At 37.3% G+C, this 123,735-nt stretch overlaps 2 protein-coding genes across 6 annotated transcripts; one reads left to right on the top strand and one right to left on the bottom strand.

Annotated features, from left to right (window-relative positions):
* The first annotated feature begins 35,919 nt into the window (after positions 1–35,919).
* Positions 35,920–43,883, top strand: faxdc2 (fatty acid hydroxylase domain containing 2). Its single transcript, XM_084729954.1, has 7 exons — positions 35,920–36,076; positions 36,770–36,873; positions 38,048–38,169; positions 41,617–41,822; positions 41,949–42,054; positions 42,393–42,559; positions 43,207–43,883. Exons 1-7 carry the CDS (start codon positions 36,006–36,008, stop codon positions 43,361–43,363), a joined length of 933 nt encoding a protein of 310 aa, XP_084586080.1. The 5' UTR covers positions 35,920–36,005; the 3' UTR covers positions 43,364–43,883.
* Positions 43,884–46,540: 2,657 nt separating this feature from the next.
* larp1 (La ribonucleoprotein 1, translational regulator) lies at positions 46,541–111,784 on the bottom strand. 5 transcript variants are annotated; one of them, XM_084729951.1, is made up of 21 exons: positions 110,975–111,784; positions 83,709–83,773; positions 80,740–80,805; positions 73,887–73,958; positions 70,265–70,418; positions 66,914–67,048; positions 65,265–65,417; positions 61,066–61,228; positions 59,218–59,362; positions 58,280–58,454; positions 57,969–58,150; positions 57,373–57,450; positions 55,973–56,299; positions 53,248–53,371; positions 51,661–51,866; positions 51,421–51,527; positions 50,038–50,195; positions 49,764–49,908; positions 49,558–49,667; positions 49,313–49,440; positions 46,541–49,006 (listed from the first exon to the last, which is right to left on the bottom strand). In XM_084729951.1, the coding sequence occupies exons 1-21, from the start codon at positions 111,387–111,389 to the stop codon at positions 48,785–48,787; spliced, it is 3,330 nt and encodes a 1,109-aa protein (XP_084586077.1). In that variant the 5' UTR covers positions 111,390–111,784; the 3' UTR covers positions 46,541–48,784. The 5 variants fall into 5 exon arrangements, with proteins under 5 accessions (XP_084586077.1, XP_084586078.1, XP_084586076.1 ...); XM_084729952.1 differs by having other exon boundaries at positions 57,984–58,150; XM_084729950.1 differs by having other exon boundaries at positions 57,373–57,465; positions 57,984–58,150; positions 110,975–111,783.
* Positions 111,785–123,735: the final 11,951 nt, after the last annotated feature.

Below are 123,735 nucleotides of genomic sequence, written 5' to 3'. Positions count from 1 at the left end.
TGCATGGTCATATGTTTGGCCATATGTATGAATGTATGCTCATATGTATGTATGCTCATATGTATGTATGTATGTATGGTCATATGTATGGCCATATGTATGTATGTATACTCATATGTATGTATGTATGCATGGTCATATGTATGGCCATATGTATTTATGTATACTCATATGTATGTATGGTCATATGTATGTATGTATGTATGTATGGTCATAAGTATGTATGTATGCATGTTCATATGTATGTATGTATGCATGGTCATATGTATGTATGGTCATATGTATGTATGGTCATATGTATGTATGTATGTATGTATGGTCATATGTATGTATATATGGTCATAAGTATATATGTATGTATGTATGGTCATATGTATGTATGTATGCATGGTCATATGTATGTATGTATGTATGTATGTTCATATGTATGTATGGTCATGCATGTATGTATGTATGTATGTATGTATGTATGTATGTATGTATGTATATATGTATGGTCAAATGTACGTATGTATGCATGGTCATATGTATGTATGTATGGTCATATGTATGTATGTTTGTATGCATGGTCATATGTTTGGCCATATGTATGAATGTATGCTCATATGTATGTATGTTCATATGTATGTATGTATGTATGTATGGTCATATGTATGGCCATATGTATGTATGTATACTCATATGTATGTATGTATGCATGGTCATATGTATGGCCATATGTATGAATGTATACTCATATGTATGTATGGTCATATGTATGTATGTATATATGTATGGTCATAAGTATGTATGTATGCATGTTTATATGTATGTATGTATGCATGGTCATATGTATGTATGGTCATATGTATTTATGGTCATATGTATGTATGTATGTATGTATGGTCATATGTATGTATATATGGTCATAAGTATATATGTATGTATTTATACTCATATGTATGTATGTATGTATGTATGCATGGTCATATGTATGTATGTATGTATGTATTTTCATATGTATGTATGGTCATGTATTTATGTATGTATGTATGTTCATATGTATGTATGCATGGTCATATGTATGGCTGTATGTATGTATGTATGTATGTATGTATGTATGTATGTATGGTTGCATGGTCATATGTATGTATGTATGTATGCTCATATATATGTATGTATGTATGGTCATATGTATGTATGCTCATATGTATGTATGTATGTATGTATGTATGTATGTATGGTCATATGTATGTATGTATGGTCATATGTATGTATGCATGGTCGTATGTATGTATGTATGCTCATATGTATGTATGTATGCATGGTCATACGTATGGCCATATGTATGTATGTATGTATTCTCATATGTATGTATGTATGTATGTATGTATGTATGTATGTATGTATGCATGGTCATATGTATGACCATATGTATGTATGTATGTATGTATGTATGTATGTATGTATGTATGTATGTATGCATGGTCATATGTATGACCATATGTATGTAGGTATGTATGTGTGTATGTATGTATGGTTATATGAATGTATGCATGGTCATATGTATGTATGTATGCTCATATGTATGTATGTATGCATGGTCATACATATGGCCATATGTATGTATGTATGTATCCTCATATGTATGTATGTATGTATGTATGTATGTATGTATGTATGTATGTATGCATGGTCATATGTATGACCATATGTATGTATGTATGTATGTATCTATGTATGTATGTATGTATGTATGTATGTATGTATGTATGTATGCATGGTCATATGTATGACCATATGTATGTATGTATGGTTATATGAATGTATGCATGGTCATATGTAGGTATGGTCGTATGTATGTATGTATGTATGTATGTATGTATGTATGTATGTATGGTCATAAGTATGTATGTATGTATGTATGTATGTATGTATGGTCATACGTATGTATGTATGCATGGTCATATGTATGTATGGTCATATGTATGTATGTATGTATGTATGTATGGTCATATGTATGTATGTTTGTATGTATGGTCATATGTTTGGCCATATGTATGAATGTATGCTCATATGTATGTATGCTCATATGTATGTATGTATGTATGTATGGTCACATGTATGGCCATATGTATGTATGTATACTCATATGTATGTATGGTCATATGTATGCATGTATGTATGTATGGTCATAAGTATGTATGTATGCATGTTCATATGTATGCATGGTCATATGTATGTATGGTCATATGTATGTATATATGGTCATAAGTATATATGTATCTATTTATACTCATATGTATGTATGTATGTATGCATGGTCATATGTATGTATGTATGTATGTATGTATGTATGTATGTATGTATGTTCATATGTATGTATGGTCATGTATGTATGTATGTATGTATGTATGTATGCATGGTCATATGTATGTATGTATGTATGTATGTTCATATGTATGTATGGTCATGTATGTATGTATGTATGTATGTATGTATGTATGTATGTATGTATGTATGTATGGTCATAAGTATGTATGTATGTATGTTCATATGTATGTATGCATGGTCATATGTATGGCTGTATGGCTGTATGTATGTATGTGTGTATGGTTGCATGGTCATATGTATGTATGTATATATGCTCATATGTATGTATGGTCATGTATGTATGTATGTATGTATGCATGGTCATATGTATGTATGTATGTATGTATGTATGTATGTATGTATGTTCATATGTATGTATGGTCATGTATGTATGTATGTATGTTCATATGTATGTATGCATGGTCATATGTATGGCTGTATAGCTGTATGTATGTATGTGTGTATGGTTGCATGGTCATATGTATGTATGTATGTATGCTCATATGTATGTATGCTCATATATATGTATGTATGTATGCTCATATGTATGTATGTATGTATGTATGTATGGTCATATGTATGTATGTATGTATGTATGTATGTATGGTCATATCCCTCTATGGTACACATTATGATGCCAGTGAGGGAAATGTGTTTTTATGTCTCAAAATAGAGTAAATAAACATAATCTGAAGAAATTTTTATTTTTATTTTTATTTTTGGAAGTTTTTGGGGTTCGTTGCCTGTAGGCAACATTGTACCATAATGGTGAATAAGTGAAAAAGAATGTTTCTTTTCCAATTTGAACATTGTTTATTTCATAAACATATGCAAAAATATTCAATAACATCAAGAAGTCACAGTTTATTTTAAATTTCAAATTAAAAAGAATTATGAAAAGAATTTATAGATATATGTATGTATGTATGTATGGTCACATGTATGGCCATATGTATGTATGTATACTCATATGTATGTATGGTCATATGTATGCATGTATGTATGTATGGTCATAAGTATGTATGTATGCATGTTCATATGTATGCATGGTCATATGTATGTATGGTCATATGTATGTATGGTCATATGTATGTATATATGGTCATAAGTATATATGTATCTATTTATACTCATATGTATGTATGTATGCATGGTCATATGTATGTATGTATGTATGTATGTATGTATGTATGTATGTATGTTCATATGTATGTATGGTCATGTATGTATGTATGTATGTATGTATGCATGGTCATATGTATGTATGTATGTATGTATGTATGTTCATATGTATGTATGGTCATGTATGTATGTATGTATGTATGTATGTATGTATGTATGTATGTTCATATGTATGTATGCATGGTCATATGTATGGCTGTATGGCTGTATGTATGTATGTGTGTATGGTTGCATGGTCATATGTATGTATGTATATATGCTCATATGTATGTATGGTCATGTATGTATGTATGTATGTATGCATGGTCATATGTATGTATGTATGTATGTATGTATGTATGTATGTATGTATGTATGTTCATATGTATGTATGGTCATGTATGTATGTATGTATGTATGTATGGTCATAAGTATGTATGTATGTATGTTCATATGTATGTATGCATGGTCATATGTATGGCTGTATAGCTGTATGTATGTATGTGTGTATGGTTGCATGGTCATATGTATGTATGTATGTATGCTCATATGTATGTATGCTCATATATATGTATGTATGTATGCTCATATGTATGTATGTATGTATGTATGTATGTATGTATGTATGGTCATATGTATGTATGTATGTATGTATGTATGTATGTATGTATGTATGGTCATATCCCTCTATGGTACACATTATGATGCCAGTGAGGGAAATGTGTTTTTATGTCTCAAAATAGACTAAATAAACATAATCTGAAGAAATTTTATTTTTATTTTTATTTTTGGAAGTTTTTGGGGTTCGTTGCCTGTAGGCAACATTGTACCATAATGGTGCATAAGTGAAAAAGAATGTTTCTTTTCCAATTTGAACATTGTTTATTTCATAAACATATGCAAAAATATTCAATAACATCAAGAAGTCACAGTTTATTTTAAATTTCAAATTAAAAAGAATTATAAAAAGAATTTATAGATATATGTATGTATGTATGTATGTATGTATGGTCATATATATATGTATGTATGTATGTATGTATGTATGGTCATATGTATGTATGTATGCTCATATGTATGTATGCATGGTCATATGTATGTATGTATGCTCATATGTAGGTATGCATGGTCATATGTATGTATGTATTCTCATATGTATGTATGTATGTATGGTCATATGTATGTATGTATATATGCTCATATGTATGTATGCTCATATGTATGTATGTATGTATGTATGGTCACATGTATGTATGTATGCATGGTCATATGTATGTATGTATTTATGCATGTATGCTCATATGTATGTAAGTATGCATGGTCATATGTATGACCATATGTATGTATGTATGTATGTATGTATGTATGTATGCATGGTCATATGTATGACCATATGTATGTATGTATGTATGTGTGTATGTATGTATGGTTATATGAATGTATGCATGGTCATATGTAGGTATGGTCGTATGTATGTATGTATGTATGCATGTATGCTCATATGTATGTAAGTATGCATGGTCATATGTATGACCATATGTATGTATGTATGTATGTATGTATGTATGTATGCATGGTCATATGTATGACCATATGTATGTATGTATGTATGTGTGTATGTATGTATGGTTATATGAATGTATGCATGGTCATATGTAGGTATGGTCGTATGTATGTATGTATGTATGTATGTATGGTCATATGTATACATGTATGTATGTATGTATGTATGTATGGTCATATGTATGTATGTATGGTCATATGTATGTATGCATGGTCATATGTATGTATGTATGTATGTATGTATGCTCATATGTATGTATGCATGGTCATATGTATGTATGTATTCTCATATGTATGTATCTATGTATGTATGTATGTATGTATGTATGGTCATATGTATGTATGTATATATGCTCATATGTATGTATGCTCATATGTATGTATGTATGTATGTATGGTCACATGTATGTATGTATGTATGTATGTATTAATGGTCATATGTATGTATGTATGCATGTATGCTCATATGTATGTATGTATGTATGTATGTATGTATGTATATATGCATGGTCATATGTATGACCATATGTATGTATGGTCATATGAATGTATGCATGGTCATATGTATGTATGGTCATATGTATGCATGTATGATCATAAGTATGTATGTATGTATGTATGGTCATATGTATGTATGTATGCATGGTCATATGTATATATGGTCATATGTATGTATGTATGTATGTATGGTCATATGTATGTATGTTTGTATGCATGGTCATATGTTTGGCCATATGTATGAATGTATGCTCATATGTATGTATGCTCATTTCAATCAGGAGAGACTAAGAGTAAAAGAGAAATGGTTTATTGGCACATACATGATATATGAAACATGAACAGTCTTTGGCGGTTAGACCCCAATGAGGTGAAACAATATGTATATATAAATGGGGGTGATGAAGCTGTAGTGAAGAGAACCCCCCCGGGGTCTAGACACTGGTGGTGGTGGTGATGATGAGGTGCAAAGCAGAGACTGGTGAGGTGAAGTGGCTCTGGACTCCTGCTGCCTGGACCTGAAGGCTGGAGGAGAGGGCGTCAGGGAGGATCGAGGTGAACATCTTCTGCTACCTGGGTCCAGTGACTGGAGGAGAGAGGGGTGGAGGAGGGTCGCGCGATTGACTGAATGACAACTGATGGAGCAAAGACAGAGGCGATTTAAAGATTTGGCAGCAGCAAATTGACTGGCTATCGCGACAGTGGCAAAATCTGAATGGATGGTAAAGACAAAGGTGAACGCCCACAAACAGCTGATTAGAGGGAATAGGAAGAGAGAGGCGGAGTAAAGGAAAGTTGTGAATGAAGGCAGCATAATAGAAGGTCTTCCTGATTGAACTTACGCTGAGCTACATATGTATGTATGTATGTATGTATGCTCATATGTATGTATGCTCATATGTATGTATGTATGTATGCTCATATGTATGTATGTATGTATGCTCATATGTATGTATGTATGTATGTATGGTCATATGCATGTATATATATATGCTCATATGTATGTATGCTCATATGTATGTATGTATGTATGTATGTGTATGTATGTATGTACGGTCATATGTATGTATGTATGTATGTATGGTCATATCCCTCTATGGTACACATTATGATGCCAGTGAGGGAAATGTGTTTTTATGTCTCAAAATAGACTAAATAAACATAATCTGAAGAAATTTTATTTTTATTTTTATTTTTGGAAGTTTTTGGGGTTCGTTGCCTGTAGGCAACATTGTACCATAATGGTGCATAAGTGTAAAAGAACGTTCCTTTTCCAATTTGAACATTGTTTATTTCATAAACATATGCAAAAATATTCAATAACATCAAGAAGTCACAATTCATTTTAAATTTCAAATTAAAAAGAATTATGAAAAGAATTTAAATATATATGTATGTATGTATGTATGTATGTATGTATGGTCATATATATGTATGGTCATATGTATGTATGTATGCTCATATGTATGTATGTATGTATGCTCATATGTATGTATGCATGGTCATATGTATGTATGTATTCTCATATGTATGTATGTATGTATGTATGTATGGCCATATGCATGTATATATATATGCTCATATGTATGTATGCTCATATGTATGTATGTATGTATGTATGGTCACATGTATGTATGTATCCATGGTCATATGTATGTATGTATTTATGCATGTATGCTCATATGTATGTATGTATGCATGGTCATATGTATGACCATATGTATGTATGTATGTGTGTATGTATGTATGGTCATATGAATGTATGCATGGTCATGTGTATGTATTCTCATATGTATGTAAGTATGTATGTATGGTCATATGCATGTATATATATATGCTCATATGTATGTATGTGTGTATGTATGGTCATAAATATGTATGTATGCATGTTCATATGTATGTATGTATGCATGGTCATATGTATGTATGATCATATGTATGTATGGTCATATGTATGTATGTGTGTATGTATGGTCATATGTATGTATACATGGTCATAAGTATATATGTATGTATTTATACTCATATGTATGTATGTATGCATGGTCATATGTATGTATGTATGTATGTATGTTCATATGTATGTATGGTCATGTATGTATGTATGTATGTATGTATGTATGTATGTATGTATGGTCATAAGTATGTATGTATGTATGTTCATATGTATGTATGCATGGTCATATGTATGGCTGTATGTATGTATGTATGTATGTATGTATGTATGTATGTATGGTTGCATGGTCATATGTATGTATGTATGTATGTATGCTCATATGTATGTATGCTCATATATATGTATGTATGTATGGTCATATGTATGTATGCTCATATGTATGTATGTATGTATGTATGTATGTATGTATGGTCATATGTATGTATGCATGGTCGTATGTATGTATGTATGCTCATATGTATGTATGTATGCATGGTCATACGTATGGCCATATGTATGTATGTATGTATTCTCATATGTATGTATGTATGTATGTAGGTATGTATGTATGTATGTATGCATGGTGATATGTATGACCATATGTATGTATGTATGTATGTATGTATCCATGGTCATATGTATGACCATATGTATGTAGGTATGTATGTGTGTATGTATGTATGGTTATATGAATGTATGCATGGTCATATGTATGTATGTATGCTCATATGTATGTATGTATGCATGGTCATACGTATGGCCATATGTATGTATTTATGTATTCTCATATGTATGTATGTATGTATGTATGCATGTATGCATGGTCATATGTATGACCATATGTATGTATGTATGTATGTATGTATGTATGTATGTATGTATGCATGGTCATATGTATGACCATATGTATGTATGTATGTATGTGTGTATGTATGTATGGTTATATGAATGTATGCATGGTCATATGTATGTATGTATGCTCATATGTATGTATGTATGTATGCATGGTCATACGTATGGCCATATGTATGTATTTATGTATTCTCATATGTATGTATGTATGTATGTATGCATGTATGCATGGTCATATGTATGACCATATGTATGTATGTATGTATGTGTGTATGTATGTATGTATGTATGCATGGTCATATGTATGACCATATGTATGTATGTATGTATGTGTGTATGTATGTATGGTTATATGAATGTATGCATGGTCATATGTAGGTATGGTCGTATGTATGTATGTATGTATGTATGTATGTATGGTCATAAGTATGTATGTATGTATGTATGTATGTATGTATATATGTATGGTCATACGTATGTATGTATGCATGGTCATATGTATGTATGGTCATATGTATGTATGTATGTATGTATGGTCATATGTATGTATGTTTGTATGTATGGTCATATGTTTGGCCATATGTATGAATGTATGCTCATATGTATGTATGCTCATATGTATGTATGTATGTATGGTCATATGTATGGCCATATGTATGTATGTATACTCATATGTATGTATGGTCATATGTATGCATGTATGTATGTATGGTCATAAGTATGTATGTATGCATGTTCATATGTATGCATGGTCATATGTATGTGTCGTCATATGTATGTATGGTCATATGTATGTATGTATGTATCTATGGTCATATGTATGTATATATGGTCATAAGTATATATGTATGTATGTATGTATGTATGTATGTTCATATGTATGTATGGTCATGTATGTATGTATGTATGTATGTATGCATGGTCATATGTATGTATGTATGTATGTATGTATGTATGTATGTATGTTCATATGTATGTATGGTCATGTATGTATGTATGTATATATGTATGTATGTATGTATGTATGGTCATAAGTATGTATGTATGTATGTTCATATGTATGTATGCATGGTCATATGTATGGCTGTATGGCTGTATGTATGTATGTGTGTATGGTTGAATGGTCATATGTATGTATGTATATATGCTCATATGTATGTATGGTCATGTATGTATGTATGTATGTATGCATGGTCATATGTATGTATGTATGTATGTATGTATGTATGTATGTTCATATGTATGTATGGTCATGTATGTATGTATGTATGTATGTATGTATGGTCATAAGTATGTATGTATGTATGTGTGTATGGTTGCATGGTCATATGTATGTATGTATGTATGCTCATATGTATGTATGCTCATATATATGTATGTATGTATGCTCATATGTATGTATGTATGTATGTATGTATGTATGGTCATATGTATTTATGTATGTATGTATGTATGTATGTATGTATGTATGTATGTATGGTCATATCCCTCTATGGTACACATTATGATGCCAGTGAGGGAAATGTGTTTTTATGTCTCAAAATAGACTAAATAAACATAATCTGAAGAAATTTTTTTTTTTTTTTATTTTTGGAAGTTTTTGGGGTTCGTTGCCTGTAGGCAACATTGTACCATAATGGTGAATAAGTGAAAAAGAATGTTTCTTTTCCAATTTGAACATTGTTTATTTCATAAACATATGGAAAAATATTCAATAACATCAAGAAGTCACAGTTTATTTTAAATTTCAAATTAAAAAGAATTATAAAAAGAATTTATAGATATATGTATGTATGTATGTATGTATGTATGGTCATATATATGTATGTATGTATGTATGTATGGTCATATGTATGTATGTATGTATGGTCATATGTATGTATGTATGGTCATATGTATGTATGCATGGTCATATGTATGTATGTATGCTCATATGTATGTATGCATGGTCATATGTATGTATGTATTCTCATATGTATGTATGTATGTATGGTCATATGCATGTATGTATATATGCTCATATGTATGTATGCTCATATGTATGTATGTATGTATGGTCACATGTATGTATGTATGCATGGTCATATGTATGTATGTATTTATGCATGTATGCTCATATGTATGTAAGTATGCATGGTCATATGTATGACCATATGTATGTATGTATGTGTGTATGTATGTATGGTCATATGAATGTATGCATGTTCATATGTATGTATGGTCATATGTATGTATGTATGTATGTATGCATGGTCATATGTATGTATGTATGTATGTATGTATGTATGTATGTATGTATGGTCATATGTATACATGTATGTATGTATGTATGTATGTATGTATGTATGGTCATATGTATGTATGTATGGACATATGTATGTATGCATGGTCATATGTATGTATGTATGTATGTATGCTCATATGTATGTATGCATGGTCATATGTATGTATGTATTCTCATATGTATGTATCTATGTATGTATGTATGTATGTATGGTCATATGTATGTATGTATATATGCTCATATGTATGTATGCTCATATGTATGTATGTATGTATGTATGTATGTATGTATGTATGGTCACATGTATGTATGTATGTATGTATTAATGGTCATATGTATGTATGTATGCATGTATGCTCATATGTATGTATGTATGTATGTATGTATATATGCATGGTCATATGTATGACCATATGTATGTATGGTCATATGAATGTATGCATGGTCATATGTATGTATAGTCATATGTATGCATGTATGATCATAAGTATGTATGTATGTATGTATGGTCATATGTATGTATGTATGTATGCATGGTCATATGTATATATGGTCATATGTATGTATGTATGTATGTATGGTCATATGTATGTATGTTTGTATGCATGGTCATATGTTTTTCCATATGTATGAATGTATGCTCATATGTATGTATGCTCATTTCAATCCGGAGAGACTAAGAGTAAAAGAGAAATGGTTTATTGGCACATACATAATATATGAAACATGAACAGTCTTTGGCGGTTAGACCCCAGTGAGGTGAAACAATATGTATATATAAATGGGGGTGATGAAGCTGTAGTGAAGAGAACCCCCCCGGGGTCTAGACACTGGTGGTGGTGGTGATGATGAGGTGCAAAGCAGAGACTGGTGAGGTGAAGTGGCTCTGGACTCCTGCTGCCTGGACCTGAAGGCTGGAGGAGAGGGCGTCAGGGAGGATCGAGGTGAACATCTTCTGCTACCTGGGTCCAGTGACTGGAGGAGAGAGGGGTGGAGGAGGGTCGCGCGATTGACTGAATGACAACTGATGGAGCAAAGACAGAGGCGATTTAAAGATTTGGCAGCAGCAAATTGACTGGCTATCGCGACGGTGGCAAAATCTGAATGGATGGTAAAGACGAAGGTGAACGCCCACAAACAGCTGATTAGAGGGAAGAGGAGGAGAGAGGCGGAGTAAAGGAAAGTTGTGAATGAAGGCAGCGTAATAGAAGGTCTTCCTGATTGAACTTACGCTGAGCTACATATGTATGTATGTATGTATGTATGTATGCTCATATGTATGTATGCTCATATGTATGTATGTATGTATGTTCATATGTATGTATGTATGTATGTATGCTCATATGTATGTATGTATGTATGTATGTATGGTCATATGTATGTATGTATGTATGCTCATATGTATGTATGTATGTGTATGTACGTATGTATGTATCTATGTATGTATGTATGTGTATGTATGTATGTACGGTCATATGTATGTATGTATGTATGTATGGTCATATCCCTCTATGGTACACATTATGATGCCAGTGAGGGAAATGTGTTTTTATGTCTCAAAATAGACTAAATAAACATAATCTGAAGAAATTTTATTTTTATTTTTATTTTTGGAAGTTTTTGGGGTTCGTTGCCTGTAGGCAACATTGTACCATAATGGTGCATAAGTGAAAAAGAACGTTCCTTTTCCAATTTTAACATTGTTTATTTCATAAACATATGCAAAAATATTCAATAACATCAAGAAGTCACAATTCATTTTAAATTTCAAATTAAAAAGAATTATGAAAAGAATTTAAATATATATGTATGTATGTATGTATGTATGTATGCATGTATGCTCATATGTATGTATGTATGCATGGATATATGTATGACCATATGTATGTATGTATGTGTGTATGTATGTATGGTCATATGAATGTATGCATGGTCATATGTATGTATGGTCATATGTATGTATGTATGTATGTATGGTCATATGAATGTATGCATGGTCATATGTATGTATGATCATATGTATGTATGTATGTATGTATGTATGGTCATATGTATGTATGCATGGTCATATGTATGTATGTATGTATGCTCATATGTATGTATGTATTCTCATATGTATGGTCATATGTATGTATGTATATATGCTCATATGTATGTATGCTCATATGTATGTATGTATGTATGTATGGTCACATGTATGTATGCATGGTCATATGTATGTATGTATGCATGTATGCTCATATGTATGTATGTATGTATGTATGTATGTATATCTGCATGGTCATATGTATGTATGGTCATATCCCTCTATGGTACACATTATGATGCCAGTGAGGGAAATGTGTTTTTATGTCTCAAAATAGACTAAATAAACATAATCTGAAGAAATTTTATTTCATGTATGTATGTATGTATGTATGTATGTATGTATGTATGTATGTATGGTCATATGTATGCATGTATGGTCATAAGTATGTATGGATGTATGTATGGATGTATGTATGGTCATATGTATGTATGTATGCATGGTCATATGTATGTATGTATATATGTATGCTCATATGTATGTATGTATGGTCATATGTATGTATGCATGGTCATATGTATGTATGTATGTATGCTCACATGTATGTATGTATTCTCATATGTATGGTCATATGTATGTATGTATATATGCTCATATCTATGTATGCTCATATGTATGTATGTATGTATGTATGTATGTATGTATGGTCACATGTATGTATGTATGCATGGTCATATGTATGTATGTATGTATGTATGTATGTATGTATGTATGTATGTATGCATGGTCATATGTATGTATGTATGTATGTATGTATGGTCATATGTATGTATGTTTGTATGCATGGTCATATGTTTGGCCATATGTATGTATGTATGTATGGTCATATGTATGGCCATATGTATGTATGTATACTCATATGTATGTATGTATGTATGCATGGTCATATGTATGGCCATATGTATGTATGTATACTCATATGTATGTATGGTCATATGTATGTATGTATGTATGTATGTATGTATGTATGTATGTATGGTCATAAGTATGTATGTATGCATGTTCATATGTATGTATGTATGCATGGTCATATGTATGTATGGTCATATGTATGTATGGTCATATGTATGTATGTATGTATGGTCATATGTATGTATATATGTTCATAAGTATATATGTATGTATTTATACTCATATGTATGTATGTATGCATGCTCATTTGTATGTATTTATGTATGTATGTTCATATGTATGTATGGTCATGTATGTATGTATGTATGTATGTATGGTCATAAGTACATATGTATGTATGTTCATATGTATGTATGCATGGTCATATGTATGGCTGTATGTATGTATGTATGTATGTATGTATGGTTCCATGGTCATATGTATGTATGTATGTATGCTCATATGTATGTATGCTCATATATATGTATGTTTGTATGCTCATATGTATGTATGTATGCTCATATGTATGTATGTATGTATGTATGTATGTATGTATGCTCATATGTATGTATGTATGTATGTATGGTCATATGTATGTATGCATGGTCGTATGTATGTATGTATGCTCATATGTATGTATGTATGCATGGTCATATGTATGGCCATATGTATGTATGTATGTATACATGGCCATATGTATGTATGTATGCTCATATGTATGTATGTATGTATGCATGGTCATATGTATGTATGTATGTATGTATGTATGGTCACATGTATGTATGTATGTATGCATGGTCATATGTATGTATGTATGCTCATATGTATGTATGTATGTATGTATGTATGTATGTATGTATGCATGGCCATATGTATGTATGTATATATGTATGTATGTGTGTATGTGTGTATGTATGTATGGTCATATGAATGTATGCATGGTCATATGTATGTATGCTCATATGTATGTATGTATGTATGTATGTATGTATGCATGCTCATATGTATGTATGTATGTATGTATGCCCATATGTATGTACGTATGTATGTATGTATGTATGTATGTATATATGTATGTATGTATGTATGCTCATATGTATGTATGTATGCATGGTCACAAGTATGTATGTATGTATGAATGTATGGTCATATGTACGTATGTATGTATGTATGTATGTATGTATGTATGGTCATATCCCTCTATGGTACACATTATGATGCCAGTGAGGGAAATGTGTTTTTATGTCTCAAAATAGACTAAATAAACATAATCTGAAGAAATTTTATTTTTATTTTTATTTTTGGAAGTTTTTGGGGTTCGTTGCCTGTAGGCAACATTGTACCATAATGGTGCATAAGTGAAAAAGAACGTTCCTTTTCCAATTTGAACATTGTTTATTTCATAAACATATGCAAAAATATTCAATAACATCAAGAAGTCACAATTCATTTTAAATTTCAAATTAAAAAGAATTATGAAAAGAATTTAAATATATATGTATGTATGTATGTATGTATGTATGCATGTATGCTCATATGTATGTATGTATGCATGGATATATGTATGACCATATGTATGTATGTATGTGTGTATGTATGTATGGTCATATGAATGTATGCATGGTCATATGTATGTATGGTCATATGTATGTATGTATGTATGTATGGTCATATGAATGTATGCATGGTCATATGTATGTATGATCATATGTATGTATGTATGTATGTATGTATGGTCATATGTATGTATGCATGGTCATATGTATGTATGTATGTATGCTCATATGTATGTATGTATTCTCATATGTATGGTCATATGTATGTATGTATATATGCTCATATGTATGTATGCTCATATGTATGTATGTATGTATGTATGGTCACATGTATGTATGCATGGTCATATGTATGTATGTATGCATGTATGCTCATATGTATGTATGTATGTATGTATGTATGTATATCTGCATGGTCATATGTATGTATGGTCATATCCCTCTATGGTACACATTATGATGCCAGTGAGGGAAATGTGTTTTTATGTCTCAAAATAGACTAAATAAACATAATCTGAAGAAATTTTATTTCATGTATGTATGTATGTATGTATGTATGTATGTATGTATGTATGTATGGTCATATGTATGCATGTATGGTCATAAGTATGTATGGATGTATGTATGGATGTATGTATGGTCATATGTATGTATGTATGCATGGTCATATGTATGTATGTATATATGTATGCTCATATGTATGTATGTATGGTCATATGTATGTATGCATGGTCATATGTATGTATGTATGTATGCTCATATGTATGTATGTATTCTCATATGTATGGTCATATGTATGTATGTATATATGCTTATATGTATGTATGCTCATATGTATGTATGTATGTATGTATGTATGTATGTATGGTCACATGTATGTATGTATGCATGGTCATATGTATGTATGTATGTATGTATGTATGTATGTATGTATGTATGTATGTATGTATGTATGTATGTATGCATGGTCATATGTATGTATGTATGTATGTATGTATGGTCATATGTATGTATGTTTGTATGCATGGTCATATGTTTGGCCATATGTATGTATGTATGTATGGTCATATGTATGGCCATATGTATGTATGTATACTCATATGTATGTATGTATGTATGCATGGTCATATGTATGGCCATATGTATGTATGTATACTCATATGTATGTATGGTCATATGTATGTATGTATGTATGTATGTATGTATGTATGTATGGTCATAAGTATGTATGTATGCATGTTCATATGTATGTATGTATGCATGGTCATATGTATGTATGGTCATATGTATGTATGGTCATATGTATGTATGTATGTATGGTCATATGTATGTATATATGTTCATAAGTATATATGTATGTATTTATACTCATATGTATGTATGTATGCATGCTCATTTGTATGTATTTATGTATGTATGTTCATATGTATGTATGGTCATGTATGTATGTATGTATGTATGTATGGTCATAAGTACATATGTATGTATGTTCATATGTATGTATGCATGGTCATATGTATGGCTGTATGTATGTATGTATGTATGTATGTATGGTTCCATGGTCATATGTATGTATGTATGTATGCTCATATGTATGTATGCTCATATATATGTATGTTTGTATGCTCATATGTATGTATGTATGCTCATATGTATGTATGTATGTATGTATGTATGTATGTATGCTCATATGTATGTATGTATGTATGTATGGTCATATGTATGTATGCATGGTCGTATGTATGTATGTATGCTCATATGTATGTATGTATGCATGGTCATATGTATGGCCATATGTATGTATGTATGTATACATGGCCATATGTATGTATGTATGCTCATATGTATGTATGTATGTATGCATGGTCATATGTATGTATGTATGTATGTATGTATGGTCACATGTATGTATGTATGTATGCATGGTCATATGTATGTATGTATGCTTATATGTATGTATGTATGTATGTATGTATGTATGTATGCATGGCCATATGTATGTATGTATATATGTATGTATGTGTGTATGTGTGTATGTATGTATGGTCATATGAATGTATGCATGGTCATATGTATGTATGCTCATATGTATGTATGTATGTATGTATGTATGTATGCATGCTCATATGTATGTATGTATGTATGTATGCCCATATGTATGTACGTATGTATGTATGTATGTATGTATGTATGTATGTATGTATATATGTATGTATGTATGTATGCTCATATGTATGTATGTATGCATGGTCACAAGTATGTATGTATGTATGCATGTATGGTCATATGTACGTATGTATGTATGTATGTATGTATGTATGTATGGTCATATCCCTCTATGGTACACATTATGATGCCAGTGAGGGAAATGTGTTTTTATGTCTCAAAATAGACTAAATAAACATAATCTGAAGAAATTTTATTTTTATTTTTATTTTTATTTTTGGAAGTTTTTGGGGTTCGTTGCCTGTAGGCAACATTGTACCATAATGGTGCATAAGTGAAAAAGAACGTTTCTTTTCCAATTTGAACATTGTTTATTTCATAAACATATGCAAAAATATTCAATAACATCTAGAAGTCACAATTCATTTTAAATTTCAAATTAAAAAGAATTATAAAAATAATTTATATATATATGTATGTATGTATGTATGTATGGTCATATATATGTATGTATGTATGTATGTATGGTCATATATATGTATGTATGTATGTATGGTCATATGTATGTATGTATGCTCATCCGTATGTATGTATGCTCATATGTATGTATGCATGGTCATATGTATGTATGTATGCTCATATGTATGTATGCATGGTCATATGTATGTATGTATATATTCTCATATGTATGTATGTATGGTCATATGCATGTATGTATATATGCTCATATGTATGTATGCTCATATGTATGTATGTATGTATGGTCACATGTATGTATATATGCATGGTCATATGTATGTATGCATTTATGCATCTATGGTCATATGTATGTATGTATGCATGGTCATATGTATGACCATATGTTTGTATGTATGTGTGTATGTATGTATGGTCATATGAATGTATGCATGGTCATATGTATGTATGGTCATATGTATGTATGTATGTATGTATGTATGTATGCATGGTCATATGTATGTATGTATGTATGTATGTATGTATGGTCATATGTATACATGTATGTATGTATCTATGTATGTATGTATGTATGTATGTATGTATGTATGCTCATATGTATGTATGCATGGTCATATGTATGTATGTATGCTCATATGTATGTATGCATGGTCATATGTATGTATGTATTCTCATATGTATGTATGTATGTATGTATGTATGTATGTATGTATGTATATATGCTCATATGTATGTATGTATGTATGTATGTATGTATGGTCACATGTATGTATGCATGGTCATATGTATGTATGTATGCATGTATGCTCATATGTATGTATGTATGTATGTATGTATGTATATCTGCATGGTCATATGTATGTATGGTCATATGAATGTATGCATGGTCATATGTATGAATGGTCATATGTATGCATGTATGATCATAAGTATGTATGTATGTATATATGCTCATATGTATGTATGCTCATATGTATGTATGTATGTATGGTCACATGTATGTATATATGCATGGTCATATGTATGTATGCATTTATACATGTATGGTCATATGTATGTATGTATGCATGGTCATATGTATGACCACATGTTTGTATGTATGTGTGTATGTATGTATGGTCATATGAATGTATGCATGGTCATATGTATGTATGGTCATATGTATGTATGTATGTATGTATGTATGTATGTATGTATGTATGTATATATGTATGTATGTATGTATGCTCATATGTATGTATGTATGCATGGTCACAAGTATGTATGTATGTATGCATGTATGGTCATATGTACGTATGTATGTATGTATGTATGTATGTATGTATGGTCATATCCCTCTATGGTACACATTATGATGCCAGTGAGGGAAATGTGTTTTTATGTCTCAAAATAGACTAAATAAACATAATCTGAAGAAATTTTATTTTTATTTTTATTTTTATTTTTGGAAGTTTTTGGGGTTCGTTGCCTGTAGGCAACATTGTACCATAATGGTGCATAAGTGAAAAAGAACGTTTCTTTTCCAATTTGAACATTGTTTATTTCATAAACATATGCAAAAATATTCAATAACATCTAGAAGTCACAATTCATTTTAAATTTCAAATTAAAAAGAATTATAAAAATAATTTATATATATATGTATGTATGTATGTATGTATGGTCATATATATGTATGTATGTATGTATGTATGGTCATATATATGTATGTATGTATGTATGGTCATATGTATGTATGTATGCTCATCCGTATGTATGTATGCTCATATGTATGTATGCATGGTCATATGTATGTATGTATGCTCATATGTATGTATGCATGGTCATATGTATGTATGTATATATTCTCATATGTATGTATGTATGGTCATATGCATGTATGTATATATGCTCATATGTATGTATGCTCATATGTATGTATGTATGTATGGTCACATGTATGTATATATGCATGGTCATATGTATGTATGCATTTATGCATCTATGGTCATATGTATGTATGTATGCATGGTCATATGTATGACCATATGTTTGTATGTATGTGTGTATGTATGTATGGTCATATGAATGTATGCATGGTCATATGTATGTATGGTCATATGTATGTATGTATGTATGTATGTATGTATGCATGGTCATATGTATGTATGTATGTATGTATGTATGTATGGTCATATGTATACATGTATGTATGTATCTATGTATGTATGTATGTATGTATGTATGTATGTATGCTCATATGTATGTATGCATGGTCATATGTATGTATGTATGCTCATATGTATGTATGCATGGTCATATGTATGTATGTATTCTCATATGTATGTATGTATGTATGTATGTATGTATGTATGTATGTATATATGCTCATATGTATGTATGTATGTATGTATGTATGTATGGTCACATGTATGTATGCATGGTCATATGTATGTATGTATGCATGTATGCTCATATGTATGTATGTATGTATGTATGTATGTATATCTGCATGGTCATATGTATGTATGGTCATATGAATGTATGCATGGTCATATGTATGAATGGTCATATGTATGCATGTATGATCATAAGTATGTATGTATGTATATATGCTCATATGTATGTATGCTCATATGTATGTATGTATGTATGGTCACATGTATGTATATATGCATGGTCATATGTATGTATGCATTTATACATGTATGGTCATATGTATGTATGTATGCATGGTCATATGTATGACCACATGTTTGTATGTATGTGTGTATGTATGTATGGTCATATGAATGTATGCATGGTCATATGTATGTATGGTCATATGTATGTATGTATGTATGTATGTATGTATGTATGCATGGTCATATGTACGTATGTATGTATGTATGTATGTATGGTCATATGTATACATGTATGTATGTATCTATGTATGTATGTATGTATGTATGTATGTATGTATGCTCATATGTATGTATGCATGGTCATATGTATGTATGTATGCTCATATGTATGTATGCATGGTCATATGTATGTATGTATTCTCATATGTATGTATGTATGTATGTATATATGCTCATATGTATGTATGTATGTATGTATGTATGTATGTATGGTCACATGTATGTATGCATGGTCATATGTATGTATGTATGCATGTATGCTCATATGTATGTATGTATGTATGTATATCTGCATGGTCATATGTATGTATGGTCATATGAATGTATGCATGGTCATATGTATAAATGGTCATATGAATGCATGTATGATCATAAGTATGTATGTATGTATGCTCATATGTATGTATGTATGCATGGTCATATGTATATATGGTCATATGTATGTATGTATGGTCATATGTATGTATGTTTGTATGCATGGTCATATGTTTGGACATATGTATGAATGTATGCTCATATGTATGTATGCTCATTTCAATCAGGAGAGACTAAGAGTAAAAGAGAAATGGTTTATTGGCACATGCATGATATATGAAACATGAACAGTCTTTGGCGGTTAGACCCCAATGAGGTGAAACAATATGTATATATAAATGGGGGTGATGAAGCTGTAGTGAAGAGAACCCCCCCGGGGTCTAGACACTGGTGGTGGTGGTGATGATGAGGTGCAAAGCAGAGACTGGTGAGGTGAAGTGGCTCTGGACTCCTGCTGCCTGGACCTGAAGGCTGGAGGAGAGGGCGTCAGGGAGGATCGAGGTGAACATCTTCTGCTACCTGGGTCCAGTGACTGGAGGAGAGAGGGGTGGAGGAGGGTCGCGCGATTGACTGAATGACAACTGATGGAGCAAAGACAGAGGCGATTTAAAGATTTGGCAGCAGCAAATTGACTGGCTATCGCGACGGTGGCAAAATCTGAATGGATGGTAAAGACGAAGGTGAACGCCCACAAACAGCTGATTAGAGGGAATAGGAGGAGAGAGGCGGAGAAAAGGAAAGTTGTGAATGAAGGCAGCGTAATAGAAGGTCTTCCTGATTGAACTTACGCTGAGCTACATATGTATGTATGTATGTATGTATGTATGCTCATATGTATGTATGCTCATATGTATGTATGTATGTATGCTCATATGTATGTATGTATGTATGTATGCTCATATGTATGTATGTATGTATGCTCATACGTATGTATGTATGTGTATGTATGTATGTATGTATGTATGTATGTGTATGTATGTATGTACGGTCATATGTATGTATGTATGTATGTATGTATGGTCATATCCCTCTATGGTACACATTATGATGCCAGTGAGGGAAATGTGTTTTTATGTCTCAAAATAGACTAAATAAACATAATCTGAAGAAATTTTATTTTTATTTTTATTTTTGGAAGTTTTTGGGGTTCGTTGCCTGTAGGCAACATTGTACCATAATGGTGCATAAGTGAAAAAGAACGTTCCTTTTCCAATTTGAACATTGTTTATTTCATAAACATATGCAAAAATATTCAATAACATCAAGAAGTCACAATTCATTTTAAATTTCAAATTAAAAAGAATTATGAAAAGAATTTAAATATATATGTATGTATGTATGTATGTATGGTCATATATATGTATGTATGTATGGTCATATATATGTATGTATGTATGGTCATATGTATGTATGTATGTATGGTCATATGTATGTATGTATGCTCATATGTATGTATGCATGGTCATATGTATGTATGTATGCTCATATGTATGTATGCATGGTCATATGTATGTATGTATTCTCATATGTATGTATGTATGTATGTATGGTCATATTCATGTATGTATATATGCTCATATATATGTATGCTCATATGTATGTATGTATGTATGTATGGTCACATGTATGTATGTATGCATGGTCATATGTATGTATGTATGTATGTATGCATGTATGCTCATATGTATGTATGTATGCATGGATATATGTATGACCATATGTATGTATGTATGTGTGTATGTATGTATGGTCATATGAATGTATGCATGGTCATATGTATGTATGGTCATATGTATGTATGTATGTATGTATGGTCATATGAATGTATGCATGGTCATATGTATGTATGGTCATATGTATGTATGTATGTATGTATGTATGGTCATATGTATGTATGCATGGTCATATGTATGTATGTATGTATGCTCATATGTATGTATGTATTCTCATATGTATGGTCATATGTATGTATGTATATATGCTCATATGTATGTATGCTCATATGTATGTATGTATGTATGTATGTATGGTCACATGTATGTATGCATGGTCATATGTATGTATGTATGCATGTATGCTCATATGTATGTATGTATGTATGTATGTATATCTGCATGGTCATATGTATGTATGGTCATATCCCTCTATGGTACACATTATGATGCCAGTGAGGGAAATGTGTTTTTATGTCTCAAAATAGACTAAATAAACATAATCTGAAGAAATTTTATTTTATGTATGTATGTATGTATGTATGTATGTATGTATGTATGTATGGTCATATGTATGCATGTATGGTCATAAGTATGTATGGATGTATGTATGGATGTATGTATAGTCATATGTATGTATGTATGCATGGTCATATGTATGTATGTATATATGTATGCTCATATGTATGTATGTATGGTCATATGTATGTATGCATGGTCATATGTATGTATGTATGTATGCTCATATGTATGTATGTATTCTCATATGTATGGTCATATGTATGTATGTATATATGCTCATATGTATGTATGCTCATATGTATGTATGTATGTATGTATGTATGTATGTATGGTCACATGTATGTATGTATGCATGGTCATATGTATGTATGTATGTATGTATGTATGTATGTATGTATGTATGCATGGTCATATGTATGTATGTATGTATGTATGTATGTATGTATGGTCATATGTATGTATGTTTGTATACATGGTCATATGTTTGGCCATATGTATGTATGTATGTATGGTCATATGTATGGCCATATGTATGTATGTATACTCATATGTATGTATGTATGTATGCATGGTCATATGTATGGCCATATGTATGTATGTATACTCATATGTATTTATGGTCATATGTATGTATGTATGTATGTTTGTATGTATGTATGTATGTATGGTCATAAGTATGTATGTATGCATGTATGGTCATATTCATGTATGTATGCATGGTCATATGTATGTATGCTCATATGTATGTATGTATGTATGGTCACATGTATGTATGTATGCATGGTCATATGTATGTATGTATGTATGTATGCATGTATGCTCATATGTATGTATGTATGCATGGACATATGTATGACCATATGTATGTATGTATGTATGTGTGTATGTATGTATGGTCATATGAATGTATGCATGGTCATATGTATATATGGTCATATGTATGTATGTATGTATGTATGTATGGTCATATGTATACATGTATGTATGTATGTATGTATGTATGTATGTATGTATAGTCATATGTATGTATGTATGCTCATATGTATGTATGCATGGTCATATGTATGTATGTATGTATGCTCATATGTATGTATGTATTCTCATATGTATGGTCATATGTATGTATGTATATATGCTCATATGTATGTATGCTCATATGTATGTATGTATGTATGTATGTATGTATGTATGTATGTATGTATGTATGTATGTATGGTCACATGTATGTATGTATGCATGGTCATATGTATGTATGTATGTATGTATGTATGCATGTATGCTCATATGTATGTATGTATGTATGCATGTATGTATGTATGTATGTATGCATGGTCATATGTATGACCATATGTATGTATGTATGTGTATATGTATGTATGGTCATATGAATGTATGCATGGTCATATGTATGTATGGCCATATGTATGCATGTATGATCATAAGTATGTATGTATGTATGTATGTATGTATGTATGTATGTATGTATGGTCATATGTATGTATGTATGCATGGTCATATGTATATATGGTCATATGTATGTATGTATGTATGTATGTATGTATGTATGTATGGTCATATGTATGTATGTTTGTATGCATGGTCATATGTTTGGCCATATGTATGAATGTATGCTCATATGTATGTATGCTCATTTCCATCAGGAGAGACTAAGAGTAAAAGAGAAATGGTTTATTGGCACATGCATGATATATGAAACATGAACAGTCTTTGGCGGTTAGACCCCAATGAGGTGAAACAATATGTATATATAAATGGGGGTGATGAAGCTGTAGTGAAGAGAACCCCCCCGGGGTCTAGACACTGGTGGTGGTGGTGATGATGAGGTGCAAAGCAGAGACTGGTGAGGTGAAGTGGCTCTGGACTCCTGCTGCCTGGACCTGAAGGCTGGAGGAGAGGGCGTCAGGGAGGATCGAGGTGAACATCTTCTGCTACCTGGGTCCAGTGACTGGAGGAGAGAGGGGTGGAGGAGGGTCGCGCGATTGACTGAATGACAACTGATGGAGCAAAGACAGAGGCGATTTAAAGATTTGGCAGCAGCAAATTGACTGGCTATCGCGACGATGGCAAAATCTGAATGGATGGTAAAGACGAAGGTGAACGCCCACAAACAGCTGATTAGAGGGAATAAGGCAAGGCAAGGCAAGGCAAGGCAATTTTATTTATATAGCACCATTCATACACAAGGCAATTCAAGGTGCTTTACAGAACTTGAAAATGCATTAAATTAGAAACAATAAAAGAGCATTTAAACTATAAAAGAATAGGAGGAGAGAGGCGGAGTAAAGGAAAGTTGTGAATGAAGGCAGCGTAATAGAAGGTCTTCCTGATTGAACTTACGCTGAGCTACATATGTATGTATGTATGTATGCTCATATGTATGTATGCTCATATGTATGTATGTATGTATGCTCATATGTATGTATGTATGTATGCTCATATGTATGTATGTATGTATGGTCATATGTATGTATGTATGTATGCTCATATGTATGTATGTATGTGTATGTATGTATGTATGTATGTATGTATGTATGTATGTATGTATGTATGTATGTGTATGTATGTATGTACGGTCATATGTATGTATGTATGTATGTATGGTCATATCCCTCTATGGTACACATTATGATGCCAGTGAGGGAAATGTGTTTTTATGTCTCAAAATAGACTAAATAAACATAATCTGAAGAAATTTTATTTTTATTTTTATTTTTGGAAGTTTTTGGGGTTCGTTGCCTGTAGGCAACCTTGTACCATAATGGTACATAAGTGAAAAAGAACGTTCCTTTTCCAATTTGAACATTGTTTATTTCATAAACATATGCAAAAATATTCAATAACATCAAGAAGTCACAATTCATTTTAAATTTCAAATTAAAAAGGATTATGAAAAGAATTTAAATATATATGTATGTATGTATGTATGTATGTATGTATGGTCATATATATGTATGTATGTATGGTCATATGTATGTATGTATGCTCATAGGTATGTATGCATGGTCATATGTATGTATGTATGCTCATATGTATGTATGCATGGTCATATGTATGTATGTATTCTCATATGTATGTATGTATGTATGTATGGTCATATGCATGTATGTATATATGCTCATATGTATGTATGCTCATATGTATGTATGTATGTATGTATGTATGGTCACATGTATGTATGTATGCATGGTCATATGTATGTATGTATTTATGCATGTATGCTCATATGTATGTATGTATGCATGGTCATATGTATGACCATATGTATGTATGTATGTGTGTATGTATGTATGGTCATATGAATGTATGCATGGTCATATGTATGTATGGTCATATGTATGTATGTATGTATGTATGTATGGTCATATGTATGCATGTATGGTCATAAGTATGTATGTATGTATGCATGGTCATATGTATATATGGTCATATGTATGTATGTATGTATGTATGGTGATATGTATGTATGTTTGTATGCATGGTCATATGTTTGGCCATATGTATGAATGTATGCTCATATGTATGTACGTATGTATGTATGTATACTCATATGTATGTATGCTCATATGTATGTATGCTCATATGTATGTATGTATGTATGTATGTATGCTCATATGTATGTATGTATGTATGTATGTATGTATGTATGTATGTATGTATGGTCACATGTATCTATGTATGCATGGTCATATGTATGTATGTATGTATGCATGTATGCTCATATGTATGTATGTATGTATGTATGCATGGTTATATGTATGACCATATGTATGTATGTATGTGTGTCTGTATGTATGGTCATATGAATGTATGCATGGTCATATGTATGTATGGTCATATGTATGTATGTATGTATGTATGTATGTATGTATGTATGTATGTATGTATGTATGTATGGTCATATGTATGCATGTATGGTCATAAGTATGTATGTATGTATGTATGTATGTATGTATGTATGTATGGTCATATGTATGTATGTATGCATGGTCATATGTATGTATGTATATATGTATGCTCATATGTATGTATGTACGTATGTATGCATGTATGGTCATATATATGTATGTATGTATGCTCATATGTATGTATGTGTATGTATGTATGTACGGTCATATGTATGTATGTATGTATGTATGTATGTATGGTCATATCCCTCTATGGTACACATTATGATGCCAGTGAGGGAAATGTGTTTTTATATCTCAAAATAGACTAAGTAAACATAATCTGAAGAAATTTTATTTTTATTTTTATTTTTGGAAGTTTTTGGGGATCGTTGCCTGTAGGCAACATTGTACCATAATGGTGCATAAGTGAAAAAGAACGTTCCTTTTCCAATTTGAACATTGTTTATTTCATAAACATATGCAAAAATATTCAATAACATCAAGAAGTCACAATTCATTTTAAATTTTAAATTAAAAAGAATTATAAAAAGAATTTATATATATATGTATGTATGTATGTATGTATGTATGGTCATATGTATGTATGTATGTATGTATGTATGGTCATATGTATGTATGTATGTATGTATGTACGGTCATATGTATGTATGTATGGTCATATGTATGTATGTATGGTCATATGTATGTATGTATGGTCATATGTATGTATGCATGGTCATATGTATGTATGTATTCTCATATGTATGTATGTATGTATGTATGTATGTATGGTCATATGTATGTATGTATATATGCTCATATGTATGTATGCTCATATGTATGTATGTATGTATGTATGTATGTATGCATGTATGTATGTATGTATGGTCATATGTATGTATGTATGTATGTATGGTCATATGTATGTATGTTTGTATGCGTGGTCATATGTTTGGCCATATGTATGAATGTATGCTCATATGTATGTATGCTCATATCTATGTATGTATGTATGTATGCTCATATGTATAAATGTATGTATGTATGTATGTATGTATGTATGTATGTATGGTCATATCCCTCTATGGTACACATTATGATGCCAGTGAGGGAAATGTGTTTTTATGTCTCAAAATAGACTAAATAAACATAATCTGAAGAAATTTTATTTTTATTTTTATTTTTGGAAGTTTTTGGGGTTCGTACCATAATGGTGCATAAGTGAAAAAGAACGTTCCTTTTCCAATTTGAACATTGTTTATTCCATAAACATATGCAAAAATATTCAATAACATCAAGAAGTCACAATTCATTTTAAATTTTAAATTAAAAAGAATTATAAAAAGAATTTATATATATATATGTATGTATGTATGTATGTATGTATGTATATATGGTCATATGTATGTATGTATGTATGTATGTATGTGTGTATGGTCATATGTATGTATGTATGTATGTATGTATGTATGTATGGTCATATGTATGTATGTATATATGCTCATATGTATGTATGCTCATATGTATGTATGTATGTATGTATGTATGCATGTATGTATGTATGTACGGTCATATGTATGTATGTATGTATGGTCATATCCCTCTATGGTACACATTATGATGCCAGTGAGGGAAATGTGTTTTTATGTCTCAAAATAGACTAAATAAACATAATCTGAAGAAATTTTATTTTTATTTTTGGAAGTTTTTGGGGTTCGTTGCCTGTAGGCAACATTGTACAATTTAGGAACAACCCATTGAAATAAATGTGTAAAGTATAAAACTTTAAACTACTTAAATCAACAAAGATAACCATTACCATAACCATTTGAAAAACAAAAACAACAAATTCCAGTGTTTGATCATCACTGCTTCATTTCAGTGCATGTTTTCTGTCAGTCCCCTGTGTCTTTCCTGACATGTGTTGCCATCACTTGTGGTGTTGCTGCTCAGTGCTTATGGAACTCCATGAAGCAGTTTTTTTCAGGAGCGAAGCACAGGCAGGTGACACATTTTGTGCACTGTGATTTCACTATACCCTTACATCCAGGGTATCTGCATCTGCCCTTTTTCTCCACCCAAATAGGCCAGTGGTCAGTGTTGTGTTTGCTATAGTGATTCCATAATGGTTCACTGTTGCAGGCAACATTGCAACTTTCCATGATGGCACGTTGTTGCCTCAGGGCAACAGCTGCATTTTAACAAGTATCCACTATTAAATTAGTAAATAAGTTGCATGAAACTATCAAAACTTAAAGTTTACTCACGTATTAGTGTGAAGACATTTTTTTCCAGGTGGAAAAGGGACAAAAAATAACTTTTTGAGAGTCTTTTTTTTGCAGCAAGATAGCAGAGCTGTCTCCTTAGAAAAAGCCCGCCAAGAAGGGTTTCAAAATCGCTTCCTGGAGGTCATGTGACAACTTAAAGCATTGTTAATGGTTCCCTATGGTTTTACCTCTTTTTTAAAGTATCGCATCATTTAAAGGGATGCATTGTGGAGATGTGACAGGGCAAAAATGGGTTTGTTGCCTGAGGGCAACATGGTACCATAGAGGGTTAAGAATAAAATATCATCTTAAGATAAAATTAGAAAGGAAAATTAGATATTTATATATTTTTTTACATAAGCAATCTCTCATTAATATCCCTTGCAAACTTGCAAACAGTGATGAGCAAGTGAGCACTTGCTAAGAATTGTCTTTTTAACTGATTTTCACTGAAACAATTCCTCAAAATTGTATGTTTTATTCATTTTAGTTTACACTGACCAAGCTGTTTTTGCTGAGGCAAAATAAAGATGCGAAATAAAGAGGTTCCTGTTTGGAAAAAAAAAGTATCAAACCAATTGAAAGTGCAGTTTTTTCTTAAAGCTATACTTATTGTTTCTAAAATAAAAATGATGGTGATCAATGGTGCCTTACATATCAAATATGATATAAAAAATGTTATAAATATAAATGCTATAGTTTTTTTTTCTTTATTCTGTCAAAAGGTTAACATCCCAGTTTGCAGTGTTAAGAAGGCCTACTTTATGTGTTGCTTTTCTGACGAATACTTGAAATTATATTATTAACCGAATGATAACTGATACGATGTTCTGCTGTGTTTTGTTCTCGTTTATTGCTGAAATGCACTTTCCCCCTCAACATGCTGTGTGATAGCAGCACAGTAACGACCCTCCATGCTGAGTTTCAACCTTCACCTGGATACATGTTGGCGGAGGGAAAAAACACGGGGAAAAAAAACACTTGACCACTAAAAAAAAAAAACCACCCCAAAGGAAGACCGCTACTTCCGGGTACGGCTTGGGTCAGATGACCAAGAATCAGCCAATCAGAAGTCGCTCGCTGTTGTAAATACACGGTTGGTTTGAGTGCGTGTTCAGAGGCAACTAGCGAGAAAGAAGACGAGACATGACGGTGGAGACGAGAGTCAACGGTAAGTCAGAGATTCATTTGACCGTTAAGATGTCGAGAGAGTCGGTTTGTGCTCGAATAACCCCAAAAACAAGACAGTGTAGCCTGAATCTGGACAGCTGATGTTTTCAGAGAATCGCAGTTTACAGTCTGCATATAAACAACTCGCCGCTTTTTTTTCTTTAAACCAAGTTGTCAGTCATTTCTTTATGATTGTCCTTAAATGTGTAGCACAGATTTGGCTGCTCACAGTTATGATGTAGATTATTTTGGCTATATTATTTGTCTTTGTCGATAACCATCGAAATCACCTCAGTTTATTAAATATCAAATATAAAAGATTTTTGTCAAGTTATCAAATTCCAAACTGATTTTTGTCTCATCAGCAGCCGATAATAAATATATATATATTCATACTTGTCTTTTTTTTCACAATTTTATTTTTGGATCTGTAGCCTGGTGATTGTCTAAAATGATTCTAACCAAAATCAATATAATTTTAATAATTAGTTAATTAAGTTACCAATAATGTTTAAGAAAGATTTTTTACTGAAAGATCACCTCCAGACATGTTTGTAGATGTAGGGGAGAGCAGGGTAACATGAGCCACTATTTACATGTGATGGTTTTATTTAGGGATGTGCAATATGTTTTTTTTTTTTGTTTTTGTTTGTTTTAAAGTGATATTGTGAATATCTTAACTGAAATTGTGATTGTGATAGGCAATACAGTTGGTGGGAATGATAATTTTTGCCAAAACAACCAAACAATAACCTAATAAAAATGTTTTTGTACATCTGAAGAATGAGATTGTAAAGCTGTCTCTGCAGTCTTACACATTTTTCCGTTTTTAAAAATTTACAACTTGGTTCTGGTTCTGCGATTAAGAAATTACTGACACCTCTTCCGACACATGCCTTGCTGCTTCTTTAGCTGAGCCTCTGCCCTGCCATCTTGATCTTATCGAGGTATCAAAGTAATTTATCATCATACAACACAGGGTTGCACAACGATATGAGAGTTATAGATCCATCATGCGACACACACGCAATAAAGATAACTAATTACATTCAGAATAGAATAGGATAAAAATATAAAATAAAATAAAGATCTGTATATAGTTATTTACATATATAAATACATGTAAACACCCAGGAAATAATTCTGTTGTGCAGTTTTAAAATTAGCTTAAGGTTGAATGTAAACTGCAGCAACAAGATGGTGATGATAATATGGTCACCATCTTCACGTTAAAAGTTTGATATCTGGGAAACCTCGTCCATCGCAGAGTCCGCCTCCCATCATCCTTCCATCCTGGAGTCATTGCATGTTGCAACCTGTCAGCTCAGAACTGGTCTGTCTGTCAACTGCAACACCTTGATTCAAGATGTTGTGGTAAAGCAGGTCTCTCGAGGCACAACAGTCTCTGTGTTTCCAATCCATTTTCCTGACCGGACGTTATCCGGGAGCAGCCTTAAATCCAAGCAGGGTCAGCATGGCTCTTGTCTCTGCTCTCTTCCACTCCTCCTTGGGTGGTCCACAGAGTTGCATCCAGTTGGACTGGCTGGACGTGTGCGTTGGTGATCTTCTCCGCTGCTCTTTAATCTAAACTCAATATGTGACACATGTTTCAGCAATAAAGGCAAAAAAATAACAGCTGGAAGGAGAAAAGTACTGAACTCTGAAGGAGCAACTGGCTGTTGTTACTACATATGTAGCTGTAGCATATATAGAGCAGCAAATTATAATTAATAATAATATTGTTAAATATTATTTTAATAACACCACTGACACATTTTACCCCACAACCTCCATTATGAAACTGTTTCACTCAGTGGCTCAGATCCACATTTATGCTAAATTCATGATTCATTTTTTCTATCTTGAACTTACTTAAATTGACATGTAATAATATTATCTATTTTGATTCAGATACCAGAGTAGTGCTTTTCTAAGGTGCGTACTGGACCACAGTGGACTTCAAAACTGGTTGATGTTATAAAATCAATCAGTCAAATAAAACAGCCCTCTAGTGTTAAACTCTGCACTTCATTGTGCTCAAAGAAGCTCAAACATCAAAGTGAAGGAACAATAACAAAATACATTTTTGACTGAGGTGGGTTTTAATGTAATTTAGGTGATTTTTGTTCCTTAAACTTTGTAATTTTTTTGCTGAACTGCAAAGAGAGACGTGGCGTAAATGTGGGGCAGGTTGTTATCCCCAAGAATTTAACTGAAAAAGTGCTCACTGTAAGGAGGATGGATTATAATAGGATTACATTCTAGTATAATCCTGCAGCTGTAAAATTTGCACCAGGCTACAAAGCACTCAGATGATTATTGTACCATGGAAAGATAAAAAGCAGTCTGAGATGTTCAGACTGTTAAATTAATTCACATTTTTGTGGTAAAGGGTTCAGTAAATGAGTCCATGTGTGAGACAACAAAGGGAGCTTTATTATTGTATAATATCAACTGTACTAGATATTAATTTATTATTAATGAAAAAAAAAAAGTTACTTCTTAAGTGTGTGTATGATTAACCAAACTCACACACACTGAGTGTTCTCATACTGTAAGTATCAAATGAAAGCTATTTTCTTTAACTCTAGAAAAACAAAAACTTAATCTTGATCACAAAATCGAAATCTCATCAAGGCTCATTTTTTTTAAACACAGTATTATTTTGAAAGACAGCTGGCATTAGAAAACCCCTTCCCTTCAAAATAAACAGCAGAACATTTAATCTTTAATCTTCCACATTTTGGGACAGGACATCCCGTTAGCTTCCAAAAACACACATCTTAGTGTAATTTTAGAGTTTTTTTAAATGTATTTTTTCAATAGTCACATAGATGATGTGGTTAAATTTATACTATAGATTTGAAACTGTTTGAACTCTGAAAAAAAAAATTACAGTGTATTTACTGTTCTGTTTACAGACATGAGGGGAGCCGCCCCAGCATGCAGCAGCAGACAGGTAAGAACACAACACCTTTACAGATGAGCACTCTGCTATTGACATAATTAAATGGCACAGATCGACGCGATCTATGATGTGTTTTGTTGTTTTCTTCCGGTGGCTGTCTGGTTCGATCTGCTGGATCACCGGCTTTCTGTCTCTTTGGGTGGAGGGTTGCTTTTGACTTGTAAAACGAAAAAAGGATAATATTTGTTCTAGTCTGTTAACCTTTATGGCATCTTATGTAAGACCAGGTACTGTACAGTTAGTACACCTGTGGCTCTCAGTAGCTCCTCCTACGATGCTGACTGGCTGCGCCACTTTCCGTGCGAACACAAGCGAATAACTTTAAGCCTGGCGAGATGGATTCTCACGTGATCTTGCGAATTCAGCTGCTTTGCACTTTGAAATAAATGAAGAAAAGTGGAAAACATTTGGGAGGCTGAGAACAGCATTTTCTGCAATTTTGCATGAAAGATTAAATAATTATTGAATTATAAAAATAGTTTAATTGTTTAACTCTCTTTTACAACTTGTCCAGTCAGTGAGTTGCCAGGTTTACTCGCTCGGCGTGACATTTTACTACTATTGAGCCCTGTTGCACCTTTTGTCACTACTGATATATTACATTATTGCAAGTTTTTATCTTAGTATTAGTCTAAGCCAGGGGTCAGGAACCTGTGGCCTTTTGTCCCTCTTCAGTGGCTCCACGTGGCTTTGACAAAAAATGTCTTAGCATTTCGTAGCCTGAGCCGTGGTCCAAATGACTCAGAAAAGAGGACGTCCTTTATCCTTGCTAGTTAAGAAGATAACTTTGAAGTAATTTTTGTTTACAAATCCTTAAAAAAATCTCAAAATCTCCTATCTGTCCTGCAGTCTGAAAACTTTTTCATTCTTTTAATAAGGTCTAATTTCTCTGTATATTTACACGTAAAGCACTTTGTAACACCTGTGGTTTGCATGTTAATCAGCTGTTACGTAAAGCCTGATGGCTCCACGAGGCTTGTCCTGTTTGCCGTGTTGTTCTTCGGGACAGGCTCGACCTGACAAGCTGCATTTTTTCCCTCTGTGCAATATTATGGAGTCCTGCAGAAACAAAGGGAGGATTTCAAATAAAGGATGACAGTTTTCACATGATCATGAGAAATGTTAAGGAGTGTTTTGATGAGGAGGGATGGAGTGGCCGTTAATGTTATGACATAATTTCATAGAGATTAGATTGTAGACAATAAGTGTAGTAAATAAGATGACGCTGTTGATGATAAAAAGGATGCATCAGTGTATTTGTATCTGTAAGATGTGATTGTTTAATTGCATGATTGTGTTTGTGGCTCTAAAAAGATGAACAGACAGCTGAGTACGGAGACCAGCACCAACATTTGTGGAACATTGTTCCCACTGTTGCCATGGCAGGGCCAAGGGGCAGGCTGGGTAAAAGCTGGCATTTTAGAAGGTCTGCTGTATGTGACATCAATCCCTGGACTTAATTCCCGCTGAGTGAACTGATCCAGTTTTCTCTCAGTGTTGCCGGCTCAGACTTTGCTTTTAGTGAATGCACTGCATTACACATTTAACATTCAAGATAAAAGAGGTACTTGCATCTGGATCATCTGCAGCCAAATATTACAATTATTGACTTAACTGCAAGTGACACAAATCTGTTCAGGTCAAACTAAATACATTAATTTTCTTTATGACACGCTGCATATTAGAAAACCTTAATCTGAGATTCATTTACTGTTCTTGTCCTCACTAAAATTTTAATATTGAGCACTTCTGTCATAATAAGAACCTGAAATCTGAGACAATTTACTTTTTTTTCCCCTAAAAAACGCCTCAAATTCATTAATTGATTATCAAAATAGTTTGATTAAGTGTTGCATTTCTAGATACTAGTACCATTTACATCTTAATACAATGCAACAGGTGTTTGTTTTGGCCTGTAGCACAGCATTGAGTTTCAGTTTGGACACCCTGATTTATGGAAGTAAAACTTAAAAACAATAAAGCCTGATGTGTTATCTTCATTATCGTCCTCCAGCAGTGACACGCTTCAGATCGAGCTGAAGGATTCAGAGGCACATGACTGTTTCTCTGCAGCTGCCTGATTTATTTTTCACTTCAGTCTCACTTTCTCCATCATGGAGTATTATCTTAATGCAGCCCCATGGTGCTAACTGTCCCACCTTTATGAAAACATGAGCCATTCAAAGTGTTTATTTGTGTAGATCAGCGTTTCACCTACAGCTGACTCGACCTCAGGAGCCACAGTGCTGCTGTCATCCTTCTCGGAAAGACGCTCAGTGGTTTCAGTAACAGTCTTTTTAGAGACATTTCCACACCACAGGACGTTTCTGTGGGTCAGCATCATGAGATTGCACAGTTATCATCAGAGTAACAGAGAGGTTCATACACTATTGTTGTTTTTCCTCTGTGCAGGATGGGCCTGGAGGACTGTGGGACTCCATGAAGAAAGCTGCGTTTGTCATCGGATCTGGAATCTTATTCTTGGCTGCGTTCGGCAACTCGTTAACATGGTAGGATTTCATTACACGTGTCACAATACAGCGGACCACTGGACTTGAGGTGAACCTGAGAAGTGGACAGACAGCCTGAGTGTGTCCAAGTTATACTCGGGTGTGGTGTTGATTTAAAGCCACAGGTCTCTGCTTTGTCAGGCAATACTGAGTGTGTAATAACCTGAGTGGATCCCGATGGATCTGAGCGACTTTGAACAGGTGGTACACGAAAGTTATCGTCTCCTTAGGAGAAAACATTTTAGTAAATTAGTAGCCTGTGTAGAAGATTACTGATTTTAAATTCTGCCATTCAAATGTCGATCTCTTTTTCGTAGACGTCCTTGCTTATTTCAGCAAGAGACATTCTGCAGGTGTTACAACGTTGTGGCCTCGTAGTAAGAGTTCAGGTACTAGACTGACCCGCCTGCAGTCTGGACTTGTCTCCTATTGAAAATGTGTGGTGCATTATGAAGCGCAAAATACGACAACAGAGACCCCGGACTGTTGAGCACCTGAGGTCCTGTATCAGGCAAGAACGAGAAAGAAAGAGTGTTGTGTAAAATAAAACGTGATGCATCTTTCTGGTAAACAAGCCCCTGTCTCAACTTTTCTGGAACATCTTGCTTTTGTTGGCGTAAAGAATAATAATAATCTGTTTGAACAATGTAAGAACGGTCCTGTAAATTTGACATTTGACGATTCCTCTTCCAGGCATCTTCAGAAATTCTGGGGAGCTTCAGGAGATTTTTGGCAGGACTTGTGGACCAAACTGTACATGAAGTTTGAGGGTCATGATGCTGCTTTGTTCTACTTTGGTAAGGAATAACAGTGGGTTAGCTTTGTTTCTTGTTACAAAACTGGTAAAGTGAAGTGTTATCTGTTTATAACAAATGTACTTGATTGTTGTTATGCAATATGATGCTTTGTTTACGTGGTAAAACCTGAACTCAAATTGCTTTTTCTGAGCTTTTAAAAGTAATTTTTGTCTGTGATTCTATAGTAGTGCATTATAATTAATTTAGTTTGGAGAGATAGGTAGGTTTTATTTATTCTTTCTGTCAATAAACACTTAGTTTTCTTGTCAAACGCTTGAATATATGACTTTATGCATTTATATAGAATGAAATAGACAAGAATACGACTTTATTGTCCAGCCAAGCCTGGAAAATCACTTTTGGTGTCACCAGATACAATAAAAACGCCACAGATTGCTCTCTAACCCTTCATTTCTTTCAGCCAGAGGAACTTTTCACAGCAGTACTATAAAATATTTATAAATGCAGCTTGAAATTAGATTACACACGCGATTTCTTCCCCCTGAGTCACAAATACAGCTTTGTTTTCAGCACAATGGTGCTGCATGAAGGAATACTTTATCTGATACCAGTCACAGAGGAAATAACACGTTTGTGTAGCCTTGAGAACAGTTGTTCAGTTCTGCGTATCAAGTCCTGACCTCTGGTGTCGACTTTCTCACTTTTATGATGCAGCCATCATGCTGTTGTGTCATGAACTGGTCAGCTGCTCGCATGTTGGAAGGTATTCTTCAATCAGATATTATCTATGTAGGACGTTACGTGCTGAAGGCAGGGCGTTTTCCATTGTAATTATGTGTTATAGATTAAGGAAAATCAATAAAGTACAGAGGAAGTAATACACGGTGCACGAAAAATCACTTCACAAGGTGCAATCCTGTTTGACTTAATGACTTAATCAAAAATAGTTTCAAATAGTTTCTCACTATTTTGAGATAGTAAGTCATTATTTTGAGAAGTTTTCATGTCTTTTTTTCTTCACACTGGCAGAAATGAGCTTTTCTTAAAAATATCAGCAAGTTGTTGCAGCATTTATCACAAGAAACCTGAGTTTAGCTCAAGTTTTGGTTCATTTCCAGCTGTTGAAAAAGCAGATTTTTCCGACATATTCTGGCTCAGGTCAGGGTCTGTCCTGTTGTCCCCTCTCAGACCGCGGCCTTGTTCTTCTCAACAGGGACGATGGTTTTCCCCACACTGACCTTCTGGCTGTGCAACGGCCTGCTGCTGTTGGTGGACACGACCGGAAAACCCTCCTTCATCACTCGCTACCGCATCCAGTTGGACAAGAATAACCCGGTACGTCCAGCGCCTTGTTAAACCTCAACCCTCTACGCTCCTCCGAAGATACATTTCATATATAAAGATGCGTTTGTGCGCTCAGAGCTTTAATTTCTGAGAACGCTTCAAAGAGATGCAGGTTACGTGAGGCAGCCATGATTTGCATGTGAACATGTAGTTAAAAGCAGGTTTATCTCCGGTCTTAAACTAATCATCAGCGAATAAATGAATAAATCAATAGAACACACTTGACAACAAAACATTGAGATTAGCTTTATCAATAGGTAGAGCATTGGCTAATATATTTTGTTGATAAATCTTAAATATAATATACTACTAATAATAAATACACTATTTCATGATAATTTTAAAAAATAGTCACATCACTTGTATCAGACTAATTAACATGGCAGTAAATAATGCAGTAAATAAATTAGCATGATACATTTAAAATAAAGTAATAAATCTAATGTTTGCCAAGGCCAAATACATATTAGTATTCAATATTATACATGAATAAATAATAATATATGTACTTTTTTATTGATTGATTTCTTTACACATTAATTTCTTTATTTCCACACTTATTGATTAATTTATATTTAAATCTTACTCTAATTTCCATGTTGATTTATTAATTTATGTATGTATTTTTTTCCATTTATTTGTGTATTAATTCACTTATTTCCTTTGTCACTTTTGGGCACCAAAAAATAATCATAGAATCAAATCTGAATTTTTGAGAAATCCTGCATGAATGCAAATTAGAGGCATAACGACGAAGCAACTGCTAAAAGAAATCTCACTTCACAAAATGAAAATTCAGTTTGCAGTTTTGCAGCGTGAACACGAGCGAACACATCTGTACACATGAACACACCTGCATCAGTGTTGCTGATCTGACGCGTCCACCTGTCCGTCTGGCCAAAGTCCCCTCGCTGTGTTTGATTAACAGATGTTGACGGACACCAGAGAGATAAACACTGACATTACTGATAACCAGGGCTGGAAGGTTACTCTCAAAATGTAATCACATTATTGATTACCTTCCAGAGATTATAACTAGGAGCAGAGTGCACAGGGAGCTCATGTTAAGTGAGGGAATAAAAATGTCGCTTTTTTATCTGTAATCCCTATTTTTTCTCTGAATGTACAGTCAGTGATGTAGCTTGTAACGACAGCTTTGCATGTACATTACATGTACCTCTGTCATCTTTATGAAGTGACATAAATTGTCATAATGATGTTGGTCATAAAACTTTATATTACATATGATGAGCTAATCTGTTGAGTCACCATGTGTCCTGGTGGTTTCTTTGAGCTGAGATACTTTGAACTCATGCAACACTGGTTGTGTAGTTTATCAAGCAATCTATCTGTGTATCTTAATTTCAGTGATTTGAATTGCATGTCGGAGTCGCTGTCAGGTCTTCAGATGATTTTTGAGATAAAAGATTCAGCTGACAAAACACAGAAGCCTTAAATTTAACAAAGATCGGGGATATTGTTTGAGAAAATTGTCCTACTACTTCTTAAAGTTTCCTTCCACTCAAAAAACAGTTTTTTTTTGTGCATACAGTCAGATGTCTGCACATACATCATTCTGCACAGTGAAGCTCAGTTTGACACTAAAAATCATCTGCTGAATGTGGAAAGTTTCTGTGCTAAATGAAAATGCCATTTTTGTGGATGGGCTTGTGGATGGGCTTGTGAGTTGTGGCCTCACGAATAGTTTGGAAAACAATCCAGGTCCGCTAATAAAAGTTTGATGAAAGTGTGAAACTTGAAGCCTCCTGTGCACAAACACTGAGACTGGACTTTACAGTGTGAAAACCCTGTTCTCCAGCTGTTCAACTGATATTTATATTATTCTGGATTTTAATGAAGGAGGAGCAGACGTCATTTAAAAGACTCAAACAAGATAATGAAACTTTTGTTGTTAAAAGAACTTATCAGATACAAATTATTATTCAAAGTATTTTACATGTTAAAACATGTGGAGGTGATTTTTAAGCTAGATGAACTATTTAAAAACCCTCTTGGATTAGCTGTAAAATGCATGCTCACGAAGCTGAAAAACATGATCCTATAGACCATGATGCATCGCTGTAGATTAAACTATGCAACAGTATATAAAGTAGTCAAAATGAGCTCCACGTTAAACATCTGCAGCAGTAGAAAGCAACATACACGCAGCAGAAATATTAATCCAAAAACATCATTTATAATAGGAAAACACTGAGAGGGAGCATTTTACTGCACAATGAGTGCTTTTACTTTCGATAGATTTTGCTGAAAATACTTCTATACTTTCTTATAGAGAGGTTTTGAGTGAAGGACTTTTATTTGCTGTGGAGTATTTTCAGTGTCGTATCAGTACTTTTACTTAATTAAAGGATCTGAATACTTCAGGTGTAAATAATCAAATGAATGAGGCTGAATTCCATTTTGCTGCTTCAGTTCCAGGGTCCTGGTATTGTTCACGCTGGCTGTGGACTTTGAGGCCGTTGTTAACAGATTTTAATTTTTTACAAGTCAAAATATCTTCTGTGAAAAAAACATCTGGGTTGTTTTGTCTGCACTTTGGTAAACACGTGTAATTACAAAACTGGACTGTAACTGTGCAAAAGTTCATCTGTGTACACTTGACACTTACATATTCTCTCTCTCACACACACACACACACACACACACACACACACAGCTCTGTCCATGTGTTTATAACCAGGGTCCAAAGTTTAATGGTAAAAAGTCAAGTTTTTACACAGAAACTGAAGATAGTTTTTATCTGTTGTCTGCATTTTAGTGACGGTGATATGTGAGTTTTATGCCCCGATGGCTGTTATTTACAAATCAAGAATCAAAAGTCTGACAATGACATCGCTGTTAGTGCTAAAACTATGTTTAAATCAAAAAAATTGTCACCTTAAAAGTGAAAGTCAAATCACATTGTGGATTTGGAGAATCTTGACAGCCCCGTCTTTTCCAGCTTATAGTAGATGTGTGTGTATTAATGGCAACTATAAATGCATTATTTTGTTTAAATTACTTTTTAATTTTAATAATCTTTATAGCAAAATTTTCATTAGACAGACAACAGCACAAAGTGTGCATTTAATGGATCAGTGTCTCAAAGAAGAAGAAGAATAAATGTAGAGTGAAGATTATGGAATTAGAAAAAAAGATGAGATGAGCATTAAAACTTTTCAAAGAGGATGGTGAACAAATAAACTCCAAAAATAGACATTTTAATGCTTCAGACTACATCTCAGCACTCCATGTTAGCGTAGCATAGTGTCTCTCATGTCTTTTAAAACCTTAAAGTAGTCAATCACTCTAAACATACTTGGAGCAGTTTGTTTCAGAGTATAATTTTTGATGACCTCAAATTAAAAATGACTGTAAATGATTGTAATGAAAAGCTACATAAATTAAACGCACGTGTCCGTCTGCCCCGTCCTGCAGGTGGATCCAGTGAAGCTTCGTCATGCAGTGAAGACCGTCATGTTCAACCAGTTTCTCATCTCGGGGCCCATGGTGGTGGCGGCGTACTACGTGATGAGCTGGAGAGGGAACCCCTGTGGCCCCGAGCTGCCCACCTTCCACTGGGCCCTGATGGAGCTGGCCGTCTTCTCCATCGTGGAGGAAGTCATGTTTTACTACTCACACAGGTTTGGATCGTCCCTTTCTTCTTCTTCGGTTCAGTGAACGGTGCATATTACTGCCACCTAGTGGGAAGAGTGAAAAAGGGTGAAGACAAGTCTGACATGTTCGACTCTGATCGTCTTTTCTCTCAGGCTGTTCCACCACCCCAGCCTCTACAAGCATTACCACAAACAGCACCACGAGTGGACCGCTCCCATCGGCGTCGTCTCCATCTACGCTCATCCTCTGGAGCACGCGGTAACCGACCGCCCCTTCCTCTTCCCCATTTCTCTTTCTGTCCGTCTCGGTCACCTTCCTGACCTCTGTAGATTTGAGCACACACACTCGGTGATTTAAAGGAAAATGATACAGCCGAGGATTATGTCTGCTGGGGTCTGCGTGAGTCACAGACCAGCTGCAGCTGTCACAAATAAATCAAACACACTCCATGTTTACATCTGGAATCTGAACAAACCTGATCCTGAAAACTAATCTGAACTCACTGAACTCGTCTACAACTTGAATCAGCTGCTGAAACTGTTGAGGTTCACAGTTTCACCCCTGAATGATTAATCGTTCTTCCTCTTTGCCGTTAGCTCTCTAACATGCTGCCGGTGGTTCTCGGGCCGGTGATCCTGGGCTCCCACCTGACCACCACCACCCTGTGGTACTGCCTGGCTCTGTTCAGCACCACCATCTCACACTGCGGGTACCACCTGCCCTTCCTGCCCTCCCCCGAGTTCCACGACTTCCACCACCTCAAGTGAGTCCAACCCGCACAAGGACTTCCTGTCACTTGATGCTCTGAGATGTGCTCGCCTTGTTTAGCTTGTTTACAGAAAACTGTGGTGATCAACATCTTGTTGGAACATGATACTTAGAGGCACAACAAATCCAAAGAAAAAAACAAAATAAAATAATGCTGGCAATATTCTGTATATATTTGTTATTGTCAACAAGTCCAGCAAAAGACCAAAGCAAACAATTTATTAATCTGCCACTCAATACATATATATATATATATATATATATATATATATATTTTTACTTTCTTACCCTGTCTGTGGCTCTGAGCCTCTACTAAAGATGTAAATCTTTAAAAATGGGTCACAAATATATACTTACAGGAAGAAATTGTGTATTTGTTTGGGACTATTTTCAGCTGCGGATGAATACACGTTTGGTGCACTAAAGAGTATTTACACTTTAAGGGTAAACTGTAAATATATTGAGGGTATTATTTCTGTGAAATCTATAAAAATGATGACAACAAGGACTAGTTAATCACATCACAGTAGGGCAGGACTAGGCAGAACAGTCTTGGAGAAAAAAAAAACATCTGTGCTCCGTGTATTTCAGCTGTTAGCTTCTTGTTTGTAAATAATTGTCGCACGTTCTCCCTGTTTCCAGGTTCAACCAGTGTTTCGGGGTCTTCGGCGTGCTGGATCGGCTCCACGGCACCGACTCCAAATTCAGGCAGACCAAACAGTACGAGCGCCACACGCTGCTCACCAGCCTCACCCCTCTGAACGAGAGCATCCCCGACCCGCCCAAGAAGGGCCAGTGATGACCCGTGTGACCCCTGACCTTTAACCTCAGGCCTCGCCAAGTTTGGGATCAGTTCTCGATCGATCTTAAGTGACTATTATGTTTTGATTATTTTAATCCAGAAAACCACTCTCCGGTCACCACCTTAACCATTTACTTTTCCGAGTAGAAATGTTGTTGCACTTTATCAGACATGCAGATTTCATGCTGTTTTTTTAACTTTGGCCTCCATGTTCACTGTCGACGTGGAGCCGCCTGCCTCTGTGATTATTTTTAACCTGTTTCCTCTCATGTTATCATCTTCCTGTGATCTGGGAAAGCTGTTATTGTGGCTCATAATTTGGCTCATACGTGGCATTTTAGTCGAGCAGTCAGTAGTTCAGGGTTATTTTCCTTTAAAGTTTTTGGAATCCAAATCTGCAAGGAAAAGAAAAGATGAAAAAATATAAATAGTCAAGATAAGAAAAAATCGTGAGATGCTGAGTCAAATTAATGAGATGGTAAGACAGCAATTGGTCTTGTCATGAGTTATTTTTACATATATATATTTTTTTAATCAGGCTTTCATAGACATTTGCATTAGAGATTCAGCCATCCATGTTTGAGCCTCAGTCAGATCAGCGATGACCCAGTTTGCCTTTGAATCTCAGATTTTAGGGAAGTTCTTTGCACCGATACAAGTCAGTATAGTTGAGGTCAGAGATCTTAGAGGACATAAAAGCACGTTTTTGAGTGGAGGGGGGCTATAAATTAGAGAAACAAATCATTTCACTTTAGCTGAAGGAGGCATATTCAGCCTCCATTTAATTTTGTTTCTATCAGCTTTCCAAACACGAGCATCCAGCTGTCTCCTTACCCATAAAGCCCTGTGTTTTAGGACTGTTTGCTGGCGCTGATACTGTGTGAAGCACCTGAGGTTGTCAAAGCGGATGTGCATGACAATATTCATACTGTTTACAGCTTCCAACAACCCTGAATAATGAGAAAGCTAATTACTTTCAATATTTAAATCGTTTAATGTAAACTAAACTTTATGGTGGTGATGTTGATCATCCCCCCTCCGTTTCTATAAACTTCTTAAAAATGATTCAGACGATGGTCACTAAATGACTTTTCTTCAACATCTAACTTTAGTGGAGTATTTAATTTCCAATTATTGTGGTAGTTCTTATTAACACATTTTGTATTTTAAGTAATATTTAGTTAAACTCACCAGTCCAGACTCTTCTGCTGCGTTCACTTGCTGCTCGGACAGAAGATACATTTGCACTTTTCATTTCGGTGGCACTTAAACGCATCCTTGTTGACCGTGTCTGTATGTATTATAGAGGGCCTCAGTGATGGTTGTACAATAAGAAAAAAATGAATGTTGACAGAGAGATTTCCTACTGTGATTGATACGATGTTCATGTTTCAACTGGACTGTTTAATATTAAAACTTGTTAAGAAGAGACGTGCAGAATGTTTTTTTTCCTCTCTCTCTATTTCTCTATGGTGTCGGGACCCAAAGAAAATCTCCTTAGAGCTGCAACAGTTAGTTTGTAAAAAGACAATTAATTGCTAATTAATTTAGTTATCAGTTAATTGTTTTAGTCATTTTTCAAACAAAAGTTTCAAACATTCACTGGTTCCAGGTTCTTCAATGTAAAGATTTGCTATTTTTCTTTGTCATTTCTGTCAGAAAATGAAGAATCTTTAGGTTTTGGACTGTTGGTTTGACAAAAAAAAGGTAATTTAAAGACATCACTGTGGGCTCTGGGAAACTGATGAGCATTTTTCACAACTTTGACATGTATTGATTAAATGATAAATTGATATTGAAAGTAACTGTTAGCTGCAGCCCTAAATTCCCTCAAAACAAAAACTCTGTTGAAAGGGCCGCATGCATGTTGTTCCGTCTCGACATGCAGGTAAATAAACTGAGATCTGACTTTCGTACGACCCAGTGTTTCCCAACCCCGGACCTCAAGGCACACCGTCCTGCATGTTTTAGATGTTTCCCTGCTCCAACAGAGCAGTTAAAGCAGCATTAAAGATCACTGCATTCTGTTTTTAAATACATTTTACATTCCAACATTTTTGGATCGTAGTTTCAAACTTCTTTGCAAAGTTCATTCATTCATTCATTCCCTCTCACACAATCAAAATAATCACTCGGAAGTCGTCGTTTGAGGTTTTTTTGTCCGTTTTGTGTTTTTTTTCTTTATTAAGGAAAAGCATAATTACTACAAATTACAAATAACACTAATAGCGAATCACGTCAGCCTACAAAGCAGATATTATGAATATTAAATGTTATAATACAAGATCTCATTCAAGTATTTTACATTTTTCCGTTTTATATATTTTTTTTGTTCCTTTTTTCCTTGTTTTCATCTTTTTTTCCTCATGACAAGCCTAGGATATTGTAATGTAATGAACTATTTTAATGGTTCATATACAGTTATATCTTATTCATATGGCTTTATGGAATTTTGTCCTTTTTATTTTTTCAGTCTCCAGACATCATAACCAGCCATAATCCTCTGACAACATCACAAACCCCAGCTGGGCTCTCTCTCTCTCTCTCTCTTTCTGCTCCTCCCTCCATTTCCACGTCCATCACTCATCTCTCCAGTGTCCGGACAGCTGGCCGAGTCCATGTAAAACTGACGAGCAGAGGCTGCGGCGCCCCCTGTAGTCTGTTTGGACAGCTAGCAGCAGTTCGATGCTGATAGAGAAGGCTGAAAACTCCCAGAACACCTGAAACACCGCCCCCCCCCCCCCACAAAAGTCCGGTGACAGGTGATGATCACATTAGAGGGGAAGGATCATGTGACTGTCCCAGGAAGAAAGGCCCCCTAGTGGCCGTCTGTCCGCAGCCACACACACCAGCTCGCCCACTCAAAGGCTTTACTGGTTTTGGGGGGGAAATGCATGAGTTTTTTTTTCTTGTCTGAATATTTTGTAGCTCTTATTTTTCTGTCTTTAAACCTCCAGTAAACACTTCGATGCATCAACTGTAAGCCTCTGAAACTGATCCAAATCTCCCTGAAGTTAAACAAAAAAAAAAAAAAAAAAAAGTACAGCTTTGCTTTGCATTTTTACGTTTCCAACAATTGTGGATTTTAGAGGAACAAAACGAAGAACGGAAACACTGACAGGACAACATGAAATCCAAAGACAAGTGTCCAAAACAGTCTCAAAACTGTCAGGCTTCTTCCAAACTCATTCCTTAACTTTTTTACTCTTTGACTCGTCGCTCAGGAGCAAAAACTTTGCAGCATGTCAACGGAAAAGTGGGTCTTTTCACTAAGCATCTGCATATCAACATATTTATTAAGACTAAAGATATTTTTCCAGAAATTCTTACTCAATTTGAACCCCAAAATCAAATAATTTCTCTGCTTTTTTTTAGACTTAGTGTTTATAGAAAACCTGGAGGCTGAAGATTTAACAATTAGTTGCTCTGTCATCTTGGCAAAAACATCTTTACAAAAAGGAAAAAAAGGAGCAAATGAACTGTAATTTCAACATGAAATACTAGAACAGATTTAGTTTTTGCACTGAATACCCTGATGTCAACTTTCCCTTTTGTGTTATTTGTGTAATCATGTTCCCGTTTCTGAAATCCACAGATGTTTTTTTTAACGGCCTGACACAAACCTCCATCCACCTCCATCATTAAACAACAACAATAACGATGCTAGAAACACTGCAAATTGAAATTAAAAAGCATCAAAAGATAATTATGAGACCATTAAAAAAAAAAAAAAAAGAAAAAGTTAAAGAGTACATACACGTGTAAGGCAAATATATAATCTGTTCTATAAACAAAACGAGTAGCAGGGAGCTGTAATCATTTCTCTTCATCTGTCAGATTCACATTTACATTAGTGGAGGAGAAAAAGAATCACTCTTCGGTTTGATATCATCAGAACTCAAGTCGATCAAAGACCGGAGGAGGCGTGACGAGAGCGATCCAGTCTTGAATTTTTCTCCACAGCGAGGCAAGACATCGAGCCGTGTGTGTGTGTGTGTGTGTGTGTGTATATATATGTGTGTGTGTTCAGCTTGCTCACGCTGCTACATCTGTACCTGCGTCCACGTTCATGCCTGTAACTGATGTGTGTGTGAAACAGGAAGAGGTGGCGAGGCCCAGTCAGAGGCCGAAATGTCTCAGGCCTCGTTAGCGTCTCCACCCAAAAGCACCTGCGACAGAGCACGACTCCTCCTCCTCCTCCTCCTCCTCCTCCTCCTCACCATCGCTTCTTCAAGTAATCCAGATTTTGATGATTCCAGTCCTGATCGTCGCTATCGTCAACTGATGGATGGATGTCGAACGGATGGATGGATGCAGCTCGTCTTGACGGGGGAAGAAGTGGGGAAGTGTTTTTTCCTTTGCTTTTTTTCAGGGGAGGGGGAAGGGGGGGGAAAGGCGACAAACTTCCACCAGGTTGACGTGTTTCAGCACAAAAAGCCACGACTTGCAAAACACAGGGAGGAATTACAGGACTTGTAACAGACCGAGTGACACTTGGAAGACAGTTCAGGGAAGGTGACGGAGGGAAGTGGAGGACAGTTTGGCAGACAGAGCACCACCTAGTGGCCTCTGCTGGAAATGGTGACTGGATATATGGGTGATTTCAATGCTGTACAATCGACAATAAGGTGGCGGGCACAAGTTAGAAGCAGTAAAACCATTAAAATAAGGCAACTTTCAATGATCGTGTCCACACTGAGGGATTTGCAAGTCTTTTTTCTTCTCTATTTTTATCATTTGGTTCTGTAATGTTTTCCCCCTCAGTGTCCAGCCATAAAGTAAATCAAACATTTTTGAATTTTCAGCCCCTTTCAGCGCCGGGGGCTCTGCGGATGGAAATGTCAGTCGCTCGGTTCAAACCGCTTTGGTCCGGTTGGATGTCAGGAGCTGCGCGGCCTCCTCCAGCGATGCTTTCAGATGCTCAGCGTAGTTCAAACTATTTCCAAGTCTCCAATCTCACCACATGCCGAAGAAATAATAATCATAAATCTGAGATCTGGGCGAGGAGTCAAAGATCTGTCAGCCAGCAGGACAGTGACGATCGAAGAGGGGTCCCAGTGACACAGAGGGGGGTCGCTGTGATAAAGTTTGATAAAGCAAAATAAAAGTAAAATATAAAGTTTTCCAAGGATCATAAATTATCACTGAACCTCCACCGTGTGGACTGGCAGTGATTTTTTAAAAGAAAAAAAAAAGAAAAGTGTTTGACACCTCATCCATTCTTTGCCTCATTAAGACAAAAAAAACTTAAAACTAAATTCTTTCCTTGTTTCTCAAAAGTTGTCTTAGGGGGAAAAAAAAAATTCTCATGCTTGAATGACGAGCTGGACACCCCCTCCCCCCTCCTGTGGCGCAGAGAGAACCAGCGACTTGCAGACGTGGTTGAGTTGATCCATGGTGGCCAGCGTGTGTGTGGAGTTACTTCAGTGTCTTGGCATCTGGCGCGGGGTCAGCGGCGGGGGCTCTCTGGCTGGTGGGTTTGGCATCATCCTTGGCTGCTGCGGGGCCCTGGGCGGTGGGGGCGGGGCTGGGGCCCGAGCCGGCCTGGCTGTGGGGCCGGCTGGAGGGCAGAGAGGGGTGCCGGCGGCGACCGTCCCCGCTGGACGAGTGTCTCCTGCGGCCTCCTTCCTCCATTGGTGGCTGGAACCAAATATAACCAGAGCAGAGGTTAGATGGTGGCTCCTTTTCAAAACTTTAAAAAAACAAAATCAGTGCGTTTACATGCATCATAACGCTGGTTAGTTTGTTTGTGTTGCGGTGCGACTTTAGTTAATCCAAATCAAAAACACAAAATTCAACAAACAAACAGATCAAGGATGTAAAATTGTTAATTTTACCAATGGAGGCTTTGAAGAGAAAAGCTGAAGAAAAAACAGTATGAAAGCAAAGTAAAACAAATATTCCCACTAATCAACCTTGATAAACCTCAAACAATATTCCACTTACATCAATTCTGAAATCTTCCAGGCGTTTGAACTTGCTCAGGTACTCCTGCAGCTTGGGGTCGATCTCCAGGGTCTTGGCTTTAGAGTATTTAAGGAAGGCCCAGAACTTCTCCAGTCCATAAAGCTGGCCTGAGGACACGAGACACAAACATGCAAGTTAGTCCCAGTGGATTAGGTGATGTCTGGATGTGGTGCAGTTACAGTTCGTCCTCAGATCTGTGCAGTGTTTGTTTCAGGATGTCTCACCAGCCTCGTAGTCTTTAATGGTCTCCTCCTGGAAGTCCTTGAAGATGTCCGGCCTGAACTTCCTCTCTAGACCGTAGCTGTAGTACCTGAACAGGCACTCTAAACCGTACCTGCAACACACACATTGCGGGAGACGTTAGACAGAACGAAAACGCTGGAAATCAAAGTGTTTGGACACGGCTTAGTACCCATCCATCACTTCTTACCTGTATCCTTCTTTCCCATCCTCGACCACCAGCTGTCTGAACTCCTCGTACATCTTCCTGTTGAAGTGATCTCGCAGGAAAAACGACCAGAAGCGGAAGAGTGTGTTCATCTCCTGTGATTGGCCGATTCCCAGCCGCTTCCGCTCTGTGATTGGTCGAGAGGAAAGCGATAAAGTGAATACGTTTACTTAAAAACACAAGACGATTCTGCAGTATTAACTGATGTTTTAAGTAAACGATTAAGCAGAGGAGAAAGTAGAAAGCGCGCGCGTACCGTTTAGGCAGCGCCGGCGGTACTTGTGGTAAACGTGTTGCGTGAAGCCGTTCTCCTTGAGCAGCTCGTGTGACGGGTGCTGGAACTTGGGGAGGGACTGAGGCGTGCAGCCGATGTTACCCAGGACAGGGGTGCCCTCTGACGGGCTGGCGTTGGAGCTGAGAGGGTCAAAGGTGGAGGTGGAGGAGAAGATGGAGAACAAATACATCAAAATACAGTTCGTCCTGAGTCTGATCATCTGTGCCTTTTAGTTTGATTTAAGAGACCCAGCGTTTATTCCAAAGGTTGTATGAACACGTTAAGAGACAATTAAGGTATTTTAACACTTATTTAAAAATGTTTGAGGGATGTCTGACTTTGAAACGACCAAATGAACTAATTAGGTGCCCTCGAAACAGAAAATGAATAACCCAACAGTCACTATGTCAAAAATTCATAGATATACACAGGGCAGAGACGTTTGATGAGAATTCATTCATTTTGTTTTAAAGAATTGTACCCTGCACGACATCTGATGGCTGAAAATAAACGTGTCACTGCTTTCTGGTGGACAAACTAAGTAATGAGGAGACAGTTTTTAAATGACCTCAAACATATTTGACATTTCTGTATTGCAACTTTATATCAGTTTGCAGCAAAGATACTGATATATATGTGATAACATATTTATTGGCTTATTTATCATCTTTATTTTTCTCATACTATGTTCATTGTAAATTCCTTGTGTGTGAAAACCTATGCGACAATAAACCCAGATTATTTATTTGCAGTATTATATATACATATATTCTAGACCAGTCGTTCTCAGAAACTGGGTCGTGACCCACAGATGTCGCACAATAAAGAAAACACTAATGAAGAAATTCTGCAAAGTAACTACTTTTATCTGGAGTACAGCTTGCACAAAGTATTTAAAATGTGTAGATTGTTCTCATGATGAGAGGAAATAAAAACAATAAGATGGCATAAATGCATTTATTTCTCATTTATTAAGTATTTACTGTGTGTGTATGATTTCAACACACATAAACTAAACATAATATATTCCCAAGATTTATTAATAAGGCTTATTGTGAATTGAGTTGCAATGGTTCAGCATTTTTATAAAGTTGGCCCCAGGAAAAAAGTTTGGGAAAACTTGTCTAGATGTATAACTAATTTTTTTTTATATATTCTGTACAGCTACTACAGTCCTGCAAGAGTTGGTTTTTATTAAGCAAGTTTAATAAACATGGATTAATTTCTTTTTCAGATCCATTTAATGTCAGAATGAATAAAAACACTTTCATCACAAAATAAAATTCAGAGAAACTAAATATCATATTTATCTTGTACTATTTTAGAGGTGAAATCAGTTTTGGCAGCGTCCAGAGGAAGTCTCACCTGACAGACGCAGTGCGGGAGCGATGCTCTCTGGAGTCCATCACCCAGCCGACGTGACACTCCATGGGAGGGTTGGAGCTGTGTCGGGTCTTCCTCTTCCTGGGCGTCTGAGGGGTTAGAGAGAAAATTTAAAGGTTTAGTCTGTCAATTAACACCTACAAATGTTTAGTCAAAGCGTTTTTTTTTTTTTTTTAAAGCAGGTATTGGTACATTTCCACCCTCACACGGCAGCCATCTTACCTTGGCATCTACAGGCCGACTTTCCTTCACCACGGGGTAGAAGCGCGGCGTCATGGTCTGGTCCTTCCTGTGAGGCGTGCGAGGCGTGCGGGGCGTCCGGGCACTGCGGTAGTTGGGCGAGTCAGGCACGGTAGTGGGGAGCGAGCGAGCTATTGAGGAGGGCTCAGGGGCACCGAAGAGCTTGTTCGCCAAAGCGTCTGTGGGGACTGAGGACACGAGAGGAGAGAAATCAGACGAGATGTGAAGGAGATGTTCAGCGGCTCCTCAAACCACAACATTTTCTAATCAAGTCGGTCGGTATCCTTCACTTGTATCTCAGCAGATCCTCTTGAAAGTCATTAAAAGAGACAATCTAATTAAACAGCATCAGTTGTCTGATAGCTTCATTTGTTTTTCAGTGTGTAAAGAGTAAAGTCATCACTGACTGTCATCATCATTTTAACTGGATGACAGAGAGATGAGGACTCTGCAAGACTTTAAAATGAAAAATAACAGTGATTAAAATGAATGAGAGCAGTTTTTAAAATTTAGGAGGAGCTGTCAAAAGGAAATTGATAAGTTGTGAAACTAATTACTGTATTGAAGATATCATTTATGTTTGGAAAGTGAGGCTCATTTATATACAATCATACATATAAAGACTACATGATTAAGTACTCATAAGTAAGATTAAGACCAGCTCCCACAAACAGTGTTGCATTATGGGTTGTTTGCAGCCTTAATGCTGCTAGGCTAGAGAGTTTATGATGCTTTTGTTGCCACAGAGCAATCAAAACTTTATTTATGTTGTTATTTCTTTTGATTTGGACGCACAAAGTCCTGCGCCGAGCGTGAGCCATGAAAGCTGCAGCAACAAGAACTATGTGAATAGAATAAAAGAAACAGATTAAAATCGACAGGGGCCGAGTCGTCTGTCGGCTCAGAATTACCACCATCACTGAATGTCATGATGTCCAAAAGCCTGACAGGACTGTGTGAGTATTTCTGATGACGAGCTTGACAAAAGTGGGATTTACAATGTGATTTAATGGAATCATTTCACGTTTTAATTTTAGGAGGTAACCAAGGTTCAGTGACGAGGACTCTCTCCTCTGACTAACAGTTACGGGAAAGTTTCCCAACGGTCTCAACGTGTTAAATATCGTTAAACTTCTCTTTTAAATAACAGGTGTTTGAATGAAAATAGGCGTCTTTTAACAAGTCTTGATAAAAGGTGAGTCATCTTATACTCAGAGTTGTCTTCAGGCAACTCTAAAGCCGATCCCTGAAAGATATTTTCAGCCTGTTTGTGCAGTGACGTGGTTCTAGAAGGACCTGAGATGTGTGAAAGGTTGATGTGGACCAGAAAATGTGCAACAGTAAAGAGAAATATTAGGAGAGCCTTCTTCATACCGAGTTAAAACCCCAATTTGAATGATCTTTTTTACACAATAAACTAGCAAAGAAGAAGAAAGGTGAGAAAAATATACTATTTTGTGTGGCAAAAGTGTGTTTTGTCTTCTTCCTCACCGTTTTAACTTTGATTCAGTCAGAATATCATACGAGAATGTTAATTTCATGTGTTTTCGCGTGTCTTCGTGTCCTTACTCTGGTGGGGTCGTGGGGGGCCTGGAGGGACTTCCTGGTTGGGGTCAACTGGGGGCTCAGGGGTCAGGCAGTCGAACTGTTCGCGGCTGATCAGGTGGACCTTCTTGAAGTTCTCCACCTCTTGCTGTAAAAAGGAGAAAAACAGGCGTAAACGATTATTTCCTCGATGAATCAATTAGTTGTTTGGTCTACAAAACGGTGAAAAATGTTGGCCAGCGTGCGAAAAAAACCTAAGATGACGTCCTCAAATGTCTTGTTTTGTCCACAACCCAAAAATATTCAGTTTACTGTCACAGAGGAGAAAAGAAACCAGAACGTATTCACATTTAAGAAGCTGGAATCAGAGAACTTGACTTTTTTATTCTTACAAAAATGACTCAATTCATTTAATAATCACTTCATAATCAATTAATCATTGCAGCTCCAGTTACTATGAAGACAACTCTGCTAAGAAAAGATCTGTAGATTGTAAGAGTATGTCTTTGTCAGATGGTATTGATCGTGAGAGCAAAGTAATTATCAGTCATCTGTATCGACTGGAAAAAAAATCCATAGAATGCATCCCCAGCAGACAGTTTATTTCAGCTAAATGATAAAATTATACTTTGCATGGATAAAGACGGTTTGCTGGTATTTAAAGGTATCGATAACACACACGGTGAAATGTGCCTGAAAGGAAGCCCAGTACATGTGACAAAGATTCATTTTACAGAATTTCACTGACAAAACAAATCACATGAAAAAGAAATATATACAGGGTTCCTAAATCTTTTCCAAAATCATATTCAAGCACTTTTCAAGCATTTTCAAGCTTTTTCAGCACTTTACAACTAAATAACACATTTATATATGCTAATATATATTTTATCAAACGGATTAGGCCCATTTAATTTCTTCCACACATTAATATCAGATGTTATTGGGCTATAAACACTCAATTATTTTGTGATAGAATTCTACAGAAGAGTGAGAAATTGAAGGAAAACACACTTTAATGTCTGTAAGGCGACTTGTCATCTTATACAACCTGACTGAGCCAATATAAAACAATCATTACACAATCAACTTTCTTTTAAAATTTTGAGGCAGCCACTTCATTTTGTGTGAAAGGCACTTCTATTACTTCTTTACCTAAAAGAAACTATTCAGTCAGACAGAGATTTATTATTAAAATAATGTAATGTCGATTTCACACACTTAATCCAAAATCCAAGCGCACTTCAAACCTTGAAAAAATTTAAATTTAAGTGTTTTCAAGGATTTCCAGCACCCATAAGAATCCTGTACACACATGAACAAAATATATATACACATTGATAGCAAAAAAAAAAACAAACAGTAACAATAACTTTGAACATAAAGGAAACTTAACAAGTGACTCATCGACAGACCTTATCTGCAGTAATCTGGAGATTGAGATGTAGCAGCAAAACATGGCTGCCAAAAACACTCTTTTCACCCTCATGCTGACGTCGCTAACTGATCCGACAACAACCAGCTGCGTTACATCAACACACACACACACACACACACCCTGAATTTTCCAGGTGTGAAAACCTCCTAATGACAAAACAGTCAGTTCTGTAACAGCAGCAGCAGCTCATTTAAAATCTACAGTAAACACACGAAAACTTTCATGTACGAGTCTCCGAACGTTCGATTAATTCACTAAGATCATCACGTGCGACTCACACTCGGCCCTTCTCTCCACCAAGTCTCCTCGCCGGGTCTCCGAGCGTCCATCTTTGACTCCCCCCTGCAGCCCGTCAGCTCGAGCCTTCAGGCCGAGGCCTTGTGTGCGGGGGTTTATTTATAAACAAGCGTCCTCTGTTCCACACGCAGCTGGACGAGTGCTGGCGAGCACGTGAAGGCCCCACAATGAGCTCAACAATGCTACAATGGCAACAAAAACTAAACAAAACAAACTTTCTGTTCTGTGTCGGGTTTCCATGTCCAGAAACAGCTCCAACTGGAGGGGAATTAATCTACTCGTCGTCTGGTCTTGGGCAGAAACACCTCCAATATGACGCAACATGGAAGCTGGCAGAAGAGGTGGCCTCGAGTAACCCGTCACTACAGGTTGTTTTATTAGATCCCCAAACTCTACAGTGACACTCGGAGACTTTCTGGTCTACATGGCCTCATTTTTATTGAAAGTAGGGGCTCCTGATTTATGTTTTTTTTTCTGAAAAAAATCTAGAATTTATCTGTTTATTTTAATTACTGAAAAACAGGGAAAAAAACATCAGATTTTATAAATAACTTCAGCACAAACTAACTTATTTAAAAGTGATCGCGGAGCCAAATAAGCAGCCAATGTGTGCTTTCATCCTATTTTAACGCCATCTACAATTATCAGGAGAATTTTCTGAGCTGCCAACATCTACAGACAATTTGATTCTACTGTAAATGTGGTTTTCGGTGTCTACTTGGCGCAAACCTAGAAAATTCAGTTGAAAACTGGTCTAAACAGACCTACTACAAAAAAAAAATATCTGTTTTATATATATTACTTCAAAAATATTTTATTATGATGCATTTTTCAGCTTTGTCGCCCAGGCTGACTGGAAACTTAACATATTATTTACATTTAATTGCCCAACCCTAATTTACAGGCTTAGTGACGAGTAAACCTCAGGTATCTCAGCTCCGACAGTCGTCACACCGTAAACTTGATTTAAAAGAGTCATTCGAAGGTCAACCATAAAAAAAAAAATGGCCTCACCTTGATGGTGGCGTACTCCGGCTCGTACGTGTCGTCCCACAGGTCCTGCTCGTAGTAGAACAGCCCGTCGTTGATCACTTTGACCAGCTCGCTGGTCAGCTTGGCGCGCGACGTGTGGTGTCCTGTGCGGTCGCCGCCCGGGTGCTTCCTCAGGTAGGGCGGCGTCTGCGTCACGATCAAGATCTTGTTGACGTCGTGGTCGTCGATCTCGCCGTCCGTTTCCTCGTCCGACCAGTCGGTGAAGGTGTTGCGCCTCCCGTCCATCTGCTCCATCTCCTCGTCGAACATGAAGTCGAGCTCTTCTGGTTCGTCCTGCTCCGCTCCGTCCTGGAAAATCAATAAGTTCATCACGATGTTTGATCACTTGCAACTGCTGGATCCAGTTTGGGAAATCATTAAAAATAGTTTGATAATCAAACAACACAGCTGCATTCTGAAAAATGCAAGAAACAGCGACAATTAGTTGATTACTTGATTTGATCTTCAGAAAATTCTAAATAAAAACACTTAAGAGAATCAATTCATCATTTAAACTCAAGAAAAAATGCCAAATATACGTTGGCTTCAGCTTCAACGGGACACTTTTTTTTTTTTACATATCTATGTGTACATATTTTAATATACTTCTATTTTCTTAATTTTTCTATTCTTATATATTTTCTATTCTTGAATGGGAGCATCTGTAACATGAGCAGTTTTCCCCCAGGGAACAGATAAATAAAGTATTTCTGATTCTGAAATCCTTGCGAATTCTAAAATGAGCTTTCAGTGCAATTTTCTGACAGTTTATTGGATTAAATGACTAATGGACATAACAAAAGAGATGAAAATCTTTAGCTGCAGCTTTCGAAATGATAATACACACAATACATAAATGAATTACACAATAAATTACAATACATACAATAATAAGAGAACATGCAGAGTTATGACAGCAGTAACAGGCACGGTTCTAGTCTGAATAGTGTTCACAAAGTTGTTGAATTTGGTATGAAAGACTTGTCATAAATGTGTTATAAAGGTTGCTGCAACGGCTCTGTAGGCTGTGTTATGAATTCTTTAGAAAAGGAGATGAACAGGATCAGACACAAACTGTCTGGCTTTTTGTTTCACCTGTGTTTTATATATGCAGCCCAGTTTCTTCTGCTCTTTCCCAGTAATGTTGTTTGCTTCCTTGACAGTCTGTTTTTGTTCTTAGCCCTCAGGTGTCCACACCATGTACGTGTTAAATGTTAAATCACTTTCACCAGAGCTCTTGCTCATATCAAATGAACCCAATTCCATCATTAGATACAAATGCTGCATTGCTTTTTTAAAAATGTTTTTTGTGTGGGCTGTAAAAGTCCATAGTGCAATCAACAAAGGTTCCTCCACCAGAATACAACAGTTTTCTTCCTTACCTTATTTCCTGAGGTAGCAGGGGAGGGCGAGGGGCCAGGCTGGGGCACCGGGGAGCGAGTGGACTCGTCCTTTTCCTTCTGCAACGAGGGGGCCTTCATCAGTCAACCAGCAACACCGACCACACAGGAGGAGGAGGAGGAGGAGGAGGAGGAGGAGGAGGAGGAGGAGGAGGAGGAGGAGGAGGAGGGGAAGGAGGAGGAGGGAAGGGGGCATGAAAAAAAAGTGAATGGATGGATAAATGGACATGAAAAGTTAAGAATAAGATGAGGTGATAGGAAACTAATTTAACAGTAGTTTTGTGTAAAAGAATGCATGAAATGCCTTTAGTATCAGGGCACCTCTGCAGCACCACAGTATGCTACTTTGCAATTTGAATATTGCGTTTGGCAATATTGCAATTTCAACAACACTGCAATCAATTGTGCAGCTCCAGTTTTAGCATTTTAAAAACCATTGATGAAGTAATTACAATTTTTTTTAAACTCTTCTCCTTTGCTGGTAGGTGGCCATGTATGCATGCATCATGGTACATATAAATCCACTGAACAGAAACCTGAATACAATGATCAGATGAGTGAGTGGTCCTGAGTTTCACCTTCTCTGTGCTGACCTTTGGTCTGGCCGGGGAGGGTCTGGGCCTCTTCTTGACCTCGATCCAGGACTCAGAGTCCAGGTCTGGGAGGCTGGCGGACAGGCCCTTGGGCATCGTCTTGAGGTTGGAGGTGTCAGAGTCAGTCTTGGTCTTTTGCTTTACAGGTGTGGAGGCTCTGAGAGACCCTGCAGCAGACACATCTTATATGATCAGTTGCAGGTTTCTTGTGAGAGATTTAAAACTACTGTGACTTGATTACTGTGACAAACAGTAAAGTAAGGCAGATAACTGCAGCAGAATCAAGAAAAGTTCACCTCTGGGCTCCTCGGTCAGCTGTCTCGGGACAAACTCGGGGCAGTTGATGAGCTGAGAGAAGTCGGTGTGGGTTTGGTTAGGCACGGTGAGGCCCGGCAGAGGCCACTTCTCTGGTTCCACCTTCCGACGGATCTTCATGTCGATCACTTCCACTTCCTTACTGTCCTTCAAAGCCTGACAGGAGAGAGGGTGGGTCAGTTAGTCTGAGCAGTCACACAAATACAGTCCTTTCTCTGCACAAAGGGTCTCACTGATGTCAGTAACAGATCAACCAAAACGAAAGTGCCTCTTGTAAAAAAACTAATTTGGAAGAAACTGATCAGAACCAGCATGACAGAAATGAATTTTCAATCTAATGGACAGAGGTGGTGCAAACATTTGATAATACGTTGCATGAAAACTGATCGTTTCTCTTTAGCTGGAATAAATATATTCCTTTCTGCACGTCTGCCTCAAGTGGAGGTAAGTGACGTGTCATAAACAAGTTTCCATGAGGGACAGAAACATGGCAGCAGCAAAACAGAATCACGAACAAACAGGACCAAGGAACTGGGCCCACCTAAGACCCTCCTTTTCAGGTCTGACTTGTGTTACTGGATTGTTGATTGGTGTAGTCTGTTGACTCTTCTATAAGCTAAAGATGCTGATCAACTTTTCTTTTACTTTGTTATAGACGTACATCCATCAGACCTTCTTCAAATCATCTTTTTTCTACAAGATTTTGTGTATTTTTTGTGTTTTTTTGAGTGGAAGTGTAGCTGATGTAGCTCACCTCGTTCTTTAAATTATTGTATGTATTTTTGCATACCATGTTGACATGATTGAAGGATGTCTCATCATTTCACTAAAACAATTTTCCAAAAGAGTCGTTCTGACAGTTTTGACTCTGCAAATCCTCGTTCTCCAACACCTTAATTCAAAGATATGATGTACTCACTTCCAGAATGAGGTTGACGTCGGTGGTGAGGGCCTGCACTCTGTGGAAACTGGCGATGAGTCCGACGGGCAGGAAGCCCTCCTGATCCATCTTCCTCCGCAGGAAGAAGTCCCGCTCCAGGTTGTCCAGGCTGAAGTAGTATTCACTGCAGGGGGCAGAAAAAAAAAACAAGGACATACAGGGTCAACACAATCCAGAATATACTGATAAATCTGCTGCTGTCTGTTGTCGTTTTCTCACTTCTTCCTTATGTCTAACGTGGGAGGGACTAAGACAACTGAGAAGCAGCCAGTCAGATCACGAGGAGAAAGAATTAAAACAGGAAGAGACCACACTGTGCTGCATTAACGACATAGAAAATATTTAGTCAAAACACTGGAAACAGACTTTGGTTTGAAGTCACGTGTAGCCAAAAACCTTCCAAGGAACCGCTAATCAAAACCAGATCATTTGACAGGATTTCAAAGTCTCTGAGTAACTTGATACAGATTTAAACTGAAGGGGCACCGAGTGCACACGAGGAAACTGTTAAACTCTGTCAGTGAGGTGCCAAAAAAAAAAAAACTACTGTCTGAACACACGGGGTCTTCATCTGCCACACTGTGTTGACAATGTCTTCAAAAAAGCAACTTAAGATATTTATTTTGACTTGGTTTTGCTTAATCAGTTCTGTTGGATATTAAATGTTGCTTGGTCTCTTTTTTTCTTGTTTTGTTGTCTGAAGCACTTCGAGACAGCTGATATTGACGGGTGCTATGTGAATAAATAATTATTATTTTTAAAAAATGCTCTACTGTCACAACTTACACTGTTGTGTTAACAAGCCTGAGATCTCCAACTCTGTCCGACCGGTCTGATAAATTTTGCTCAACTGATATTTAATTATTTACTGTGCATCAATCAAACTGTAGCCTCTCTGTCATGTAGCAAAGGCAGAGAATATATTTGCATTTATTTACATTTTAATCAATAAGATTCACAAAACATCTCAGCATTTATGACAATTGACGGTTTATAATGACAAATATCTGCTGAATTGAAAGTTGTTTTTTTTTGCTTTGCATTACAATTTGTTGCTCAGATAATGTGACAAAAACCAGGATTTTACAAGAACCAGAAATGATGAGCAGAATCAGAATTGATCAAATATGAACTATGAGCAACCTTACCGATAATCTCACAGGGTTTCAGTATATTTAATACTCTACTGTTTTTATACTATGTTACTGTAATTTTGAAGTAATCTCTTCAGGATTAATAAAGTTGTGTCTTATTTTTCAAGGAGTATATTCAAATTCAAGCATATTCCTAAGCTTTTCGTCATGTCTATACTGAAAATAAAGAACTCTCGTTAGACATGGCTCGGTGCGACAATAACCCCCAATATAAAAAAAAGTTTTATACCTAATATTATTACCTACATCAGACAAGGGAAAAAATATTCAAGAGCTTCATAATCCAAGAGTTTTTGAGGGTAACAGATGGAAAGCCTGCAGTCTGAACTGTACTCACGTGAGAAGTTCAGTCACATATTCTGACAAAAATGAACAACTGGACAGACGGGATCAGATTTTTTCATCAGTTTCCAACTCATACTGGAGGTAATGACTGAACAAAGCTTCAAATGTTCTGTCTGTACTGTAACAGTGTAAAACAGTCTGTAAGAGCTACCAAATGTGTGTCCTGTTTCAATGCTGAGATCAGAGTTGTGAAAATCCTCTCCAGTGATGTTTAGTCAGAGAAGAGACATGAGGAGCTCATCACTTCTACAGCACGTCTGCAGGTTACATCTGACCCTAATCGTGTTTTGTTTTTGTCTCGTTGCTGTGAGACGGGAACTGAACTTACATCTGCCTCTTGATGTAGTCCTTCAGCAGGTCCTGATCGACGGAGTACAGGTCGTTGCTGCTCATGTTGTCGTAGTAGTAGGTCACCGTGTTGCTGAACTTCTGGCCGTAGGGTCCGTCTTTCATATCGTAGGACTTGTAGCTGTAGTTGTAGTCGTAGTGGCCTAGACAGGACAGAGAGTTAAGAGTTAGATGGACAGACAGAGACAAAGAACACGTATTCTAAAATAACTTTCATGCTTCACTGTATGTTGTCTATTCAAGCATAGATACCAGACTATATTAACAGCAGCTTATCTGGTTTCATAATGTTTCTTTTGTCACTAGTGTCTCTTTTCCTTCTACCAAAGTGTTCTATTGGTTATTATTTAATTATTGGATTTCATGTTGTGTTCCTAAACTATAATATAATAATTCTAATACAATAATTAACATTTCGGTTAAATTTAGCCAGACACAGTTCCATTTTGAATGAAGCTGCAAGTAGATAAATTACCTCGATTTATTTAACCATGCACAAGCTGCATGAATAATACCTTTTCCCATGCTCGCTCTATGATAAAAGTGATCATGTTCCAATCATGAAATTGATACATATCTGGAGTGAAAAAATGTACTAAACATCTCTCTCATGGTGTGACAATAAATCAACACAAATATGACAAATATCACCAACATAAGCCACCATAAACCTCTGTGTTCTGGACAAAAACATTAGAAACACTAAGAAAAAGTAACATTTGCATTTGGAAGATAAAGTGGCAAACTCAGACTCATTGCATTGCATCATGGGAAATGATGAAAATGAGGGCCATGTCAGCCTATCAGCTGGACATGTAAATGTCATATGCCACGATCTACAAGTTACATAAAACAAACTACACAAGCTTTCCAGATGGGGAATACTCTGACTGGATGCATCGACATTAACAGACACAGAACTTTTTAGTTCAGTTTTAGCCTCATCTAATCTTACTAATACCAATAATAATATCAATAACAATAACAGTAATAAGAACCATAACATTAACAATAAAATAGTGCTGGTATGAGAATCGTCAGAAATCCAAATTCAGATATTAGAATAAAAAAAAAACATCTCTACATGAGACAGAATAAAAGCAGAAATAAATCTGCAATCAAATTACTCTTATTGCTCTTTTAGTAGAATATAAAAAGGAATAATAATATATGAAGTAATATGTCTCCTGTGGCTCTTGTGCTTTCATTCGCTTCTCCATGTTAAAATATCTAAAAATGTCATAAAAATTAGCTTAAAGGAGAAAAATAGCATCCAGAAATGAATACAGGAGTCCAAATAGTGAATTAGAGCCATGAACAGTATATTAAATGGGTTGAATCCCTCTTTAATATAAGATCTACGGTTGAAGAGAGTCGTTTCCCTCCGTCCCATCCTCTGCAGACTCGAAGCTCAGGAAGGCTGCAGGAGCGCAAGATGAGCACAACAGTGTAATTTAATTTTGTGATTAAAAAGCCACTAAGAGTCCTGCACTGTAAGTTAATCAGCTGTTCATAACTGTCAGTTTTCCGTCCATGGAAAGTTAAGCCAGTTATCCTGAAAACTAAAACCCACTGCTCTGAAAATACGCACTCTGGAGTTCAGTGAGTGCCTGCCTCACTGCCTGCCAGACTCCATTAAGTAATTGCTCAAGTTAACCGTTTTAAACATCTATTCCTTCTACAAGAATATTCATGATTTATTATGACTCATAAACCAACACTTACACATTCAGCGAACATTTGGCATCAACTTTAATACACCCTCCGACCCGGAAGGAAAATTTTACTGCAGCTGTAGCAATGTTAGAGAGGCCGGTATTTCAACTTAGCATTTTATGATTTATCATGGTAGTTTTACGATTTAATACCATAAATATATATTTCTTCTTTAAAGAGTGAATATAGTCGTTGACAAATACAGAAATGTGTTTGTGTGAATGTGTGGGAGCACAGACACAAAAGAGCCAAGTAAATGCACAAGAGACAGAGTTCATCTGCTCGACATTAACTCTGACTGTTTCTTCAGTGCTGCTGAAAATCAACAACGTGTCCTCAAGGAGACATAAAACTGGACGATTCGCTCTTATTTCTTCCTCCTTCCTCCTGGCTGTTTGCAATCTTTTGTTTTCTGTTACTCTTTTCCTCCCTCTTGTACATTTCAATAAGTGCTTTCTCTACCTCAATCTGGGGAGGTCAGTGAGGCAGCAAACAGAGAGTGAAAGTGAGTGAGAGGAGGGGAGACGGTGAGTGAAGACAATGTGCAGGAAAAGAGTGAAGAACAGGGAGGAGAGGAGAGGAGAGGAGAGGAGAGACGCTCCTGCCAAAACCAACAGGCCTTCGGGGAAACCTGCTTCTCCTCGTGGATCCAAGGCCTTTCCTCATTCCAACACGCTCTGGTTGTTATTGCACTTTTCTGTTTTTACTGTAGCCTCCGTGGGGCCACTTTAGGGGGTCACCAACCACCCAGTTAGAAAGCAGAATCATCCCAAACACAACCAAAACTATACATAACTAAAAACTCTACACTCCTTTCCACCATGGAGCAGGGAGCAAATAGAGGGTATGTCAAAGGAGCAAGTTTGACATTGAGACATAACGCTTACTTCTTTTTTTGCAGTGTTACACAGTTCTTACACCAAAATTATGAGCATATATGCAGGTTTTTTAAACACAGGTATACCTGTTAAAATAATCGCCTGCAAACGAGTTTGACTCGACGAGTTTGACGTTTTTTGTTTTGTTTATGTCCATCTCCCAGGATTTTTGTAGCTTCTGACTGAATCACTGTATTTTTAATTTAGCTTCTCTCCTGTGCTGCTGTTTGTACTTTCAGGTATCCGCTTTATTTTACTCTTTCGTGTGTTGTTTTGCTGAAATGAGGTGAAAAATACCGTGTCTATCAGTGTGTCAGGTTTCCATCACTACTGAGACTGTTAGTCATAATTTCGTAAATGTTGTGAAACGACAACATATGCTCCTGTAGCAATGGTTTATGGGATGACTAGTTCCTTCACTCTAAAAATAATCATGAACGCAGTCTTGTACCTTTGCCTTTTTTCCATTTTTCAGTCTTTTTTTTTTTTTTTTTGCTTTTGAATCAAATGTTTCACGGTCGTGATTCGTCTTGTATCTTCAGTTCGAGGCTTAAAACTCTCAGGGATTTTCTGAAACATCATTGTAGTTAATGAACGGGAAATTCACTCCCAGAAGCAAAGCTGTTGAAAAAGTGGGCAGTCACTGTTAAGCTCTATTACACAGCTTTGTTCAATACTCCATTCTGATTGGTCAATTACGGTTTTCTAAGGTTATTTTTGAATAGCAGACCATTGCTAAATATAAACAAGCCATTGCTATTTAATATTTAGTGTGAAATTGTTGATTTTTCAATAAGTAGCTGTGTAATAAGTGGTATTATGTACAGTGAGCAGATCATTATGGTGAAAAAAACTGACAGGGTGATTGAAGTCCCCTCTGCTTCGGTTCAGGCTCCTGCACCACCCTGTCAGGGTTTATTTCATCATAGTGACCCGCTCACAGTACGTTATCCCTTACACATCATCCAGCATTAAGGGTTGAGTGACTTTTGGCTTCAAAGCTGAGAGCAGAGTTGTGTAAGTTCTCTTCATTGATGTGCAAAGCTTCAAATGTTCTGTCTGTACTGTAACAGTGTAAAACAATCTGCAAGAGCTACCAAATATTTTTATTGTGTCCTGTTTCAATGCTGAGATCAGAGTTGTGAAAATCCTCTCCAGTGATGTTTAGTCAGAGAAGAGACATGAGGAGCTCATCACTTCTACAGCACGTCTGCAGGTTACATCGGACGGTCACTCAGCACTACAGTCAAAAACGCTGTACTTAAATGACCTTACTGCCTTTCCATCAGTTTGTGTATACTGTACAGTATCTCTCTGAATTGATAATGTGACACATTCTTGCATTTTTGTTATATTGGAAGCAATAGCAAAAAACTGAGCTGGTGCTAAAAAGTTTCCGGTGGTAACAGACACACAAGCGACACAGTGGTGAAATTCTCACCAGAACTGTTTCAGAACACAAAAAGAGGCTTATAACCACATGAGAAAGACCACAAGAAGACAGTTCTATTTTTTAGCATTTCTTGGCAGAAAACTGGTGGAAAAGTTGTATTTTTAGCGCTTCTATGTGCGTCTGTCCACATACCTCTTGCGCCACCTCTGCCTCGCCCCCTTCCTCTTCCTCTCCCACGTCCACGACCTCTGAACCCTCCGCGGAACGGTGCCCCCTCGCTCTTCACGCTGGACACCTCGTCGTGGTCGTCACGCCACTCCCGCTCGTACTTTTGACTGTGCCAGTCTGCAGAGAGAGCGGCAACCTTCCCGTCAGCACAAACACATCAGCACACGAATGGAACAAAACGATTACCAAATAGAGTTTGAAGCAAAGTTGTGAAAGCCAAAGAAAATTTCAGTGACTGCGATTACTGTTTTTAATCAGAAGGAGATTACATTAAATTCTGCACACCAACCAATCGTATGTCCTCTTAGCTGCAGAACACTTTTCATTTCCTCAGTGAATATAAGAAGCCAAGTTATTTATACTGTGTACATTTAAAGAGCCAAGCTGTCAAAGCAGAAGTAGCAGATTAGCAGGAGCTCACACAGATCTCTCCACATCCTGCTGCTGAGTCATGCATGCTGTCTCAACCATGCAGCAATACAGACAGTATAACAAATTAAAATCTGCTCTTACACGTTATCACAGGTGAAACAGTACAAACTAATACCTCCTGGCATTTAAGGCTTTGTGTAAACCCACCCAGGCGAGATTTCAAACTCATTTCCAGATACTTTCCTCATATCTCTGCGGTTCACCTCATGTCCTTTGTGTTCCAGTACCCATATTACTAGGCTTGTGCGGTATCAAGGTATCACGATATACCAAGGAATTTAGAAATCCTCAGGGTATGATTTTCAATACCATCAATGTGAATAAAGTCATCTGAAACACTGAAGTTGCAACTGTTTTATTTGGCAACGGAAAATGAAAACATAAAATGAAAGCAATTTATTACTAATAAATTACTAATGCTGAATTTATTAACAGAAGAATCATTTGGAGGTAGAAAAGAAATAATTGGCCCGTCATTTCTGGTCTGTAGCCTCTGTGTCTTTGCTAATTAATTTAATTTGATTAGATATGGAATCATTAAAATATTGCCACATATCAGTTTATTTTGACATAACGTCTACCAACAATAAAAGCATTTCATTAGCCGCATGATACACCTGTAAATCATCTCCATTCAGACATATGATTTGTTGGTATCCATGGCAACATGAGTGATTGGGTCCTCTAGCAAGAATCTAAAGAATAAGGGTGCTCATTTCGTACTTATGCAGCATTACTCCATTTGGCAGAAGTATCTGCAACCAGCAAGACACAAAGCATTGTAAATGCAGTACGCAAAAAATACCAGGATGTCTTCTGCATCCAGTTGAATTTTGCTGCATACGAGCCATCATGCTTTGCTGGCTTCTCTGGATTATTTTCACCCACGATCGTAAATGCAGCAGAAATTACGTCACAACTATTGAGCCACACAGACAGCACAGACAGATGACAGTCTGTTCCCAATCGCACACTTTTCCTTTTTACTACGGACTGCCACAGATGTATGTGCAAGAGGAATGGCGAAATGTAATGACAAGGTAGTATGTACCAGTTGTAACCATACTGCATGAAATTATGAGCAGCTGGAGAACATACTAAAAGTAAAAAGAGTATGCCATCGTCTAGAGTAGACATGCTGCGTCATTTGTGCCAACAAGGTGATGACATCATAGACTGACCTCTGAGGTCGTTCCTGGCGTTGGGAGGCAGGCGGGGGTTTTCGTTCTGTCTGCTGTTGTTCCTGGAGGCCGAGCGCTCCCTGGGACCCTCGGACTTCACCTCGATCATCAGGGGAACCCACTTCTGCTTGTTTCCTGTTTGTAACAACACAGAGGAAACAGTTAGAAAAGATAAAAAATTCATTGATTTTAGTCATTTAAAACTTAATTCCAGGGTGCAGAATTTACTTACTTACATCGGCCAAATGGCTAATGAATGTTGAAATTTTACCAGCCACTCAGCAGATTACCATTTTTTTTGGGGGGGTTGGTGAGTGAAGCAAAACAACCATCCATTTGCATATTTTACCAGCAATTTTGTTAGTGCTAATTCTGAAGCCTGCTTAATTTGTTTTTAAATTCAAAAGCTGCCGGCAGGATTCGCTTTAAAGGGACAATTCACCTCCAAATCAAAATTTCATATATTTCCTCTGGCTTGTGTTGCTATTCAGTCTAGATATTTTTGGTGTGAGCTGCACAATTTTAGAGATATCGACCGTCAAGATTTCTGCCTTCTCTTCAGTGTAATGGAACCAGATGGAGCTTGACTTGTGGCGCTCAAACAGCCCAAAAACTACACCTGAAAAACTCAACAACAGTGTCTCTTTCCTGGAGTCATGACCCATTTATTCAAAACAATTCAGACATTGTTGTGAGCAGTTTCATGTAGGAACTACTTAGCTGAACTACTTTCATTCCAGTAGAAAGTTGTTCCCACATGAAACTTCTCCGAAGGTCTGTGAATGTCTGAATAACAGGGTCATGATTTCTGCGAAGAGGCACTGCTGTTGAGTTTTTTTAAATGTATATTTTGTCTCATCGATTATCTACACTTCACGGAAAAGATTACTTTCACATTTTTGATAACAGAAAGGAAAGGCTTAAGAAATACTGGATGAAACTGTCTTGTTAATCTGAGGAGACGCACACTAATTTCTGCCTTTTATTTAAAAATGTTTCTTTCTCCCTTTGGACCTAAATTTTAAAACTTAATTCAATTTAAACCTTTTTGGGGTTGTTTATTGTTCAATGATAAACTCTTTAGGACTTGTCAATGATCCCCAAACACCCTAAGTATAAATAAAAGGTATAAAAATACATCAATTATTTGTTCTTTTTCTCCATGCAGCTTTAAAATCAGAGCTCACAGGAAGCCATTGTAATTACTTCAGGTGAACAAATATCTTGTCATTTACTCATCCGTCTCATTTTTAAAGTAAAAATTAAACTTTTACTGTAAACTTTTTGGCTAGAAAGGGATACACAATGAAAATAAATATATGTAGCACCACTACATACTGGGTGGTTAGCTGATTTTCACTGAATTAAGTTGCTGGCTGTGTTAAATATGCAACTGTCGTTATGAAAAGTTGAGATCATCCCTGCCGAGTCTTCTCCTGCAGTACCTCTGCCGGCCAGCAGGGTGCATCAATGATCTGCTGTTTCACACAACATCTGGTTGTAGGGGGTGTTGTGTGGCTGTGTGGGCGAGTGTGTGACAGATACCACATGCAATGGGAGAGAGGAAGCGACACACACACGGCCACGTCACTTAAAACTGCCTGAGTAGGTAAAGGAAGGAGAAGGGGAGGATAAAGGGAGTTTCTACAGTAATGTACAGATATTTTTACCGAAGCATTCTGGGAAATAACTTTGTGGAACTGCTCACAAGAACAAGATGGCTGACTAAAATTTCGTACCTGCCCAAAATCAATCCAATAATGGTGCGACAGCAACACTGTTAATTGTTTGGGGGCAGTTTAATCTGCTCAGCACAGCACAAGAGTTACTGTATTGTTTTGCTTTTTGTTTGTCTGATTGTTTGTAGAGCTGAACCAATATTATTGGCCCAATATTGGCCTACTGCAGCTATATTGGTCTGCATCAGTATCAGCATATATGTTGTCCAATATGTGCCTCTATAAAAACACAAAATAACGCAGATTGTTTTTATTTGTTAGCTTTACAGGCAACATTTTGCGTATATTTGATCCTTTTCAATATACTGTACTTTGTTTTTCAAAAATGCTGGAATATTACTGTTTCAGTTCCCCGATATCATTCTGGACCATAAAGTTTATTGTTAAACTTAAAAATAATATACTCCCCAGTATCCACATTAGCGCCAGAAATCCAAATGTCGCTCTGACCCTAGTTGTTTATTTGTTTGGTTGGTTGGTTGGTTGTGTTTTTTTTTTGGCTTCAATGCTGAGATCAGAGTTGTGAAAGTTCTCCTCATTGATGTTTAGTCAGAGAAGAGACATGAAGAGCTCATCACTTCAACAGCACGTCTGCATGTTAGATAAGAAAAAGGTCCGGTTTTATCGTGTTTAACAAAACACTTAGACTAGAGATAAAAAATGATGTAGTACATACTGTATATGCCTGTGATCTTCAGTCCAATGTATGTTTATGACTTTGTTGCCCTTTAATATGTTGATTGTACTGTAATAATTAGACTATAACAATAGGGAAACATTTATTTTAACATTCAGGAGGAAATATATCTCAAATAAAAAAAGAAATGACGGGAATAGAGCTCAACGATTAGTCGAATTCTAATCGACTGCTTGATAGAAAGAAAACTTTCATCCATTTGCAATTTTTCCAGTCATTTTTCAAGCGAAAATGTCAAACATTTGCAGATTCAAGTTTCTTAAATGTGAGGATTTGCTTATTTATGACAGTAAATCAAGAGTTTTTGGGTTTTGAACTGTTGGACAGACAAAACAATCTGGAGGCATCACTTTGTGAAATTGTGACAAGCTTTTTTGACATTTTTAGGGTTTTTAGACTAAATGATTAATCATGAAAATAATAAGCAGTTTAATAAATAATGAAAATAATTGCTAGTTGCAGTCCTAGATGGGAATCAAGTATGTTTAATCACAGTGCTAAAACTAAATTTATTTGTATCCATACAAACATGCCGTGGCATTTCCAGCTTATATTAACTGACACCATGTGGACATGTTCACCTTCAATTATGTTTTAGTGGCTAAAATAAGTCGTATCATTATCAACAAACTTGGGACTTTTTTGTGACCAATTAAGTAACTTAAGAAAACTCAGACAGACAGATGAGGAGGGGAAACAACACTATGGAAACCACCCAGAGTCATGACTGGAGTAGTTTAATGTGAAAAGTGAAAGTATTTCAGGAACCAACAAAAAGTAAAATGCTTAACCGTCTATAGTCTGTTTAGCAAACACTATAAGATTACCTGAAGAGGCAAAAAGTGAAATCAAATACACAAATACAAGTGTGGTCCATAAACACTGCATGAACAAAAGTCTACGGCCCGTATTCACCTTTTTTCTTCGGCCCGTTCTTCTGGGAGTCGTCGTCGCCGTTCTTCTCCTCTCCGGAGTCGTCTGACTTGGCCTTCAGGTTCTCCTTGCTCTCCTCGATGATCTCCCTCTTCTCCTTTGACTCCTTCTTGGTCATTGTTGTCTTCTTAGGACCCTGAACAAAACCAAACAGGTCGAGACAGACATTTAGAAAAAAAGCACTGAAACAGATCAATCAAAGGAGACTTAAGACCTATTCAAACCAGAGAAGACTTAAAACTATGAAACAGTGACTGAAATTAGTGCCACAGACACAACGCTACATTCACAGATATTCACACATTACTTTCTGATTTAGCAAAGTGAAATCTCACTTCAGAACCAATTTTGTGAGGGTTAAAGCATGCACAAGATGACAGTCAGGAAAGAAACTGTTCATCCTACCCGTCCCCTGATCAGTGATTGTCCAATCCTTGCTTAGCATTGCTACTTATGTCAAAGTTTGGATTTCTCATCTTTGGACAGATTTTTCTTCCTGACATGGCAAGCAGACAGTCCTCATTGTTAAGCCCTGTGTTCTACAAAGATATCCAGTGCTCCCCATATTTTTTTTTGTCTCCGAGAACTCTGATTTAGACATACAGGCGGCGCTTGGGCTGAACCATGAACACACTGTACCGTAATATGAGACCGTCTGCAGCTGAGTAAGCTTGTGACAGTTTGCTAACTCAACATGTCCTTAGTTTGAAGTTCTTTTAGTCTTGAAACTAAGACTAACAGCTAATGATTAAGAGTATTGGCAGATATTCTAATTCAGGTACCGCAACTTCAGATTGGAAGTGAAAAAAGTGTATCGGTGCTTCTTTGAAAAATAAAACTAGAATACGTTCAACACTCATAAAAGTGACAGTAGCATCTATAATCAGTACAAAAACTGTGAAATTGATAAATACATCAATTGGGTAGCCTCTAGAAAAGAATATTTAAAAGGTGGAGTCAGTAGGATTTGTTCAAACTGTTCGTAAACGCAAAATAACAGAAGAAAAATGATTTACAGTGGGTTCAGTTGTAGTACTGACTGACAGTGGTTATTGTAATGTCTCTATACATTGTTTTTTTTTTTAGAGAAATTGTTGCAGATTATACCTTCAAGTGCACCATTCCAGCAATCTAGTTTGTTAAATAAAGTGGTATCAGTATATAAAATGTATTTTTACATTCACGACGGGATATTTAATGTTCACGTCAAACTGTCCATTTAGGCCGAAAGTGCAAATACTACCTCTTGGGGCAAAGATAAACATGACCGGGAGAAAGCACACTTTGTATGTGGTTTACAATTTTCATTATCGTGCCTTTTGTTCAACCTCATTATAATGTCTGAGTGCAGCAGAGCAACTCGAGTACAACCACCGTCCTTCCAGCCAAGCCTAACGAACACGGGGGCAGAACATGAATTGCCTTTGCCGGTTATCTTTGCTCGCAGAGCTGATATCTCACTTCATTCAAATCAAACAGAGCTCAGCTGCTCATCCATGTTACAGCAGCTCAGCTATCAGCAACACACACATATCTGCAAAGTCTGACGCTCCTGAGGGGTTTGCATACGAGTCATGCAAAGCGTTTAAGCAATGTCGAGTAAGTAAGAAGAGGTACGACACACTCCAAGCCCCAAACAAACCATTCTGTCCACACACGCACACGAACCTTGATGAGATCAACCTTCAAGGTGTCGTATCCCAAACTAATCTAATCACACTGACTGAACTCAAATGCAAACATGCACTGTAGTTCTTAACAACATTAACAGTGAGTCTCAGCAAACAAACAGCAAAAAGGAGGCGCAAGCAAATCTGTTACACTTCCAAACCTTTGCAAATGTGTGAATTATAACCTTTATGAAATATAACGGTTTTAAAATGGTGTGACAAGACTGGTGGAGAAATGATTTTGGAAAGCAGAAGGAATACATTACAAATCTACCTCAAGTGAGCATTTGTACTTATCCCAGGCTGCAGAGCTTCTGATCCTGGACTGCCTTATATTTATTTGTTTGTGTCAGCATGTTAAAGCTTTTAGTTTGACACTCTTATATACTTTCTACTCAAGACATTTAGAAGGATACACCAAGGCTACATAGAAATCTTCCTATGGAACTTTTGCTGCATTCTCATGGATTCAGGCCAACAGCAGACAGCAAACCAGATATCTTTTTAGTGGACAAGAGCAGGATGATAAATTTAGGTGAGGCCTGAAGAGAATACCGGCACCTGTAACGATAGCAGGGTTATACTTGCCTATCTAACTCAAAGATAGGCCGCCTGTATAATTTCTGCAGCCACCTTTGTTGAAAATCCTCACAAACGTCCTTTTTAATGCCGAATAAATGTTCTTTTTATCAGCAAGTGCCTCTATGTGCTTATACAAAGCGTATGTGTGGAGGTAACGGAGGAACAACGCATTCACAGTTTCTGAGAGATCAAGGTAATCAGGAGGCAAACATATGTGTGTTCATAGTAAAAGCCATGTTAGTTAAAGATACAAAAGTTAAACAAGACTGGAAATCGAACCTCAGTACCTTCGTACTGACTATTTTGATTGCTAATGTGCAATTTATTTACTAGGATTTTATTTCAATCTTAGGGTCTGTGCCCCTTTTTACTCTAGTTTAATTTTCTGCCCTCAAGTTGCTACGCAAACACTGAAATCATGATTTTTTTTTTCATTAAGTGCAGGGTTCTCTGAAGGTGTGTGCCCAAACTGTGTATGCCGTGCATGCTCTTCAGCCTTTGCCACCTTGTCTCAAAAAAATCATCCAAAATTAACTTTTTGCCTTCCTCCACTACAGAATTTACAACTGGATGTTACTTAGCTGCCTCGTGCATGGAGAGAAAACACGAGCCATCTGAAAGCCTCAAGCTTATAATTAATTACATAAAACAAACAATTTTTTATATACATTTTACTCAATTCTTTGTAAGCAACACAGCATTATTATAGCAACATACCATCATTGCCATCCTGCTATCTGCCCGTTTGCTTCAATTTTGTTTAAAAATGAATTGGTTTTTCATTTTACTGTAAATTTTCTAAATTCTAAAAACCTTTAAGGTGTTTTCTGTTTTCTACATTTAAAAGGAGGTTTAAAAAAATGATTAAAGATTAAACAGGTAGAGATGCAGTCAGGCTTTCAACAGCAGGCTTCAGTGTCAAGCTGGTAAGAATATGTCACATATGTTGCATCAGGGGAAGAACTGAGCCCAAATCTAGACTGACTGGTTTATAAAACGTCAGCCAAGAGGGGAATATGGAAATGCTGAGACACATCACCAACATATCACAACCTGCCCAAGGCAGTCACTTTAAGTCAGTACTGAGTTTGCAAAAGCTAACTAAACAGAGCTAAAGCAGGCTAAGCTAACTAGCTCACACTTTCTGAGTGGAATATAAACAGGCCCTCCTACATGCTGACTGCTGTGAAGGGAAGAGAATTTCTTTTTCTGTTTGACTTAAATAGGTTTTAACTGATTCTGACATTGTTTCTTTGTGTGGTGTTGATTTTTTTTAATATTATTTAACTTGTTAGAGGTTTCATAAGTAGGCAGGCAGGCTGCACGTTTCAGAGGCTGCAGGTTGAACTTACAGTGAATCTCCATGAGTCTTTGACCTGCCTGACAGTCGGCGGGCAGGACACGGTCCGTGTCACTGCCTCGATCTGAACAGAGGGAGGGAAGAGCAGTTTAGAGAAGACAATGAGGTGGACCATGATGTACACACACATACACACACACACACACACACATTCATACTGTGTAGGATGTAGACAAAAACGTGTACAAACATTAGGACTTTAACAAACAGCTAAAAATGGATGTGATTAAGGAGATGACATGTTTGGGGAATTTTTGAGGCCCTAAAGTAAGTTTAAAAGTCATCTGAGTCCTTCCATGCAGTTATGATCTGGTTTATTTTTTTGTTTTGGGGGAGTGAAGAAAACTTAATTATTGCCTCTTTAAAAGCTCTTCTGACGGCATTGCGTTTCTTCCTATAACCGTCAAACACACTGAAAATGCAGAGTGGATGCTGCACAGGCTGTGGAAAATAAGAAGCATCTGCTGCCTCCTCTGAGCTCCCTCTGGGTTTTATAAAGTACATCCCATAATCATCTCAGTGGCTAAATGGCTAATGTTGCGTCATTACATCGAGATGGGCATACATTTTTTTTTTTTTTTTTGCTTCGGATGCTGCACAGATGGGAATAAGAGGCGATTATTTTTAGTGAGGACGGTGAAGTGTGAAATGACAGACATGAACCACAGACGAGCGTGTTTGAAGCTCAGGTGTGAGAGGTGGAGTGTGCTTCCTGAATCGATGAAGACATGTGGTGGAGCGGCTGAGAAAATGTCGACAGCGACGCCGAGATCAGAGGGATGCCGATTCATTCTTCTTCCACCACAGGAAGGTACTGATGAAGCTTCAGTTACAGCCACAACCAGAAATAAAGGATCTAACGTGGCTGTAGTTACTGTATAAAACCGCCAACCAACACAAGAAATCAACACTGCGAGAACAATCTTTCACTCTGGGCACAAAACAGACAACAGAATGAGGTGAAAACTGACGAGACCAATGGCTTTTCTAATGTCTGTGTACAGTACTCTTAGGTGGAAACATGGCTTTGCCTACTTAAACTTGCCACTGAATACTTTTTTTTTATCATTCCAGTTTTTGGAGACAGCAAATGTTTGATTGTAAAGATAGAAAAACGGGCGAAACGTAACTATGAGAAAGTTCAGATTGCCAAATCTGTCTGACTGCCTGTATCAACCACTCCCAAACTTATGGGTCACGGCCCCCACCCACTTTGAAACCTGAAAATCTTCTGGGGCCCTCCCAAATCTAACCACAACTCTGATCAACACACAAGACGATCACGCCAATAACAAGAGACACACAATCTGGGAAGCACTGGCATATTTGTACACTGAAAAAGTGTGGGTCCCTGTAATCACTCCTCCTGTCCATTAGGGTTGAACTATTTATCAAAATATTATCAACATCACAAAATGACAGAGTGCAATATCCAAATTTCAAGAGCTGGTCCCTACAGGAAGTTTCAATGTTCCTAAATCTGACCAATCATCATAGCTTTTCCATTAACTCCACATATCAGCATATTCCACCTATCACAGATCTACATTTCATTATCTTATTTATTAATATTTGTGTATTTTTATTTTGTTACATGCACTGAAAAGAACCAAGGTCTGCTGATAATATATCTGTTGCACCACAATGCTTCATTTATAATAATATATTGTGACAAATTTTACCTTTTTTAAAAAAAAATGCAGCTCTTTAGTTCCTCCAGGATTTCATACGCAGGTATTTTTTCCAGATATTTGCAGTCCAAAAAGCCAGATTTCACAGCAGTTTTTCTAAAAATAAATGTGATGCATGCTGTGATATGTTTAGGTGTTTTTTTTTTTTTTATGAAATTGCAGGAGCAAGTGAAAATTGCCCAAAAAAAGTGAATTTTTTGGTGTATTCTCAATGAAGAAATTTTAAACTTTAAAACATAGACAACTAGATATTTAATTGCAGTTTTACCTTCAACCACAGCGACAAACTCTTAGGCACAACCCTGCAATCAAAGAGCGCTGCCTTTATCAAGTTTCAGTGTCTATTTCGCAGCGTGCATCATGTGTGGAATTCAGCGACTCATTTACAGCTTTAAATGTTACGCGAAGGACCGTGAAGTGAACTCCAGCCATCTAAAAATAGCAGCAGCACCAATCCAGGGGTGTTTTAATGAAGGGGATCCCTAAAAGGACATCCCTTCACCGGTCTTGGCCACCGTCCCCCGACTCCACCCCTCCGCCCTCCCCACCTACGATTTCTGCCACCGGACCCACCCGTTATTCCTGGCTCTGATGATGTGACCCACATTTTCCTGCCCGGGGACATGCGCGCTCCCTCAGGTTCCCTCAGACCTGGCTGCCTAAAATAGGGGAGGTTAGCAGGGTTGCTCTCCCAGTGACACACTATCACCCAGAGATCAGAAATAGAAAACGTCACGGAGGGGTGATTGAGTGCTGCTGCTACTGTAAGGTGACACAAATTAGACGCATCCCCCATTGGACCGACAGCTGTGGGAGATGAGCAATATAGGGGAGCAGGTCAGTGTGTTGGATGTATGGTGAAGGAGGCTACAGACAGCTGAGCTGAGCGGGTCTAGACTGGAGAAGAGCGCTGTGTGCGACAGGTGTTAAAGGCCGAGACCATTTCTTTCATCTGCCTTTTTCCTGTTCAAGTTTTTCCTCGTCTGAAATTAGGTTCTTGAACGCGCCAGCCGACATTTCAAATTAATTGGTTAATCGTCACTAGGGCTGCAACTTATGATAATTTTCCATCATCAGTGGTGCTGCTGATTGGTTTTTCCATTCATCGACTAAATGTTCGGCCTGATGAAAGTCAACAACACCCATCACAATTTCCAAAAGCTCAAAGCAGCATCTTCATTATACGTCTTTTGTTCGACCGACAAAAACCCTAAAGATGTTCAATTAACTGCATTAGAAGAAGAAAGATACAAAAGAAATGAGAAGCTGAGGAATGTCTCTGCCTGAAAAATGGTCCCAACACCGAATGGATTAACAAAACCGTAGCCAATTATTTTTAGAGATCTTCCACTACCATTTCAAGTCTAAAAGAAATTTGGTATATGAGATTCTGGGAAGTAGCAGGGTACGGAAGTAGTCTTTCAGGCGGTGTCGGAGGCATTTTTAGTGTTTATCAGAACAATGCTAATTATTTTTTGCTCAGGGCAAGTAGATTGCCAGATGTGGCAAGTTCATCTAGCAACTCACATGCCCAAACAGGCAAGTGGTGAAAAAGAAATAAACTATTGAACTACTCTCATGATGAAAAAATGTCATAACATGCCATTGTCAATCTATCAAATATGGAGAATTCCTGCTTTTCTTTGCACATCATCACATTACACTGAATACGTTTGAGTTTTTGACTGACAAACTAGACACTGAAAGGCATCACCTTGGACTTTGAAAAATCAGATGGACATTTTTCACTATTTTTGAACATTTTATAGATGTCGCAGCTCTGTTAAACATGGCAATTAACTTTTTTCTTTGTTGGTATTTGACAACGGCTAATACTAAAACTTTTTGTACAGGGGCAAGTAAAAATCTCCAGGCAGTGGATCTCTGAAAACGTTGACATTGAACCCTGCTAATCTTTTCAGCTCTAATCGGCTGGTCTTAAAACACAATTTCAAATAGCATTTCCTGCCTGAACAACAAACCGAAACACAAAGAAAATTAACACCTTTATACAATTAATTACAGAAATGCAGCAAAAATTTTTGGGTAATTTTGTGAATCTGGAAACAGCAAACATTTGGTGTTTTTTGCTTCAGAAAATAATCATAAATAAATAATTAAAATAGTTGATTGTTATTCTGTCCGTACAACCAGCCAATGGTTTTATGGACGAATGCACTGCCTAAGCAGCCAAAACTGGAGTTGAGCTTGGAAAGATGTAGATATTTAGGGCCAAGACTACAACTAATAAGAGGAATAATGAATGAATAGTTTTAGACAGTGTTGCTTTGATTCACTGCTGACATGTTCTAATTATTTAATCTCTGGATAGTTTATATTATATGATGCGACACTGATGTTATAATGCTGCATGATGATGATGAATAATAGCAATTTGGAAATTTTATTTGCCTCCATCTTCTAATCTGTTTTCATAGTTGGATGCTTAAAAAGAAAAATGGCTTGTATACCTAATTATCTGGATGCCTGTGTGTGTGTGTGTGTGTGTGTGTGTGTGTGTGTGTGTGTGTGTGTGTGTGTGTGTGTGTGTGCGTGTGCATGCTCAGGGTGTTTCTTTCAACAACAAGAAATCATTTCTGTGGTCTTCTGATTGGCTAATTTATCCAGGATCTACACAGAACACACCCAATGATGTATCAATATTATACATATTTAGACATTTATTTTTCCAAATGACCGCCTTTTTACAACTTCCACGACAAGATAAGGTCAACTTCAGAGTTTCTGCCTGATCCCTGCTTCGAGGTCAGCCATATTTGTTTTGTCTCCAAACTGTCGGAGAGGTCCCGCCATGGTGGTGAGCCTGGACTAACTCTATCCTTTAAAAAAAGAAACAAGCAGTCCTGAGGACACAGAGTCGGGCCAGCACAGGCAGACTGCTCTGTCTGGACGTGATGTTTAGCTGCTGTGTAATTACAGCCACAACCACTAAAGTACCTATTGTAGAGAACTAAAGACATCCACTACAGCACAGTGAAGCAGCACAAGCTGAGGCTCAATCTGATTGGCTGGTGATCGTTATAATTTGTGACTTGAGGCTACTAAGATGCTGTTTTTATAAACACCAGCTTTTCTTTCTCACTCTGTGTTGTATATTAGTCTGTTAAATATTTCTGTCCGCCTTAACAGGACAATTGCAAACAGAACAACAGTGACCTATCTGCCTCTACTGGCTTGTCAATATTAAGTATTTTTTGCTACCACCACCACTCTTTTCTGAATTAATTTCTGCATATAAGCACCAAGTAATGCATCCAACACTGTCACATTATTATTGCAGAGGCCTCAAGTCAAAAGTATCGTGATATTTGATTTCACATCCTGCAAAGTCCGGCAGACACAAGAGTGACGTTTCTATTTTCCCATCACTTTTAAAACAAAAACTACATTTCCTAAGTTGTAATCCTGTATCTCTTAGACAATTGTTAACGCTTCTATGCCAAATATGCCAAAAATAAGAGTGTTTTCATATCAAAATCCCTCTCTTTTCCCATCCTGTAAGACGGGAAAATATGATTTGGTGACTCATCCTGAACTTGGGTGCGTTTGCAGAAAGTTATCCAATCAAATACGATTTGGGGGCAACAGGCTGACCAAAATAAAAAAGTGCATTTCACTGTTAGCTTGGGGCTCATAGTGGCTAGCAGATCACTATCAGAAAACTTAAATCTATTCTGAGATCTAATTTACTCCATTTCTCCTTCATCCTCAATTTCCTGATCTAACAGCACAGATCCAGTCAAATCTAACGGATCTCATTTATAACCCTCTTGCAACTAAATCTCACCCACATTTTCTCTTTCACTTTGAGTTGTCTCACATTACAGAAGACGACGCTCCAACGTCTGTTTCACTGTGACCTTGAAATAATTTCCTGTCACAAAGTCAAGTTGCTGAGAGCAACATAAAACCTTATCCAGCTTGATTAGAAGTAAAACAGTGAATACCGACCAGGTCCACAAGCATTATTAAAGGTGGCATATGCAGTGAAATATAGCGTTCAAAAATGGGTTCTGCAGTCGAAACTGAGTCTGAGGCGGAGGGAAACAATTTGCTCCAATATTTTCAGCGCTCAGGCTGATTGCCTTGCAGCGACACTGAACCTACATGAACTCAAGACAGGCACAACATTATATTCTGACAATAACGACAAGTCCTACGCTGTAAGTTGATCAGCTTTTTAAAACACAGACCTACTCATTTGGTGAACATTTGGCATTAATTTGAACTCTAAAAACAAATTAATAACGTTATTCTGGACCAGAATCGACATTTCAAAGTACACCACCGCTGCAGCGTTGACGTCAGAGAAACAGAAAATTTTTACCTTTACATGCTTCTTTAATCTCTGATGACATATCAGTGTTTCCACTGCTCTGCATGTTTTAGTTGTGTCCCTGCTCCAACACACCTGATTCAGATGATCAGCTCATCATGAAGCCTCTGCCTGACAGCCTGGAGCCTGATTACGAGCTGATCATGTGAATCAGGTGTGTTGGAGCAGGGAAACATCTAAAACATGCAGGGCAGTGAGCTCTGAGGAGCAGGATAGGGGAAAAACTGCATATCATGGTAATTTTATGTTTTAGTAGAGTAAATATATGAGTTTTCTTCTTTAAGTTCCCAACGTGGTCAAATCTCACAGATATAAGTTTACATGAAAATCCTCCCTAATGTGTTTTCTGAGAGAAAAGGGACGTTCTTTGGCCACTTGATTAATGCAACTATTCTGGTTGAAAGTACCGACTAAAAAAATTATCAAGGTGTCCGTTTAAAATGAAATCACTGTACCATCTTTCTGCAGCCAAAATCTACTGTTGTACATTCAAACAGCTGCAAAGATTTTGTGGCCTGACCAGCTGACCGAGCGACAAAAATTCAAGTCCGATACTAAAGTGCGCATGGAATAAGAAGTTACTTATATGGACGATTTTCTCAAATTTCACATTAGCCTGTTGGACATGTATGCAGATGTGTGGGCATCAGGTTGGCTCCACTGTACAAGCAACTGTTAAATATTTCAATGGTCTAAGAAGTCCCTGTGCGACAGACACGCCCTCATCTCATCAGTGTGTCCTCTGCACATCTATCAACCTGTGACTCCACACTTCTCAAACAAACACTGACACCCACCTGCATGTCTTTTGTTGCGATCTCCCCTGGAGTCGGCCAGCTGTTGGCGTCGCCGAAATCTCCAACCTGAGCAACAAATTTTCAAAACAAACAAACCAAAGCTGGGATTAGTGGGAGTGTCACAGGTATCTGGAATGAGGTGACGCTTTCACGCGCCGTCAGCGTGGATATTACAGGGTCAGAGGTGAGGATTTTACAGCTTTACAGCAGACTGTTAACTATGAGTTTCCTCATTCAGACCTGGGACTGTGTTTTACATTTATGCAGTGCTGCATTTCTTTTAAAAGCTTTATTTTCCTTGATTTTATGTATTCCATGTAGTTATTAACTTTAATTTTATTACTATTCAGTTGTTTATCTTATGTATTCTATCAATTTTATTTTCATCCTTATTGTTAATTTTACTTTTACTTGTGTTAACCAGCAGGTTTTATCATTTTGGAGATGCATTCTATGTATTCTATTCTCATTTTATTTTATTTTTACGAGTGGTTTTATTTTTCATCTTATTTTACTTTAATTGTGGTATTCTATCAGTGTTTTTATGTTCACTCTATGTCTTCTTTATGTGGAGCACTTGGTGCACATAATTTCTTTGTTGTAAAGCACCTTAGGCAACTTTTCTTGTATTAAAAGTGGTGTATAAATAAAGTTTATTATTATTACTGCATAAAAAAGATTTAAAAGAGTGTAAAAAGATTATCCTCTGAGGAAAGGTGGCTGCACTGCTGCATGTTGAAATTCTCATTGATGTTGCACCTTTCATCTCAGTTTTCACCACATGCTTAACAACCAAACCAAACGTTTAATTCATTTTTTTGCAAGAAATGTTAGTGTAAACCCTTTCTTCAATTAATGAAAGAAAAAAACACTACTGATATGTTTCACACCAGGTTAAACCTTTTGTTTCACAGCTAGAAAACGAGTTATTTTTCTTTACATATTTACAAAAACCACTTTGTGTTCCATATAATGTCAACCCTCACCATTAAAATCCTAAAAACGTCACTCATCTTCAGTGTTTTTCTAACTTACCTGCTGCCAACAACCAACTCTTACTTCTTTATTTATCTTTAGCCTTACATGTTGCCTGTGATTCTGTCAATTACTGTCTTTTGTTCCTGCCGTTTACTCACAGGTGTCATAAAACTTTGCGGTCAAGGTGTGGTTTAACAACCCTGGAGTACGGCAGCGGAGTGGCTGCCGTCAAAGGTGGGAAGTTGTGAATGAAACGCTTTGGGGAAGAGCTTGTCAGCTTTATCTAAGAGGCCATTGGCTCACCAGTAACTCATATTTGCATTCCAGGAAGTGTGAAGGGAGGCTGTCACACAGCTCGAGGCACCACAGTTAAATACCAGCACTGTGACCACACATGCCTTCACTGAGATCTGAACTAATTAAGATGTTCTGTCTGATTTGGCCATGATCTTATGGTCTATAATTACACAGAGTTAAGATTGTTTTCTAAATTTATAGTCATAGTAAACTGTTATTTAGCAGCATTAGAGGACCAATTCATCCCAAAATTGAAAACATGTATTTTTACTCAGGCCTGTGGTGCTATTTATCCATCTGGATTTTTTTTTGGTGCGAGTTACAGAGTTTTGGAGATATCAGCTGTAGAGATGTCTGACTTGTCTTCAAAATATAATTGGACTAAATGGCACTCGGCTTGTGGTGCTCAAAGTGCCACAAAAATTTATTCAACAGCAATGTCTCTTTCCAGAAATCATGACCGGGTTTCTCAAGATAATCCACAGACATTGTTGTGAGCAGTTTCATGTAGGAACTTTTTTTTTCTAGTGGAAACGAAAGTAGTTCCTACGTGAAACTGCTCCCAACAAGGTCTGTCTGATTGTGAGCTCCACAAGCAGGGTGCCATTTAGTTCCATTATATTTAAGAGAAGGCAGACATCTCTACAGCTGATATCTCAAAAACTCTGCAACTCTGCAACAGAAACTGCAAGAAACATGTATTTTTAAAGTTAGGGTGACTTGTCCTTTAAAATAATGTTCAGTTGGTTTCTAAAGTTCTCAAAATAGCAGAGATGGTGAAAATACTGCAAATCCAGGACTGTTAACTGTGAGAAACTGAACATTTGAATCAATTTGTTATTGTAAAACCAACGAAAAGAAATCAACATTTTGCACAACTGAAAATAAGCACATACATGACACGGTACTTAATAGCAAACAAATAGTTCAATATAATTTAAAAAAAAGGGGCTCCAACTAACAATTATTTTCATTATCAAATAATCGGTGTCTGAAAAAAGTCACAATCAAATCACAAAGAACCCAAAATGACGTCTTAATCTTGCTCCTTTTGTTCAAAACTCAAAGACTCTTCTTTTACTGTCATAACTGACAAAGAAAATCAGCAATCATTTGACATTTTTGCTTTTAAAAATCATCAAAAATCATTAGCAACTTTTCTTTTATTCAACTAATCGTTGCAGTTCTAGCAATGAAACCCAATGTCAATGAGTATGGTGTTTGTCAATACAGTGTTTCCTCCTGGAATTTAAAACTTGAATTTAACATTCGATTTTTAATTTGTTAGAAAGATATAAATCAAAGCAAAAATTAGCATTCACATTGTTTTGTTTGGCTGTTGTTATAATTAAAAGGACAAAAACAATATTAATATTTTGCCTCTTAGCAAATCCCTAAAGACAAAAAGAGGCAACTTTGATTTTTGATTAGTGATCCTTTGAAAGAAAAAAATACCGACTCTGTAGAGACAGAATTATACGCCATGTTCACTGAGTTAGAAAGCTCTAGTTTTATTATTTCTCTCCTTGTTTATTTTGTCATCTGTGTTCAAATACAGCAGTTACTTTCTACCAAATGTTGGCCTCGTTATGTCTGTCTTATGAATGTTTTTTAACCTTAAACAGAGCATTACTGAACACATATATACAGTACAATGTCTATTTTTTTCCAAACAGACACATAGAATATATTACCTTTCCTCCACGTCTGGCTTTGGGTGGGTTTCCTGCTCTCACCACCTTGGCGGGGCCAGTAGACTCTGTGGAAACACATAAAGATGGTCGACATTACAACCAGCTCTGCATACATGAGTGAAAAAAAAAAAAAACACCACGCAGAAGCAATGAAAGGAGAGAAAAGCAGGAAATCAGATTTCACATTTGAAATTTGTTCAAATTTTCTCCAAAAAGAGATGATTGTGACAAAAATCAGCTGAACAGACAAAAAAAAAAGCTCCAACACAGAAGAGTGTTTTTCTGCCTCAGTTTTGCCCACACATGTTCTGACTCTTGCTTGTCTCGGTTTAATTAGTTTTCCTTGTTTCTCATCAACCTTTCCATCACTTATCTACCTGTCACAAGAGGGCTCTCAAATTATCTGCTTTTCTTTTGCTTCAGATGCAACATCCTTTTCAGATAAACAGCAGCAACAACACGTTAATATCATCATTTTTCTGTCCTGCCATTACTGTAATCAGGTAGATCAACAACTACTCATTTCAACAAAACAAAACTCAGAAAATGCAAAAAAAAAAAAAAAAAATACCAGGACACATAATCAGAGCTGGAGTACACCGATTCAGCATCAGGAAAGAAAATGTTCAGAGATCACAGAAAGACATCAGTGCAGCAAAACAGAGAAAACTGAGTCATTCTGTCTGTCTTCAGTCACTGAAGTCAGTCTGTTGAATGAAAAAAAACATTCAAGGAAGTACTTTCTCATGTAATTTCATTAAAGGAAGATTTAGCGCGATTTATGGTGCATGAGGCACGTCAGCATCCCCTTTCCAAAACACAAATATATTCAATTTACAGTTATATTTAAAAAAAAAAAAAGAAACATTACAGAAGCTAGAAACAGCAAATGTTTCATGCTTCCTTCACATACTGCACAATAAATGAGTAAACAATTATCACATTTGTTGATTAACCTCCTGTGAGCTGACTAATCAATCATTTTCAGAACTAAAATGGGGGGGGGGGGGGGGTATCTCGTCAATCGACAGTTGATGAGCTGACGGTGGTTGGTTGTAAAATCTTAACATATCGTCCAACCCTACATCGGAACATTAACACGTTATCAAAACAATAATGAAAGCAAGCCAATAGATAAAAAAGATAAACTGATTAAACAAAAGCAGCTGATCCTACAACAAATCAATGGCACTCAACTAGAGCTGCAACGATTAATCAATTATTAAATTAATGCCAACTATTTTGATGATCGATTAATCGGTTTGAAAAAAAAAAAAAAGTAAAAATCAGCTCCTAAAATGTGAATATTTTAGTTTAGGTTTAGTTTCTTTACTTCCCTGTGACAGTAAACTAAATATCTTTGGGTTGTGAGTAAAACAAGACATTTGAGGACGTCATCGCAAGCTTTGGAAAACGCCGATTCACATTTTTCACAATTTTCTGACATTTTTGAACAACTAACTGATTAATCAAGGACATAATCAACTATGAAAATAATCAGTTGCAGTCCTACACTCAATCAATAGTAACAAGAAATTGGAAAAAATGACCTCATATGGAACAAAGAAAATCAAGACTGAGTGAAACAAGAACAGAAAACTGACAAGGAATACCTGCAACAATACAGATATGTTTATATATCCAACTATTTGTTCATATAGTCATGCAATATGACTGCTTTAGGTTCATCTGCTTGAGTGACTCAAACCAAGTAAAATGAATTTATAAAGTGCTAGACTGTAGGCTTTAAAATATTAATAACAGAGACTCAACACGTCCCATCAATGCCAACGCTAAGGCGAGAGTGGTGAGGAAAAAAATCCTGCTAACAGCCAGAAATCTCAAGCAGAGCCATGTTCTTTGAAGGTCATTTCCACCGAAGCTTTGTACATAACTTTAAAAACTTTGAAAATATTGGTCCACAGATGACTATCATTTACAAACATGCAGAGTTATCTAACAAAGGTGAAAAAGATTCCTAAAAAGTAGTTTTCCTTCATGAAAGCAAGCGATCAATATCTTTAGTTAACTATCCAGCCCTAGTTGTACCCGGTCATGTTCATTTCACTTCACTCATACAAACAGAGCAGGACCAGCCTGAGATTTTGCCTCTTGCCGTCTCCAGCTGAGCCGTCACCACAGTCTGACTACAGGGGAGTGAAAGCGGCTCACAGGGACTTCGCCGAGCCGTTTACACCAGAGAGAAAATCTCAGTAAGCTCCTTAAGGGATGCTCACGTTGAGGCCAAAAAGAGAAAGAGAGACAGGAACACAATCCTCTGGCAGACAGACGGCATCACTAACAACAAACCAAGAGCAGCAGCAGAGTAACAGGGTTTCATTACAGATGTATTACAGAGGACTGAAGTTTTTACAGCAAACCAGGAACTTCTGGAGCTGGAAAACAAACCAAATATATCCACCGAGAAGGCCATGTGAATCTCTAACGCACTGAATCAACTCATGTTTAAATTTTCATTACAAAGCCTGTAGAACTGAACAGAGAAAAGCCGAAACCAAAGAAACATTCAACCAACTGAAGCTGAAGTGATCAGTCGACTGAAATACAGCTGCAGCACAGCTGTTTTCACATATTACTGATTAATCATTTTGTCAATAAAGGCCTGTAACTATTTTCAAAGTCGATTCATCTGTTATCTTTTATTATATTCATTAATTTCTTGGGGACAGTGCACATTAATAAACATTGTGGTAAACATAAAAATATATATATAAATAGTCTTAGATGACATCTTTAGATCTCTTGTTTTGTCTGACCTTCAGTCCAAAACTCAAAGACATTCACGTAAAACAAGGAAATGTAACAGATGCTGACATTTCAGGATCTGAAACCAGGTAAAGTTTACCAGGTTTGCCTTAAAAAAAATAAATAAATAATCGCCAAGTGTGCTGCTGATCAGCAATAATTGGTCAATCTACTAAGAAGCTGAAATGTATCAATTTCGATCAATCAAAAGAATCATTTATCTAATGAAAATTTGTTTATAGAGCTGATTTAACAACAGTTAACAAAAATGTTGTACAATCAAATAGAGCAAAAACCATAAAAACACCACCATAAAATGACAATAACAATAAAAAGAATACAATAAAAACAACAGAAACATAAAACTGTTGACTGTAAGATTTAGAGATGGTTTTATATCATCGTAAATCGAATCTCTTTGGAGTTTTGGACCCTTGGTCATCAACACACATCAACTCACTGTCAGTATACCATATTATGTTCGAGTCATGTGAACATTATGCCTGCACACCAGTTCTGTGAAACATCAGACTGTTGAGTTCCTCTTTGCAGCAAAAAAAATTGTCTCTATTGTGCGCTTTTAGTGTTTGCACAAGAACACACACAAACAACTTTATTGTACAGTTTATCTGGAGCAGAGCTTGGCTGCAGTGTGTTCACATGTCAAGAGTTTCTTCATCAGCTTATGCTGGGGTGCAACAATTCTTCACATTCCTGAGACCAGAAACTGAGAGAAAGAAAATCATAAATAACAAAAGGTCAGTTTGAGTAAAGACGCTGTGATTGCTGAACAGAAACCGACGGAGAACCTGAATATCTTGACTGGATTTGACAATTTGACTCTCTGAAGTAAGTCCAACCAGGATAATATCATCGCAACGGGTGAAATAAAATCAGACATGAACTGGGGGTTAAATGTTCGAAAATCTTCTACCTTTTTCTTGCCAAAAAAAAAAGAAACCCTGCCTTCGCTATTCAAGTCCAGTGAGGGAGATAAGTGAAAGAGCAGCATCTTTACAGTATGTTTTCTTACTTGGAGACTGACAATCCTCTGGGTAAAAACTGTGACCAACTGGAGGTCACGTTTGCAGAGAGCATGACTGTGCAACCACACTGAGAGGTCGGTTAGGCAGAAAGAAGCACTGTGCTAAAGAAAATAAGGCTCTAAAGGTAGCAGTTCACTAGATGGAAATGTTCTCCATGCACATGGAGTTGGCAATCAAAACTCGAAGGCAGAAAATGCAGGATTTGTCAGTTGCTGTTTGTAAAAGTAGCAGCAAGACACAAATCTGCCTCCCGAGCAGCAGCACCCCATCAGATCTTCACCCACAGAGAGCCGCACTCAACAACACGGTTCATTGATTCTGCAGATAAACCCCGATTCCTCTCCAGTCTCAGCGTGGATTGTTGCCGCATAATTTGAGTACGAAAAGAAACAAAGATTATTCATTATGTATATTATTCAGTCTCGTTTGAATGTTGGCTGCTGTAGTTTGGTTTTTACTCAAGCTGGATGCACTGATGTTAGCTGATTCTCATTTTGAGCACAACTGAGGACATCAGAAACACCACAGAAATTCTCACGAAATGCCAAGGGGAATCAGAAGAGGAAGAACATACTTTATTAATCCCCTTTGGGGGAAATTCGATATCTTTAACTCCATTGTTAATTTTACACATGTGTAGGCCTGTATACACACGTACATTAGTTGCAGCCCTACTCTACCACGTCTCCCACATCAATTAAGCTGTTGATTATTTTCTCAATTTATCGATTATTAGTTGGTTTTTAAAATGCCAGAAATGTAAAAAAAAAAAAATGTTGATCGGGGTTTCCCAAAGTCTAAGATGTCAAAGGTCTTGTTTTACCCACAACTCAAAGATATTCAGTTTACTGTCATAAAAGAATAAAGATTTTCCATCATTTTCAGTGGTAGTTGACTGATTATTGGCCTGGCCAGTTATGGTTCCAATATTAAGCATTTTTACTCTCATCAGAATCAGCGTGCTTTTTTCTTCTCCAACTGCCAATTAGATTAATTAATTTAAAAGTTTCCGTGGTCTCACTCAATGTCCCGCCCACATACTATAACAATGAAAAGCATTTCAACAAAGTTTTGCATTGGACTCTTTGTTATTCAAATATTGGTTAACAGCTTTCTTGATAATTAAAAATCATAAAAACATATCTATCAACCACTAATTTTAAACTTCAGCCCCAATCAACACTGACTCAAATGGCATCACATGAGGAAAATCATAAGACTCACCACGGCTCTATGTGGAGCCACAAAGAGCTTTATACTACTTCATGCAGTAGAACTGCAGGGAGTGCAAACAAGACTGAAAATCAGAGGAGCTTCCCTTTAAAATTAGAGCAGGTTCAAACTCAGAACCAGTTCTTCATAACAAACACTTTAAAGTTGACCCTTGTGCCACCTCTCAAAGTGTCCTTTGGTATCTGAGAAATGTGACTTATGTCATCTACTCATACATCACCTTACATGACCTCTGGACATGGAGTTGAGAACTGGTTCAACACAGATTTAAATGAAGCTTCCTGACTCTGCAGTTTTTGACCTTTGTTTCATTTTGTTTGCTCAACTGTGTCAAAGTCACGTTGTGTCGTTCAGGGATTTTCAACAGAAGCTCCGAGGAAGCAAGAAGTCCTTTGTCCATTGATTTAAAGTGTAATTTTTTTTTTTTTTTTTACCTCAGATGTTACTTGAACAGAGCTGGGTATGATGACACTTTTACATTTTAGTGGTAATAGCAATTGTAGATGTCAATGTCCACTGTAGACATCTGCAACTTAATCACACCCTGCCAACTTTTACTATTGTCTTCTATTAAAACTCATTTCCATTTTCACTGCTTTACTTTGCTGTCAGACAGTCTTTTCTGACAGGAAACTGCTTTTATATAGGTTAAATATCATTATGTCCAAACCAACCAAACTCCAAAGGCAAAACCTGTGATTTTACGTTGCAGAACATGTGAGTTGCAAGACCACTGCTGCCTTGATGGGTTAGTTTACGTTATTATTGAGACTTCAGTGAAGCCAAACTGTTCTTTTAAAGCACCAAAGTCACAAAATAACACAAATAAACTCAACAATGTAGCCAGCGATAAACCAACAACTCCTGTGTTCAATTAATGATATTTCCTATGGAGTCTGGTTGGTTTGGAGAGAGCAAAATCTGACTTGACTTCCGTTTTCCGTCAGAAACGGCTGTCTGACTTCAAAATGAAGTATAACGTAAACTTAAAATGATTTGTTTGGGTTTTTAGGTAGATCTTTTTTACGTTTTTAAGTTTTCTGCTGCTGAGCCTGTCTACAGCAGTTCACTGCTTAGCATACAAACACCCTTCAAATAATCTGAACTATCTCTTTAATATCTACAACTCATTTCTCACTATTAATGATAACTTAGAATCAGTTCTGACTAGTATAAATGTCATTTCTACATGAGAAAATGTACATTGTAACATGTAAAATTGTTTTACAGACATCTTAAATTAACTTTTTGGAATGTTGAAATGTCATTTCTGCTAATGAAATACCAACTAGTCAGCTCTATGGATTAAATGTTATAAAGGCTTGCTGACAAATTCTGAATATGAGAAAGAAAATGAGATAATAGTATGAAAAACAAAATTACAGCAAATGTTCAAAGGTTGACAGCAACAGATAAATGTGTGTAACCTATCCAGCTTTTAAATAAATACATACTTGTTCACTAGTGACAAGTTATTTGCAGATTTTCTCCAGTTACAACAGAGCAGTAGGTACAGATTCAGGCTTCCTGTGAGATTCCATTAATAAATTCCACTAAGTTAAACATAAATTAATAAATATTTTTATAAAGAGTTTATGTGATCTAATTCAACACTTAAATATTTGCTTTGTGAGCCTGGAGGCTGAACTTCTTAACCTGGCTACATTTTGCTGCTAAATAAAAGCTTCTTATAACCCAGTGCTGTTTCCAGTGGTTAAACTCAACATTTCACACTAAGCGGGCATAATGTTGCTTCAACAGTCTGCTGCTTAAACTAATCACGGCTGATGACGTCACATGAACCTACCATTCAGCCAGGCCAAAAGAGAAATCTCAAAAATGATGGATGGGATTTCTCGAACTGAAGTAACAAAGCTGCAGTGTTCACCAAAATTCAAGACTTTCTACCAGCCCTGAAATGGGATCCTAAAGTTTTTCCAATCGAGTCTGCAGCACAAACGTCCTCCGGAGGTTTTAGGAGCAGAAACCCTTGAGCATTAGCTGACCTGAATCTCAAGACACAACCGGGGTTTATCGTAGGATTACATATTTCAGCTTTCTTCTCTTTTCTTCTCTAAAAACTAATCATTTGTGCTCTAGCTCATGCTCCGACCTTCCAACAAATTTATACCAGCAGTCTTGAGTGTTTGTAGGATTTTTTTTTTACCCTAAACATCTTGTCACACTTGAATTTAAAATGACACACTGACAACAATAAATTTCAGTGTCAACTTGAGCAAATCGTTTGCATCAAGTTCAGCTATGGCCGATAACAAGCCTTCCTGACAGCGCTGATCTTTGAGGGAACTAAGAGCCAAAAGGTCAGACACTATCACAGCTTATTAGCTCATTATTTTGGACCATCAACTTTGACTTAGCCTTTTCTGTCAGAGTACGTTTTTTGAATAAACAGTCTATGCATATTAGTGTGTTAGCAAACCAACTGAACTCTTGCTCAAACAATGTACAATCCTAAGAACAAAATGCAAAGACAGACACACTGCAGGGAGAATAAAAAGCTTGTGGGGACTATTGTGACCAATGCTAGCTTGTCCGGTCTGGCTAGCTTGTTAGCAGTTAGCTTGCCGGCTAGGAAAACTCCTGGAACAAAATACTGGGCGAGCACAAACAAGTTGATTTCAGTGTGCCACTCTCAGTTTTCTACAAGGGTTGCAACTAGAAATTATTTTCATTGTCAATTAATCTGTTGATTATTTTCCTGATTAATCGATTAGTTGTTTGGTCTTTAAATTGAAAGAAAACTGTGAAAAAGTCAGTGTTTTCCAAAGCAAAGGAATACTTTTCACATCTAATTGGTGAGACAGGTGTGTAAGAGAGGGACCAGTGAACCAAAACGTAAAAAAAAAAAAAAAAAAGAACTCTGCACACTGCACACATTTTGGGTTTTTATCTAATGAAGGTACCGAAACATCACAAATAAATGTTATAAGTTATACAGTGTATTGGAGTTATTTTGCAACTTTTTAGTGTTTAGTCCAAGATGACGTCCTCAAATGTCTTGCTTTGTCCACAACCCAAAGACATTCAGTTTACGGTCATAGAGAAATAAAGAAAAAAGAAAATATTCACAATTTAAAAGCTAATATTATAGGATTTTTACTTTTTATCAAAATAGATGCCGATTATTGTATCAGACAACCAATCAATTAATCATTGTAGCTCTAGTCTCCACAAACAAGACAGAAAACATTCTCCTTTGTGCAGCTAAATATGCAATAAATCACAAATATTCTTCAGCTCCCACTGACATGTCACCAATCATTACAGGCAAAAGCTGATCAGTCATTTGTTCACAGTCTTACTATTCCCTTTAGAAGGAGTTTACAGCATTACCGAGAACATATGGCCACATCTGGACAATTTAACACACATTTCATAGAGCAACAAACATTAGCCTGAAACTTTGACTGGGGCACCAACTTCGAGCTAAATTAAGCCAAGGAACTGACATGAATTCCTGAAGTATTTATCCGCTCTTATCTACTTAGTTTGAACAAAAAGTGTGCACAACAGTAGAGTGAAAGTTTCAAAAACTGAAAATCACACTGCTGCTTACAGAGCATGACAGAGCATGTTTAGCATAAACACTGCGTTTAAGATTTACAGTGCGACCATCAGGTCATTCTAGCAAAACATTTCCTTAATTATTACTGCACTGATTTCCTCTGAACCACGATTTGAATACTTGTCAAAGGAAGTGGGACAACCGAACACTTACTCAGGAGTCTTTGTGCATCGTCATCGTGACAGAGGACTCAGGCAGCTTCAGAGTAACTGTCAGGAGGAATGTATTATTTCATATAAGAACTTAGAAAGCCTCTCTTTCCTATTTTTACTTCTAGTACTTTGGTGTATTTGTACAAAGTCTTGACATAAAAAAAAGTTGTTTTACAGCTGAATTATTTTGTAGTCCAGTTTATACTTCATTCATTTTCACATCATTATGTTCATGTTTTTGTATCAGCCAAGGTAGCAGAGTGCATTTGCACATTAACGTGACACAAAATATTAATTTTAAAATGATTTTATGGCTTTATTTTGCAATAGTGACCTCCTTACTGTACATTATCCTGCTTGTTACATGTTATGTACCAAAGAAAATCAATAATTTGACCCAAAATATTAACTTTAACAGACCTTAGAGTGTTGCCCTTGACCAATCAGAATAGAGTATTTAACAAAGCCATGTAATAAACATGAATATCAGCTCTTCTTGTTTTGAGGTAAATCTTGTGAAAATTGATCCAAACAAAAAGTTGTTGCCTGTCTGCACCAGACACTCAGTGCAGTTCCTGCTTCCCAGAACTGTATCTGACTCATAATTTAATTTTGCAGTCATTCAACCGCTGCAACGAGTGGACAAACAGTGGTTGTTCAATGATAAACAGCAGGTTTGTCGAGCTCCAGCACATTCTGCTGATCAGCTGAGCCGTGCGCTACGATTCCCCCACTAAGGCCATGAAGGCATCACTCACAGGGCGGCTCAGTGTTCAGGGCCTATCAGATGATATCAGATGATAGTTTAAGGTCAGAGGAGAGTCTCCCAGGGCCATGACGTCTGCCAAACTCTAAGCTGCCGCTCCTCAGGCAGTCACACAGTCAGCAGTGCATTCAGACAAGATCTCTGAGGCTTTAAATGCTTTCCAAGATTTACTTTCCAAGCAACGTAAGCAACAGGTTATTGCAGTTTGCACTTTTGCCCTTCACCTTTCTGTTTTATTTTGTACTTCTGTTAGACATTTCAGACATCTCACAGTTTTTAAAAAGGTAGTTTATTGATACCCTACTGCAAAGTGCTGGCTTAATTAGCTAATACAGCAAAAAAAAACTGAATGTGAAACACTTTGCCAGATCTGGAAAGTGGGTCAGAAATCTACTTGCCTAAGTCAATATTAACTTGCCCCTGCACAAACTGCTTTATTTATTAGCAGTTATCAAATAACATCAAAGACCATCATGTTTAATCTAAGGCTGCAGCATCTACAAAGCCAGAAAATACTTTCAGTATCTTGTTTTTCTTTCTGCCATTTTTGCGTGAAAAAAAAAAGTTAACCACCAATCAATTATCAAAAAACTTTAATAGTTCATTTAATTTTTACCACTTGCCCAGTCAGGCAACTGAGCTGCCAGATTTACTTTCCCAGCACGGCATTTTACTTGCCCCGTGCAAGCGGGCAATCCTAATTGCTGAACCCTGCGCAACAGTTCAAGGAGTTTCTGTTCCCTGTTCAACTTCCACTCGGCAAATATTGAGGTGGTGACTGGTCAAATCAAAACATCAAGACCAATACAACCTCCGTACAGCATTTTTAACAATTAATATAAGAACGTGAAATTGGAATTTTCCAATTATACTTAAATATTAAGTCATGAAGTTGACCTCCCGCTCCTGCTTAAAAATAAAGCAAGATCACGTCTGCAAGAGAGCAAGAAACATTCAATTTAAATGCTACTCTCACCAACAGTACGAAACCCAAAGATTCTTCAATAACCATGATAAATGACACAGAAAAGCAACAAATCTTTACATTTAAGAGGCTGAAATCAGAGGGTGTTTGATATTTTTGCTTGAAAAATTAAACACTTAATTATCAAAAGACTTCATTTTCTTTCAATCAACTAGTCAACTAATCGCTGCAGCTCTAATCTTGTGATTATGCACTGCAATTTTGTAAAATTTGAAAAGCAGTTGATTCATGCCATTTTGGAGAGGTACTATAAAACAGTCACACATCATGAAATTCTAAAGTAAATTATGCCTCAACCCAAACTATCACTTACTAATCTAATTGTGTAAACTTGATTAGATAACGATTCTTCAGAGCTATCAACGCTACAATAAATGTTCGAAAAGAAACTCTTAGTCATCAGTTTTTTGCTGCTGATCTTTCGTTTGCCAGCTTATAGTTTGAAGAAATTATTTGTTCAAGACTGTGCGTGCCAAAAAGCCTAAAAGCATGAGAGCACCTTGAGAACAGTCTGGCTCGACAGGTAGGAGTGAAGGCTGGGTGTTATCTAAGCGTTATGTGCTCAACTGTGTACGAAAGCGCTGATAAGAGTGTTTTATATTCGCTAAAACTCAAGGACAGGTCAGGTGTGTGTGCATGTGTGGTACTGAAACATATGGAAGCGAAAGATGTGAAGTGAAGACATACAGGAGAGGAGGAGGGAACAAGGAGTGCTGATGATATCTGCATTAGCAGGGAGATCAATTTCATCAAACCAAGTGCTCTTAATTCATGCATCAGCAAATGAGAACAAAATGAGTCAGAAGGAAGAGGAAATACATTAATCCTCTCAACAAAGCACTTCCATTATATGGGAAAAAAGTTTTTTCCATATTTTGAAATGTGCATTGTAAGACCATCACAGTACACAGTCGCCTGAAATGTCAAAACTAAACACAATATGGTGAAGCTGTTAAATCTAAACAAAACTACCAGGAAGTCCCTGCTGCATACACATAACATCCATAACAGGAGTTTTAAGTAGTGCATCACTGTGTGACAAATTCTCTGTAATAGAACAGAGGCTTAGTATTTTTTTTATAAACAGTTTCCCCTCAGAGCTGCAAGAATTGCAAGAGAAAGTCATAATAACAATTCGGGAGACGAAACACGATCCTCATTTTCTCAGCACTAAATGAAAACTCTCCATCCTGCTGCAGCAAGCTTTCAAATGAAGACAAAAAATAAACATAACCTCCCCCTACACACACACACAGACTGAAGTCTAACAAAACTAACAACAAATGGGACTGTCTTGTTTGACCTGTAACTGTATCAGTGCAAATTTTGAATAAACAAAACAAAACAAAACGGCAGGATCGAGCTGGATCAGCCGGACCTGAAATGCGACCTGACAAACAGCACAAACACACAAACAATGTAGCACCCACTTAGTCCACATCAGTGCAACTTTACTGTCAGAATTTCTTAACAAAACTGAAATAATTTAAGGCAGTCAAGCACTGAAAAGTGTTTGTGTGCTTAACTTGACCATAATTATATGCATGTTGATCGTATTTATGGTTTACACGATATTCTGAAGTAATTCATGTCACTTTATGTTGTATTTGCTTCACCAAACAGGCAATTATGAGATCAGTTACCCTTAAAACTTCTGCATCACAATCAAGTTAGTAAATACTGTGAACACACTTCTTTGTGTTCTTATCATTCATGGATTGGAGGAGAAGATTTCATCAATTTCATCTGTGTATTCAGTAAAGAGCTTAAGTGCAGGATGTGTTTAGCCTAGCTTAGCAAGAAAACTGGAAAGAAATGCAAACTGCTAGCCTATGGCATTAAACACAGCCAAAAATGTCATGAAACTGCTCCAAAAATTATGATTACGCTTCACATGTTTTGGACCAATCTTATTACTAATCGCACAAGATGAAACAGGTACTGAGTTTATCGTTTAACTTCGGAGAAGGATCTTTCCTAAAAATGTTTTCATGTGATTGCAGGCTCACTGAGATACAGCCAAATGATGGGATGCACCAATCAACCAGCCAGAGACCGGAATCGGGACGGTTTTCAGCTTGACTGCCAATGACCAGTGGCCAGTTGGTCAGTGCCAGAAATCTGATTCTGTGCCAGTAAAAGTTACACACATGCTCTGGACGAGGGTTCGCATCACGCAGACAGCGACACAGACAGTAATGTCACTGCTTCATTCAACGCCGCTGGACACGGACACATACCCACAGTCGTCTGTGTTAAGAGGAGCAGAAGACTCCATGAACAGGATAAAAAAAAAAAGAGGACAGACTACAAGGAGCAGCTCAGCAGATGACAGTGCTTCAGGCTAATGTTAGCTAGAAGCATACCACTGTTCACAGACTGACAGTTAAAATCTCAACTCCTGTTCTAGCTGAAGAATAAACAACCTATGTTGACCACGTCTTTTCAAACATTTTCTTCTCCAGACTCGTTTAACTTGCACTTTTGTTTTTTCCCTCACTGCATACTGCAGATTCTGGTAATAATTCCCTGCCGGTTCATCACTACAAGCAACGCAGAGTCATGTGATCCATTGAATTATCACTGCAGCTTTAAGTATGGACTCTTAAATCCTATTTTCTCAAATGTTGTTTGTAAAGTTCATCCATGCAGTTGGCAGACATACAAATGAAAATAATGCAGAGGGTTCCTGTAAACCGATGATTTATTGTGGCTGTAAGAGGGCTTATTTAAACCTCTTTAGCTCCAGACCACAAGGTGAAAAACAACTTCATTTCAGACTGAAGAGCTCAAAACGTAAAACTGTCATCACATTTACAGAGTGAGAGGAATGTCTGAAAGGGCCTTCAACTGACACAGAAAACCATGCATTCATCCTGTTAACTGCTTTTCCCTAATCATCAGTTTACCCAAAACACATTATTGAAGTATATAGTGACTCCTCTTACTATCGAGTCCATCATCATCATCAAGTTCCTCCCCTCTTCATATAATTCACTCTCATTTCACTGCCTCCTGTATTTATTCCCCTACGTCTTTCCTCACGTCACTTAGAGCACAGTTGTTGCAGCCTGCTGTGCACGCCTGACTGCCAGAGGCTACCATTAACATTAGCCAAAACCAACCCCCACCAGTTCACATCAACCATTACCTCGCCCTCTGTCTCTCCAGTACTGTTAGTTCAAGTCATGCAGCTTTAAACGCTGCACATGTGCTCATTTTGCACCATGAATCCAAACTAAAACAGCAGCTCTCCTCTTTCTTTCCACTTACTTTTATCTCCAGTTTCACCACAGCCCGCCCTCCTCTTTTTCTCAGAAACCTCACAACAGAGTGCACACCTCAGGTGGAGTCCAAAGACAAATTCCCATGGGTGCTGCAGCAGTGACAATACCTGCTCCAGAGCCCACAGGGTATCGCTGGTGAATCCTATAAATAAACCTTGTGCCACGTCGGCTCTGCAGTCTTAGGTAAACACAGTGGTAGTGTTGGGAAACGGGCCCAGTCCGCAGCCAGATGCTGGGATTTTTTCGTTGGCTGTGGCAAGTAGTTTTTTCCTGCTCCCACATGTATTGTATCACCATTCTTAGGTCAAACTGTATTTGAAAGATTTACTTACTCTGGTGAGTGTTGTATTTTGGGATTTCCCAGTTACAGTGGAAAGTTATAGGGGTAAAGAAGCAGTTTGACGTCTTCCTCACAGGATGATATTCAACAAAACACCCACAGAAGCCAACGTCTAACAGAGAAAACCCTTATTATAAACACACGTTTGAATTTTGAGACAGATCTTCTCTCTCTGAATTAATTAAATGAGAAACAAAAGCAGGAATTGTTTAAACATGACGGGCGGCCAAGACGTCTTACTTTGTGAGGGCTCATTACAGGAAAACAAGACCTGGGTGAGGAGGTGTGATAAATACCTTATATTCATTTTTTTAAGTATCATTTAATCAGTCTGAAACCTAATCATGTTTTGTCTACAAGCCGCCTGCAGTCTGATGCATGCAGAGCAGCACGGAGTGACGACAGAGGGAAGCCTGTCTGAGAGAACCAAATATGGAGGAAACGACAGTCAGAGTGTAAGCCGGCAGACCGCCTGCCTGCCACACACACACACGTCAAAGACTCTCCGGCAGCGTCACATGATCACTGTGGTGACATCACCTCTTTAGGAGTCAAAAGCTCAGACAGCAGAGGGCCGTGAGGCGTCTCCCTGTGTACGCTGAGCCACAGTGACATCCTGCACAGAAACACACACGTTTAGTCCAAGTCGAGCAACAAGAGAGCTACCAGGGCTGCAACAAATCTAATCGGACATCAAATCTCACCTGACGCAGGCCTCGATGCTCAACTCAACGCTTTGCATGAAAATTCCTAGATGAATCTTAACATTTATTCAGGGATCCTTTTCTGCAGGTTGTCTCAAACACATTTCAGCTCCAGTGTGTTGTGAGTTCCCAGGAACAGCAAGTATTTTATTCAATACTTTTATATGCCATATAGCAATGATGCTGCTAAAAAAAAACTCAAAGACTGGCTGACATGTGATGTGCATTGTTGCAAAAAAGACTATACAGTCGCTAGAAGTGTATGATTCCACTTTTGCATGTTGAGTAGTGTTAAAAAGTGGCTAAAAATCACAATATCGAATCACAATACTTAAAAATCGGAAGGCATATCGAATCAGTACCCAAGTATCATGATGGTACTTCTCAGGATATAAATTTGTAAATCATGTTATTAGTTCAGATTACAATACATTGTTGATAGAGATGAGGTGCAATCCTTCAAACTGTACGAATGGTTAGCCATAGGATAATCTTGGGATACCACACAATCAGAGAGATCACCATCTACCAATCCTTGTTGGTGAGTAAAACTGCTAACAAACATGCACGCCTTACATTTCTTTCAGTGACGTGCATTACTAGAAACTATGCTCTCCCCTTCATTCTCCATTCCACTGAATAAGAGCTAACCACTAACAAAGTTCTGCTAACTATCTGAAAAAAACATTTCCTTTCACCTCTTCACAATAAAGGCCTTGCCCTACGAAAGTGACAGCTGATACCTGAGTGGGATCGCAGGAGTGAAACTGAACTCCAAACCAGGGAGATTCAGTTACAATCTGCAAAAGTACTGAGAGCTGAACACAGCTTTCACTCTTACTGCAGCAGCTCTGAGCAGGACACAGCCTGGTCACATGTTGGCCTCCGCCCAGCTACTACAGACCACAACCCGTGCAGGTTGATGCAGATGGTTCCCAGTGGAGCAACATGACTTCATGCTTCGAGCAGCACAAAGTTTCAAAATTGACAGTGCAGCTTTTTGCTCTTTACGCTAATTCAAACACATTTCATCATGGCAGGAATCACTCGTCTGGAGTGAACGCATCAGCTCACAAGTACAATGTTTTTTGTTCTGTCATCTGGTCTGGCTTTCCTATGAGTTTTTTTTTTTTTCAGATGTCCTAAAATCTTACATTCACTTAATTATCAGATATCCTTCTTTATGAGAAAAAACTCACCACTAACTTTGCAACAAGTTGCAGCTACTTTATTTATGACTCATCCCCTACTCCCATCAGCGTGCAGGTCATTAAACCAACCAACGCCCAAATAGTTTAGCTTAGAGCAACAGCAGTAGTAACAGACACATATAAAAATGTGTAATACATGTTCCTCCTTTATGGCCCACCATGTTGAGTAAGACAGATTTTCATAAACTTGTTCGGTCAGAAACACTTTAAAACTCCAACTGGACTCATGACTTGAGGCCTATGACTGCAGGAGCTTTGACATTTTTGTTTTTTTCTTACAAACCACAAACTGGACACATCCTCGATGTAAACAGTCCACACCCTGAGCGCTGCGGAGCCTCCACGGGAGGGATGTGCCGCTATCATCGAGCCCAGACATGACCCTGAGACAGATAAAGCTGCTCGAGTCGGCCGACAGCAGACGTGGAGAAAACTACAATGGGCATCAGGCTGTGACCTAGCTTAGCATTTCAGCTCTGAGTTAAACTGCTCTGACCTTTGAGTTTTCAGCTTCGAGTCAAGCATGAATGCTGCTCAACTAACACAGTCTTAAGTGACTGTATGTCTCAGAGCCCAAAAAAAAGAGAAGTGTCACATCAAAAAAGAGAATTTAATGGGTCTGTCTCCAAACAGATTTTTTTTTTCTTTTTTGGCCAAAAATTGCTCTTTAATTAGTAAAGGTTGTAGACCCAAAAACTAACACATGCTTCAGTTTTTGACAAATAAGCGTTATTAAAATGTCCTTCATGATTGATGCATTATAATAGTGATTCTGTCACATCTAGGGTTGCAAATGACTATTTTCTTTAACTACTGACGCGTTTATGTTGATTAAATTTATCATCAATTAATCTGCCAATTATTTTCATGATTAGTTAATATTTGAGCCTACTGTGGAACATACTCATCACAATTTTTCAGAGCCCAATGATGTCTTCAAATTGTATCTTTTGTCAGTCCAAAGCCCAAAGACTCTTCATGTACAATCATGAATGACAAAGAAAAGCAGCAAATCCTCACATTTCAGAAGCTGGAACAAAGAAACGTTTCACATTTTTGCTTGAAAAATGATTGAGACAATTAGGCCTAATCAATTATTGAAAACTAATTTTCTTTTGATCGACTGGTCGTTGTAGCTCTACAATAGTTTTTTAATTTTCCTTTAAGACTGGAAACTAACACATCAAATTACATGGACAGTACCACATCTATTATTCTTTATTATCTTCTTCCAACTCTCAGTTGAAGCTTTGAGATGTTTACACCTGAGTAAATTATTTAAACCTCTTTTACGACCAGACCATCCAATTAAATGGAAATATTCTACATGTCTTGAGTATGATTTTATACACACTTCCTCGAACTTCAGCCTGACATGTTTATTAGCATTGGAAATTTTGCACTCTCCATTACAATTTAAAATGCAATTGACAAACAAAGACAACTTAGATGAGGGCATCAACTTTCATCTAAAACCTGCAAACATGAAGACAACGTCATTTCAACAGGCTGGCCAATCAGCTGAGCTCTTATCAATACTGATAACACCCATTCAGAAGAAACCAAAGCAGCAAAAGTAGCAACAGTAGTTCCACTTCACACACCAGCACTCCTTACAGGTTTGTGACCCTTTGCCGGGTCCCGACACCTCGTAAAATTTGGCTACAAAAAGCCTCCGTGGTGTCTCGTGACAGAAGGTGGGGGACTGCCTCTTCAGGGCCACAACAAAGCCGACAAGATTCACAGAGCGGGGACAAATGTGGGAGACAGACAAGTGAGGTGTCCATGCTAATTTTGAAACAGCAACTCCCCCCCGATTCTGTGAAGCCCGACTGGAGAAGCTGCAGGAATGCCAAGCAGCTTCAAAACATCACACACCTTTCATATTCACAACTTCATTGAGAGCTGGCAAGAGGGAAATATGCTCACAGTGGAGGCTTTCATGAAAAAAAAAAACAAGGAAACCATGGTAACACTTCAATCCCCACTGCATTCACAGATATGGTCATTTTATGTTTATAAATGTACAGCATTTGTCAACAATTAGAACCTCTCCTATTAGGATGTATTTTGTAGTACTACAACTTTAGCATTTCCCTTTAATGTCATACATTTATACACCAGCCTGTACTCTTGGCTGCTCACAATAGGAGTTATAGTTGTTGGCAAATACATAAAAAGTGTTATAAAGTGCTTATGTCTAGTTATAACTACATTAAAGTGTTGCCAAAATCATATCATAGCTGATGTCTGAAAAAAAAAAATCACAACTCCCTGCCTGATGTTGCTAATTTTTATTTTAAATTTTCAGTTTAAAACAACCACACACAGGCCAAAAAGCTGCTGTTTTCACTTGTAAACGAGCTAAAAGCCAGGTTGCATAAAGGTTTCATTCAATAGGTACTTTCTAAAGTTTCAAACAAAGACAGCTTCATTTGCAAGTACTAATCGAGGCTCCTGCACATGCTAAAGGAATGCTAATGCACTGAGCCGAAGCTGCATTTACATTAATTCATTTGGCAGATCTGCCAGTCATTCCTGACTCGCAGACTGCGGGGTTCACACCTCAGCTACAGGACCGTATTACATGTTGACATGGATTCTTCACACCAGCAGAAAGAAAGTGGACTTCAAATAAAGCTGCTTTGACTGGGTATAACTTGTAATATGACAAATTGAAAAACCGAATAGGTTCATTATCTCAGACCACAGCCAGCTTTGCTCTAATGTCTTAAAATGACACTAAAGCCAGAATACTGAATTATTGAATACTTTTACCACCCTATGCCTGAATTTTAAAAAACAGGTTTACATCAGTAGGGCTGGGATGATTTCCTTTACTTTTTTAACACCGGACCATTTCAAAAATTTAATCATACAATTCTAGAGACTGTATACCATGACTCCTATTTTCAAAAATAATGTACATCACGTCAGTCAGTCTTCAGCGTCATCACCACTATACTGCTAATAATAGTAGTAAATAAATTTTAAATAAATAGTAAATAATTTTTTTAAAATAAACTGATACATTTAGTTGTTTGTGCTCAGCTCAGTGCTATAAGAACAAATAAGAATATAAATAGCACCCCTGAAAACTGCACAAAGCACAAATGAGAGTTTTTAACCTTTGATGTTGCTGTAGTTGGTCAGTGTGGGGTGTTGAGGCTGCAGACTGACTGAGTTAGCAAATGTGAAGTCAGCAGCTATCAGTTTGTTTCCACAGCACAGAGGAAATATGAGCCTCTAAGTACGAGCACACATGTTGTTTGATGTTGAGCATGTCAAGCAAAATGGATCCACAATCGTGATGCTAATTCCCATTAGCATGTTAATGGGAATTTCCATTATGTGTTAGCACTAAGCTAAGGGACCATGCGCTAGTAATTATATAAAGAAAAAAAAAAATCTCCAAACCCTACTTTTCACCTGCAAAATGTCCTGTCCAATCAGAGGACCACCTGACAACAGACTGTGCTGACATCAGCCACAAACATCCTTTACTGGTCGGCCTTTCGTTTTTAAATTCAAGACTATGAAGATCTGGTGTGTTCACGTTGCATGTCTTCTGCACTATTTACAGAAGCTACTTTACACACTGATGCAGCTCTGGAGCATCTCGAGTCCGGCTTAAAGGAAACACCACACGCACTCTTTCACCAACCATTAAAGTCATACAAACATCATCAAACAGAAAATCCCTCAAGCCTGTGTGCTGAACATCCACTTTGCAAGAAGCAGCTCTCAACGATACATCTGCAAAATAAATATTTCATTCAGCAACATCCTTACAATTACACTGTGTTGCTAGACTATGTTGATGCCAAACAGAATAAATTCTAGATATTTTCACTCAAACTGCCACATCCATATTATTAGTAAAGTGATACTGCGCTTTGAAGCCTGATTATTGCCCGATAGCATTAAGATGATCTATGATCCATTTATAGAGCAGTCCTATTTAAACTGACATAAAAAAATGTTCAAAATAAGTAACTGTACGTCTCCCAAGGAGAATATAAAATTGCAGCCTAATGATTTAATTCTGTAAGACATCCATGCGTTGATGCAGCAGGCCCCCACTTCTGATGAGTGAAAAGAAGAAAAACATTTCTAGCAAAAAAGTTGATCTTGGCTCTAACGTAGCTGCAGCTCAGTCCAAAATCATTTAGCTCATTATACTGTTTACAGTTTGTCTTGGCGTCTGCGAAACCTTCAAAACCTTGAATTCCCTGGTTCATGTTTCATGTCCTCACCAGTACCTGCAGCAACACACAGCGCTGCCCCTTGCTTTTTTTGGGCGGGATGTGGGGCTATTTTCAGTCTGAACACGACCGTACTGTCAGTCAGCGGCAACAGGTGCCACAGCAGGACAGGAAACTAACTCGCTTAACCAAAGTGGCTGCATTTTGCAGGCAGTTAGTGTTAATGTTCTGCACTGGATCTGTCTGACCAGCTGTACCAAGTTTTCTTCAGTGTTCTTGTTTGCAGCAAATTGGATTTTGCTACCAAAAACGCTGTAAATCAGCTGAAAGCCGATTTATACCATTGCGTTTCTCTAAATCCTGGACAGTTTCAGCATCTATCTGAACAAATAAAATATGTTTAATGGAAAACAGATAAGCAGAAAGGGTCTGCTTTTTGAAGACATTGCTACTGTGGTGATCCATCAGAAGAAGGTGGGAAACACTACTGCAAGTATTTATCACTAATTCACCATCAACTCCCTGAGGGGCTAAAATACACTGAAGAAACAAGACATTTAACTGTTCAGAGGAATTGATCCTTCTTATTTGGGAAATCCATTTACTATCTAACCCATAAATCTTTAAAATTTCTTGAAAAGCTGTGCTGAACCCAATTCTCTTTGAGTTCAATACGTGAACAGACAGTCAGAAGACTAAAGGACCCTGAATGCATCAGCTCAGTGTGATGAATTCGTTCATGTTTGCCCTACTGCCTCACTGACTTTCTGTTTTTATTTCAAAAGATGCCACCAAAGGCAAAGTAGAGCAGCTGAATTAATTCCAATATTCAGGGAAACACACAAAACAACATACTGTAGATGAAGTGACGCCGCACACACGGTGTCACATGACCCATCACAAAGAAAGTAGTGATTCAGCTAAATGCCAGAAATGTGAACGTCTGACCAGCTTTAACACCACAGTCAAGCTGGCCCCAGTAACGGTGCGGTCGGACCGGATTTCACCTGATGAAGTTAGTCATGTGGTGTGACCAGAGGCACATGGATCAGGAAGTTGTGCAAGAATTCTATTGTAGTCCCAAACAAACAAGTACATGTACAGCTGTGGACGCCATGGACACCTGTCGGTACCGTTTATATTATTTTCTGGAATATATTCTCTACACATGCGCAGTAAGCGGCCATCTGTAGCGGCTGCATGGAGAGGAAAATGAAGACATCCCTGTACCCCCCACTTGTTGGAGGGATACATGGATGTCTGCTCAGACCCTACAAGAACATCCTCTGATGACAAGCTGTGAATTATACAGATTCTTATCAAACACGTTGCTGTCACAAACCTGTCACAACCCCTGCACTTTCTGCAGCCAAGCAGCACCCCTCCACCTCTGCTTCTAGCATTGTTTTACCATCAAGTTACATAAACAATCACTTTTTACAGAATAAGAGGCCATGCAGGTAGGTGAACTCTCAATTGGAAGCTAACATGTCTCACCACGTCCCTCACAAATGAATGAGGAGCCAGAACCAGAACCATTAAAACCAGATTCAAATCATCCAACCCACTGAAATTATATGCCTCAGAGGTTATTATTTCCTTTTATCAAAGCCAGCAAGGGCTGTCAACTAATATTATAAATTTGATTATAGAATCTAATTGTAAAAAAAAAACAAAAAAAACAGACATTTGATTGTGAACATTTGATTGAACATGAAGATAGCTGACTGTTAAGTCCTATTCCCACGCTAGCACAAAATGAAGTAACTCACCAGGAAAGGCAGTGAAAAAGACCGATTAAGCAAACATGAATGTAAGGAACACAAAATTAAAATATTTTTAAATTCCACTACCAGTGATGTTTAAAACAATATAAAATGCTCTGCAAGGCATAATAAATTGTGTCTGATGTGGGTTTTTTGCAAATAAGTTCAAATACTTAATAATGGCTTATATATAGCTCAACATGCTGCCTTCATTTCACATGTTTGTAGTGTGTCATGTTTGTCATCCGCATTTCGGTGAAAGACATAACTTTGTTCATATGAAACCCCCAGTGGGCATCTTTAGGTCTGTGGCCAATACTTCTCACAGACCAGCCTGTTGTTGCATACCAGCGTCTCACTGGTGGTTTTCAGTGGCGGTTCGAAGAATGCAGCCACACACCCTGGAGACGAGACTGCCATGTTTACTACTAATATGACCATGAGCCAAACACGAGTGAGTCGATTCTCTGAAGCTAAAACAGTCATTTAACTCAAACTATGTGATGCCACATCATCTAGTCACCTGTCAAAATAGTTTAAGTGGCTGCTTTTTTTTTTTTTTGCCTGTCTCATGTTTTCAATAAGAGAGCAAAAGCAGAGGCTCAAATAATTTCTGATAATAATGTCCTCTCTGACCTCTGTGTGGAGTTTGAGTTTGTCCCCTCTGGACAGAGATTTGATATTAAAAAGGTCAGGTCTGACAGGGCAGAGATTTGTTTCATCTCTCATACCATCAAAGTGTTAAACGCTACTGATGAGTCAGCTGATGCTCTGTCTTCCATATATGGGTTGATGGTGATGCTTGGATGGATGTACTGCAGGCTTTTTGAACACTTGCAGTATGTGATCCGACTGTATATTTTATTATGTTTCAAATCTGTATGTTTGTTCAGGTTTCACTTGGCTGCAAGACAAATATCCCTTCAGGGGAAAAAAAAAATGAAAAGTTCAGTTCCATGAAGCAAGGCCAACTCTGCAGTGACAAAGAAAAGTAAGCTGGTGACATGCTTAGCTGCCACTGTATCCTTTCAGCTAAATTATGCCTCCAACAATCAACAGTAAACCCAGTCAGTAGTGGCATGCCTGAGGCGATTGTGAAAATGTGGTGCTGCCTATTCAGAAACCAAATCCACCCTCCTCTTGCCGCAAATTAACGTCACATACAGTAGCGTACTCCCACTGTGATCCTAAAACAGGCTGCCTGGGCCGTGGAAATACATTTTCAGCATTTCAGCTGGCGTTCTTATCCAGGACAGGAGTCCAGGATCTTGTTCAAGGACATGCTGAGAGTAAACATAACCGATTAGAGAGCCCTCTACCTGTTAAAAAAAAAAAAAAAAGACTTTTTACTTTCTGGTTTGTGAACAATCATTGTGAGCGAAATGAAACATTGCAAACGAAATTCTAGGACAAGAACTTAACAAAGGCTGCCGTCATCTTCAGAAAATCCCTCTGAAACAGTTATACTGAGTATCGTACATCTTATGCCTTGGTCACACTACATGACTTTCTGTTAAAGATGCACCGTTCCGCTTTCTTCTTTTAGTTACGATCCGATTCTGATAACAATACCAGAGCTCTTTTTTCTTTAAATTAATATTAGTAGTAGAAAAGTTATATGACGATGAAAGTGAACTTCAGTGCTAAAAAGTTTTGTGTTAGTTGATGTTCATGGACTGCATTTGGTTTCAATATCTACAAAGACTGTTTAGTGTTCATGTTGCTACTTTTTTGTTAGTGGTTGTACAAAATATGTTTTTTTGTTTTTGGTAATTATCATTTTGGCATCATTCAAAGTTTTAACCAGCTGTATTTGGAAAGCATGTCCCTTAGGATATACATCAATATAGAGTTGCAATGAAAACTTGTTAATCTTTCGTTTCATGCTGTGTAGCATATAAATTTCAATTAATAACAACTGAGGACTTTGAAATTGGGTCGGTATGTGGATCTGTGATGATATTTGATACCCGATAACTGAAATTCTTCACAGATTACGAGATGTAGTCAAACTTTTGTGTATTGCTGCATCTTAAACTGCTTCGAAACGGACGTCCTAACCTGATCCATGCATCAGCAAAACAGGCTAAGCGACATGTCGTTTGTATTAAAAACCGCCCATTTTGGTTCCAGTTTTGAACTTAAGCACGCTTGTCTCACCTCCAAGCTTTTTTCTTTGGTCAAAATAGACGTTTCTGCCCTCAAGTCTGCAGTCAACAGGGACAACAAGAGACTAATGCTGCATTCGAGACAATGTAGGAGGTCAGAACTTCCCAGAAGAAATTTCAAACTTCTGACCTAAAATCATTCCAAGTTTACTTGCTCATGTTAGGAAGTGTTGTTCACACTAAAAGATCAAGTAAATAACATTATGATACAGTCACAAACATTTGCCTTTTTTCCCTTATGAAATACTGCATGGTTTTACCTATTTGTGTCTGATTATTGTACAAATTAAACGATCTGATAAGAAAAATTCACTCTTTGATTCAACTGCTTGCAAGTCATAAACACACAACCTGTGACATCTTCTAAATAAGACACAGCGTTGTTTTAAGGGGACACAAGAGGGAAAAAGTGTTTGAAAGCGCTGCTTTAAACACAGCTTTAGGTCTTTGAATGCAACATAAAGAAGGGGGCACTACCGCCTGGTTATCTCAACCTCTGGCTCCCAGCCACATTAACTTGCTGATGTGACAGCTTTTGGAGCACATCCATCCAGTGCACCCAGACCGCTCCAGATTCAGGGTACAGGCTGTACTCTGAGGTCTACATAAGTTACACATGCTTCAGCAAAGCAAACAAACCAGCTGGCAAACAAAAAGGCAACACAAATTGCTGACAAGCGGTGGGTCAGAAGAACCATGATGACCCACTGTGACTGTGCAACTGCAGAAAGGCCTGCATCCAGGAAAAAGCACACATGGCTGAGAGGCAGGACACCACGTTGTCTTGTAACGGCGCAGAGAAGGGAGCTGTCTCCATGTGCATCTTTTCCAATACATTCACATATTCGATAAATGAGGCTTTGACTTTGGCAGTTAGTCTTTAATTTGAGAAAAAGAGTATGTGTATTTTTATGACAAACCATTATAAGTCGTTTTTTTTTTTTTAACCCGAATCAGTTTAAGACCAAGCAGAAGCCATGATGACTCTCCCTAGCGGTCTTATCCAGACGGGGAACCCCAAACCTGCGAAAGATCTCGCGAGTGCACCCCGTTTAACCCAAAGCATGAGCTTTCCCATACCTTAAACAAGTGCGCTTATCCCAGAGTCTACACACATTTTAACCACAATGATGTCATATTTTAAACATACCCTGTTTGTACAAATTAAGAAACAACGCCTATAAATCTCGCGAGAATTCCGCAAATCAAGGGTTCCTTTCTTGACACGACCCTCGCCCTCCCTTTAGCTTCCATGCTAACGCTAACTAGCTGGGTGGATAGGCAGGGAGGAGCCGGGTTTGCACTGACAACAGATATACAACATGACAACCGGGTTATTAACCACGAAACGAAAGACTGTTTCACACATGACAGCATTAAGTATTATATATAGTCTCTGAGTTTGCACCAAACCGATACAGCTAGCCAGCTGAAGCTAACTCGCTAGCTAGCCAGCAGCGGCCATGCCTTTCTCTCGGGGAACACGTGGAGTGAACACGTGATGTCTCACAACAAACCTGCTCCTTTTTAGTGATTAAACGACCAGATGTTTCACGTTGCCTTGTGTTTAAGTGTGTAGAATCAATCTTCAAAGACAAAAGATGGCATGTTTTACACAGTGTGACTAGAAAGGGGACAGTAGCAGCCTGGAAGCTAAGCTAACATCTGAGTGGGAAGGGCTCGGCGACGCGCTGCTAGGCCAAAGAGGAGTCTGTGTGTGAGTGTGTGTGTGCTATTGTTAGCTGGCTAAGCAGCTACACAGCCGGCTAGGGTTGTGGCTTTTCTTCTAATTGATGTAATGCGAGACATGGGTGGATGTCTCATTAATGTCTGGCGTGGCTGTATGCCGAAACCTGCCCCAAAACAAACGCGTAAACAGTAGTAACCAGCGGTTTAAATATCTGGCAGCCTGCACATAGTGTGTCAGCTAATACAGTGGCAGCAGATGATGAGGGAGGAGGAACATGGTGATGAAGCAACCTAAACATAAGGACATCTGAGCTACTATGACTACAGTCTTTTCAAGGTTTTAAAGTTTTAACATGCACGGTGACACTGCTGAAATTAAGACGCTCTCTTGCATGAAATTACAGAAAAAATGCATATAAAATCACTAAAACCAGGGTGGGTACAGGTCCTTAAAAAGTGACATTTACTAATAAAAAAGCCTTAAAGTATTAAATAATCTTCAATTCTGTTTGGGAAGGTTAGTGAATGCTGTAATGGCGGTCTAATTGGTTAAAACCGAATGCCTCGGTTATTCTGTTAGTCTTTTGAGTTTTTTACCAATAAACAAAATGAACAAAATGTTCTTCAATTCAATGCCATTTTGACTTACTTGACAATACATGCATTCACTCAGAAAGGTATGCCTACATTTTTACATTTGATGTTTAGTTTTATTGCAAAATGAACACCGAATTGAATTAAATGTTGACATACAGCCTTATATTTAACTTGCTGATATGCATGCAAAACTGGATCCAGTAAAATGCATACAGTTTGGTCTGGTGTTTTGCAACATGCAGAGCAACTTTACAAACCTAGCACCACAACACAACGGGCCCACAAACGTGCAAAGGATCATAAATAGCAGGGACGAAAGATTTTAATCTAAAATAAACTCAAAGTAAAGTTAATATTGCCTAGATTGTGGTTAAATGGGATTAAAACTGGCCCTATACTGGGATATGATAAAGTTAAAAAAAGAAAAGTCAATACAGCTCTTTACATTTAAAAAAAAAACAGCCATAAGGACGCATTTTCAGATTTTTAAGGGTGTGATCCCTTGTGCAATCTGCCACCCATGGGTCCACTCTGCCACCCTGTACTCCAAGAATAGCCTTCACCAGGAGGAGGAGGAGGAGGGCTTTAACTCCAAATATAACCAGCTTGCAGACTAGGCTTGTTTATGCACTCACTTCGCTCTTTTTTCTGGTTAAATAAATGATACTCAACCCCGTGACAGCTCACAAGAACACCACACCTGGACGCACAGACACCGACACAACACTGACAGCCAGTTAATCAACATGTAGGGAGGGTACAAACCGTGGTGTGCTTGTCCATTCACGCTGACCACGGTCACCGCATTCATTTTCCTAGTCCACGGGTTCACCTTGGGCGGGGGAGCTTCAGTAAACTCCTTTCTGTTGCAGCTTTTATTAACACCTTCCTCGGTTTGCTTGTGCTCGCTGTCACAGCCTTCTTTGCCCTCCTCTGTCGCCTGTTTGGAGGTCTGCTGCTCCGTACCGGGGGTCCCTCCCTGCCCGGGGCTTCTGCCTCCGCCGCCGCTGCTGCTGCTGCTGCTGCTGCTCCCCTGGTCGGCGACACCCGTCTGCCGCTTGGCCCCGTCGCCCCGGCCGCCCTCCTCGTCCTCCGGCTCACCGCGGATCACTTTACCGTGCTGCTCCTCCGCTTTGGCGAGCGGGTTGCCGGGCAGGAGAGTCTCCACCTGAGTGGCCATTTCCCACCGCCGTCTTTCTTCCCCCCTCAGGATTACCAGTCCTCCTCCTCCCCCCGGCCCGAATTCGCCTTCAATTTCGGGGAAATGTGAAGTTGTTCCGCGGGGTTTGCCGCTCCTCTGTCGCTCCTAGACCAAACGAGCTTCAGTCTAAGACGCAGAGCAGTCAGCGAGGGATTAAAACATATAGAAAAATAAAGAAACGTGTCCGAGGGGCCTCTCAGGATTACAACGTTAACTCCACCACTAGCAGCAATATGGATGATCCCCACCACGCGATACAGGGGTGCGCGCACGTACGCCGTAGAGGGGGAGTAGCCACGTAAAGACGAGAACGCGCCTTTGGGTCAGGTCGAGATGCTGCGTTCAGGTGCTTTGTGCCTCGTCGTAAAACGTTCTAATTGCCAGTTTCGGAAGCCATAAAGCACGTTCCTAACAAAATTACAAAAGTATCATTTAAAAATATAACTTTAATTTATTCGATAAACCTGATACCAAAAGTTCTGAGAAGATACTTGCGTGAAACTGAGAGCATTTGTCATTTACTTTAATAAATGTCTATGTATTAAGTTTTTCTAGTTAAATATAGAACCTTTCTTTAAATTATTGACTGGCTTAACTGTTCAGTTGGGGGAAAAAAAAATACATATTTTTATGACAAAAGTGGAACAGACTGTCCAAAACATATTTATTTTAAATCTTTTTGTTTTGTATGGGATATATTATATTCACAAATAAACTAAAAAGAAACCAATGCTACAACTATTTAAAAGAGATCTTGGGCACTATATTAGAATAGTAAATGATAAAGCTGTGAAAAAAATTAAAATCTGCAAAACCTTAAATATTTTCTTTTGATACCTTTGTTGGCTGTTACATGGCACCCCAGCATGTCCTGTTTTTGTTGTTCTTCTTGTTTTGTGTGTTCTGTTTTGTTTTGTTTGTTTGTTTGTTTGTTTGTTTGTTTTGTTTTGTTTGTTTTTCTTTGTTGTCTTTTTGTCTTGTGTTGATGTTTGGGGATTGTTTGTTTTAAAGTAATCATGAGTATCGGATCTATGTGATTAACATTGGACAAAAATAAATATATAAACTTGTTAATAAAGTTTGGAAACCTTCACTTGTACAGCTCTCTCTCTCTCTCTCTCAGGTACATATTGTGCAGACTTTTAGACTGTTTGTAATATTTTATTGTTTTTAATATTTTATACCTCTTGACTTGCAGTCCTTGCTTTTTATCTTTCTCTATTTTTCTACTGTTATGCACAAAAACACCAAGGTAAACTCCTCCTATGTGTAAACTTATTTGGCAGTAAACTTGATTCTGATTTTTCTTTAAATGTAGTCACATCAAGGTTTCAGAAAACTATACAAGTTTGAGATCACTTTTATCATGCCTTTAATGTGTGACTTGATTAGATTACAGCTTTCTTTGTCCTCCTTTGAGGACACATGATGAGGAAGATTATTCATCAGTCATGATATCAAACCTTAATGCTAAGACATTCATTATATTTGGTGTCTGTTTTATAGCATATGTATGTTACATTTAATTTTACACCAGTCACTAGTGATTGAAGAAATACATCCTTTTTACTTGTGTGTGTTTACAGCAAAATAGAAGTCAAGTAACAAAAGTAAAGTTACTTAGAATTATTTTATAAATAATACAATTAGGTTATCATTATTGATGCATTGACAAGTAAACAGTATTTTAATGTTGTAGCTAGTTGATGTAAACCTAGTTTGATTAAGACTGGTTTATCATCATTATTAGTTGTATTAGTAGCAGTATAACAATGTTTGTGTAATTAAATCTATAACAATGCACAGCATCTAGAGTACTTTATATCATCAGGTAAGTAAATCTGCAAGGTAATTTGTTGAAGCATACATTAAAATTAAATTTGTATCAGTTGTATTCGTTTGTCGTTCTAATTTAATTTAGTCTGTACTACCAACTAAGGATACTAATTTCTTCATATAAGGTATTTGTTAGGGAAATTCGATATTTCCGATAAACTGGAACGCAGCGCGCAACCCTGGATGACGTCGGTCTCGCCCTCTGGACGCGTCTGCAAATCACCGTTACCTCATTAAATATCTGCCCAAAACACACTGTTTTACTGCAACTACCAGTTTATAAAAATGTGTGATGATGATTCGACATATTTTGTCGCTAATTCAAGTATTTCGTGTGATTCTGTTTTCTAAAATCTGTCACACACGGAGGGAAACTGCACCTAAACGTCTCCTCACTGTTCCTACACGACACACACGTGTCCACGCAGGAGCTGCACGTGTGTGTTCACGCTCTGAGTCTTGTTTTCCAGCGAATTTATCATTTTTTCTAAAGATTCTTAGAGTCACTATAACAAACTGGGAGCGTGTGGGATTGTGTGCGTGTGTGTGTGTTAGTGGGTTATGTGTTTGTGTGCGCGCATGTGTGTGTGTTTTTAGTGACAACCAACGTGAGGATCAACATTAAAGGGCCTTTTTTAGTGAGCGTGGCTGATTATATAATAGCCATAAGAGTCAGACTAAACGTGTGCTGTTTACAGTTATACTACTCAGTGTGTGTGTGTGTGTGTGTGTGTGTGTGTGTGTGTGTGTGTGTGTGTGTGTGTGTGCGTGTATGGGAAAGAGTGAACGTTTATTTAAAGTCATGGTTTCTGTTGAATGCAAAAGAAATGAAGCGTAACTGTGCCTGTAGAGCCTGTATTTGGTTTTGTCAGTGGTGCAGAAAGTACTCAAATCTTTTACTCAAGTAAAAGTAGAACTACCACAGTGGAAAAAAATATACTTCTAAAAAGAAACAGTCTGGCAGTCATAACCTTACTTACATGTATAAGTATTGGCACCAGAATATACTTAGAGGTAGCAAAAGTACACAGAATCTTTGCAATGTAAGTTTTCAGACGCAAGGAATCTGCTTTGCTATTTTGGTGCATAAAAATAAACAAGAAAATAAGGATTCAAGGACATTTATTAGCATTATACAACACAGGGTTGTACAACAAATTTAGAGTTGTAGTTTCTTCATAAGACAAACAAAATATGAAACATGATTAAGGGAGTAAGGTGATGTATATGTCTATAATACACATACAGCCACCATAATTCTGTAGTGCTTTTTTTCATTTGCATCAGGCTGATTGAAAACAACAGCAACGTTATGGTGATAGTACGGCGGGCGGAAATATTACACAAGATATTGCATTTAAACAGCAGTTCTACAAGCATCATTTATAAGTTAACTGTTATAATTGACCACAGATTATAATTTCTGTGTTAATTAATTCATTTATTTGTTTCCACCGACTCAAATAGTTCTGCCACTGGACTGGACTGTTGCCAGGCAACACAAACATGTTCCTGCACACTGACATTAGCTTGCTAGCTACACATTCCCCAGTTTAGTTGTGCCGATGGATTGATAAAACTGCCTCAAGACTGTACGTCTATGTTTATTTTTTGTGTCTGAAGTGTAATTTATGGTCACTGCGCTGTGTACTATGTGTATTCATGGTGCGGAGGGTTTGTGTGGCGAGTGTGGAGCTCTGCAGAGGGTTTACGGAGGGTGTGCGCAGAGCTGCATGCTCTGGTCAAAACATTTAAAAACAAAATTAAGGCCTCCGAAAATTACACTGTCACTTCTGATTGGCTAGTGGTTGCTCTGTTAGTTGGTCACTAGGGAAGTATTTTATTAGCGCAAACTAACCACCCAGTGCCATATTTACCATAAAATGTACACATAGCAGCCACTAGCCAATCATAACCGTGAACGATGAACACGCCGCAGCAACCCGAAATTATACATTACGCTTATTAGAACACTTATAAGGCAGAGTGATGCATGTAGTTAAAAGTCCCAGTGATGTTGTACTCTATATCATCGCTCATGGAAATGTCTCTCATCCAATCAAATTACTTTGTCAGGACTAACTGTTGTGTTAACTTCACACATAAAGCTCAGTATCTGGGGAGACAGTGTCCATCAGCTCTGACTGTTTGAACACGGTGTAGAAAAAAGAGTCCTCCTCCCCTCATGCTGCTGGGGTCTTACATGTTGTCCTGTCAGCAAAAACATAAAGTTTTTAAAAAGTAATGGCAAGTAATGTGAAAGTCAAGAAACATAAATATAAAGTAGACACATTTGCAATTAAAATATGAAAAGCTACTATTAAAAATACAATCAAAATGTCTGTTTTTAAAAATAAAAGCTGCAGCTTACAGTTTGTGCAGGGATGTGCAAAAGTTCATGATTTGTAGTATAAGGAACTTGCAATGTACAAAAAAACAATGGAAAAGGTTGGAGTGTGTTAAAATAACACATTGCAGGATGTGGAGACTGTAATGAGCGTGTAGTGATTAGAGTCCTCACTACGCAGAATGGCCCTTTTTAGAATAATCAAGCATTAAATGTAGACAGAACATAGATCATTTACAAAGATGCACAAAAATAAACAATAAATTCAATGTATGATGGCAGTGTAAATGCAATATGTGCAGTATGCACTATAATAAATTATGCTGTAACATTTTTAACAGTCATCACAGGAAACTAAATAACAGGTTTTAACCATCCACAGTCATTCATCATGCATATAAAGTTACAGGGATTGTGCTAATGATCTTCTACATGTATGAACAGAGACCGTCAGCTACAAGCTGACACACAGACTGCTGCTGTCAGATGAAACCAACCCGCTTCTGGATAAAACATTTCCATTCACACTTTGTGTTCATTTATTTATTATGCAACTGTATGTCATCACACTCTTACATTGGTTACTGTGTTGGTGTGTCATTTCAAAACCCTGTAAAGCCTCTAAAATTCCAGTAAAACATTGAGATCATGTTGGCACACGCACAGTAAATTCTTACTCTCTACTTTCTTACTCATCCTTGACAAGTGCTGATTGGGGGATTGGCTGTGAGAGGAGCTGGTATGTCCTCAGGGCGACTGTTCACAACTATCTGGACATATTGAGGGTTCAGTGTGCTTTAAACACACTGGTTTGTGGAAAGTGATATTGCCTTTTCTGAATGGCCACGCTTGAAGGTGGTGTGAAAAGCCTGCTGTGATAGAGAGGCGTAGAGAGACATGATGGAGCCTACACATGGAAATAACAACACACATTTTCAGACAGTGTGTCCTCAAAGTTATCCATTTGTGTTGCACTCAGCTGCACGCATGAAAAGTGACACATACCTCTGTGAAGAAGAAAAGCTGGAGAAAAAAGTCACTACTACTTTCACACCTCCACACTCGAGTGAGTCTTTCTAAGTCCCGCCTTTTTTTGCTCTGTGCTCCAGTGACAGTGGAGAAAGTTTGATACCTGGGTTCATTTTCTCCTTTCCTGTCTCCTGTAGCTGACTTAGATGTGCTGTCATGTCACGTATGTTGAAAAGAAAAACAAATTTTGGAAATGGTTAATAGACGTTGCTGCAGGACCCGTAAAAGCAACATACATTCACATTTTAAGTTAGCTAATCTTAGCAAAATGATAGCTAACTGGCAAGCTAATCTTCATCAAACATTTATTAGCCTGTTAGCTAGTGTTTTGCTAACATTACCTAACAAGTTAGCTAGCATTTTGTTAACGTTAGCTAACTTAAGATATGATTCTGCATGTCTCTTTTACAGGAAAAGGAGAAAGTTGACCGGGGTACCAAGTTTACTCAACTGCTGGTTTAAGAAAGTTGCAAAACATGTCTCCTCAAATCTACCATCAGAGAGGTGTGAGCAGAGTTAGTTTCCAGTGCTGGCAAATGATCCAACAAGCACTTTCTATGAAGCATACTGAGGCCTTTAAATGACCTCCAACATGCATGGACTTCCAGAGACACAGGATGGGATTCATGGTAATAAACATCAACCCCATATTCTCTGCACATTCAGCACTCGGTTATTTTTAGATCTAAAGCTAAAGCATCATAACTTTGATGGTGAAGCCCTGGAATAACCTGTTTTCTGTTAGTATGTACTGAATGCGTTGCCTGACAACGTGATGAACAGGATCGCTGCTGAGACAGACCTTTTTGCTATATTGCTTTCTTCAAAGTCACCAGACTCCACTGACAAAAACAATAATTTTATAATTGAAAAAAGAAACTTCATTCAAACTTGAAAGAAACAAAATAAAACTCCCTAAAACCTTCTTGGTTCATCTTTCCAAAGTTCCAACAATCACCCAGTTTGGTTTGGTCGAAATAAACCATTAATTCACAGAGTTAGATGTGCAAATATTAGGAGAGGAGCAGGAGGGAAGTTGTACATCAAAGAAGCAGCGGGGAGGAACAACCAGAATATTTTCACATCAAACATACCAAGCGTGACTTCAAGTGTCCTGAGAAACAGCTCAGGAGCTTCTCTGCAGTTGGATTCCTCGAGTGCTTATGACTAAAGGCTGAAACATGCCGTCAGTCAGTACTGACCACGGTATGTTTGTAGTTTCTCACTGCGTGTTGCAAATGGATATATTGCCATGAAGGGTGCAGCAGCGGTTGCTATTCCTCTGTGTTTGAATGATGGGTGTGGCAAAGGGTGTTGTGTAGAAAAAAGCGTTGTGAATGAAAGGGGAAACTGTAGCCCAGGAAATACAGAAAGAGTTTAACATTAAACTTGTCCCCAGTTCGCATTCATGACATACTCACACACACCTTTCACAACTCTTCGTCATACCAGAGCTACTCTGATGGGTGGTGCTGACTCATGAGTCTAATAAGTAATAAGATTAGCCCATGTTAGTACTGGCACGCTGCCTGCACAACTGATTTTACTGCATATAAATGTCTGTAAATACGACAGGCTATCATTAAACTGAATGAATTACTTTAAAACCTGAAAAATATCATTTGTTTAGTGTGTAGAAGACGGGACAGGCCTTTGTTTTTCACTTTTAGCTCAATTTTAACCCGATATCTTGGTGTTTTTTACACATGCAAATACCTAAGATGTGAAAAACAGATAACTAATTACTTAAATGTCCAAGTACTCCTTTGAAAATGTGATTATGCAACCTGCAGCAGCACCAAAACTGCCTTAAATCCCCCGCCTGAATGACTGGGGTGTGGTGGACAAGACTGGACCAGCCAGCAGCCCTCTTCTGTTTGTTACTCACTTTTCAGTCACATGACCCAAACACCTGAATAAGATGAAACTGAAACAAAAAAAAAAAAAAATGAAAGTTCAGGTGTGGAAATGAGTGTCAGATAACAAGATTTCAGTCTCTATCTTTAACGTGAGTTTAGTTATTTAATCTGTTTTCTAGTTTATTTCACACAAAAGCCCAACAACAGCAGTTGTTTTTATATTTACATATTGCAGAAAGGTTTTCTGAATGTTGAAACTGTTTCACCCTGCACCACACCCAGCAGCTATTGAGTGTGGTCAGTGGCTTGTGACACCTGTAACCACATCCAACAGTGATGCCACGGTGCCCAAGAGCACACTTCTGCATCATTAACACTATTGAACAACTAAAGGTCCTCCTTGAATATCATCCGTTTTGGCTCTGTGATCCAATAACGGTTAAGAAAGCTGGGTTACCGGTGGAACCTCGGTCAACTTTCTCTTTTTTTTATTTCCTGTACTTAGATATGCCATGTGCTGCACTCATTATGAAAACAAATTTGGGGGACTTAGGAGAGGTCAATTGAACTAAAAGAAAGGGACCAAGCACAGATCCCTGAGGTACCCCAGTGGACGGGAAATGACACATGAACACCTCATCTTGCCCATCATCCTGTGAAGTAGGACTCAAACCAAAAGTAGCACTGTATCTGAGGTGCCCAGCTGTAGAAGAGAAAATAGGAATATTTGAAGAAGTCTTTCTAGATTTCTTTTTGTACGGCGGGGATCGCTGCAATATTTTTGTAATTTATGACCCAAATTGAAACAATGACCACCAGTACTGCGCCCAGTAAGTACGGGGGTGACTTAAATTAAGAAAGCCTCTAGTGGATAAGTTTTCTAATTAAATATTGCTACTTTCTTTGCAGCCATTTTATTATTACTCTATTATTCTAAATTTTCGAAGCCCGGTGGTGTGGACAGCGGTACGTTGAACACGTGTTGTCATGGAGGGATGTTTGTGTGTTTTTGGTTGCATATGAACAACAAGCCATGACACATCGGTGTCAGAGCAGTGGTGACAATACCTTTAATCCTTCTGTTCTTCGTCCTTCTCTTTATGTCTCTATCTCTGTTTTGTCCCTGCCAGGCTACTGTTTGGCTCCGTTCATAACAACACGTCAGCTTATGAGACAAGTACACAGACACAAACACACACCCTGCTGGTTTCCTCATCTGACCGTCTTCACAGGCTGCTGAAGATGTTTCTAAGTTCAGAAGAGCAGAGTGAAATGTACACGTAAATAGACAATTCTTTACCTGTAAGCCTAGTTCAGTTAATTTTTAGGTTAATTGGGGGACATTTTAAATTGATTTATTATTAAAGTTTCTGCGTATACCAAATTTATTGTAAAATTTGAGATGTAAGACGACAGGTGTAATGTGAAATATGATGCACTTCTTCCTTGAGTCCTGGAGTGGACTGTAAAAACTTTTTCTATTTTCCTTGGAGTCTTGTTTTCACTGTAAAGTTGCCAGGCAACCAGCAGGGACCTCAGGAAGTCACTGCACCCTGCCGAGAAAGACTCCAGGATCAAACTCTAAAGCCACAGTTTGTTGTTTTTACACTTCAGGTTTTGCTCATATTAAACAAATGAAACACATGTCAATTTGTAAGCTTTAAAGGTGCTGTTAGGCAGATTTTTTTTTACCTTTGGACAGAGTCAGGCTGGCTGTTTCTGGTCTTTGTGCTAAAGTTAGCTCACTGGCTGTTGGTTATAGCTTCGTATATGTCAGTCATAACGACCTTCTCATGTAACTCTAACTCTAACTGTTGAACTATTCCTTTAAATTTAAAGGTCAGTGGCCAATGTATTGAGCAGACCTCAGAGGTAAATTATCTCAGTATGAAATTAGATTCCCATCTAAAATTTGAAAAACATGCAAAAACGGGAAACAAGGTTGTCTGTACAGTTATAGTCATCAGACAGAAACTAAATATGTTTGTTTTTGTTTTTTTTTGGCTCTGTAAGTCACAGTGTGTATATGACAAACTTTAAGGTGTCCTTTTGTAAATCTTACTCTGGATAGTTTCTGCTTGGGGAACGATATGTGCAACTCATCACTCCTCAAACGTTATGTTGCAGGTGCATAGTGATGCATTTAAGAGCAGGGAGACGTTTACTTAAAGAGTGCTGCTTCCTCGTAAAAAATTGCTAGGGGCTCCAACATCTGAGGTTTGAGAGTCGGCTGCCAAACAAATATAGGAATTGGGAGTAGTTAGCCGTCAGGGCTTTCTGTCAGAGAGGCTTTAGGAGTCAGGTGATGTAATTTAAAGTGCAGTAAAGTCCAAGTGGGGAGCAGGTTGTGGTGGATGACTAAGTTAAACACAGGACTTTCACACAGACCCAAGACTGGGGTTTATGTGAGCCATTTTTAGACCTTGTTGAACTATTATTTTCTGTTTTTTTTATTATTAATTATTTTCAATTTTTAAAATCAATTATTTTCATTTTTTTCCTATTTGTTCGGTTTAGGCATTAAAATGACTTGTTTTGAGTTAAAATAGACTATTCTGTCAGAATGATTTCTGCCAGAAAGGGTTCCTGACAGAAAGCCCTGAACGCTAACTTCTCAAATGTGTGCAAGTATTGCATTTATAACAGTCCCTCCAGTATTTTGTGGGATTTTTGTTGCTGATTGTTGCAGCCTGAAATGCCTGATTTCACCGCAGCTTTTTTTTAAAAAATATATATATATGATGCATGTTGCAATGTTTAAGGTGTTTGTTTTGCAATGAAACTGCAGGAGGGAGTGAAATTTGCAGAAAAAGTTGTGAATTTTTTGTATAATTCATGAACAATCAAAAGCAGCTTGTTCCAGGGAGAATAAAACAGCACACTTTTCTGAATGTTCTATGCAACCTTACCAAAAAGCCTCAGGATTACAAAAAATGTAAATAAATATGCAAGAAATTCACCTGGGAGGTTTTCCACAAAGAAGCAACATCTTTTTGGAGCTCAAACTCAAACCAGCAAACGCAAAATTATGATACATGACTGATAAATGTCAATAACAATAACAAACCTTGTATTCTTTTCAGCACCAATGGGAAAATAATTGAGCTGATTCGCTGAGACGTACATGTATGTCGTTTGCGCAGAGGACTGTTATGACTGGTGGAACTTGCTGGAAGTTACGATGTTTGGCCAGATTTGCAGAGGAGCTGCTGTGATTGGACAAAGGGGTCATGCAGAATTCACAAAGACTGGTTAATTATGCTTGAATCGTCACAATCGCAACATCGCAACTTCCCGCAGACACTGATTTCTAAGCTAATGACAAATAAAGTTGTGACAAGTATGATGTAAATATGGCTGTGTATTGCATTTTAAGCACTACTTTTGTGAGTTTTTGCGTGATCGTTGTCTTAATCTAGAACCTAGATTTTCAAACGTGTGATAGTAAGTAGCGGTGAAATGTAGACTGAAAACGGATGGTGCAAAAACACTGTAATCATGGCTTCAAATATAAAAAATTATGAAGAGAAGTGCAGAACAGAAGGAGAATATTTTTAGCAGCTGTGTTGAAAATAAAGTAGACAGTGAATTGAGCACGTGCACTAATGGTTATTTAAGAAGCATCAGTAAAATGAATGTCCACAGCAGCTGTTCGCACCGAGCAGCACAAAACAGGAAGGTTGTACTTGGAGAGCTCAGTATTTTCTGAAACAGTGTATTTTAGAAACACTGATCTAGAATAGAACATGGACAATCATAGACTTAAGTGACACATTTGACCTCCTGTTATTATATGTAGCACTTCAATAGCACAATAGTGGTGACTGGCCACACGTAGTCTGTTGTGCATGACTCGTCGTCTTGTGTGTTGTTCATCCAGACATAGCTAACATACAAACAATGTCTGAATGTAGCAGTGAAACACTCTTCTCTAAGTTGTTCACACACCCTCAGACCACATAATCTCTACATATACACACACCAAAGAGTTTGCATTCACAGTCACGGTCTCCTGTAGGTATTGACATGTACACACACATCCTCACACACACACACACAGTCCCCCTCCCCTCTGCCCGGGCCATCGTGGCCCCTCACTGTAAACAGGCTGATATTTGGTTCAATGGCGACGTCCTATTCTTCGTGGCCGATGACACTGGTGACATGTAAAGCTCTCTGGCATTGTCCAGCTCCCTGCAGCTCTTTAGCAGTGTAATCACCAGTGAAATGGCAATGGGCCACCGGGATGAAAACACAAGTCAGCAGCTGGTCAGCAAATCACAGTTGAAAGCCGTTAAATGGTGGATTTGCCCCGTAAGCAAGACGAGCTCGGGGGGCCTCTGTGGACCCGGTGTGTGAGTGCAAAGAGTTGGAAGGAGAGTCTTTTTCCATGACCGTTTATATCTGTTAGATTCATAAGGCCTCCGAGGTGCATATGCTAAACTTTTTACACAGTATATCTCATAAAGAGGGTGGTGAAACTATGAAAATTTGGAACTGATCTCAGACACATACAAGTTGTCAGACCCCACACTGTTTCAGAGTTGGTGTGAAGTGAACTTTAAAATCTCTTAAATTATTAAACATGAGCTGCCAAATTAAATGCAGTCTACTTATATTACAAACCCCAATTCCAAAGAGTTGGGACGCCATTTAAAATGTAAATAAAAACAGAATGCAATGATTTGCAAATACTTTTGACTCAAATTCAACAAAGACTAACAGGAAACACTAACAGGAAAGTTGTTGAATGCTCAAAAACACCTGTCTGCAACATTCAACAGGTAAACAGATCGATTGGTAACAGGAAACAGTATTGTGAGCGGGTATTAAAGGGGCATCCTCGAAAGGCTCAGTCGTCCTCAAGCACACAAGGCTCACGACCTTGTCACAAATTGTGAGGACAAACAGTCCAACAGTTTAAGAACAACGTCTCTCAACACAAAAATGCAAGACATTTAGTGATTTCATCATCTACAATCCATAATATCGTTAAAGGATTCAGAGAATCTCTGTATGTAAGGGGCAAGGCTGAAAACCAACAGTGAATGCCCATGACCTTTGACCCCTCAGTACTGCATTATGAACTGACATAACTGCATAAAATATACTACAAGGATTTGGGAACACTTTGGAAAACTGTTAACGGTAAACACAGTTCGTCACTACATCTACAAATGCAATTTAAGACTCTACCACGCAAAGTGAAAGCTGTTTATCAACAACATCCAGAAATGCTGCAGATTTCTCTGGG

The sequence above is a fragment of the Lutjanus erythropterus genome, chromosome 11 (assembly GCF_056507025.1).
Source record: "Lutjanus erythropterus isolate fLutEry1 chromosome 11, fLutEry1.hap2, whole genome shotgun sequence".
Classification (NCBI taxonomy): Eukaryota; Metazoa; Chordata; class Actinopteri; order Lutjaniformes; family Lutjanidae; genus Lutjanus; species Lutjanus erythropterus.
This window is presented reverse-complemented; position numbering and strand designations above follow the sequence as displayed.

Coding starts and splice junctions, on each gene's coding strand:
- faxdc2 (XM_084729954.1), top strand. CDS start 36,006: ATGAAGAAAGCTGCGTTTGTCATCGGATCTGGAATCTTATTCTTGGCT. Junction 38,170..41,616: donor AGTTGGACAAGAATAACCCG/GTACGTCCAGCG, acceptor CCCGTCCTGCAG/GTGGATCCAGTGAAGCTTCG. Junction 42,055..42,392: donor CTCATCCTCTGGAGCACGCG/GTAACCGACCGC, acceptor CTTTGCCGTTAG/CTCTCTAACATGCTGCCGGT.
- larp1 (XM_084729949.1), bottom strand. CDS start 111,389: ATGGCCACTCAGGTGGAGACTCTCCTGCCCGGCAACCCGCTCGCCAAA. Junction 53,372..55,972: donor CGGAGTACGCCACCATCAAG/GTGAGGCCATTT, acceptor TCCTTTTTACAG/CAAGAGGTGGAGAACTTCAA. Junction 49,007..49,312: donor TGGAAGATTTCAGAATTGAT/GTAAGTGGAATA, acceptor ATTTGGTTCCAG/CCACCAATGGAGGAAGGAGG.